Raw genomic sequence first — 121,541 nt, forward strand, 5'->3', positions numbered from 1 at the left:
TTCTATTTCTCATTCTCATATACTTACATTCTCATGTTTTCTAGATTTCTGTTAAATCTCATTGCTCTTCTCTGAACTGGTTTTTCCTAACAAGCATGACATATAAAACTAGACCTGCTATTTCAGCTGGTGCCTCTCCAGAGCAGAACAGAATGAGGTATTTTGTCATATGGGTGATGCAGTCTTTATACCTGTCTGTTTCTCTTCATTTTGCAGGATCACTGTGTAGTTAGAATGGGTCCCAAAATGACTACCAGACAACTACCTGACCTTTTCCAGCTACGTTGGCCTTTAATTCTTCTCTGTTCTGTTTGCAAAGCTTTCTAGTTCTGTCCAATTCCCTAAGATGATTTTGAATCCTATTTCCACCCTTTAACATGTTTACAACCTCACCTGTCTCAACATTAAACAACACTGTCTCTTTTTCCCTCCTGTCTGTCCTGCCTGAAACAGATCACAAAGCAGTCACAAAACCTTGTACATATGTACCCTGCATTCCAACAATCTCTGTTTACGCTCTTTTTATTCTGAACCCCTCAATAAAAAAAGAAAAACACACACAATCGTTTGTTTGATAAAAAAAAAAAGAGGCATATTTTTACTGTAAGGACTGGTAAGAAAATACAGAATAGTAAAACTTCAGACCCACTTTCCCACAGGGACATGCACCTTTGGCATGTTTGAAAAGTGTATGTGCTGTGAAATTAATCTCTACTTATATAGAGTTTTAAAACTGATTTGTAATTATATTTCGGAAAGTGCTGAGAAAATAGGAAGACCCATCCAATGCTTTAAGAGCAATTCTTTTCCTCTCTGACTTGTTCTTCATTTTTACATTAGGAGAAGCAGGTTTTGAGCCTGTGTTAGAAACAGCTCTATATTTCAGTCAATGAAAAGTAGTTATTTCATGTTGTTTAGCAAAGTATTTCCATTTCTTTCAGTTTCTAAATTTGACTATAAAGCTCTGCTTACATCAGGGTCCCACAGCTGGACAACACAGTGCTCTGGAATTGGATCCAGAGCACCAAAGCTGTTGATTCCTACTGTCCTGACTCTAAGAAGTGTTAAGGGGTGGATCTGACATACACAGAGATTAAGTTACTGCAAGCTTTGGTAAAGATGTTAAAGCAGAAAAACAGCTGTCCAGTACTTTGATTTCTCATTGAAGTAAAGAGGGGAACTAAAATCAATGCAAAACAGAAATTTAAATTACAAATTTTCTTAGTTTAGGTCCTGTCATTTATTAATATGATGGCAAATAGAAGCCCACTTTAAGGTCATCTTTCCACCTTTATAATTTAAATTGTTATCTTCATTTTAAGCAAGCAGCAAGCTGGGGTTAAGTTATGCAATAATCTCAACTCTGTTCAGCTATGCTGGAGTTACACCAGTGCTAGTTCTGCTCAGTCATACCAAGGTAAATACCACCTTTGCTCACACTGGCATAAATTCTTCACTCTGTCACAGGAAAGAGACAGAAAACTGCCCAGTTCTAAGGAGCTCCCTGGGGTTCAGCAAGGTTTCTTGGATAACTAGGACCAGGAACTGTTCTGCCTTTATGGATTTCAATTGGAATGAAATGGTTTCTGGTGATATAAAGGAGTTTGTCCCAAACAGGAATATCTGTAAATATAACAATAACTCATAGAAGATCTCTCATGCAAGAAAAAAAGGGCTCATATAGAGCAAAACAGAAAATCAAAGAGAGCAGTAGAAATGTGCATCAAAAGGATGCAATCCCTCAAAGCAAGTGAAAATCTTTGAAAAAGACCTTTCAGAGAGTTGTAGCAGGTGAAACAGCAAAGCATTTTTGGTGCCAGGAGATGCCATGAATCCTAAATCCTCACAGTGGCGTGTCTAGTTAGGATTCTGTGTAAAACTTCTGACCACAGATTTCCTTATGCCATTGCTAATTTCATTTAGACACAAATTAATATTTGCCAGCTCTGAAAATACTCTTGCTTCATGTGGTCTTGAAGTAATAAAGTTTAAAAGAGTGAAAATTTTGAAATTTGGCTCCTAGCAAAGAGTCACAGAGAAACTCTTTTAGAGTCTGAAAATTACCACTTTACATTATTTCAGTAAACGCTGTGTGCAAACAAGCCAGTTCATTATAGTGGCACAGATTTATTTCTATAACTAGAAATAACTGGTGACCTGAAAAATATCCACAATCCATACAACCCAACACTGAGCTGAGCTGCGATTGTCTTATGCGCTGAAGGAATACTTCACTTACAACACTGAAGCTGTTGATGAAATAAATCAGTCCCTCCCCTGACTGGGGAGGAGGAACATTTTCCCCTGTACTAAGAGTCCAGTGCTTCAGATGTACTGTTCTTCATCTGCTCCATTTATGAGCAATGACCACTTGCCCCCTTCCTCCTGAATGAAACCATTGCGTCTCGGCAGCCTGTCTGAAGCCAAGGAAGAGAGGGACACTTGGCTTGTCTGATCCCAAGGAGATGGTTTGGAAGAATCCCTCCTCCTATCATCCATTCCAATGTGAACACTGATTTGAGAAGGAGTGAGTGGCTTCATGCGGCCTTGGGCTTGTGCTTCGTAACTTTCTGTGTCTGGCTTCTTGTAACTAAGAAGAGAAAGAGAAAAGATATTAACAACAAGAAGTCAATGTGGAGAAGCATCTGGCACTGGAACAAATCAGAAACTTCTGATAACCTAAATGTATTGAAAGTGTTTATATATAAAAATAAATTTATAGATTAATTACATATGTATAAATTAAATTTCCTATCTAATAGCTCACAAACAATTAATTTAAAATGTGTGGTGCCAAGAGTGTAATGGTCTAAAAAATCAGTTACAGAATAATAATTTTTATTACTGCTTGAATTTTGAGCCTGCCAATTCTCTCAAGCCAAGACAAGCACTGAAGGATAAGGGAGAATGATGGGGAAATGAAGAACACTCCTCAAGATGTTTCTGGTCTGAGTTTTCAGTCATTCAAGAACACATGCCACTGATTGAGCACTCTTCTGTTGGTTTAGGGACATGGTTTGGTGGTGGATTTGCTGTTGCCAGGTTAATGGTTGGACTCAATGTTCTTAAAGGTCTTTTCCAACCAAGGTCATTCTATGACTCCATGCACTTGAGGCACAGTGTTAATTAGCTAAGAGTACTCTTCACATGGCATTAAAACATTTCAATAATAAAAGAGAAGGCCTCTCAAAGTGAGGTTCTTTAACAAAAATTATGAGTTTGCTGAATTATTAGAAGGTTCATAGAAGACAATTTCAGGTAAATGGACCCAATGATAAAAAAATCACTTTCTGATTCAATGCATACTAAGTCAAATCCCAGCAACGGCAAGTATGCGTGGTCTTCTTCACATATATATGCACCATTGTGTTCTTTGGAACCTGAAGTTCTATTCACCTCTTCTGAAGGTTCAAGAAGGATTATTGTCCTAAAGAATATATTGTAATACAGCTTCCATAAGTCTGAAGCCAAATATTTTTAGGGGGTTCTCAATATCTATCCAATGCGGTGGGTGACACTTAATGCCATCAGCACAACATCAAAAGAAATGGAGAACGTTATAGAAATTTCTCATCATTTGGATAACTAGTAAAACCTTTTAGGATGAAAATCCTGTAGCAGCAGGGCTCATTCTGCAAACAGACGTGTATGTATGCTGTTTGTATTTATATTGTGGGCTCATTGAGCATTTTCAGGATTAGAAATATGATGTAGTAACAGATTTCCTGTATTTAGGAAATTAGTTTATACTATGCTGTACTGTAATATACTGTAACATAGAGAAGACTGCAGCTACAGTAAAAATATGTGAAAGTTTGGACCTATTTCAGACACCATAAAAAGTCTTATTCTTGAAAGGTGTTTTCTTTCTATGCTGTTGAGAACAGGTCCACTGTAACTGCCAGAAAGGGCACCCAAAAATGTAGCATTAAAATGAATAGGACTTGAAAAATCTTTTTGTAGTTCAGAAATTGGTTTGCTTCCCAAAGAATAAAGAAAGATGCCTTATCTGCAGCAAGGTGCAAAAGAAAGGTGCACTGCTTCCCTGTTTCTCTCTGGCTAATTCAAATAGACAAAAATAAAAACCAAACAGCTGCAAGTATTTTTTTCAAAAATCTATTGTTAAATTGGAGAATTAGCTTTCAAACTAGTTGTTCACTTGATATTCACAGCAAAACCTCCTGACCATTACTTTATTTGGTATTGAACTAGATCTCCACCACATGGGCCCAGGTGACACCCAGTCACACTTTTAGCTGCTAGGTAAAGCATACTGCATACTGTCTTAGTCCAGCTAAGTTCATAATAGTGACATCTGTCTGTTTTGGAGCCAAGGATTAGATTGTGATCAGAACAACCCCAAGTTAATGGACTTTCACATACTTTTAGAGGTAGAAAGCCCAAAGGGGTGTCTCACTTGAGTCCCAGCCTCAGTACTACCACAGTTCCCCAGCTGATAAACACAAGACAACTTGCCATTTCAGTTGCAGTGAAGACAGCAGGACAGACACAGAAGAAGCTGCCATTGCAGCTGATCCCATCCAAGGCTGAAGCACGAGGCCAACAGGCATGAACACACCTAGCAAAAAAACCATATGGACATGAGCCAGAGCTACTCATCCCAGCATGGGCATTTCCACCCCTGCATGTCACAGAACAGATCGGCAGTTCTACAACACAACCTGCTGAGACCTCCAGATACACAACTAGATCAATATATATATTTACTCATTTATTACTGAACATGTCCCTTCCATTGCAAGGGATGACCTTTGCACCAATACCGGTACAAGGCTGCAGCCACAGGGCAAGACTATTTGTCCCTTCCAGACATTCTGCACATATGAAACACAGCAAAGGCAACAGAAAGACATGGCAGTAGTACGGGAAAATAAGGGAGAAGTTACTTATAAACAAAACAAGGACTTACCTGAAGTGAGTTTTAAGTAGGGATTAAGAGCATGAGAAAATGTCTGACAGAGGCATAAAGAATACAAGCAGTAGGAGAGAAAATGTGTGATTCAGGGCAAATATAAAAGGGAACACCCAAAAGTAGGATGTTATATCTGATTAGAGCTGGGTTTGAATATACAGGAACTAATCCCCAAGTACTGCTATATGAAGTAAGAGTATAGTTTTAATTTCATCTAGAAGTATTTATTCCTAAGAGGCAAGCAAAGAGAAAAACAACAAAAAAAAAATGTATTTATTTCACTCTCCTGCCAAATTTTAAATAATCTAGGAACCTGTCTTTGGTTCCTTGAGCAGGTAATCAATCCTATAAGAGGCACGACAGAGATCAACTGTGCTGCTGTCTTTGACAAGCTGAGCTCTTGCAGTCACATACCTGCCGCTATGGGTATTCCAAGCAGATTATAAATTAAGGCAAGAATGAGATTTATTCGTATTCTTCGAACTGTTCTCTTGGATAAGTGAATACTGGCAACTACGTCCAGCAAATCATTCTGCAAGACAGAAGAGCACTGAAAGTTTTCCACATGCAGTCTTCAGAAAACTAAACCAAAATTAGGAGTGTCAGTGATAAAAGAGGACAGGCCAAAACTGTAGTGCTCACTCGGATAAGAACAACATCTGCAGCTTCAATGGCAACATCAGTGCCCGTTCCAATTGCAATTCCAACATCGGCCCTGGCTAGTGCAGGGGAATCGTTGACTCCATCACCAACCATTGCAACCTTCTTCTTTCCATTTTGGAGCTCCTGGACCTTTGCAACTTTGTGAGAAGGAAGAACCTCCGCAAAGACTTTTTTGATCCCAACCTATGTACAAAGAAAGACATCCTGTTGGTGACATGCTTCATGTTGGAAGGAAGAGCCATTTGCTGTTCTAGGTGAAGGCAACCAAACTGATTCTGGTGAAGGCAACACTTGCTAGCTACACAGAAAACTGAAGAGTAACACGCCTTTGGCATAAGAACTGGATTGATAACAGCACCCTCCGGCTGCAGAGATGCTGGCAAACCATACTCTGCCCTTCACATCATGCCCTGCATGGCTTCTGGAGCTCCACTGCCCCAGCAATAAAGATTTGTCTTTTAAATACCTTCAGGGGTGGTGGCTAACACTTCCCTTAGTCCTGCTGACCACACTGTTGCTGATACAGGTCAGGATGCCATTTACCTTCTTGGCCACCTGGACGCAGTGCTGGCTCATGTTCAGCTGCTGTCAAGCAGCACCCCCAGGTCATTTTCTGCTGAGCAGCTTTTCAGCCAGTCTGCCCCCAGCCTGCAGTGCTGCAGGGGTTGTTATGACTCAAGCACAGGACTTGAGACTTCACCTTTTAGAACCTCACACAACTGGCCTCAGATCCTTCTGCAGAGCCTTCAAGCAGATAATGCAACACATGAACCATGTATGATCAAGCAGTTACAGCAGGGAAAACACAGAGACAACAAGTATATGCAGGTCTCAGGGAGATTATAAAAATAAAGCAGATGGCTGGCTAAATTATTCTACCCATCCACATCATAACTTATTTGGATTTGCTAGCAATGGCTCCAGTGTTGTAGTTGAAAAACAGAGGAGTATATTAAATAGTGCTGGGATAATGCCCTCTGTTTGGCTGCCTCACCAGGCAGAAGCAGCTTTTCACCACATAAGACAGAAGCTCTCTTTTAACTTTTTTAAAAAGTAGCATTTTATAACATTTTTTAAACTGCTTTCCATTTCTTTCCATTGGACAGTACATTCCAAAAATTCAGTGAAAATGTAGGTTGACACAAACTAAGCTTGTTTAAAACATTCATCTTTGTTCCTGGAATCATAAATTCAAGCTTGTTTCTGAAAGACTTTTTTCCTTGACAAAGAAAATTAGGTGGGAAAGCACTTTATCATAACTGAACACAAAAGCAAAAGTATGAAAGCCAATAGGAGGAGGATTAAAGCATCACACAGAGAAACAAAACAGACCTCAGAGCACAGAATGTGCATACCACAGTGCTGGCTGAGTCAGCTGTGTGGTGGAATACCCAAGGAAAGCAAAGTGGCACATGGTAAGATTAGAAGTAGACCAATGCAAAGGGAAAGAGGGAAAGGAAGATTGAGAGGGTGGAAGCATAGCAAGGTAGAGTGAGAATCTGACTTTTCATTTATAGTTTGCAATGGGGGAGAATCTCATATAAACACAACCTCCTTTAGACTGCTATGCTTCTTGGCAATAATTCATATTGTTATGTTATACTCTAGGACAATGACAAACCCATATTGTGGATTCCCTAACTGACCAGGACTGGATCTTCAAGGAACTTTCTTTCATCACTAACCAAACAGGTCTGTGTTTCAGCAAAAGGAAATAGGAAGCTACAGTTCAGCAACCAGTTACTGCAAGAAACTCCATTACTCTGGAAAAGTACTGACTGCATGTCTACAGTAGGATCTTAATACAGCCACTGGCCTCTACTATGCCATAGGACTTGGCCTGATTTTCAGTCCAGTTCAAGAAAAATTTGTCTTTATTTAATATATCCAGGGATACTGCAGTTCCAGGGAAACCAAAGCTGTTGCTTCAAATTCACTGGGGCAAACAGGAGTTCTAGAACCTTATTATGTAGCTTTTTGAAACACAAAGAGAAGCAGATACCTGAGTAGCAATGGCTTTTGCAGTTTTCCTGTTGTCCCCTGTTATGAGCACCACGTCTATTCCCATGCTCTGCAGTGTGTGCACAGCAAGGGCTGCCTCCTGCTTGACCGTGTCTGCTATTGCGATCATTCCACACAACACACCTGCACAAATAAGAAACATCCCCTGTCAGAAAGAGCTGTGGGAGGGAAAGTGGCAGCAAGAGAACAGAGCTCCCCCTCTATCACACTGTGGCAGCTTGTGAAATAACACATTCTGAGCAATATTGACGCTCATGCCTGCAGCCTTCTCACTTACAGTCTCTTCTCATAATTTGCCGGTTTCAGATCAAACAATAAAAACCTTTGATATTTAGGGATCAGGAAGACGAGTAGGAGAGTAGCTTTTAAACAAATCTGACTTCTGTATTTTATGGTATGGACAAATATGATAGTGGGTTAGAGAAAGTGTTGGTATTTGTACTCAGGTCAGATGTTAAAGCCACTCCTCCAAAAGGAAGTATATAGAGGCTGGTTTTATGTCCCCAAGTCTTTCAGGGCTGGATATCTACTAGAATTAATTACTTCCATTGAGAAGTCTTGCATCTGTCTTCCAATATATTGGCTCAAAAGTCCATCCATACTTCCTTCACAAGCAAATGCCTTTCAAAATTGCTCTCTGGTAGCACCAAGAATATGTGTTCAGTAAATGAATCATTGGCATAATTTCAAAATCACAGGTGTGCTGGCAATTTATCACCATTACAATGATTGGTTGGATCACAGGTATTTTCTGGGATCTCTTTCTGCGTGGTACAGAACACAACCCCACTAGCAACACTCATTTAGTCTAAGCTGTTATACTTGACCAATCTAATGAATCACCATCTTTATTCACTACATATTTTGAAACCAGTGATGTGATAGGTTGGGCCATGATCCTTAACTGATGTAAATTAAGGATTGGACATGGCATCATATTGGCACTGCACACTTGAACAATGCTCCTAGACAAAAAGGAGGTTCAGAAATTAATTCTTAAATTAAAACCTACACAACAAAACCTTTTAAGCACTTTTCTGTGGTAAAAGCTTTTTTTAAGAACACCTTGATACTTCACAGTTCACAAGCAGTTCTTCACTCAAAGATTAGTTGTTTCATGACACTAAGCCAGTGATCAGCTTCTTCAGATTGCTTTCATCTGTTCTGCAGTAGGATTGACTCATATTTGTTAAGTCACTCAAAGGAAGAGCAGTTACCATCTATAGCCACTAGTATGGCAGTCTGTCCTTTCATTTCATGGTTTGTCATTGCATCATTTACATCATTTGCAATATTCAAGCCATTGCGTTGCATCCACTCACGATTTCCGATCAGCACCGAATATTTCTGAGAAGCTGATGGACCTTTGTGCACAGACAAAAAGAAAAACGAGCATCTCAAAAGCAGTGTATACAAGCAGAGATGTTTGAGGAAGACAAGTTAGGCAGAGGCACTGCCTGAAGACAGCCTGATAGAAGTTTTCTCTTTCAAGACTCAATCTGTGCCTCTTTACAGACAAAACTGTGTCATGGACTTAATGGAAACGCTGGCTCATGTTTGCCTTTGTCAGCTGGCATTGTTTCTCTGAAAAGCACAGTATGCACATTTAGCAAATGCCATCCTGCTTTGTTCTCACAACTAATGACTTTCAAATATAAAAGCTATTTCTGACAAGAAAAAGTAATGTAGTTCTAACTAACAATGCACTTCATTATGAATTCAATCCAACTTCACAAGAACCACATAAGCAGGTGAGAAAATATTACATTAGCACCATTCACAAATGGCACAGTTCTGATGATTGAAGTTCTCATTCTATTTAATTCTTCTAATAGCTTTCTCAAAAAGGTCAAGAGCGCCACAGCCTTCTGAAGAGAGCTGATGAGCTCCTTAAGAAAGGCTTTAAATACCTTTTCTTTCTCTCCTACACTACAAAATAGCAAAGTGGAACCCAGAGACTCTGAAACAAACCTGAATTTATTGGCCTAATCAAAAACATCAGGCACTAAAATAAGTTTTCAGATATAGCATGCTCTGTTTTGCATCTGCTGAATAGGTTTGAGTTTGGGATTTTTTTCAATTATGTGCATTGAGAGGTATTTTGTTTCACTGAAAAGGAAACAAAAGGTCCAAGTTAATATGGAACTAAAGGATGGGATGTAAAAAGTTGCAGTAAGATAATATATGTTAAAGGTAACTGCTCTAAATGGGAAGATAACAGTAAATGGCAAACTTTGCTGTCTACTGGACCATTCTTCTGTCCAAAAGGAGCACTGCTGGGTATGCCTTATTGTCTATGTATTGTATGGAATTTTCAAGTACCCATCACTGTACCTAATTCTCATTTAAGTTTCTGAACTGCAGAGAGAGAGGAAGAGCTGTGGAGAGAGCTTCAATTTTTGTTAAGGCACATTTTTGTCCCTCCTGTTCTTTGCCTTCTTCTGCCCCATGTCCACCTTTCTCTTGTACATAGTGTGGCAGGTGGTTGGTGCTGTTGATTCATTCTCCCTCACATTGCAGCTGGCACAGGGGCAGCACAGGGGCAGATAATCACTTACCTTGTGATTCCAAGAGCGTGATAACTCTGTTATCTCCCAGAGGAGCACTGCTGTCTCCACTCCTGTTAGCATCCAGCTCATTGGGACCTTCCTCACCTGTGCCAAGGATGGCCTCAACTCCTCCGACCTTGCAGCTGATACCACAGCCTGGGACTGCCTGGAAGTCAGTGCAGTATCCTAGCCTCTCAGTGCCAAGCTCCTGAAGATGTAACCAGAGGCCATCATCAATCTGTGCTGCCCACGTGGGGTACAAATATTAGATAACTCTTCCCAAAAAGAGTCATTATTCCTCCCCTTGACAATGACTGACCAACTGAAAACTAGCCTGGAGTATCAGTAGCACAGAACTAAAAATAAGGATGCTCTGGGTGTCCTGTGGCTTAGACTTCTAGAAAGAGGCAGCCATACAGATCACAGCCAGGCCTCAGCCCTAGCAACAGCAAATGACAAGGAATAGCTTTTTCTTGTAGTTCAAGGATGAAAAAATGAGATTGGTGGTTCATGACTTTAGCCAAGACTAGGAATGAAAGAAAAATATTTCAACAATAAGCCACTCAGCTTACAAATTGTGCAACTTCTAATTAACCTCAAAACTGCCTGTGGTGGATCAAACCTTTTTGTATATATGTAAGAGTACAGTGAAAATCTGTATCTAATTCCTGGAGGGATCTTTCTAGATGTTAGCGAAACTGGGTTTTTCTGTTGATTTGCAGAGAAAAGCCAGTGAGTACCTTCAAGATGAGATAAAGGGATTATCAGGACCATACAAGTTACAAAAAAAAAAAAAAAAAAAAAAAAAAAAAAAAAAAAGGAGAAAATATTAATTTGTAAATAAGTTATTCTGTGTTGTCTCTAGAAGCTGGAACTATATGTACCTCTCAGTGATCTTAAAACACATGCATGACAAGGCAGCCAACAGTATAGCATTACAACACATATAAGCCATGATCCAGTAATAACTGCTGCATGGGATGACTACAGAACTGTCAGAGTACTAACAAATTTTAAATAAAAAATATAAAATACAAGAAAGGCAATTGGTTTGTAGCTTATATTATTTTTCCTTCTAAATTAATGTTTTTACTTTTAAATTTTATCACTGAAAGATCTAGCAAATTTTATATATTTTTAAAAATATTTTTCTCTAAATAAATTAATTATTTTTCTCACCAGACATAAATTGTTTATTTACATAGCCTTCCTATTTTTGCTGTGACTCGTGTTTTACTTCTCCCTGAAGACTGAGGAACATGACATATATAAATGACTTCTGAGGATATGTAAAATTTGCAAAGACTTGAGTAATTGATCAATTAGTTTGTGAAACTCCCAAATATTACAGTTTAATATTCAAGTTTTAAAGCCTTTTGCCTAATTCATTCAGATGAGCAAGTGACTAATAGAAGTGACTATAGTCAGATAATATGAAATGTCATCACATGCATTTGTTTCATGATGTTATTTTAAGTATAAATATTCCTCCTGCATATATTCCTTATTTTCTCATCAGTTCAAGATAAACTTAGCAAGATCTTTCTTCAGAATTCCACACTGTTACCAGAAAAGCACAGCTTAGATACACTGTCTGGTAATGTCCTGACCAAGATGCACAACCATGCAATCTCCCAGCTTTCCAGTCTGTTAGTGTTTAGGCAGGCCCTTTCCTCTGGGACCTGACCATTTTATACAACAATGCTGCATTTTCACAGGTGCCTTCAGGCCCTGGATGAAATAGGAAGGCTAAGTACCTCTTTGCAGTATTTAGTGACGGCCATTCCCAAAGGATGTTCACTGCTGGCTTCTGCTGTACCAACAACCGCCAGTACCTTCTTCAGGGGGAGCACAGCTGTGTCTCCCATCAAAAGCACTCTCATGACTTTAGGAACTCCATAGGTGATGGTCCCAGTTTTATCAAACATCACAGTCTTGATCTGCAAGAAAAAAACATAGTTACTGCCCCCACAAGCACAGGGATGCTTGTATGTTTATGGCACATAAATACAGTCAAGACTTTAATAAACAGTTGACTATATCCACACAAAGACAGACTAAATCTACAGAAGCAAGAATTCCTCTAGGTAACTTGAACTATCTGTACAGGAGATCTCCTAATACTTCCGTACTCATTCCTCATAAAGCTACAAGATCATCCTGTGCCCATATCAGGATCTCAGACAACAGTGTAATTGTAGGACTGAAATGCATTCACATGCAGGAGTCATGTAATGGCACCTTAATCACTTTTACCACAAGGTATGTGATGCAAATAGGGATTTTTTGAATGCAGTTCTAAACAATTAACAATAACATTGAGGAACAAGGGCTCAGGAAGTGGTTTGGTCATAGAGAAGATGTAAAAGATGCAAGAAGTTCGAGAAACAATAACCTAAGCAAAATCAATGTCATGCTATTCACCAAATTCAGCCATCACTTGTCAGCCAGGGCAATGGGTCTTGAGGAATCAGAAATAAACCAAAAAAACACAGCTCCACATATACTGAAACCCAGAGATAAAGTCAATTCTAATCCTGAAAATAAACACAGCAGAGAGAAACACAAACCCCAAAAACTTAGCAAAGTAGGCACTTATTCTGTATCCAGCTATGCCAACACACCAACCTTGCAGAATCACAGACATCACCTAATTTTCAAAGCCCTGACCATAGCCTTGCTTGGATCCAAAAGGAAAAAAACTTCCAGCATTAATTAGCAGTCTTTTTCATTTTTTTCCCAGAGCCTTGGAAAAACTTCTTGTCAAGTAATAACAAGAATTATTAGTCTGATTAAATTGCTGTTACCATCCTCCTCCCTTAAAATGTTCTGCATACGTCTAATACAGCCTATCACAGCATGGTTTTGATTAATTTTCTTTTCAGCAGCTGTGGACATATCAAACTTCTTTCTCCTTCAACCTCTTCCTCCTCTTTGCATAATTTTTGTGTCTTTGAAGGTTTTTTTCTGCCTCCCTTCTGTCCTTCTTGTCTATACACTAAAACAATTTCAAATAATTCTTTTCCTTTACATTTTAAACTACTGATCATGAACAATATGCATTTCACAACAGGTCTCAGAGGAAAGTAAAAAACTTCAGTGGATTATTGGCTCTTCTGCAGAAGAGGATTAGCATGAAGAGGATTGCCATGAAGAGGATTAGCAACCTCACAGTCATGAGATTGTAGGGTGTGCTGGCTCTCAACACTTTGCTGTGACTACTTTGAAGAAGATTCAATTTATCTTCTTAATTTTAACAAGCAGCAATCAATTAAATAAAAAAAAAATAAAAAAAAAGAAAAGAAGGAACAAATTTCCACCATCTTTCTTTGGATGCAGGATTTCCTGGGGAATTATATTTCATATAGCAATAGCTGGAAAAGCTACAAAAGTACAGAATGAACTATTAACCTGATGTGCCATTTCCAGGGGTTTTCCACCTTTGATGAGAATACCATTCTGCGCAGCCACTCCTGTTCCCACCATTACAGCTGTGGGGGTAGCCAGGCCTAAGGAGCAAGGGCATGCAATGCTCAGCACAGTGATTGAGGTTTGAAATGCAAACCTCAGTATTATTTCAGCTTTTGAAATGTTTTTGCTCTGATTCTGCAAGAAGAGGGAAGAGAAGGGTGAAAAAATAAAGATATGTAAAATTGCCAACAGCAGATAACATAGATGTACAACAATCACAGTCATTTCAGAAAACAGATTTATCTGGAAAACTTCAGTACAGGAAATCAATCCATTATTGTTACTGTAATGCTAAAGAAAGGTCAGTGTAATGAATTGTTCATGGCAGTATTTTCTGGATTTTTTGCTGCTCAAGCATAAAAAGCTTGTCTCTGCTCTGAGTCTCCCATATGTCAACATAATTTGGTGGGATTTCCTTTAAAGCTCAGCAAAGGACAATGCTATTTACAGATACACAGATCCTCCCAGTTGCTGAGCATAACAAATACACATCCTAAAGATAACAGAAGCTCAGCTTCTTTCTCAAGACAAAATCATTATTTGCCATTAGAAACAGGAATGCCCATTAAAATTTCAGACATAACAGGAATGGCTCCGCTCCTTGCAATGCACCTATAGATCATATTTAGTCCAGAAATAATGTGAAAAATTTCCATTTCTAAGAACCCCATGCAGAACTAAGGGGTAAATGCAAAAATATACATAGACCTGCAGAGAGATTTTAAATAGTGAAATTATCTGTTCTGTGTCGAAAATACCATGATTTACAGGAGAATTTACAGAATATTCTGGGTTGGGACTCACAAGGATCATCAAGTCCAACTCTTAAAGTAAATGGCCCATACAAGGATTGAACCCACAATCTTGGTGTTATTATCTAACAAACTGAGCTCCTCTCAGGGTGATTATAAAATCAAACCCTATATAGAAAAAGTATGTTAATTACATTGGAAGACATCCTAACACAAAAATCTAGTCATAATAATAAAACCACTTACAGGAAAATATTTTTTAATAACATCAAAATTTACAAAACCAATTGTGATCCATACTATCAATGTCACAGTTGAAATGATGATGATAAATGGAACAAAGTATCCACTAAATTTATCTGCCAGTTGCTGGATGGGTGCCTATAAAAAAATATATTCAGTTATTTGCATGTTCATGATCAAAACATATAAATATGAAGAGTTCATGAAAATACACAATAGTTCTGGAAAACCACAGTTTGTTGAAGTGTGTAAGTATCAAAACATAGAATCTTTTTATTATTCAATCAATATCTGTGAAGAATGTTTTCTTCTCCATTATTTTTACCTTTGACATTTGAGCTTCTTCCACCAATTTCACAATCTGTGCCAGAGTGGTATCATTACCAACATGCGTTGCATTAACAAGAAGTGAGCCATGTGCATTTATAGAACCAGCAATCACCGTGCTCCCAGGCTTTTTAATGACTGGCATAGGTTCCCCTGGAAAGAAAAGGTAAGAATAAATGAGCCAATACCCCTAACAACATAATCCATTAGCACACAGCTCATTCTATGTTAGCAAAATCAGTAGGCTAAGGAATAATGACCAGAAATCACATACTGGGTATCTCTGTCTGGTAAAGACATGGATAGGTAGTGTTGTATTTTTATAAACCTTTTATAGGATTAATTTCGAAGCAAATGCTGTTTCATTGGTTGTAACTTTTCAGTAAACCACCCCTCAAAAGGGCAAGGAGCAAATTGGTTGGAATAGGTACTTCTAGGACTTTCTCTCTTAATACTTGGCATAGCAATGGGAGTTTGAGAATTCTGTCTTTATCTCCATGACCCTAAGTTTTCAAAGACCAGAAAGTTTTTCTGTGGAAAAGTTCCTGTTCTCCTGCTACCTCTGCATGAATACTAGCTCTAGAACATCTTTATTTTCTCTAATTTTAGTGGTAGCGATAACAGCTGGTTCCCTGAAGCTAAAGATGTACCTGTTCCCAAGTAAAGTAAAAACAGAACTAGAACAAGTAATCCAATGCCAAAACAAATTTTTGTATCTTTTACTTCATTTATAAGAACTGTACAATGCATTGAATCCTTACTACATATACAAAATGAAAATTTCAAAATATGTAAAAAAGTTCTGTGACCCTTAATAAATATCAAATTTTAAGTCTTTCTTTCCCGCTCCTTGCTCATTGAGATTACCCTGTCATACAAACTCCAGCATCTTATCAGTATTTCCACATCATCCTTTAGAACTTATTTCTGAGAAGGTACCCTCTCTATAAATACATTCCAGAGGAAACTCCAGCCAGATCACTGGAATAATTACAATACTGTTACGACTCTACCCATCCCATCAGTAGGTTAGTAAGTGGCCAGACTGAGAGGAAAACCTTCAGTTTTTTAGGGTGTGCACAGATGCAGGATTTGAATTCAAGCTTACTAAACCACAGCATCCATTAAGGTGGGCAGCTATTCAGACAGCAGTGTTTGGGTTGGGTCTGTTCTCTTTTCTTGTAATAAAGAATTCCAGAAGATTTCACTTCTTTGTGTAAGATAAGGGAAGTTACCAGTAATGAGAGACTCATCTGCCATAGAATTGCCTTCAATGACCTTTCCATCCACTGGGAACTTTCCACCAGGAACAACTTTTATAATATCACCCCTTTGAACCAGTTCGACAGGTACTTGCTCCTCCCTGCAAAAGACACAAGTGGAGCAGGCGGGTTACTTATGCCATCCACTTTCAGATTAACTGGATCAAGCCTAGTCTGTGATCCAGGCAGGCTGAAGGGATTTTGATTCATAAATGCATACCTGACAATAGAGTGGCCAGGTCCAAGAGTCACCACAGTGGCTTCCGTGGCTTGAAGAGACATAAGCTTAGCAAGAGCTTCAGAGGTCTTACCCTTAAAAACAGATTAATGTTTAAGATACATTGAGATATATAAATCTTGATGTGTACTTAACACAATGAACTCTAAACAACCTTTCATATTATAGATTACACCAAAACCAGCTGACTCAAAATTCCTCTGGATAGTTTATTCCACTCCTATAATAAATACACAATATTGGTGTGAAGATGAGTTACCTTGGCTATGTGTTCCAGCCATCTGCCAAGCGCAATGAACACAAACAACATCGGAGGAGTGTCAAAGAAAGTGACAGGGCTTTTCTCTGCCTTTTCAATGATTGCTACTATCAGGATGACGCAGGAATACAGATAAGCAATCGTCGTGGCCAGCACGATGAGCACGTCCATATTGGCTGTCTTGTGCCTCAGTGACTTGTAAGCTTGTACATAAAAATACCATCCACCAAGGAACTGTTGGTGTGAGCAGGGACAGACTCATATTGAGAGCAGTAACCACAGAGTACATAACACTGCCAGAGCAGAATTAAAACCATGTAGTACATAAGAGAAGGCATTGCTGACCCAAGCAAATTTGTTACTGATGTAACTTCAGGTCTACTAGGGAACTGTTTCCATTGACATCCCTTTTTTCTCAAAACCAAAGTATACAAGGCATAGAAAAAGAAAGTATTTACCTACAGCTACCCAATTAGCTTGTAGATGATTAGGTATCTATTTTAATATTACCTTCTCCACTTAGAAAGTATCTGATGCAACTTTGATAGGAGTAAGAGCTATGCATAAAAACAGAAAGAATAATTTGCAGAAAAGTGCCACTTCATTCATGTAGGTGGTACAGACAAAAGAGCAGGCCTAATCCACTCAATCTTTTAATTTCTGTCTTTATCACATCAGATTACATAAATGGGAGATGCATAGAAAGTAAACCCCTAGGAAGCAGTATGGACGTACCTGGACAAAAGTGCACAGGATAAAGAACAGAAGATTCAAAATAGATAATCCAGGAATGAGGTTCTGTTCCAGCACCTTAGACCCATGGTCTTCACCACTGGGTATTTGCATATAAATCATTATGACTACAACTGGGATACCAAACACTAGGCTGAATAAGAAAGATTTCCTCCACCTGAAAAAGAAAAACTGTAAATCCATGGGTTTTTTACACCCCACTCAGGCCCAACTGTGCTGGTAGTGCAGGGCTGGGGTTATTAGCATTGTACTAACACACAGCTTTGGGATATTTGCAAAGATCCAGTATTTTGGAAGAGCTTCGATGTCTGCAATATGTTTAACTGTACAGACTTCTGGTAGTTAAAAACTAAAACTAATGAAAGCAATAAAAGCGCAAATGGTAAAATTAAATATGTTTTACACAAGACTAACCTAATTAACTGGGAAAAGTGCTGGGGGGAGTAGAGTTACAAGATATGATCTAGACATGTTCTTTAGTGAGAGAGAAAATAAATACTTACTGCTGTATTTCCTTTTTATGACTCAGATTATGTGCATTTGGAGCTCTTTTAGCCACAGAAGCATGAAAGCCAATTTCCTTTTTATTGAAATGGAAGGAAAGATAAGTTAGTTTTGATGAAGCTAACCATAGTACTTAAAATACATTTAAATTACACTACTTTTAGAAGAAATATCATAAAAAGACACTGTTCCATGTTTAATAAATTCCAACCCTTTATTTACTTTTAGATTCTTCCAAAACGAGAGGATATTTCAGTCAGTAGTCAAAATTTGGACTGCAAAGGACTTCCAGCACCTATACATGAACACAGCGTATAGATGCAGTAAGTGTCCAAGCTCTCAGGCATGGGGAGCTTCCACTGAGAGGTGAAATTCTACTGCACTCCGCCTAAAGGAAAATAGATGCCCTTTCACCCCCACTGGAATAATCAGGAGATATGGGACATACCACAAAGGAAGTTAAAATGCACAAGCTACTGGGAGCTAGACAACCATAAAAGGCAAAAAGTCCCTGCTGTCCTCCTGACAACTCACTGCATGCACCTCAAACAGTATGATCCCTCCTGGTGGGACAAAAAAGAAAAAGGTTTTCTCCATATCTCAGCCATCACAACAGTAGATTTTATGATCTGTGTGATTACTGGTAAACCAGGACTTTTTCATTTAATATCAGGCTGTATCACAAGCTGTTTCCATTTAAAAATATGTAAGGATAGATGCAAGTGTGTACAGAAATATGTAATGCTTGTGGCATGAGCTGTGGCAAAACTTCTTTTACAGCCTTTGTCACTGTCAAGAGAAAGAAGTATATTTTTATGAATTAGCAACACTTCACTGAAATGACTGTGATTCTACACACAGAATTCCAAGGAATGAATATATGACATTTTTGCCAGATAAAGATAAAAAAGGTTTATTTTGTAGTTTTTAGTGTGTGTTTTTAGAGTAACAGCTGGGGAGCCTGTGCATTCCTGTGGAGTACAGCAGCCTCACCACAGGAGCATAAAAACATGGCAATAACTATGGCATCTACAAAATCAGTGAAACCTCTCAAATATCACCTGCTTTTCTTCATTCTAAGTTTCACCATGTAATTGTCCATACATAAAAAATTTCCAAAGCCTACCTTGATTACTTTTATAATATCTCGTGGACCAATAATTTCAGGATCAAACTGGATGTGAGCTTTGCTAGTTGCAAGTGCAACTGAGGCAGAGAATATGCCATTTGTTCTCATGAGTTTGGATTCAATATTGTGAACACAAGAAGCACAAGTCATCCCTGTAATCTAAAAAAAAAGACAATTTTGGGTAGTAAGCAATGTCCCACATTCACCCAATATTTGTGGGTGTACTTGAGACAAGGCCTCAGCATAAAGGTTTCATAAGCTGTCTTAAATGATACAAAGCTGAGAACATAACTATCCACTTTTATTATAAAATTGTGCAGATAGCAGAAATAATCGCAGCCATGTATTTGCATGGCAGCACTCAGACATGCTATTAATTATAAAAGTATAACTAATATGGTTCTATCAACATTGCCAGAGCCAAATTCTGCACGTGTAACTTCATCTCTCCTAAATTTTCCTGTGGCTTCAATAACGCATGTTACTATTTTGTGATCTATTAACACAGCAGCAGACTGTTGTTCTCTGTCTTGCAGTAACTATCTGTCAGAGAATAAAAATTAGTATTTGAGGAATCCATACTTCAATAAGCAATTTACTAATTTTACTGATTTTACCCAAAGCTCCTAGACCTCTATGCAAAATCCTTAACATTCACAATATGTAGTTGTTGACAAATTCTCAGTTGTTCAGTCTGTACTGAAATGCCTTAATGGAAAACTTCTGTTTCATTTCTGCTTGCTAAGTCTGTACACAGAACTATCCCTTTTTATTTCAGTGCTTTTGGATAGGTTCTTCTAAGACAAGCTGATTTTGTCTTTTCAGCAATTGTAAAAAAGTAGTGTCGCCAGCCAGAACTGCTGAAGCAAAGCTATTTGCAAGAAAATGAGTCTTCCACACCTGACTTTTCAAAACCAAACATATAATTTCAAATACACATGACTTACAAGAAGCTCCACTTGCCCTTCTGTTTCTGCTTTATTTTCCATAATGGTAGCTTCAAAACCCAAATTCTGGATCAGCTGTGCTATTTCAAGAGGTTGTATGAGTTCTGGCTTGTATTTTATCTCTGCTTTACCTGCCATCAGTGCTACCAATACTGAAACAATTCCTGCAGTGGTAAAAACAAAGAATATTAGATAATGTAGCTCCTTTGATGGAAATAAAAATAAAATATTATAAGTGACTCTCAGTGAGGACTGCAACAACTTAGAGATATTATAAGCCTAATGACTTCTCTCTGCCTCCTTCTAGTGTTGTTCCCTAGTCACAATAGCAAAGTTTTCACAGAGATGCAGCCACACTGCGTTCCCCTTTAGCAATGAGAGGAATTGCAACATTTACATAGGGAAGGACGTGAATTTTGCTGTGATCTAATGAGACAAAAAGGATGTTTGGAAGGAACCTTTACATCCACTGCTGCAAGATCTACCCTACACTCCTGTAGTTTAGAACGAGCCCCACAGCACAATGCTACACCATTTTATTTTCCTGTTCTCCACCCCTCCTTATTTTTTTAATAAATAAAAAGCCCACAGAAATCTACATTTAGAATTGAAAATCGAAACATGAAGATGACAAGGCAAAAAAAAAATTGTTTTGAAGAGCTAATGCTTTTTTTATTTCTAAATCAAGGCAGTGAGACCACCACGGGGATACTGGGGAGAGAATAATCAATAAGCAAAACCTCCCAAAGGCATGCTGAAACAAATGAAATCGGACTTTGCTAAGTCTCATCTGTTAATCTTCTACATGGCCAGAGGAAAGGCAGCCCTGGCCTGCAGACTTCTAGACCAGTAAACATCACTGTGCCTAAGCTTACCCTGGCAGTGGAGCCATACGTTTGTTTGCACCTGCTTGTGCAAATATGCCCGAGCATGCCTGAGCTCTTGATGGCTCTGGGGGAGATGGATTGCTTTGTAAACCAACAAGGCCCTGAAAACTAAATGGCAACTGTTTCTCTGCTCTTGTCTTCAGACTTTTTTGAAATTTTTATCACTTTACAACCTGCTACAAGTATGTTCATCATGTTTGCCCACCAGTGCAATAGGATAGTTAAACAGTGACATAGCTACGTTAGCACTAAGAAAGAGCATGAAGTCTATTTAACTTCCAGATGTTGTATGACAGCCTCTCCTTTTATTCTCATAGAATATCTTTTCCATCCCATAATCCCTTATTACTAGACTCATTATAGGAATCTTAAATTTATTACCATCTTCTTTCTGCAAATTTCTTTCAATGGTAGACACACACGATGCACAGGTCATGCCTGTGATCTGTAAAACACACTTTTCTTCTCTGGCTCCACTGAGCTGGTTTGACCCATCAGGGTGAGGACTGTCTGGAAGAGCATTCGAGACATTGCCTTGGCGAGGAGGCTCTGGAGCTTGAGGCTGCACAGCAGCTTTGCTGGCATCAGGCTGGCACCTCTTTTCTCCAGTGGCAGTATCTTGAATAAACGCACAATACACTGAACTATTTACAGTGTGACTGGATGACACAAAAGTACAAACAAGTCACATTTATCAACCACAGAAACACTCACAGTTGTTTATAAGGTAACACAATAACCTTGGTCTCTATATGGAAATAATGTAGGTTGTTACAATGCTTATAAAGCTACATATTCACTAGTACCACTTGCGTGACCATCTAACTCTGCAGAACTAGCTTTCCACATTCAGATGGCAAATGATTCCCTCCAATATAAATAGCTAGAGCTGTCAGCTACCTTCATTTGATAAAGATATATTGGTATCTAGAGGGTCCTTATCCAGGACAGAGTGTAGTCCAGTCATACCTATTCTGTCATTGTTGCCATCTGTGTAGGACTCACATCACTTCATCTCAAACAAAGAAAACAGCAAGCTTCTCAACAGGTTTCTCTTTATGGCACAGTATTCACACTACAAGTACTGCAAAATGAGTATTGGAAGCACCCCAGAGATCTGAACACAAACAGGCCTCCTACAAACATTTTTATTTTTTGCCAGGTACTGAACAGATGCACAACAGCTCCAGCTGTGTTCACAAACTACCTCCCTGTGTAAAGGAGCAGGAGTTGCTTCCAAACGTGTTAAACACAGGGGGGTCCCTCCTTTTCCAGATGAAGTGGACGGTCTCCTACCAACAAATTTTAAGCCAAACCAATTATAATTAAACACCACATACAGGCCCCTCCTCATTTGTAGTAGAACCACAAATTCAGAGGGATTTGACCCATGAGAGAAGTGAATAGTATGTGGTTTTTAGTGATCAATCTACTTAATTTCAGGTAAACTACATCAGTATTTCAGAGCAAATATGTTTAGTTGAAGCAGGTGAAAATTTCCACATTAGAAATTTGCCAGAGAGGAGATTGTGCATCAAAATAACTTTTTAAACATTGAGCACATGTACAAAATGCATACACTGATGCAACTGCCAGTTGTAAAACATGTAAAAGCAGCTGTTCCCACTAAAATAGTACCTGCATTTTGCCACTTACCTTAAAGCAAGGTTTAGTGAAGTAAAGCAGACAAAAATACTCAAGAAATAAAGGTCAAAGGCTAAAGACACTGAAAATAGGTTTTAAATGAAAGAGACTTCATTAAGTTAGTAGATTTTAGTATTCTTGAACATAAATGTAAACATTTAGCTTTATAGATCTATGTACAGCAGCCTGTAGACATAGGAGGAAACCTACTTTGGGGATAAGGAGATGAGCTATTTGAAAGGCATTGTACCTCAGACTTTTTGGCTTCATAATGTAACTCAGCTCTTACACCCACTGCAGTTATTTAGGGCTGAAACAAGGTGCCTTACAGCTGAAAGATCTCTCCCTTGCTAAGTCATGTTGGATCAGGCCAGACATTCAGAAGGGACAATGTCAATGCGATGCTTTACGAGTTTCTCTCCAGGAATCTCAATACAGACCTTGCATGACCCACCTTGGCATGCTACCCACAGAAAAAAAAACCACTGTTACCTGTCAGCACAGAGGCATCAAATCCCATGTCTTCTATGGCAGCTCTTAACTCTTCTCCACTTGTGACAGCTGGATCATAGTGTATGGTCCCAGTACTGCCAGCAAGGGAAACTGACACGTTCTGCACTCCCTGCCTCTGTGATATGGCCCCTTCGATGGACTTCACACAAGAATTGCAGGTCATGCCATCAATCTTAATAACAGCTGTATGTGTCGTGCCTTGTGGTGGCTGTCTGACGACATTGTATGTGAAAGCACCTGAGGGAGATGCTGCTTTATTTGCTTCTGAACCACTAAGGAGGCTAACTTTAAAGTTCCCAGGTGGAAGGGATTCAATGGCTTGCTGCAGAGCTGACAGGGTGATTAAATCTGGGCTATACTGTACCACAGCACATTTATTCTCCAAAGACACTTTAATACATTTTATGCCAGGAAGATCTGATATATTTCCTTCGATGTTTCTGACACAGGACTTGCAGTGCATGCCCTCTATCTGTACAGTCGCTGTTGCTGTGCTACTCATCTCAGGGACCAGCAGATCCAGCCCATCACTCTCGAGACTTGCAGATGTCTCCTTAGGGTTTGCATTCTGCAAGCGCTGGAGATCAAGGGCACCCAGCTTCAAAGGGGCTGATTTACTTTTAATGGTGCAGTCATACCCCAGGTCACTGATGTGTCTCTTGAGGTCCTCAGGCTGAATGATGTAAGGATGGTAAGCAATAATTGCTTCTTGGTTATCAAGTGACACCTTGATTTTTGCTACACCATGCAGTTTCCTAATCTTTCCTTCAATGTTGGTGACACAGGACTGGCATGTCATGCCTTCTACCCGAAGCTTAGCTACCGCTTCTTTCAAGCTTGGCAAATTTACAGTTGCTGTTGTCAGCTTCTCTTCTGCTATGCTGGCATCAAAGCCCATATCCAGAATTTCCTGGCAAATCTGTTCAGGGCTTATTTCCAACTGCAGATACTTGATAACAGCATTGTTCTGTTCAAGGGAGACTTTAATTCTCAAAATGCCCTTCACCTTGCAAATTCGGCCTTCTATTGACTGCACACATGATTGGCAAGTCATTCCCACAATGTTGACTACCATAGTATGCTCTTGGGAAGGTGGAGAGGACATGGTTTCAGAGGTCTCCTCATAGCCCATGTTGTCGAAAGCAAATTTATGTTTCATTGTAGGCTTCAGCTCACAACCAGGAGGAGAATCAATGTTAGACAAAGCCTAAGGAGAAAGTGGAAAAGAAAAATAAATGCATGTGTCCTCAGCTCTGCAAAAGCAACAACAGTCTTCATATGCTCTCAAGCACATACTAGGAGTGCTCTCAAATTAGTCTATAGGTGAAACATTATTTTCCAACATTATTTTACACTTTGAATATATTACCAGTGAGTTATGCCCATGATGATGAATCAGGCTTCTGACAGTCTATTGAGCAGCAATTGAGAAAGTACTGACTAGAGATATAAAAGCAAAATTTACTCAGTATTCCTACCCCAACTAAGTAATTTAAGATCTGAGTTGTCTGCAGCCACAGGATACTTCCATCACACAGCCTGAGCTGCTCTTCAGAGCACACTGTCACTGGCAGTGTGTCATAGTACAGAGTACACTGACTGCCTCTCCAAAAAGGTCATAAACTGGCCCAGTTTTGCCAACCTGCTACTTCCCAGGAAGAGTTCAAACCAAACCAAAGAAAACCAAAAAGCCCAAGAAAACAGAATCATGACTGTTCCAGAAGCCTGAAATAAGTTGATGCAGGGAGGGTCAGCTGTATGATACTTGAAGAGCTATATGCACACACACAAAACCTAGGCTCTCTGCATTTAATATGAATTCCTTTTAACTTGAAATCTGTATCTAACAAAAAAGCTTGAAAGACACAGAACTGTAAGCAGATATTTTCACTATGGTTTAATTTTTTTACCTACTTCTGAGACGCCTAAGACTATACATTGCGCTACAGTAAGTCATTGATTTGATCCAACACTGATTTTCAGAGTGGCCAGTACTGAAACAGGTTAGCCAGAAGTGAACTATCTCTCAGTCAGATCATAGGCTCTGCAATACTGGAACTTTACAGCTGAATGCACTCAATTCAATTGAAAAATAAATATTTTTAAAAGTGCCAATGCTTCTCACAGAACAAGTATTGCGAGAATAGTCTGTCTCCAGTTGCTGGAGCCATGTGATGAGAAAGATTGAAAAGGGCAGGGACAAATCCTAGATTGTCAGATTTCATGGAAAAAACATGAAAATCCATGTCCATGATTTAAGGTAACTTTAAATACTAGATATCTACATAAAAGCTACTAAGATAAACCTATTATCTTGCCTGCAAAGCCTTGGGCTCTCTGACATTCAACAAAACACCTAATGCTGGGCATTACTGCTGGGAGAGCCTGGAGAAGGGCCCACTGGATCAGGCTTAGTACTGCAGATCCTGTTCCAATGACCCACAAGAAAACTTCCTTCTCAATACCACAGCATGGATGAGAAGCATTTAGGCTGCTTAGTAACACTAGACTGCATCCAGTTCATTAGATGCAGTATTCAAAATTCATTAACTTGATTTTGTTTCACGCTTAGACAGTTTGGGAATAATGAGGTCTGGGGTCACACAAACTGAAAAAACATAAGACAAGAAATTTGTTTTCAGCCTTTTCTAAACTGTATTCATTAGAACAGGAGAAGGAATGAGCAAGTTCAACTCTTCAAGATTATGGTGCAGCCCCTCAACTATCCTGACAACGAACTGTCCCTCCTGCTCCCCACCTTCTCCTTGGTCTCATGGCTGCACTCCAGTGATGCTGGGGAAGAAGAGCCAGAGGAATATTTTAGTCCTGGCATCTCCTTTTGCCTCCTTCTCCCACAGGCCTGGTAGTACCCAGGACACTGCTCTCCTTGCATTTCCCACAAATTAGTGAAATCCCCAATATATATGGAAAAGTGCCACAAGCAACTCCTTTCAAAACAAAGCATTAGCAGTTATTCAGACTTCCCTGCAAAGGTGGTTCCCTGTTTAAGCACCACAGAAAGACAACCAGGACAACCCCATTCTTGTGTCATCCGATTGCTGTGACTTCCCACAGTTTGAAATAATAACCTGGCCTTGTGTATGGGAAGCAATCTTGTCTGAAAACAGCCTCCCATCTACCACATTTCAAATGTGGTCTAAACTCAAACTCCCATTTATTGTAAATACTGCCTCAAGAAGCATTATGTGAACATTGTCTGTCATCCCCTCTTCCCTGTCCCCAGTGCCCCAAGGACACTGCTTGCAGTGGCCTGCTCTGATCAAAAACACCCAGTGGAATCTGTTACAGAAGCTCACCCTGTGATGTACTTCAGCTCACTGGACAAAGGTATTTCACCTTCTGCATCTTTGATGAAAGAGAGCATGAGCAGAGGACACGAGCATCCTCCACTCTCTGCTTTAATGCCTGTCTGGTCACCACTTGCAGATGAAAATCAGGAACCGTCAGAGGCCTTATGTCCTCCACTGTGTTCCCTCCTCTCCGATGCTCACTAACTGTCTCAGTTTTCCTGGTACCCCCCACAAGTGCCAAAACATTGAAGAATCTACCCCCAAAACCAAGAAAATGTGTGCAGGTACAAACACAGTATTTAAAAAGCCTTTAGTATTGTTTTTAACAGCTTCAAAAAAAAACTCCAAGAAACAGCATAGGCAGAAATACATATATGTGTGTATTTGCAAGAAGAGTGTTTCTACACCAGATAAGAGGAAAACAGCAGATTCACGTTAGGGCACAAAGATGAGGCGTACAGAAATATGTCCACAATTTTCCTTAGGCACACAGTGGTTCTCAGAAAAGGGTTTCCTGATACCAGCTGACAGCCACACATAAAATAGCATCTATGAGGCTGTATAGCAATTCAGAGACACTATCTGCAAGAGGATTAGAAAAGCAATCACCACCAAAAATGCTTGAGAGTCTCAGGCACTGCCCCTTCTGCTTTTTTTCCGCCCAGAGAGAAATATGAACAAAATAATGGAAATGCATCTGACTCTACATCCAGAAGGGAATGTGTGAAAGAACTGGCCATAGTTACTCTTGTCTCCACACCAAAGGAGAATGGCTCACTTTTAACGGCAGGTATACACCAAGTCTATTTGCTCTACCAGTCTCATACATATTTTCACCGTATCTATATGAAGTATATGCAAATAATTACACATGAAATGATGCCAATTCTTTCTCTCTTTTGTTCTGCATGTAAAAGTTGGAACTGAAAGTGCACAGCAGAGTGAGTCTCTACTCTGAAAACTAACAAAGTTATGGAGCTTATATTAACAATACAAAAAATTTGAAGGAATTTGAGAAATCATTGACACAGAATCAGTAATAGATGGAGAGATCTTTGAAGAAAGCACCAGAATTGGTTGGAAAACACTTGCATGTAGAGGAGAAGCTCTGAACCAGACTCAAGAAGAGTAGCAAATGTGCAGGAGCGTGGCACCTGAAGCCCACATCCCAGTATGAGGATTTCAAAGCAAGAAACAAGGCATGAAGAACAACCCTTGATGTCTCAAACAGGAGCTGTAGCACTCATGCTTGTCCTGGGGAAAAGCAGGGCTTGGGAACAGCTGGAAGAGGCAGAGGCTCATGCTCCCCTTTCAGACTGCCTCCAGCCAGCAGGAAGAAGATGATCCAACAGGAATATGCCCTGGGGCCGGACTAACTTTTTGTGAAAGCATGGAGGTAGAGGTCTCCAGCAGGGAGATGCTGCTGGATTGGAAGCACCAAGTCTCAAGACCTGGTTTGGCACAGAGCATCTAGTGTTCATGGCAGGTTCATTTGGGAAAGGCAGTCTTAGCCCATGGTCTGTATGGCTGGTGGGCAAACCCACCCTTAGAGGCCTAGCATCATGTTGACCCATGGTACCCCAAAACAGGGTCCTTCTTTTGGATAATCCCATTCAAATATGCAAAGGCTGAGAGTTCAAGCAGTGAAGGGATACATAATAAATCTGAGAAAAACAACTGAACTCAGAAAAAAAAACCAAAGACACAGAAACCATGGTACTGGGTAGGACCCTCACACATGCACACATGGTGATCCATGTCTTGAGAATGAATGCAACACCATGGCTGTGAATTCAACAACGTTTGTGCCTTCTTTGGCTTCACAGCTCAGCTACCAGCCAGCCCTGGCTGAGTCCCCATGCTGCCTCCATTGATGCATTTCATGGTCACCTTGTGGGATGGCCTGTCACCAGGAAAGCCATCCCTCTACCTGTTTCCCAGGTGCAGCCACCTCCAAAATGCCACAACAACACTCCTGGCCTCTGCAGCACGAGGCTGAAGTTGTGACAAGTGCACTCCACAGCTCCCTGAGCATTACCCACACTAAGATCCAGCACAGCACTGCTCCTCTCTGCTCCTCCAGCAAGGCTCTCCCCCTTTCTCTGGAACTGCTCTCCTGCCCTCCTGTGACTAGCCTGCAGGGATGGCAACTTTCACATCCTAAAACTCAAGCATCAGATTCCTCAGTGATGCTAGGCATCAGCTGGGGCCTGGCCCACTCAGCACCTCCCCCTCTGCCTCTCCCTGCCTGCTCATCCACAAATGCTGGAGGTCGCTGAACCTCTCATCCACTGTCCTGAAGTTTTGGGCTGCTCTTTTCCCTGTATCTCTGTGGGTTGAAATCAGTTATCGCCCTCTTACCTTTGAGTGCACAACTGCTGAAGAATTATCTTATCTGTGTTTTACCCTCCCTACTTCCTTCTTTCACAACCGTCTGATTCACGGCTTTGGATTCAGGCAGCAGAAGCACACAACTGAAAAACCACACACTAATAATTAAACGCTTCAGATGTTTCCCAGTTTATTATAGGCAGACAGTGAACAACAAAATGAGGGCAGAGAAGCCACAAAAACATCAAAGGTCACGAGTCTTCAATTTTTTGCCAGTAACAGCAGCACTCTGGCACACAGAGTACCCAGCAATTCTATCCTTATCCTCCTTAACATTTTTCAGTGCATCTCGTTAGAGTATGTTGTTTAAATGTATTAGATCATAACTGGTTTGTCTTTCTCCCCTTGTCTCCCAAAGGAAGATTAACAAATGTCAGTAGCTACTATATTCAGTAACTACTTACAACACAATTTGTTATTTTTCAAACAGTTCCTGAATCTTAAATAAGGAAAAACATGAATATCAAGATTCAATCAGATTATTACTACAAAGCAGCCTTTATGAGCCTTTTGTTTCCAAAATACTAAGTCGATTTTACTAGTGCTTCTGCCAAGGGACTCCTATGTCCCATCTGGGATCAGGCTTCTCTAACAGAAGAAACCTGAATATCAAGATTCAATTATATTACTACTACAAAGCAGCCTTTATGAGGCTTTTGTTTCCAAAAATATTAAGTTGATTTTACTAGCGCTTCTGCCAAGGGACTCCTGTTTCCCATCTGGGATCAGGCTTCTCTAACAGATGATAGGGAAAGATTTAGGCAGCTGAAGTTAGTCTTACTGAAATGACCTACACTGTAGTCAACAAACCACAGAGACTTTAACAGGCACTTTTAAATTAAAGGAAGCTATGTAAACCAAGTTTGGCTTATGGGAAAGGGGAAAGGTTTGCTGTAAATGAAATGTGTCAAATTTAGAATTAAAACAAGGCAAACCTCTTTGTGATGTTCTTCATAGCACCAGTACTTGCAACATATATGTCCCAGTGAACTGAATACAGAGAAGAGATCCTTTGGTAGAACAAAGCCATTTATGTCATGATTGTTTTCTAGCAAATATTTATAATACAAGAAGTAACTAGAGGCAGAAAAAGCCTTCAGGTATATTTGGTCTCTTACGGCTGTTATTTCATTCCAGTCTAATACTATCTGAGCCATTCTAGCCATACATACTTTCAAAGAACATGAAAACAAAGAATCACAGAACATTCTGAGTTGGAAGGGACCCACCAGGATTATCAAGTCCAATTCTTCAGTAAATGGCTCATGCAGGAATCAAACCTACCACTTTGGCATTATCAGTACCATGCTCCAACCAACTGAGCTTTGTTCTGAGAATTTATTTTCCTTAAATATTCACAATATTCACTCATCCAAACTACATTACCTCAGTGTACATACATTTAAAACAGCAAAACTCTTTTAAAATAATAAACCTCATCATGTTTCTTTCAGCATTGATCTTTCTAAGAATCTTCCCCACAGCAGTTAATCTCCAGAAATACCACAGTTATATACAACACTGAATTTTTTCAAAAAGTTGCTCAGATGTATTTATCAAGAACTTCACTAGCACTCACTTACTAGACATAAAAAACTACTTACCTACAGTAAGGACCTTTTAATGTTTCTGCAATTTCTGTCACTCCAAACTAAGCTTCTGTCAAACTACTGGAGCAATCGGAGCTCAAAAGGAGAAATACTATAATGTTTCCTTCCTAAGAATCACCACTCTGTATTATTAGAGGTGGAGCTGAAACAATGCTCATTAGCTTCTACAGCATAAGTCATCATTAACATCTCATTTCAAAGATTACTTTCAGAGGATCCCCAGAGGACTTTTTGTACTGCTTGTTATGGGGCTGGCAACCACGCTGGGGATTGAGACAATTTAGATAAAGGAGGTTTAACTTCCTTTAATATACAACCCATGTCCAACAGGCTTTGTTTTAAATTCACCAGTTCAAGAACACCACTTCCAACATGCACAAACAGACACATACCCCTGTGCTCACTGACCTGCCTTTCATCTGTATTGACTTCTGTCATTCCCGTGGAGTAACTCCGCAAAACTTTCTCTTCTTTCTGCAAGTTACTGCTTGCTTTTACCGGAGATGCCGTCTTGGACTTTTCACCAATAATCAGTAGTTCAGGCACATCACAAGCTGCCTGCTGTTTACGAATAGACACCAAGGATATGTTTCTGTCGTTTAAAGTAGCTAAGCAGGACAGTTCCCTTTTCATTTTATTGTCCAGTTTTCTCTCCATTATTTTTCTGGTCTTTAAATATTGCAATGCCAAAAAAGGTTTCACGAGAGCAGTTATTTGGTGTCCTACAAGCCACACTTCTTTCAACTACATTTACAGCAGCTTGAAGAGTTCTGCCCGTCTAATCCATGGGCTTATTAGGCATTCATCAGGAAATACCAGATGCAACCTGCGATCCTTATGTAGGCTGCTTGCTGCACTCAGCTACCTGCTCTCCCTGCCAGTTTAAATGTTTCCCACCAATTGGCATCCCTCGTGCTTTCCCAGCTGCGTCCGGCACTGCTGATCTCTGCACACGGCGTTGCTGCAGGCTCAGCCAAGGCTGCCTTTCACAAGCTGCTCAAACATGACCTGTGTGCAGCAGCCAGCGTGTAACCAGCCCACACAGACAGGCATTAGCTCCTTGTGGCCATGTGCACAATCACACCTCCTACACAAGGAAAACGCTGCTCCATTTCCTCCTTCTGTGGAATTACCAGGGGTTTCTTGGATAAAATGAAGTCCCTTCTAACACTGAAAACATGCCCATGATTACCTAATTAAATAAGGCTCCTAGACCAAAGGTCTTTCCTTAATTCAGGGCACAAGAACATTCATTCTTTGTTTCAAGAGGGAAAACAAAAGAGTGAGTACAATATTTACACATTCTAAAATGTGCCTCTTTACCATCAGCAAGCTTTACTAAAATCCAATGAACCAAACAAAATTAAATGAGCAATTAGTGCCAGAAAAGCAAGGAAAAAAATATTCTCCTTAAATTCTCAGGGCAACAGCAGGAACATCTAATTTAGACAGCCGGGCATGCAAGGGGTACCACCACTAGAAGTGCCTTGAGTCAAGCCTGAATATATTTCTCTGGGATTGCCCAGAGCAAATTCACAGCACAATGCTAATGCAGTAAGTGGGGTCTCCTGTTCCCAAATCCACAGTAGTGCAGTCCACTTCTGAAGGCACTGCAGAACAGGCTCATGCATTTATGCATTTATAAGATTTATAAAATATAACAGATGTTATTATTTATTTATTAGCAATTTCCATCCCCCTGCCTGTGCAGTGGCATCACTGCACACGAAAGCCTTAAAATAATTGTTTTAAATTTAATTAGAATATCTTGGACTTGCTGGAAAAAATAACAAATTTAGGCAGAGGTTAGAGGGTAAAGACCTCAGCATATCTCTGTTGTGCCACACAAACCTGAGAGATAAATGACAACACTCCACCTGACAAAATAATTAGTATAATATTTATAATTTCTATAATGTGCCTCTTTACAATCAGCTAGCTTTACCAAAAACCAATGACAGGACCAATTCAGATTCTTCTTACTTCTGAAGGCAGAGGTACACCCCTTACATCCCTGTTACATAGAGACTGGTCCAGAAAGCCACCATGCAGGACATTAGCATCCAAGCTTCTCTCCCTGTCATAACTTCCTCACAACTATGGATCCTCAGTTCTTGGGAAAAGAAAGTCTTCTGCCAGGGAAGCAAAACTCCAAATACTGCTGCAGCACTATTCTGCATCATTGTCTTAATACACATTGTCTTAATACAAAGAATCAGTGACAGCATTAAACTTTTTAAAGGGCTATTTTTAAAACATTTTGAGAAACAGCCCTTCTAAAGATGATTACTACAAAGTGTCTGTGTTTGCTTTGCATTTATCAAACCAATTAGAGCCACATCTGATTTCAGTTCAAACACTTTAGTGAAAAAGAAAATTGTGCTAAAGGTGATATAATTTCAGGAATTGCTGGTTTTAACTGGTTTTGAAATAAGCAATTGAAAATGACACAATTTGACTTATGTGAAAAACTTCAGTAAAATGTTTAAGTACCAAAGCTAAGTCTACATACTAAATACATATATAAATTTAAAAACTACTATTCATCCTTCTAAAACAAAGGAGGCCTCCCATCCCAAATCAAAGATATTCAGAAATTCAGCTCTGTGTTCTAATTCCAAATAATGGCATTTTCAAATTAATGATTTTCTAAGGGAACAGGAGTTCCAGTTTCTGACCACCAATAAAGCATATATTCGATCCACTCATCTCTGACAGTATCTTTGTATTAAAAATATCCCAAACCCTACTGAGCCTGGGGTTAGTTATCTGAGCATGTAACTAATATTCAGAAATATATTGTGATCAAAAATAATGTAAAAACAACTTAGGTTTTTTTTCCTTTATTTCAGGTTCACCAGCAAAGCTCAGCTTAGACTGAGAGAATAACAAGATGTTGAATAAGTATCCAATTCCCAATTCCCCTCAATTGCCATTTTTCCCCCTCACAACTTCTGAGCAGCCCTAAGATAAAAATCCATTTGTTTCTAATAGCAATGAAGAGAAATTCTTGCTCAGTGCCCCACAGTCCTTTGCTTTTAGCAGAGTCCTGAATACTGATTTGGAGATAGAGAAGAAACACACATGAAGTTGCATTTTGAGCACATTTCAGTTTATCCACATTAAAAAGAAGGATGTAACATAGGAAAAAAGCTTGCTATAGTTCTTCAGACAAAAGGGGTAAGATAAATTCTAACCACTTTAAGTACCTAGTTTAGCTGTGGTCTGGAGCAGAGCACTGGCAAAAGAAGCCTGTGCAGCTGACAGTCTTGAGCAGCACTTGGAGAAGAGGCACCAGTCACAAAGCAGAAACCACTGAGAATCTTTTAAAGCTAAGTACTTCCTATTTACATTAATACACAGGACTGAAAGCTCAGAGGTTCTGCCCCAGCTCAATCACTGCACAGCGCTCTTATGGTTCAGGAGACACTTCAGGAAGGGATCCAATATTGGCACTGAAGGCTGGCAACATCTGCCAGGGAAGTGAGGCAGATGCTTGGAATTAACCTCTGCCATTGGCTGCTGCTGCTGCACTCCAACATACTGCTACTGGTTTCTAAATTATTTTCTCCATTCTATTTCAATTAATTGCCCCTCTACAGTCTAAGCCAATTGTGTCAGCTGCAGACTGAGGGTGAGCATTTTACTTTAGGCTGAAATAGGAAAGGCAATATTGCCCTTCTCATCTGATAGCAGTACCACGCTGATTTAAGGCAGGACTTTGTAGAGCTTAGTATTTCCACCAGAAGGATTTATTCTGGCTTGGTAGTATGAAACACAGATGACAAATAGAAAACAAACCTGCTGCCTTCACAGCTTTCTGCTAGTGTTTGGCAATGGTGTTTGCATTTCAAGTCAGAAAACACAGGACATTCCAAGAAAAATAAATGCCTTTGATTTAAATGTTCAAAGCTGATTAAACATGGGTTTTCCCCTTTATTTTACCTGTATTATCAGACTACATGATAAATATACAAGAACAATATGTTCTCATATAAATTTTGTTTCCCAGGTACATTCATCCTTGGTTTTATAGGATACCCTGGCCTGTGTCTAATCCCTCTACTTCTGTAACCAAAGAAAGCATCTTACAATGTCTTGAAAGATGGGTTGAAGGGAAAATAATGGGGACTGGGAGGTTAGAGGGTCATATTTCTTTAATCTGTGTGGGTAAAAATGAAAAACAAAGTTCAGTGAGAAGGAGCACATGCATTGGCTGTAGGTTACCAGGAACAAAATGCTGCACACCTTAGGAGCACAAACACTGCAGGAGCTTGATGTATCAATCTGAGAGAGGCGTGAAACAAAGAGTGGAGCAGCACAGAGGTGTTGTGGTCATGCCCTGTTTAAGACAGTGCAGCTAACAGCAACTAAGCCAAAAGAATGTTCCAAATGGCGAGCAAAAGCTGACCTTTGCTTCACTAACTCAAAATACATATCACTTTTCATGCCCCTGCACGTGCTAACGGACTAAAACCTGTACATGCTTTACATGTATGACTGTAGTCTCTCAAACTACATTTAAACATGGTATGACATCAACTTTAAGTTTTCCCTTTTTCCCTTCCCTCAAAGAAAACAATATAGATATAGCTTAAGTGGGGCAGGAGGCTAAAGGAGACTCCACCTTTGAGAATGCCTAAGAAGTAGGATTTGAGCACTCAGCTATACTGAGTCCTTTTTTGGGAAATTTAAAAAGCAATCTTGCATTTGTAACCATAATTTAGCCCTATAGAGCCATTTAGCAATTGAATGTCTTTGTCACCAGCCATATTATTAATATTTTGTGTATTCACACATGATCCTCAGATGATGCATTTATCACCAGCAATCTAGTAACAACCTGCATTTCCATTGCTCAATAAATGATACTACCTTGTACTTGGCCATGAGAGTTACTGAATGCCAAAAGACTTCAGATCTGGCTGCACAAGCTCTTTGAGCACAGCCAGACTTATGGTGAATTGCAGTGTTCGTGCATTTGTAACCACGATGCTTCTTACTGAGCACACCTGGGCTTGCAGAGACACATTGGCTCTGCATTTCTGATGCTTTGAGCTGAATTGGCTACCACTCAGCTGTCCCCAATCTCTGTGATACCTGAGATCCAGCTGGACTGAAAGGGGATTATTTTGTGCCAAATCTCCTTCCTCTTAATGCAACAGAAAACTTAGCCTTACTCTTAAGGCAACAATCCATCGGATAGATGAGAGGAACTGGTTCAGTTATGTGCACTTCATGTCAGTGCCAAAAGGGATGTATTGGTATTAACACATCACCCTAGAAATCCGGTCTCCTTTGAATGTTAATTATGTTCCTGCTCTCCTCTTCAGACATCATTTTAAACCACCAAAATACAATCATGCAATCAACACAAAATTCAATCATACAATCATCACAAATACAATGAGGCATACAAACAATGATATGAGGCTAAACCACAAGTCATTTCATATTTGACCATATTTTGAGTTATTCCTAATTTGTCTTCAGGATAAAGTCAGCTAAAATGTTTGAATTCCTCCCCCCTTTCCCAGTCTTAGCAGAGTTAGATTGTATTTGGTTTTAACACATACAATTCAACTGCAGGAAATGGAGCATTTCATTAAAAAAAATTTTAAAAGGGAGGATGGGGAAGTAAAGTAAAAACTCATAGCACAAACAACAGTGCTGGCAACTCACATATATCAACAAATTACTTAAACATTGCTTGAGAGTGAACCTGGGAAACACCCAGCCCTTGTGTGAAACAACTATTTCTCCTCTGTCAGGGCCCTCCTTATACAAAAAGGGAATTAATTAGTAAAGATATCCACTTTTTCTTCAAACAAATCCCTGTACTTGCTCCATAATCATTTTTAAGTTGTACTAAGCAACTCAAGCCTCCCAGTTCCCCCTACAAATCAATCAGTCGCACCTGAAGATTTAGTGGAAGCTCAGTCATATTCATGGTACAGAACTACGTCCTTTATTCTCCTAACTGACATACTTCTCAGTGAACATTAAAAAAAAGGCCATACTTCATTTTTATTGAAGAAGCAAAAAAACCACCTCTTTACCTACGTTTGCACCTAGTTTTGAGCCACAAAATCAGAAAGAACTCTTCGGCCACAATCATAAGAGAACTGGCAGCAACTAGATACACAAGTGTTTCTATAGCATAAATGGTACAGATATTTCTTTTAACAGACAAAGAAGCATGATCATTATTTCTTACACTATAAGGAAAAAAGGAAACTACAGAAATCTGAAATAAAAGGAAACAAAATCCTACCTGCTATGATTAAAATTGCTTAAGAGTTGATGACCTAATTTCAAATCAAATCTGCTCAGACCTTGGCTTCAGTTTTTCAGGAAGCAGACTCAATCTTCTCCAAATATTTAAAAAAGGTTTGTTTGCTCAAAACCAGCAAAACTCAATGAAGTCCCTTGTTTGTAACAGGGCCCCAAAACTCACAGTGATCTTTTTCATTCCACAGCTTTTTGTGTGATTGCAAATTGCGTGGAACTTGGTACTCTGTCTGCTTTTAGAAGTGTTGGTTTCATCAAGATAATTTCTGTTATCTGTTTATACTGCAGAAATTTGTTTTCAAGACCTGGAAAAAAAACATGAAGCTGATCTTACTATCACACAAAAAGGCACACCTTTTGGGTCAAGGTTTAAGTGCAAAGAACAATTGCAATCAGCATTAATTCATTTGACTCAAGGTTTCCACTACTCTGCTTATGCTCCAAAGATTTTAAGAAGGCTGGCAGAACTTGTCAGGCACTGCCACAACAAACCCAGTATTTTTACTTCCGTGTTTCCAACCTAATTTTCTGATCTTCTCCATGATTTGCTCTTGTTCAATGCTGATTTTGTCTCACAAAGTTTGTGCAAAAGCTTTTTAGAATTTCATGCAGAGAAAAGGGACTTGCATTTTATCCATTTTAATTGCAATATTTAAAATACAACTTGAGAATGAGTAATATTACAAAACTATTTTAAAAGGCTAATTTGAGAAAACAGAAAGAGCTATTACTTGTAAATTAATATTTTCTGTCCACATTTAGAAATAAGAAATAATTAGGGCTATTTCTGCTTCAAATTTGTAAATTTCTCAGTATTTGTTGTAGCATTTAAAAAATATCTCCTACACTTACTTTGATTGATTATATAAAGTGATAAGTCTCTGAATTGTGATTTAAGTAAATAAGAGTATTGATTTTTTTAATTATTATTTTTTTCCCAAAGTAAGCAGCCATTCACCCTGTAGCAGCCAAACTAATACGATGAGGTACCTGGAACTACGTAAACAGCATAAAGCCCATTATATTTGTCAACTATACCAAAAAAGAAAAGAAAAAAAAACCAAAAACAAAACACAAAACCAGAAACTGGTAACTGATGTAAGTTTGTATTTCAGGTTCTATGGCCAGTCAGCTGCTCAGCCTCTGAATTCAAGAAAAAAAAAGACAAAACATTATCTTGTGTTTGCATTACGGATGCCACATTTAAAATACAAACATACTGTCTTTGTCAGGGCAAGCTAGATACATAAAAGCAAGACCAAATTCAGTTTCTCTTAACAATGATTTCTGTTTACCTCAGACTGGCAGAAAACACCTACATACACAGAGAGGAGTTTCCAGAAACTCCCAAATCTCTAAGTAAGCTTGAAAGCTGCACACCTCACCACAGCACCTCCAACACAGTGTTGTGAGCAAAGTCCTGTCTTCTTTCTCGCTGGTCCAGGCAAAATTCTCTCTGGGAAGAAGGGTTTCCCCTTTTTGTTTGGTTATTTTATTTCCTTATTCCCTGGTCTCTCTGTGGACTGGTTGAAGTTACTGGGTAGAAAAAGGCAAGACGGTGTTAGAGCCCTCTCTGTGATCTCTTGCAGAGAGCACAATCTCTCAGGTGAGCCTGTGTCACAGGGCTCAGGTACAGCCCCACCAGGTTGGCATGAGGGCCCTTCTCACCTGCCTTCCACCTCCTGCCCTTTTGGACTGTGCCATGTGCTGCCAAGATAAGGTGACTGTCCTTCCACGAGCGAGCAAACCACAGCACCGCTCACATGCCTCTGAGCTCAGCATCACCACACTCATGGTGGGACTGAAGGGACACGAGGTGCAGCAGCTGGGGCCTCCCCAAATACAGTGCTACCCTTAGGTGCACTTTTCTTCCCAATTTAGAGTGGGAAGATGTGCCAGCTCTCTGGCTGACCTACTCTGCCACAACAGGCAAGAAGCGAGGAGAGGAACCTCTGCTGAGAATATGGAGAAGGGGCTTTTCTGTTTCCAGTTGTCAGAGTTCAAAACTAACATATGTGAGCTGTGAACTTACATTTCTACAAAAGTTCCATCAATTATTTGCTATCCAGGGCTAAGAACTATACAACAGTGCCCTGTTCAGGTCAAATATCTTCCATAAACTTACAGTTAGCTCTCAGAAAGAGCCAGTTTCTAACACTGGAAAAAACATACTTCAAATGACTATGAAAGTTAAGTAGAACTTGCCTGGATAGAGACACACTGATTCACTGCAAAGCCTTACAGAAACTAAAATGAGAAATAAAAAAAAAAAGTGAAAATAAAAATATATTTGCTGTCATTGTTTTTTTATTTTATGTTTGTTTGTTTTTTTCCTGCTGGGACACCTGATAATAATTCCCTATAGAATAATGTCACTGGCAGCCTACACTAATTCAGTAAGAATTCAGGTACAAGTGTCAGAACTAAAGCAACAGTCAGGGATGAAAGTGTCAACACAGGAAACTGCTGCTAATTTTATGCAATCTCTTTCATACAAACAGTTGCTTTGAAAAACATCTAAGGGAAATGGCAATACAGAGTAAACATATTTCTGTTTGCAAGTATAAAAATACTGTAATATAAATAAATAATAAAAAATAAAATATCTGAAATATTTAACACCTAGACTGAAATACAGTTAAAATCCTGGTTTCAAATGCAGACATGTTGTCTCAGGCTGTTTCCTGCAACACACACTGGATCATCATGACTCAAACTCACTGTTAAAACATCATTCATTTATTGCATGAGGACACAGGGGAAACTGGAGTCATCTGACTCCTAAAGAAAGAGTTCCTGGGAGCCTGAGACTGTGAGAAAAGGAAAACACAAAAAGCTTTCTAACTCTGAAACTGAATTTATTCAGCTCTCAGCAATACTCTCATTTCCAGAGGTCACGTCAGTCTGTTCTCTAGGCAAAGAATGTTTCTTCCAAAGACACATTTAGCCAAAACCAATGCACTCTGCAGCTCAGCATAAAAGAAGGGAGTTGCTGAGCAACCATCTGAGATTTATTAACTGCTCTCAATTCCTGGAAAGCATAGATGTTAGCCATGGAAATTCAGGCTTGATTCATTTATCATTCCCTCCTGGTACATCTGCTTATTGAAAGAAAAGGTAATGCAGCAGGGAAATACTTTTCAGCAGCCCTGGTTTGCTCCCTGAAAGAGAATCTTTGATTGAATTTACTTCACCAACCTTTCAAGCCTTCTTCATCCTTGGAATAGAAATAAGTCAGAGGAGGTGATGAGGCACAGTATCCACAACTCTCATGCCTGGACTAGCCAAACAGTCTCCTCCAACTCCTTTCTGTCCTGCACTGCAGGCAGTTTCTGGCTCCTTTCTCTTTCCTAATCAGTGCCAAGGAGCCAGACATGAGCACAGAATGCAAATCCTGCTTTGTCCTGGCTCCATGTGAAACAACTTGGATTTTCATCTGAATAGCACTCTTCCTTGCTTCCTGAAACAGGCAGAGAGGCTTGCACAAACATAGGTGACAAAATGCATGCTGAACAAGCCAACACAGTGAACAGTTCATGTGAACCTTTTAAAGTTTGAAAAGGGAAGCAGCTCATTCAGTAAAAAAATTCATAGTGAAGTTTTACAGCTCCCTGAAGACTTTCATAGTTGATCTGAGCAGGTGTTAAGGTATGACAGTGAAAAAGGTAGTTCCTTCATGATCCCCTTCATGTTCAAATTAGGTGCAGATGGCCACAGATATTATCTGTAGAGAGGACAATGAAAAGCAAAAAAGGCTTGGGACTGATAGATATCACAGACCCTCAAAAATGGTCCCAGTTCCTCAAGAATTCCAAACTTCCACCTGAAAAAGCTGCAACTTCAGATGAGTCCAAATGTTCTTTTGCAAGCTCAGTGATGTTATCGTTAGGGGTACATCATTTGCCATCTCACTTCTGCCAGTGCTCTAAGTTGTTTGAAATCGTTTCCTTCAGCCACCCTAAAACATGACAGATGTTTAGAATCCATGGGAGTTTAAAACACTGTCACAATCTACAGGAACTGATTCGTTTTCCTTCATGGCCCTTACCCAACTGGGACAATTTGTGTGCAAATAATCTTCTGTTAATCAAAATATTTGGGTTCAACCTGTATAAATTGACTGGTGATACAAATAAATGTTCTTTATGAGCTCTCCTGCAAATATAATTTGTAGAGCCAAGCTGTTTAATTCTTCATTGCTTCTGCCAAAAAAAAACAGGGCAGCTTTTGCTCACAGATACATGGCATGAACACCTATGCCCTAGAACACATAACTCAGAATTAAGGATGACAGTGAAAAAGAAATTACTAGAATTGCTTATATTTAGCGACTTCAATATTACAAGATATCAGTAAAAACAACCCCATAGCATTTTTCCCTAGGTATAGCAATGCCACAATTTCTTACCAATTCTTGGGTTTTGCTTCACAAATATTTAGCATAGAATTGGTGCAACTTTATTTCTGCTCCTGTTACTATGCAATGAAGATTAAATGTACTGTAATGTTCAACAGCCTATCACAAGACACATACAAAAGTGAAAAAACTTACTCTGTATATGAATGATCTGAGATTTCGTCTACTAAAAACAGTCCCAGGCATTTTCACAGCTCAGACAGCAGCCCTGAAAAAGAGACTTGGTGCTACACAGTCAATATTTCTGAAAGAAAGTAACTAACTGTACAAGAAAGTATAACAGACCACATGACTGTCATATGAATATCTTTACACAATATTAATCCAGTTTTTTTCTATTATTACTTGCCAGTGGTTTTATTTTACTAAGTTACTTATACATGAACTACTTAGCAAGAATGAGAGTTACAAAAATATACTTTAAAACGGTCTCAAATGCATTTCCCACATAGGGAGAACACACAGTGAGTGTATTCTGCTACTTATTCTAAATACTCCTCACTTTAAAAGGGACATTTGCATGGCGTTTCTTTAGTGTAAAGATCTTAATAAGAAAAGCAATTAAAACATGACCAAAAAAAACATACAGAGGCAACAAAAGATTAAAAACTTGGTACATCTCTGGGAAGGTGAAAACAAAACTGACTTCATAACAAGGCTAATTTATTTTTGCTGGCATGTCAGACTTGTGGAATTTCTACAGACAAGGTTTTGAGCAGCATTCTAACTACTGGAGTGGGAATACCACAGAGAACTCATCACTGCTCCTGCTAAAGTTCTTGTCAGTACCCTAAATGCATGCATGCACTATCCTCTGCAACATATGAATGAAGGTGAGGAAGTCATGAAGTGTTGATGATTCAATTAATTAGCCAGTGTTGGACATTCACTAATTAAAGTAAGCTTTGCATTCTGCAAGTCTGTCAACACACAGGTTTCATACTGCTCACATCAGCAGCTGAAAACGTTGTGGATAATGAAAAGCTAACAGAAGAACTTTGAAAGTATTAATATATCTGTTTTTAATTACCACAAGAGGGACTAAGAAAAAAAAATAAAACAACTAACATGATTAAGAGCGTGGGACAATTTCTCTGTGAGGAAAGGCTGAGGGAACTGGGATTGTTCAAGCCTTGACAAAGCCTTCAGTGTGTGAAAGGAGGGTGAAAAGAGGAGCTAAGCTCTTTTCAGGGGGTCTAGTGACAGGACCAGAGGCAATGGGCACAAACTAAAACATGGAAAGTTCCTTCTGAACATCAGGAAATGCTTCTTCATTATGAGGGTGGCCAAGCACTGGCGCAGGTTACACAGGGAGGTTGTGCAGCGTCCATCCTTGGAGGTATTCAAAATTCATCTGGACTCAGTTCTGGACAATCTGCTCTAGGTACTCATTTTGGGCAGGGGGGTTGGAGAAGATGGCCTCCAGAGGCCACAGATTCATAGAAAGGTTTGGGCTGGAAATGCATTTAAGATCATTTAATTCCAACCCTTCTACTGTGGTCAAGGATGCTACCACTAGATCAAGTTGCTCAGGGCCCCATGCAACCTGGCCTTGAACACTTCCAGGGATGGGAAATCCAGAACTTCTCTGGGAAGCCTCTTACATCTCCACAGTAAAGAATTTCTTCCTAACATGTAATCTGAATATCTCCTCTTTTAATTTAAAATTTTCCCTTGTCTTATCACTATCTGTTCATGCAAAAAGTCACCCTCCCCACTTTTTTATAAGTCCTCTTTATGTGCTGGAAGGCTGCAATGAGGTCTCCCTGGAGCCTTCTCTTCTTCAGCTTGAACAGCCCCAACACTCCTAGCCTGTCTTCATAGGAGTGATGTTCCAGCCCTCTGACCATCTTCATGGCCCTCCACTGGACTTGCTCCAACAGGTCCCTGTCTTTTCTGTGTTGAAGACCTCAGAGCTGGATGCAGCACTCCAGGTGGGGTCTCACCAGAGTGGATCAGAGCAGCAGAATTCCCTCCCTCGCTCTGCTGGCCACACTGTTTTTGATGCTGCCCAGGATGCTGTTTGCTTTCTGCATTGCAATTGCACATTGCCAGCTCCTCTCCACTTTTTGTCCATGAGACCTCCTAATTCCTTCTCTGCAGGGCTTCTCTCAATGAGCTCTTCTATTCTGTACTCATGTCTGGGATTGCCCCAGTCCAGGTGCAGCACCTAGACATTGAGCCTTTGACCACAACTCTCTGGCTGCATCCATCCCACCAATTCCTCTCCACCTCAGACATTCTGCGATTCCATGAACCATAAATTATTAGAGCTGAGAAAACTATTTGACACTCCCACTGTCACACAGATTTCTCCCTAAATGAGCAAGTAAAACTCAAAACCCAGGTATGTAGGTATCGCCCTCATTAGTCTTCTTGCTTCCAGGAACTCTTCACCATTATGACTTGTCTCATCTTAATTAAGCTGTGACCTGTTGTCCTTCAGCTTCTTGAAGACTTTGCGTAAGATTCATACCTTCCAAGGGAGTGACCATGGACTCCTTTCCAAGTCAGTGGGGAGAAGCATAAATTTCATCATCTGAAATAGTCTGGACTTCCTGCTCCCTAGAATAACTTGCCTCTTCCTCTGAACTCAGACAATAATCTTCAAATGCTGAAGAAAGAATGGCATTTTGAGTTCAGAGGTGTAAATCCAGCCAAGAGCTAGTCTGTAAACATTCCGCAAAGCAACTGCTCTGTCAGGGAAGAGGAAAAATAATAAGGGAGAGAAATCAATACCTGTTGCATCCTTCTTATGAGAGCTGTTGATTCAGAAATGAAATGTTAAGCCATGCTTGCTGGACATCCCACAGACCTCTTCCAAATTACCTGCTTACATAGAGATGTCCTGGTAAAACCTACAGTCAGTGGTACTTAGGACAGTCAAAATATTTAAATAAAAACATCAGTAAAACAACCAATAAGTTTCTGAGTTTCCACATATAAGTTTCACCCCCAAGGCTGAGTCTTCCTGAATGGAAAAGTCAATCCAGGCAGGTAAAAACCAAATAACCAACATTTAAGCTGGACTTTTCTCACTCTCACTACAGCAGAGCCTTTGTCTCTCTCTTTCTGGTTATAGCACTGGCCACATAAATTAATGATTCATCATTTTCCAACCTGTACTCTTCTCATGCAGAAGACACAGGATGATTTTCACAAACACCCCTAACACCAGCAAGACCTCAAAATGCACAGGTGTCCAGAACATGAATTAGATCATGCTGACCTCAAAGAGGCTGAAGGATCACAGGATCTGGAAAGGTCTTGTTTAAAGAAACAAGGTTTGAAACTCCCACAAATTTTGGACAGCCTCAACTCTGCAAGAGACTGAAGAATGAATTAGCTGGAACAAATTTCCCACATAAAGAATTTTATTATTTTTAAATGGAGAATGTGGAGTGGAGGGAAAAGAAGCATGTAACAATGTGACAGGAGATGAGAAATGCTTTGGATTGTTCTGTCAAAGTCTCTCCTGATCTAGAGAGTCTGGTAGTTTCACCCAGTGCTTCCCAGGCCCTCAGAGATCAGGGTGAGTTCCTTATGTTGTTCCAAGGATGACATTTTGGGAACATGCAGTCTTGACATGGATTGAAACATCATTGGTAGTATTTTGAAAAACCAGACCCACTCAGTCTTACTGCTACACCGACCCTCTGGTCTGTGCTCAGACCAATCAAGACGAAATAGACCAAAAAGCATGTAAGACAGAGATAACCTGTGGGTAACAGTGGTAACTGTCCCCATGATTGTGTCCATGGGATCCTTTTGGGATGGTGCCAGGCGCAGCCTGTGTTGGACACCCTGCCTCGGCCTCACAACAGTGACCTGTTGCAGTCACAGTAACCTTAGTTACAGTAACACTAACCTTGCTGCACAAGTCGCTGGCAGCAACCCATCGATAATGAGGGATTCACTGACAAAGCAGGAGGTTACGGCAGGGAAGCCAGGACACTGGGCTCATCGATGCTCATCCTCTCCTGGCCAACAAGAAGTTTGCACAGGCAAACCTGGGGAGTGTGGGACACAGGAGAAACCCCATGTACCCGGGAGGCCTCCGCCTCCTCACAGCGCCCTCCATTCCATCCTGCCCAAAGAATTCGAGGACGTCACTTGGAGAAGACGCAATGCAATTCAAGGAGCAGCACGTTATGTCTGACTAAACCGTGGGAATGTGCTAAACTAAACAGCCAGGAATGTGCTGCTGTCCGCTCTCTTCCGGCATCTGGGAAAAACGCTTCAGGAGCTCCCAACAACCCACTGCACTCCCCGCCTTCCACGGGCCGCAGGCTCCGCGGGGTGGGGCGAGGGCGAGGAGGACGTGGAGAAGGAGGCGGGGAAGGAGGGGAGCAGGTGGAGGAGGTGCAGGAGGAGGCGGAGCCAGCGGCGGCGCCGCTCCCAGCCCTCCGCAGCGCGGCCGGCCGGGCCCGCCCTTTCCGCCGGGAAGGCGCCGCGGCGCTGCTGCCCAGGATGGCGGCGGGAGGGCTGTGCCTGTGTGGGCTCCTCAGGTACGGGGCGCGGGGCGGCGCGTCCCGGCGGCGGGCGGGGCGGGCGGGGCGCGCCTGGCTCGGCCCGGCCGCGCTCCCCGGCCCCGGGCGGCCCCTGCCCGGCCCCGCGCCGCGCCGCGGGCTCGGACGGGTTAATGTGCTTTTCCGCCGCTCCCGGCCCGCGATGGAAGTGCTTCCTTATGTGTCCGTCGTGACCCGCGGGCCGCAGGCGGGGGCGGCTGAGTGAGCGGTGTTTGTCGCAAGGCGGAGCGGCACAGCGGCTCCCGTGCGGCTCCCGCGCCGGGAAACCTCCCGCTGCAGGGTTAGTCAGGGAGGCGGCGCCGGGCGGACGGGGCACCTCGGACAGTGACAGCCGACAGCTCTCTGCACGGAGACTGCACTGAGCTGCTCTGCACAGCGGCATCGCTGTTCCTGCCACCTGGAATAGGCGATGCCTGGCCCCAGTAGCCCGGCGCCAGAACGGTTTACAGTAGAGCGAGCCAAACAGGAGATTGGGCTGAAAAAACCTCTTTAAAAATCTATTTGGAAGTCACTCTGCTGGTTGCGTATTGCCAGGTTGCTAAGGGCATGCAACTTTCACCGAGTGTGTAGAGCACGTGGATGTAGATAACACGTGAATAAACAGTAATAGATGATTGCAAGGTAACAACAGGTGAAATAGAGACCTTTGGATAAACAAACCAGGGTCATGATTTAATTTCTGTAATTGTCAGTCATACACAGTGGTGATTTCTGAGATTAGAAGAACGGAAGAAGTTTGTCAAACTCCCTCTAGCTCTACTTTCAAGTCCTTCTTGCTCAATGCCATACAGAGTAATTCTTTGAAGCAATTGCGTATTTTAAAATTTCTGGCTTGTTTCAGATTGCTGTGCTCATTGTTCCTCCCTGCATTATTTCTAAGTGGAATTTTGTGCATCTGCTTGGTGGTACTGCTGTGTGGAGTACGGCTCTGGATACAAAGGAAGAAACAGTTAAGCTCAGCAGGAAGAGATGGGAAGCGGCCGCTGCTGGTGGCCTTTTTTCACCCCTATTGCAATGCAGGAGGTGGAGGGGAGAGAGTTTTGTGGTGTGCCATAAGAACACTCCAGAAAAAGTAAGCATATGTGTCTATCAAGCACCATATTTTATTCTCAGCTTCTGTTGTTATTCTTTATGCATATGTTGGCATTTTACATATTTAAGTTGGTGTCATTAATCTACTAGTCCTACATTTTATTTTACATCTGAATTTCATGTGGTTGCATTCTACTTCATCCCTTTACATTTTGGTATTTCCTGCTGTGGCATCTCTCACTTTATTCCTTTCTTTCCTTGAGAAAACCTCTCCTTCCTCCTCAGGTTTCCTCTACTGCTATGGAACTTTGTATAGTCATAACTCCTCAGTAGATAACTGATTGTCTTTATATTTGCCTCTTAGTGCAGGAGGTAAAACAAATTAATACCTCAAGTGGATTTAACATGGGCACATCCATTCATTTGCCATCATTTGCATGTTGCTCATGCTGTGCACTAGACAGATATTTCCTGATGTAGAGCAAGGAGTTCTGAAGGCTGTAGAATAATACTGAGCTCCTTTTATGTTTTACTCAAATTAAAATATTCCCTAGGCTCTTAGCCATATGTTTTTCTGCAGATCAGAAAAAAACCTGTGGAAGTATAAGGAAAAATATTAATTAGTTAAAATAATTTCTGGGCCAGACATTTGTTCTCACATTATTCTTGAGTACTTTTAAGTGGATTATATTTTAGTTTCTTGCTGAAAAATATGAAGAGAAGAATATATTCTTTTTCTTTATTCTTACAGGTACAGAAATGTAACATGTGTTGTTTACACTGGTGATAGAGATGCCACTGGAGAAGAAATAGTAGAAGGCGCTTTCAGAAGATTCAATATTAAGTTAATCCATCCTGTGAAATTTGTATTTCTACGAAAACGCTTCCTTGTGGAAGCTTCTCTTTATCCTCACTTCACTTTGCTGGGACAAAGTTTAGGATCAGTGTTCCTTGGCTGGGAAGCTCTTCTAAAGTGTGCTCCTGATATTTATATTGACTCAATGGGTTATGCCTTCACAATTCCCCTCTTCAAATACCTGGGAGGTTGTCGCGTTGGATGCTACGTGCATTATCCCACTATCAGCACGGATATGCTCTCTGTGGTGAGGAACCAGGATACCAGGTTTAACAATGCTGCCTTCATTACAAGCAGTCCTCTCTTCAGCAAATTTAAACTTGTCTACTACTACTTCTTCGCTTTCATGTACGGGTTGGTTGGTTCCTGCAGTGATGTGGTTATGGTGAATTCTTCTTGGACACTGAATCACATCCTTTCCCTCTGGAGAGCTGGGGCTTGCACTAGTGTTGTGTATCCACCATGTGATGTTCAGTCTTTCCTGGATATTCCACTGGAAGTGGAAAAGAGCACCAGTGAATATTCCATTGTTTCTGTCAGCCAGTTCAGGCCTGAAAAAGATCATCCTTTGCAAATCAGAGCCTTTGCTAAATTGCTGAAAGAGAAGAGAGTGGGGCAGCAGCCATCACTGAAGCTGATCTTAATCGGTGGCTGTCGTAACCAGCGAGATGAAGAGCGTGTAAATAACTTGAAACGTCTGTGTGAAGAGCTGGGAGTTAGTGATGATGTGGTGTTCAGGATTAATATTCCCTTTGAGGAGCTGAAGAGACACCTGGCCGAGGCCACCATCGGCCTGCACACCATGTGGAATGAGCACTTTGGGATTGGTCAGTACGTTTCCTGAGTGTTCAGGTGCTTGTCCCTAGGTGTCTAAGCACAGAGGTCTGCATGCCAAGCAGGTGTCCAGCTCCTGTTCCCCTTGGAGGCATTGTAGCTGCAGTAAATCCTGCAGGACCAGTGCAGATGTGGTGCAGATGATGCACCACTAGGTGCTACTGTAGTGCAAGCCAAAGTGCTGTAACCATAGCCTGTTAATTCTGTGCATCCTCTGGTCACCTAAACACAGAGCTAGTCCTGTCTGTGCTGCCCAGGATGTCCTGCTGACCTCCAGTTGTCGCCCTGCAAGGTCATGGGTCATCCTATTGTCCTTGAGTTAGGTTTGCCAATGTTCCAGATCTTCAAGAGGCTGCAGGTGTTTCTCTTCCAGCACCTTAAATTGTGCCCTGATGGCTCCACTGACTGCAAGGGGAGCTTAGAGAGAGTTCATGTGTGGACATCCCTGTTAGAGATTTTGGCTGTGTTTCATCTGCCTCAAATGCCACTTGAAATGTCCAGTGTATGTCATGGGGCTCCAGCTGCTGTTTCAGGGGTGTGTGTCTCCCACAGATCCTGTCTGGTACAAATAAACCCTGTGTAGATGCCACCAGGTACCTTTGGCCATCTCATTCCATTAGGCATCTCTGCTGAGGCAGATATATGAAGCCCTTACATTGATGGGTGTAGCATGGAACAGAATGCCAGAGAGGAGCTGGGACCAGAGTTAAGGAATGGGGCTTAGTCCTGACCTTGAAAGGGAGTGCCAGTTTGCCCATCTGTTATAAATCTACAGCAGTCAGGTAAGTTAGTAGCCAAGCAGATGGATCCTATACTCTGCTATAATGTGACTAAACTGCAGTTAAGGTCTTCAGACTTCAGTAGAAAACAGGGAGGAGTAGTAGTTTATGGTCTGTAGGAGCTTGGTATAAAAGAATTGACCCTGAAGTGTCTCAAAAGCAATGGCAAAATATTGGAAGTCATGTCATTTTTTTCCTCCCACAAAACAGTTCAATTAAATTTTTTTAATAAATGATGTAACCACACCATGATTTTGAAATTTGAGCAGGATTTAAAGTTCATCTAACAGGCTTTTTATGTGTAAAAAACATATTCCAAAACTTTGGAGCACTATTTATAGTAGGCAATATTTGAGCTGAGGGAATTTATAACAATCAAATCAGAACTAAGGCATTTCTGAGGTCTGTTCTGGAACCATGGAGGAGAATTGAAGTTGCTGAACATTATACTTTGTTCCTATCCCACAGCTTTTGGCTGAGGAAAGCTTATTGATTCCCATTTCATTAAAATTTCTTCCATCAAAAATACAGATGTAGAGATAACAATTTTTACTAGTGCCTAGCTAAGTTGTGAGAAGCTATAAAGATTTGTTCATCTGCAAAATACTGAACTTCTGAATATTTTGTGATTTAAATGTGCAGTCAAATTTTTTTCATTATCTTTCCAAACGTTTTAAATCAGGTTTAAGACCCACAAATTAACCAGTAGTCTCTGATGCTTAATTTCAATTTTATGTACTTAAGAGAAAGTGTCATTTCAGTCCTTAGAAGTGAAACATTTAAATTTGTATTTCTTATGGGACCATATTCACTGTTTTTTTCCAGCTGAATTTGGAATAGCAGTCTGTAGTGAATTTTACTGTTGGTTTAACTTTCCAGTGTTTTACAGAGGGTCAAAGCACATGATGTGCAGACTCATATTGACATTTTTTGTCTCTCTTACAGGAGTAGTTGAATGTATGGCAGCTGGCACAGTTATCCTGGCTCACAATTCTGGTGGCCCCAAACTAGACATCGTGTTACCCCATGAAGGACGTGTTACAGGCTTCCTAGCAGAAGATGAAGACAGTTATGCTGAGACAATGGCATACATATTTTCTTTGTCTCCTGAGAAAAGACTGGAGATCAGAGAAAACGCTCGTCGCTCTGTGCACAGGTTTTCTGACCAGCATTTTGAAGACACATTCCTGTTATCTGTCGAGCCATTATTTAAATAAGTGTATATAAATAAAAAATAACATGAGTGAAATTAACTTTTTATATTTGACTGTATGGCACATGTAAATATATCTTAAGCTATGATTCTTTGGTTCCATTAAATAAAAGGTTGTTTTTCTTTCTGTCAAGCTGTCTGCTTTATGTAACAGAGACTTTTTTTTCCTGGGGAAGAAATGCTTCTGTGTTAACTACATGAGAGTATGGTGCACTTAAAAACCATCTGGATTCACAAATCATGATAGTGCTTCAGAAACAGAACTACATCGAGAAGTTCTTTCATTTATCAGGAACCTCTTTTATTTATTTGATATTTTCAGTCTTCACCTGTTTCATGACTCTTTTGAAGTCAACATTTTTGTTTTATAGCCTTTGTACCCAGAATGTTTATTTTTCCAGAATCTACAGTATGCCTGTATTTGGCACTGCTGAGGCTACACCTCAAATCAGTTTTGGGCCCCTCAGTTCAGGAAGGATGTTGAGATGCTGGAGCCATGTCCAGAGAAGGGGCTGCAGAAAAGGAGGCTCAGAGGCAACCTTACCACTTTCTACAATAGCCTGAAAGGGGGATGGAACTAGGTAGGGGTCACTCTTTTCCCATTAACAAGTGATAGGAGAAAATGATCTTACATTGCACCAAGGGAGGTTTATATTGGCTATTAGGAAAAATTTTGACATAGAAAAGGTTGTCAAGCATTGGAGCAGACTGTGCTGGGAAGGGGTGGACTCACCATCCCGGGAGGTATCTAAAAGACATGGCACATAGGGACATGGTTTAGTGGTGGACATGGCAGGGTTAACAGCTATACTCTAAGATCTTTTCCAACATAAATGATTCTTTGAAAAAAACTGCTAAAATCAGACTACAGACTGTAGTTTTTCCTTTATTTAAGATTCACTTGGATTGCAAGACATTTTATGTGAAAAAAATATGGTTGGAAGAACCTACATACCTACATGTTTTATTAGGAACTGGGCAATGTACAATTCTCATGGCGCTAATAAAGCCTTTTACTGCTGCTATATAAAACAACTGAGGAGCTGATGACACTACGTAGGGTCAGTACTGTGTAAATGGAACTGTAGATTACAAAGCTGTGCTGGCAGTACACATTGATTATGAAAAGCTAGAAGAGATTCTTAAAACAAGGAGTTGATTTATCTAGGGAAATAAAATACATTAACTAGGAGAGTCTCTTACATGATACAAAAATGGTTAAATGGAGTACACAGTCTGAAACTTGCTCAAGCAAGACTTCTCAGGTATGTCCAGGTAGTTAAGGATAATAGATGAAACAGCATTTCAGTCTGGATGAGGGTTTTTCAATGTTCAGACATCTGAAAAGTACCCTGATTTGTTTTTCCTTTAAAAAATCATAGCCTTATATTAGTTTTAATTCTTTTTCATGATGTGCATCTACACCAAATTACCCATGATTATTTTCGAAATCATCATCAGATTTTCCAAGTTTGTCAGGTAAAGTGATCTGTTCTTTGTCTGTTTGACCTTTATTTATTGAAAAGCTGTGAGACTCTTCTGCTGGAGAAGTTGACAATTTTTCCAGAGATTCCTCCAGCTCATGTCTGAGTTCATCTTCAGAATCTTCAAAATTTCTGCACAGTAAAACAAGAGAATTATATAAATTAAATAAATACAATTTTACAGCAAGCCTTTCTCCATTCAAGGACTCCTTAAACACTTTGTAAATAATATACAAGTGACACACCTAATGTGAACTGTTTCTCCTGTCTGTCAGATTGTTTACCTATATTTAAAAGGCAAGAGAAAAGAGCTGCAAGGCTATGTTAATATTTCTGCTGTAATTTTTAATGACAGCATTGTCTGTGACAAATTACAGAATTAAAAGTTAAATTAGCAGACTGTAAGGTTTTTTATATTTATGAATTTTTAAGAACACAGAAAAACTTTAGGCAATGCAACCTAAAAAACTGTCCACTTGTGTGAATTTTTCTCCGGATGTGCTTGACTTACGTGTCTTCACCATCTGATCTTGGCTCAAGTCTACCTTCATCAACATCAACAGCAGAGTATATTTCTGAATCATCTTCCTTGTTTTTTTCTGGAGACAACAGAGTAAATCCCCCTTCTGTAAAGAAAGAGAAACTTTCCTTCAGTTATATAGTAGAAAACTATAAAAGTATGTGTAAAGGAATAGTAAATAAATAAATGCTTGAAGTGTTTTGTTGTTGTTCAAATTACAATGTAAATGTCACACTTTTGTTGATGCAAAGTAAATGTAATTTTTAAAACACTGTTACCTTAGGAAAATGGGCTGCAGTGAGGTGAGTTTGAATCAATTACAGTGTCAGCTGTTTCAGCATGGACCCTATTGTAAACTCACCACTGTGATTTAAGTCACCATGTATGTATTTGTATAAATGCTTTTTACAGGGTTCTTCAACCTCAGCAGTTGCAGGGGCTAGCTCCAGGTTTGTGGTACCTACCAGCCTCCTAGCAGTAGTAGCTTTCTCTGTCTACCCAAGAAAAGGTAAGAGTTACATATGAAGGTAACAGCCAGTGAGTAGGACTTTCCCTTTTCCCTGCTTTTGAAAACGGCAACATCCTGGAAGAGGCCTCTCAGTGCTTCAGGGACAGAGCAGAAGATCTGTCCCTGCTTTTCTAGATTACCAACTGCTTCAAAATGTTGTATCTCATCACAGACCCTCTGCCAAGGATAGAAGAAATATTACACTAAAGAAAAGCATCCTACCTTCCTCAAAACAGATAAAAGAATCATCAGACAGCTCTGCTTCTGCTAAGATGCTCAGGAGTGTCTCTGGTGGTGTCTGTTTCCACTGCTTCCTGTTTTCCGGGATGTCTTCAGGCAGAATAACATGGTGAGCTGAAGAACAGCAAGGTTCTCAGGTCACTAAGGCATTACTGTAGCTTGGCACTGTCTTTTGTCAGATTCACACTTCCTGGTCTCAACACTGATTTCTTCCTTTTGTGTAATTCTGGAATCTTTTTTTTTTTTTCCTTTATGGAATACTCCTGATTTTTTATAAGTACTTGATCTGATGGCTAGGGAAAAATGGTCTGGACTACTCATCACTAAAAATGCTTAACACTTGTTATAATACTTAAGTTACTTCTTATTAAACCTGGAATAGGCAGGTGCAGCTTCCCTGAGCAGTCCTTGCTCTAAAATTTGTTGGCTTCTTGGTTTGAAAGAGCTTAAAGTTCCTGTTTCTTTTGTGCCCAGTGGTCTTTCATCTAAGGCAGAATAAACAAAAGGTGGTGTATTAATAATATTCTGCTTTGTCTTTACTATCCATGCAAGCTCTTCAGGTTATTTTTGTGTATCTTGGGTGTGTGGAGTATACTGGAATGCTGGAAGAGCATTATTTGTTTGCAGAAACCAGTCACTGGAGATACTTGTCTGCCTGGGAATGTACACATTGGTACTGTAAGAACCCTAGGGACTTTTCTCAAGTGAAGCATTACCACAGCCACTGCAGGGTGAGGTGGCACTTGTGACAGTGGTGGCACCACCACTGTGTGCAGAGGGAAAATAGAACTCCACCACACTCCAGGACAGTGCTGGCACTCACTGCCCTTGTTCCTGTGTGCCATCAGCTCAAGGCCTGAGAAAGTGGTAATGATTAATTGAATAGATTGGCATTTTGAGCCAGGCCACAGACTGATTCATAAAACACAGTGCTCTTGATAAGTATGAGCAACACAACATGTTTGCAGTGTTAGAAGGGAAAATGACAACTGTTTTCTATGGTTTAACACGTGCAATAACCTCTGCTGTTACAAAGTCCTGCAACTAAAAGCCTGCTGGATCACGTGAACACTCAGGTATGGATGAATTCAGTCTGAATTTTAGGTGCTCACTGAAAGCCAGAACTTTCTCACCAAGTTCATTTCCAGCCATAGTAGGACATGCAGGTGTGACATCAGCACCAGCTAAAAAATTCAGTAGTGTCTGAGGGGCTCCAGGTTGCCAATGTTTTCTGGGTTTTTTCGTATCATGTATGGACTCTAAGGGGAATAAAAAGAAGAGGCAAAAGTTCTTTGGATTTTTTTGTAAAGTACATGTCCGTGTGATTATAATTTTATATGATATAATGAAAGAACTCATGAGATAAACTTGCTATAGCTTGAGTTACTGACTTTACCTAACTCCTATGTAATTTTCAGGATTAATACTCAGCATTGCATTTCCCCAGTAAATACCTTTTGGGTAGTCAGACAGTTTTTCCAAAGCTCTGTCTGTACGATTTTCATAAACTTCCACCAATTTCTCCTTAAGATTCTCACCATCCACAAAAGTTAAAGTTTCATTGAGTTTATCTAATACCTGAAAAAACAATAAGTCGCTCTGGAAACAGTAAACAAATACAGTACAATAGCTAATCCCTTCACATTTTACTGTGTCTGACAGCCAATCTCATGTAGGCACAGCAAAATCGTGTAACAAAAAGTGACGCAGCAGGAATCAGAAGCCACATGGTGATTTGTGCATCAGAGGGCTGCATGGAGCTCCACAGAGATGTGAAACAACAGAATGACAAAGTAGTGCTTTATAATTTAAAATATATATACTAGCAATAATTTTTTTGTTGCTGTTAGAATTCTTTTTTTAAATTATAATATACTAATAAAAATCTTAATAGGTAGCTATTACATGCTGATAAGCCAAAAATATAATTTTACTAAATGAGAACATAATATTGTTGTTCTTGCTTTGTGATACAATACAATACTGTTTAATTTCTGAAAATAAACAGAAATCTACAAATTAAATTTAGCATTTGCAGACTGACTCAGTTTTGAGATAAGTTCTTCCTCTCAAGCCCATTTTAGAAAATTTAAATATCTGCACTCCTTCATTTTTTCCATGTGAAAGACTGACCCAAGTATCACCCAATTTTCTTCTAAGCAATTATCATCTTGTAGAAGAGCAGACATATGCAGCATGACAACAAATCTTCAATAGGAAGCTTCATTATAACAAAGGCAGAGGATGATGGTAATGGAAAAAATCTTAGATTATGGAGCTGTCATGGTTCCAGATTTCTAATGTAAATGCTGTGAATATAACTAAAATATACCTCTGCTTCTTGAGTGCTGTCTTCCTCAGGAAAACATACATCTAAATTAATTTCAAATTTTACTCCTCCCTAAAGAAAATTCACATGTTATTAATTCATTCTAATAAAGAAAAGTATTTAATTAAAAGTACACAGATTATATGGAACTACATATTTGAAAATTATTCTTCTATTGAAAATAACTTATATTTAACAACATTTTTCTTCTGCTTAAGAAGATCAAAGTTGAACACATTGGAATAAAAATAGCCTTAAATATAATCCTTTTCCTTTAGTGATCTTTTAAAATTACAGCATCCACTTTTGATTTTAAGGGCCTTTGATAAATATTTAATTCAAATTGTTGCAATAGGCAGAGTTGGTTCTTACAGCTGGTTGTCAACCAGATTAAAACTAAATACTGTACTTCTTCCATGCAATACTTAATAAAAGACTCTTATTCCACTTCACAGTGATCTTACAGTCAGAAACATTCCTGGTACCTTATGTGCATTTCTAATTCAATTCCCATCTCCTTCTATGATTTAAAAAGCTATATATGGAATCACATTTTATAATAAAATATTTTAAATTAACATTCTGACTTGACTTTACTTAGACTTTGAATAAACATGAGTTCCCATGCACTACTAATGCAGTTTGATATAAGGAGGAGGAGGTAGAGATTGATTACTAGGTGGGAATATCTAAAGGGAATATCCCTCACCTGGTCAGAAAAGCTCATTTATTTTCTTTTGATATAAACATTTAACAGACAGAAAACCAGCACTCTTAATTGACTCTCAAATAACTTCATGTCCAGACCTACCATAGTAACACAGTAATTTGAAATGTACAGATACAGTAAGAAAATTAAAAAAAAATACAACAGTAAAGATGGATACTTTTGTGTTATGCCTCTTTTCTAATACTGTTTGGTCTTGCCTATCCTGGATTCTGACTTGTTTAACATTTTCCTCCATGTCCTGGAAGAAGAGAAAGAAAACCACTTTGAATTACACTCTTTGTAAATGAATATGTGTATACCACATAAAGAAAGCAATTTCTTTAAGTAGCAAATATAATAATGAATTTCCTTTACAAAGATCTTTAAGAATATTCCATTCACTGCCAATTCTGGCTTATCAGGCAAAAAGAAAACCATAAATTCTTGCATAAAGTGCAGTCCTCTGATTTTTCAAAAGCCCATGTTAGAAAGATACAGTACTGTGTCAAGATATAAATAATATATATTTTTATATTTTGTGATCACATGCAAGATGATTCAGACTTATTTCATTCTGAAGAACTTTAGAAGTGACTAAAATCAAGATTTTAGTAGAAACCTATGCCTGTAGAAAGTATAGCCCTGTTTTGCAATGTCTTGTTTTCTGGCAACACCTAAGAATATTTAATTACTGCTTTTATTTATTATGTCTCCTGTAAGAACATGTCAGAGAAAAGCAAAGTAAATAATAGTATACAGCTTATTCTGTGATCTGTGGCAATCAGTGCCTACAGCCTCAGGAGAAACCACAATTTATAGATTTTACTTTTATGCAGTTCCTCCAAAAGATGGAGAGCCCATGAAACAAAGTGGCAGGCCCAAAATCTAATGTTACTTTTTCATTATCATGCATTTCCCATTAAATCACTGGGAATCTAAATTCTATCCTAATTTGGCTGCCTATAACCCACTTTATTTCATCAATTGGTGTGAATTAATTTCAGTAAAAGTCAGCTCCAGGATCACTGAGGAGGATACTACAAATATTGGCAGATTTGTCACAGAGAATGAATCAAAGGCAGTGTGGGACTTGCACAGAAAGATCTATTTAGATGGGGATGGTACTGATACCTGAACTGATTCTTCTTCTGTTTTGGATGTATCTTTGTTTTCAGACTGGTGCTCAGCCTTCCCTTGCCTCAGAAGATAGGTTTTATCTTGTATTTTCTGGTTCTCCTAAGGAATGTTTTTTAAAAATGCTCATTTCAACTCCTAATAAAGTATCTTAGCATAAAAAAATAAATATGTGTACCCATATGTCTGAGCCTTGTTACCTGGAGTACTCCTGCTCTGACTCTGAATTCTTTTATATCACTGTGGTATTCTTCCCGAATTTTCTGCAATTGTTTCAAATACTCCTATTAAAGAACAGTAGGGTAGAATGTTTTTAATAAACCAAATTTAGAAAGATTAAATGTATTTTTATATGTTCATATAAGACAGAAGTATCAGTTTGTTTTCTCTGCCACCCAAAAGCAAAACTATAAAAGTATATTGTTTCTCTGTTAAAATATGGGAAAATAATGGAAAAGAATCAATGACAGAAAAGAGAATCTGATGAAAAAGAATTCTTATGCCAGGAATACTACTGTTAAGGAGTAAAAGAAGAGAGTTTTAGGCAGAGAGTTTAAGGAAGAGATTAATTTACCTGTTCTTTCATTTCATTCTTTCTAGACATGTTTTTCTGATGGTTTTTGAGATACTCTTCCTTTGTTTTTTGCTGCTGTATTTGTTCATGATATGGGTCAGAAGAGGATGGTCGCAGTCCCTGTGGATGTACAAAGGAATCCCAGAGCAAATGAGTTTTCATTTAAAATCCTCTCCATCAGTGCTGACTTAATTCACTCTCCCTGTTCCACTGAAGAACGCAGTAAAGGCAAGTGTACGTTTTTGGAGGAAAAAGTCACAGTAGAATTTTACATTGTTACAGATTTGTATGAGGAAATAAAACCTCAGGATGAGCAGTGCAGAGCAGATCAGGGAATTTGCTAGAGCAAAACCTTCTACCTGACAGTGTTACAGTTTGCTATTCAAAATACACCAGTTCATCTTTGGATTTCCATTCTCCTTGTTTTCCAGATTTTATTCTGTGGTTCAACATTTACCTACCATCTGTTTTTCCACTTTAATCTTGTACTGCTGGGCTTCAAACCGCCTTTGAAGAAATTCTGCAGTCCTGAGAAAAGAAAGCGATGTACATATACTATGTTTTATTTCACAAACTCTGCTACATTGCACAAATAATTCTCCATAGGTTCTACCACATATGACAAACAGAACGTTCTTTGTACTACATGAATATATAAATGTGGATGAAATATACATAAATATGGCACAACAGTAAAATAAGGAAACATTCTTTCCAGGCATTCCCTTTCCTATTACTTCAGTTACTTAAGCCTTTTGAAAAGTGCAGCAAAGCCCTTCCACATTTTATTTAATAAATGGTATTGAAAGGATTAATTAAAACATAATTGATTTCCCTGGTCCTCAAAATGAGTGAAAATTATCATAATGGAGGCTGTATATTCAGCAACCTTTTTATTGTTTTTCTTTGCTGTTCCTATTTTGTGTAGTTTCTAAACTTTTCCTTTGCATTTTTGATATAAAATAACCATCAGTCACTTGTAAGCTCCCTGTTTCCCATTTATTTCATTTACTACCTTGGGAATCCACTTGTGCCACAGAGAGGCAAAACTGAATTGACTCTGTCCTTAAATAGGGCACCAGAAATTCAGGCCAGGAAAGATGTTCTACATCTGAAGATCTGTAACTAAAACGTTCTAAACACTGTTGTTGAGTGAAAATTAATGATTCTGTCAACTTTAAAGGAAAGCTTTGGAAGTATTCAAAATTTATTTCTCAACATTTTCAATGTTCATCTGCATCTAAAATGGCCAGTCACAGAATGGACAGGAAATCTCCTAAGGTTGTACCTCTACTTTGTAACAGAAAAGCTTTGAGGTAAATAAACTGCTAGAGAAAGGGTCTTTATATCTCGAACAGAAATAGAAGCGCTGCATGGGAAAAAAAAAAAAAAAAACCACTTTCATGGCCTGCTCTCACTCTGTTCCCTTCACTGCAGAACTGTTTCTGATCTTTGTATTATTCTCATTCTGGTGTGAAAGACAGACAGTGTTTATCTTCAGTATAATCAGAGTTTCTACAGAAAGCTTACATTTTACTTTTTACCCAGTAAAAGACTAGGCTGAGACTTGGGAGACATTTTGACAATGATATGTCAAACACCAGGTCAATTCAGATGGAATTTCTAGGCGAACAGGAACAGGAATTGTGTTGTTGTGTAACAAACTTATGTAAAAAAAAAAAAAAAATTACCAAAGACAAAGCAGAAGAAGCATTTCCCTAAATCAGCTATGCCAGCATTACTTACTCAGGAAGGCTGATAGCTCAAAATACACAAGGCAGACATAAATAGAGTGACATGTTTACCAGTCGGGTGGTGGAGTTGGAGATGCAACTCGTCCTTTTAGTTTATAATAGTCTTCAACTCTTTGGCTAACATGAGAAAGGTCATAATGTGCATTAGCTTTCCTTTGCACACTGTCAAGCTTCTCATAGTAATGACCATAATCACCATGTACTCTAATGCTTCCTGGCCTTTCTGCCATATTAAATCTGGAGGTCTGTGGCTGAAAATACAATAAAGGATGTTATTTTACATGTACTCATTTGTATCAGCACAAGTTTGAATTAACCTCCTGTACTTCTCCCCAGTCTGAGTTGCATGGTAATACGACTGTCTACGGTACAGTTAGTGTAAGTTTTTCAAATATTTTCAAATATAACCCAGAAACTTCCAGACTTCTCAAGGCTTATGTGATCTCACCATTGCCTCTTCCTTCTCCCCTGTTCCATCAGCTCCTGTCATTAAGCAGCAGCCCACATTGCTGTGATTGAGTCAGCACAAGGCTTTGTACTCTGTAGTGTCCTTCCCTAGAGTCACTTCGTTGTTCAGGAGCCTAAAACACTGAATTATTTCTAGAAGAGCCTCATTTTGACATGTGATAGCAACGGGAACCTGGGATGTAGTTTTGGACAGTACAGGCATTGATGGCTGCTTTCAGGGGAGCACTGTGCTGCTTCATTTCATATCCCTTTGATGACGTGCATGTGGGAGTTGGACTTTAATTTCTCAAAGCCCTTACTGTGATGAAACATCCCTGCATTTCTCCTTTGAGACAAGACCATCATTTCCATTTCTCCTAAGAACAATGGAGAGAAGATGATCACCTAGCTGCCACCACAGGATAGAACTGTGGTCAGACATCCACAAACTCTTCCATTGTGGGAGACTACATGGTGCAAGAGAAAAAAGTTAAATCTTGCTCACTTTCTTACATAAATGTAAATGCATCTAAGTATCACTTTCACAGATGGCAAATATATTAACTATTCCTCCCCATTTTCCTTCATAGATACACTGAAAATAGGCTCGTATACCTGTGGTACAGTCCAGATTACAGTAGAATATAAAATCATATCTGTATAAGAAGAAAGTTTCCAAGTGTCAGCAGAATTTCTGAGGAAGAAGTAACCCCAAGAAGTGTTTATCTCATTCCTCAGTGAAGTAGATTTTACAGTAAGGTTTCCAGAACTATGGCAATCCCAAGCAGTAGGGAGAACAAATTAGGCTATGCAAATAAATGCCAGGGGACTGAGAACTGTGACTAGTGAAGCAGGCACCAGGAAATCATGCTTGACCAACTCACTAACATTCTACAATTAAATGATTGGCTTGACAGACAAGGGGAGAGCAAGGGGACATTTCCTATTAGGCAACTGCCTTCACGGAGGCGTTTGACACTGTCTGCCATAAAATCCTCATAAAGAAGCTGATGAATTGAGGGCAGGATGAGCAGGCAGGTGAAATTGCTTGAAAAGTGGCCCAGAGGGTAGTGATCACAGGGTGAAGCACAGTTGAAGGCCAGTAACTAGAGTTCAACATCTTCACTAATGATTTAGATCACAGGACAGAGGGGGCAGAGTGCACTCTCAGCAGGTTTGCTGATAACCCAAACTGGGAGGAGTGGCTGATACACCAGAGGGTTGTACTGCCATCCAAAAGGACCACAAAAGGCTGGAGAAATGGGATGACAGAAACTTCATGGAGTTCAGCAATGGGAGTGCAAAGTCCTACACCCTGCACCAGTATATGCTGGGAGCCATCCAGCTGGGAAGCAGCCTGGCAGAGAAGAAGGGGGGCCTAGTGGACAGCAAGTTGACCATTAGCCAACAATGTGCCCTTGCTGAAAAGGTGAATGACATCCTGGCCTGCATTGGCAAAAGTATTTCCAGCAGGTCAAAGGAGGTGATCTTTTTGCAATAGCACTTGTGAGGCCACACATGAAGCGTTGTGTCTAATTCTGAGCTCTCCAGAGCTCAGAGAGACAGTTACAAACTTGAAAAAGTCCAGTGAAAGGCCTGGAGCATTATTCCTATGAGGAAAGGCTAAAAGAGCTCAAAGAGCTCAGAATGTTTAGCCTGAAGATGGGATCTTATCAATGGTTGTAGCTGCTTGAAGGGAGGGTGCAAAGAAAATGGAGTCAGACTTTCTTTCCACTGGTACCTAGTGACAGAACCAGAGGCAATGGGCACAAATTCAAACACAGAAGGTTCCTCTGAACATCAGAAAATATATTTTTCACTGTGAGGGAGGGTGATTCAGGGTGAGGCACAGGTTTCCCAAATAGGATTTAGAGTCTCCATCTTTGGACATATTCATCAGCCAACTAGACATAGTCCTGGACAATAGTCCTGGACAACTGGATCTAACCCTTCCTGGATCTGACCCTTCCTGAGCAGGGGTGTGGACAAGGTGATGATCAGAAGTCCTTTTCGACCTCAGTCATTCTGTGATTCTGTGAATCCTGAAGCAACATCTTCAAAGTATGTCACTATGCAAGTGTCCCTGAAACCCTACACAGTGTTTATTTGGATGTTGAAAGAATGTGGAAATGTTCCCAGTGTAGGTCACAACACTGTGGACAAAATTCTGCCTTTGATTATAGCAGTGCACAGTGAAAGGAAATCACCGTTCCAACTCAATCCATCTCTGGATTTGCATTGGCACAAATGTAACCGTGAGGAAAACCAAGTCCTGTGTTCCACATTGAGCCACTATTAGTCATAGTGTTAGTGATGTCTTGATGGGTACAGTTCTAGGAATTCCACAATCCCTATCAGCAGTTAAGCTCATGTAACTGCAGTGTGCAGATCTGGGGGCTCCCAGATCCTAAATGTGCTGTGCTTATGTTCACCAGTATTCAAGGTACTACTGCATGCTCTTAAAGATACAACACAAATGTGTGCAGTGATGCTAAGAAAGAAGCTGGGCATAGCATACAGGTGATACCCTGCCTGAGGAAAGGAGGGGGTGGAAAACAAGCGAGAGACAAAGTGGTTGTGAAAAACTAGGCTTGCAGTTGGGAGAAGGCTGTCAGTAACAAGTATCTGAGGCAATGACAGTGAGTGCTGGTGATTTTGCCCATTAATGAGCTGTCAGAAGGGTTGAAGTAAAGGATCAGTGTATTTGCTTCTATAGCAAAAAATGCAAACACAGAGCTTATTTGCCTTTGTGCAAATATAAATGCTAAGCATGCCTAAATCCTTTTGTTTCGAAGGACCATACCAAAGCAGCATAGATTCAGTATTTCCCATTTAGGCTTTCAAAACATCTCTTCTGAGGATTCAGGCACGTTTAACTGTCTAGACCAAACTAGCCTCTACTGTCTTAGCATCGGCATTAAGCTAAATACACATCTTAATGTCTTAAGCCTTTTAAAGTAATTTTTTTAAGTGCAGGCATTTGCTTTCTGAAAATTATATGTGTGTGTGTGTGTGTGTGTATAAATATATGTATGTGTGCATATATATATATATATATGAGAATGTGGATACACAGTACCTGAATAATAGATTGTTGTACTCTTGAAGGAGGCTTCCATGCATTTCTTTGAAATAATTCTTGTTTCTTGAAAGGCATCACAATTCCAGATTCTGGAGAAACTGGGTCCTGGACTCTTGTTTTCTGAAGTTTATATGCTTTTTAACAATAAGAGATTTTAAAATTGCATTCTGTGCTCTCTACATGATTAACGATCATGTGGTTGCAAACCATAGTAGGTTGCCCACACCTAAAACTGACAGGTTGGGTTAGTAAACATTCCTTACATCCTTTCACCATCATCACCACACCTCACAGCATACCACACATAGTTTTGCACAGCACACTGAATAAGAGGGAGACCTTTAAAACTGGAGTGTTGATTTCATGCTAGTTCCAAGAACAGAAAACAGGAGGTCTAATTCACAGGCTCTGGGCACTTCTGCTCAGGCATTCCCTTTCTAAAGCAGGCCCTCCATGCTCTACAAATCACTAGACAATGTTGTAGTACCTGGGAAATTTGAAAAGAAAGGCTGAAAAGTGAAAAAATTACCTTACCAGTTTTCCATGTAGGACAATACAAGTACAGACAATTCCAGTTTGGTCAGTTAGTATTTTGCAAATATCTTAGATGCAGTAATGAAAAGCAATGTCCTTTCTTGGGTTAAGTAGTTTTGAAGTGAGTTTTAAACCTTTCATGAGTATTGACTGTTAGAGTATCATGTTTGGGAGATAAAATATATTAAAACTATGATTAAATGATGAGAGATTTTAAGTGCTTAAGTTATTTAGTTGTTTAGGCTTCTGTCCAAATGGCATTGTTTGTGTGGGCAGAGAAGCCTCATAGAAAGTAATTTTCAAACAGGGGAACAGGGGGAGGAGGGGAGTCCAATGTATTTTTAAGTAACTACACAGGTTATTTTCACAGAACTGATTTAACATCCCAAAGATAAATTTGAAGACTTATTGTGATATAATGAAGAATATAGAATTAGAACAAAGTTACACTGTCAGAAACACGCCAGATATTCAATAGTTCATAGACTTACATTTAGTCTCATTCATGTTTTCTTATAAACTGCATACATAATCTGGTCTACAAATGGGCACTACATCAAAATAGAGTTCACTGTCTCACAATTTAATAAAATTTATGAGACTTTGGAAAACACTTTTTTATTGTTTCGTAAAATACTATGGAACATGTTTTGCAAGATTTACACTTTTTTCACACAGTAAGGATGTTTTTCATGTGATGGACACAAACTAGACCAAAGCCTCTCACTTTTGGAAATTCTATTTTTCAAAGAACTAAGATTAATGTTTCAGCACTTTCCTATGGCAGCTCTTCTAGATGACTGTAGCTGATGAGCTAATGTCAAAGCTATCTTTCCCTGAACAGGACAGCAGTGCATTGTCTGGGTGAAAGGTTCTGCTGCTGCAGTTCTCTCCTCTATTTACTTTTAGCTTTGGGTGAAACCCTTCATCCAAATGTGCAGGAAAGACTGCTGGAGAAAGTTACAGCCAACAGTTGTATCATAACTAACAAATGTTACTGTAGAACTAATGATACATAATATTATCATCATTACCTTGTATCTGCTTGGCTCTAGAGTGGGATGCTGAAGGCCTTTTTCTATGTTTCACAGAGTGACTGAGTTCTTCCTGTGCTACCTATCAGAAAAAACAATATCTGACAGAACTGCGTATGCTACTTTCATTCTTGCTTTCTCTCAGCAGGCTGCACAGTCACTCACCTCAGGGGGCAGATACCTGAGAACAAGTTTCTGCAAGAAGGGCTTCTTTAGAATAGAATTGATGGATGGTCGATCTCTCGGAGATATTTTAAACAACTGGGAAATTAATATCCTCAGGTCATAGGAATAGTTAGGAGACACTGGTTGAAAACGTCCTCTGCAAATCTTCAGCACCAGTTCATGCAAACTATTGCCTTGAAACTTAATTAGGGAAAACAATGAAAAGTGGACAGTAAGTATTTCTGGTTCAGAATGATGGACTAGACACCCCAACTTGAAAACAGGAACTTGCTGACACAGTCATATAATGGTTTGGGCTGGAAGGGACCTCAAAGATCATCTCATTCCAGCCTCCTTGCCATGGGCAGGGACACCTTCCACTAGACCAGGCTGCTCAGAGCCCCATCCAGCCTGGCCTTGAACACATCAGGGATGGGACATCCGCAGCTTCTCTGGGCAACCTGTGCCAGCGCCTCATCACCCTCACAGTAAAGAATTTCTTCCTAATATCTACATTTACCATCTTTCAGTTTAAAGTAATTCTCCCTTGTCCTACCATCACATACCTTTGTCAAAAGTCCTTCTTCATCTCTTTCAGGCCCCCTTTAGCCACAGGAAAACTGCTCTAAGTCTCCCTGGACCCTTCTCCAGGCTGAACAACCCCAGCTCTCTAAGCCTGTCTTTGTAGGGGAGGTGCTTCAGCCCTCTGATCATTTTTGTGGCCCTCCTCTGGGCTCATTCCATGTCCTTCCTTTTCTGGGGGCTGCAGAGCTGGATGCAGCACTCCAGACGGGGTCTCACAGAGAGGAGTAGAGGGGAGAAGCCCCAGCTGTGGAATTCTTCCACAAATCCTTCCTTGCTAGCCATGGTTTTCTGCAGAAAATTAATATAACCACACTCTGATTGTGTTTTCTGGTTACGTTCTCCTGGTTTCAGCTGCACAACTAAAAGGTCTAATGACTTGTACCTGGAAGAGTTTTTTCACCCTCTGCTGTCAGACAGTAATACAGAAGCACGTTTTTCCAGAATGAAACATGTGTTTTGCCAAAAGCTATTCAACAGAGATCTACATACATATTGTCTTCACAGGGTTCCCCCTTCAAAACCTCACTTCACCCAAAAACCTCTGCATTCTGTGCTCCCTCCAGAATGAAGATACAATCCTGATCTTTTAACAAGTGATGCAAATCACATAATTCAGCCCTCTCAGTTCACTATATCTCTTAAGAGGCCAGCACCAATATAGATTTTAGGACCTTAGGCAAAAAAAGACCAAGTTCTTTCTATTTATGTGGCTATTTTGAAGGTGGTATAATTGAATTTACCTTATCTTCACTTTAATTTCCTGTCTACATGTGCATTGAGTCACTGCCCTCACACTGAAACAGTGGGCAGCAATACAGAATAAAACACCACCTGATATTCATACAAAGTAATGTCTCATATTTTGCCACTTTGTGAAATCAGCAGTTTTCCTCAGCAGTATTCTCCTTGCTCCTAGCTCAGCACAATTGCTGTATTAGTCCTGCTTTACCTTCTCCCACATCCAAGCTCAGCAAAAAGTAAACATCTGCTGGTCCCAGGAATCTGATCCTTTTCCTGTTGTCAAGATTAGTTTCTGCTGTGTTCCCTTTTCCATATAATAGTCAAAGGCTGAGGATTACCTGAGGCTCAGATCAGGCTGAGGACAACACAACTTCCTGAAGATGCTATCTCAGTTATTTTCTGACATAAATGTGCTTTCAAACAAAATACATTTCCTTTAGGAAAATTCTTCCAGAGACTCAAACCATCTTCTGGGGAAATGTGGGGTTTAGGTTCTTTAATAAGTATAGGCTGGTATTTTCAAAAATAAATGAGTAAAATTATATACCTAAGCCTAACCTTGTTTCCATTGTTCATCTTTATTGAAAAAGTTTAGTAATTTTTAAAGAGCAAATCTATGTTCAAAGTACATGCTCATGTAAGTTATAGGAATACAACATAATACTTTTTATTTTATTATGCACAAAACAGATACAATACAAAAAGTTAAATACTAGCAATCATTCTTTAATATCAATAAATAAGATTAAAATAACTCTTGTAGCTGACTGTGAATACTATTACTACTACAGGCTTTGCAAGGTGACCACTATATTTTCTAATAATATGATAATGAGCTGATTGTACAGTACTTACAGGATGCTTTAGTGCACATAGCTCATAAAGCACACAGCCAAGAGACCAAATATCTCTGTGAACAAGAAGTAATTAAGGTTTTAGTGAAAAGTCTCTAATAGTTTCATCCATGTAATCAGTACCTGTTCTCAGCTCCCAAATTTATTACCATTATTCTGTCATAGACTGGTGCAAAATTTTTTTTTCTTAAGATGCGCTAAAAAAAACAAACCCTAGAAATTTATTTTTAGTTGTGGCACCAATGTTTCTATGGTATCTAATTAGGTTTTATCATTGCAATTGGAAAAGGCATACGATACAGGAAGGCTGCTTAATACTTCTAGCAGAGTGAAGGACAAAGCTGATCTGACAGCTGAGGAGACAATACAAGAGTAAACTTCTCTGAATAGCACCTGGGAGCTGAGATGCTACTCTGAGCTCCTGAACATTTGGTGTTGATCACATTCCACACATGGAGAAGGGGGTCTAGGCCCACACACTTCCTGACTTTGTAGTGCTTCTGATCTGGTATTTCATGGTAAGCCTCAGACCTATTTGTCTTTCCTGCAACTGGCTACTGCAAATTTCCAAAGCATCCAAACTAGCAGCTTTCATTTTAGTATGTTTTTATAAATAATAAACGAATGTATCAAAAATTCATGAACTTGGAACTGTAAAGATGCATTGGTTATTACAGCTTGGAAATGAGATACATTTGGCATTTGATGAAGAAGCAGATTAAGCAAAGGGGAAAAATACTGGTTTACATTTCCCACCACTATTAACAAGAAGTATCAAAAGAGAGTTTAAAGTATTTTTATAAAGCCAGAATTTATAATTATATTAAGCCTGTAGATTAATCACAGCAAAGTCATGATTGCTATATTTCGGACATTGTTAGTCAAAATACTACTGACATTGATGTATACTATAAGGTAGTTGTTGTGTACAATGATGCATCTAGTCATTGTACACAATAATACAAAACTTCACAAAGGGTGACTGTGAGAAAATCCCATGCTCTGCACAAATACTGATTTAAACCATATTACTAAAATGAGTTCTTTCATGCCTGCACATCCTCACATACGTAGGAAGGAAAGACAGAGACTTACGTTTTGTTGTTGTATGGTCGATTTTCACATATCTCAGGTGAAAGGTAATAGGGGGTCCCTACACAGGTATGGGCAAATTCTGTAGTACTAATGAAACACAATTAACAGAAAGGCTTACTCTCTGAAACAGCTGACAAATAACTGAACTAGAGACTTCTCTGCCACAGGTTAAAAAACGGGGGACATTTACTTCTGCTCTCCAAATACATGAATAATGGAACACACCATGAAAAACTACAGCATTCCCAGCTCTGTGTAAAATGAGCCACTATTTGAAGTGGCTTTCCACTTCAATGGAAAGCACAGCAATTCCCTGTCCTCATCTTGGCCCATGAGCCTTTAATTTTATTTTCTCTCTTCTGAAGAGGTAGTAACAGAGCTTTTGTTGACACCTGACATCCAGACAGTGTCAATTCACCACAGAAACTTAATTCACTGGTTACAGGAGAAAAAGTACTGCCAAGCTCCAATTATATTGTTGTATATACTTATTACATGTTTTTTAAATGTATGTCTTGGACATTCAAATTCTGAGGTGTACTTCCCATCTGCTGGGTCCTGTTCTCCTGTGCAATCCTTCTCCTAAGTAATCCTTAAAGCAACTATGCCCAGAATATTTCCAAAGGAAGACACTTTGGGCATCAGTAGTTTACATGCTGAGAGCTGAGTTCTGTCAAAGATAATCAAAATGCACAGCAAGAGATCAAATCTAAGCATTTTCCTGTTGTTATCATGCACCCTGGCATGTTTTGGCCATACCTGGCTGCTTCACAGGATAGGCCAACCTTGTCCCCAGAGTCATTAAAGATAAAGCCTCCCTTTTTGGGAGAACAATACAGATTAAAGGCCAGCTGTGCTATGTTCTCAGGCCCAGGTGGTCATTCTGGGTATTTTTAAAAAATTAACATAGGCTTTGTCTTGGAAGACACACAATATATGTCCAAACTCTGTTCCTTTACTCTCTCTTTAGTTTTAAATGCTCTTTACTTTTGTTTTAACGAGGTAGCAGAAGTTACTACCAACAGTTGCATGAGTAGGAACCGTGTCTCCAGAAACAGATCTGTGGTTCAATGCAGAATGGCATGTTTTAGGATGACAGGAGAAAACATAGTGCCAGACCCTTTGTATCCCAGACCCCTTCAGCAAGTACAATCCACAAAAAATTTGCATGTTCAGGCTGCATTCTGGACATTCACAAACAGTTCTGTTTGGTGCAGGTCACAGACTGATTAAAAACCAAGCTTACCTGTTCAACTGTCTTGCTATGCCAAAGTCCCCAAGCTTTGCTACCTTTCCATTATTGCTAAGAAAAATGTTCTGCAAATAAACCCAAAAATAGTATGTGACAATGAAAGCTGGCAGGCCTTCTCAAGCATATGTTTCATGGACAAAATAACCCCCTCTCCAGTACTGGCTTTACTACCTGTGCTTTTACATCTCTGTGCAAAATCTTCTTGTCATGAATATGCTTCAAGCCCAAGGAGATCTGCACAAACCAACTGAGAACCTGCAATGAAATTTACAGAGGTAGACACCTATGAATTTGTGTGACTATAATGGGGCATCTTACTGAAATATTTAAAACAAAGACAACAACAAAAACCTAAAATATATAGAACATACACAATGTGAAACAGTAAAAAAGGTATTTTTAAAGTTAATGCCATAGACTTTTCCTTTCCATTTAAAGCTATCACTAAACTAAATGAATATAGATACCTACCCTACTTCCCTTATCACCATCAAGTTTTCCCTGACTGTGCCAGGACACGCACTTGAATAAGGACTGAAGAATCATACCAAAGGAAAGTAAGAATAATAGACCTTCTTTAAGAAGTGAGGAAATGCAAATAACTAAGACTGAATTGGGAAGTGGCTTCTTAATCCTCCGTGATGGAAGTCATACCACCCAGGTGTAGTACTTGTAGTCCTACTAAATATGAAAAAAAAAAAAAAGAGAAAAAGGATGAAGGACTGAAATGTGGTGAAAGAAGTGAGCCATGAAGAAACCTGCTCAATAAGTAAGTGCATGTGTTTATCCTTTATCCTTGGCCCAGTACAGTTTGAAACGGATATTTAACTTCCAATAAACATACATCTTCTTAAATAAGGGCCTTTGGACTAAATTCAGAAGCAGAACTACAACCTGCTGATATGCTTCTCTATATAGGAAAACTCATGCACATGAAAGACTTGGATTCAAGCAATAATCTTCTATTTAGCAATGCTTGACATTAAATGGATAATTTCCTGATTAGAGCCGATGCCACAAATGAGGCTTTCTCAGAAGTACATTTGAAAATATAAAGATATTTTAACACTATTATGTTAAACTGGGAAACTCTGCTTTCATTTCTTTCATCAGCAGATAGTACCTTTAGTTTCTATAATTCATTCTTCTGTCTGTATTTCTTTCGCCTTGCTTTGGATACGTATTATTCTGTGACATTGTCAAGGGATTTGTGTGTTGGTTCTCTCCTTTCATGATCTGTGGGTTTGTCTTCTCTTTATTTTCTTTCATGTTCTCTCTGCCTTAAGTATGACTCCCTATAGGATCTTAAAATTCATTATTACTGAACCAGTAATTAACTTTCAACTGACTTCTCCACCAAGGAGTTCCTCTTTTACTACTAAAGCAAAAAGAAAAGTCACAATACTTTTTTTTATCTTCAATGTTATGCCTTAGAGTATATTTCCACTAGCAGGCTGTAGAGTATCTACCTGGCTTCTAAGCAAAATTTTATTGTTCCTGCAAAAGTAGATTTTATTTATAACTAAATAACCCCAGAGTTCAGTCCACTAATTCCTACATAAAGACAATTTCCTTCAGAAAGCTATGAGTTAGTAAAAAAATAAAGGAGTAAGTAAGCAACAGTGGGAAATTCTACTTCTGTGAATTGCAACACTTTTCATATTCACCTGTTTACAAAACAAAATATACATGAACATGGCCCAAAAGCAGTCAGATATCTGGGCTTGTTTCTCTGTGCTGGTTTAACAATTTAAATGGCATCAGAGAAGTTTTGACTAAAATGAAATGAATGAGAGATTTACCACAGACTTCAGTATAAAGGAGGATATGCCATGATGCAAATAGCACCAACAAATCAAGAATTTGTATATAATACATCCTCCCCATGATTAAAAAGCACTATTTAAAAGAAAGTCTTCATGGTTTAATGGGCATATTACTAATGTAAAGAAAAAGTACATCTATGATGCAAAGAGCAATAAGAGGAAGGGGGTGTTAAAAAAGTCATCATCATACTGCTAATGAATTAATTTCAGATCTTAAAGAGTGCTAAAAAAACCTTCCTACACTCCAAGTAAAATTACCATAGTTTTCTTTAAAAGTTCAGTTATTATTGAATTATTCAAACCATGTGTTTCATATAATATGTTCTTCCCTCTAAAGAAAATGTCTTTCACCTGGTCCTCATCAAACAGCACTCCATGCTGCATATTTATCCTCTTCATTAAATCTCCACCATCACAGTATTCCATCACAATATATAGGTTGTTATTTTCTGAAAGGAAAAGCATAATTTTGCCTTCATTCCTGTATTATTCATCAACACAGCAACAATTTATTTTTATTTTTACAGTCTTTCTTTGAAAAGGTAACAGCTAACCTCTACCTACTCCTCCATTTCAAAGACTGAGAACAAATGGATACTTCCAGTGAAACCTGATGCAAAAATTAGATGTGAAAATGTATTTAAATGGAGATTCAGCAAAATACTAAATACATGAGGAAATCCACAAGAGACCCCACTGAGAGGTGTTCTTATAGGAAACTTAGCAGAATGCTTCAAAGGTCAGGTTTTTTGCCAATAACAAAGTATGCAGTAAGGCTTAGGGAAAATGTTAAAAGTAGATAATATTCCAAAAAGCAAAAATAAACAGCAGGGCCTGCTTAATAGAAAAATTCAAATTATTCTTACCTCTCTGGGATTAGAAGACTATCTGATTTACATGTTCCCTAAAACATTTACAGTCCTGGTCACAGAGAACAATTTGAACAGAAGCTGCAACTACAGCTTTTATTACATAAGGAACTGCTTATGGCAGATGTCAGAGAAAAAATAAATACAGGGAATTAGCTTTCATGGTGAATAGAATTCCTTTTATCTCTTTCAGGCCTGAAGAATTCTTTATCTTTGAGTGACAATTCAAGATACATCTGAAGAAAAAAGGTTAGCACAGCATTATGAGATTGATATTGGATCACTGGAAAGACAGTCCTATATCAAGGTATGAAATACCAATACTGTTTTTACATTCCAGATGCTGAAAGATATTTTCATATGGACTAACAGATTGCATTTCTATTTAATGGCCTCTTTTTGTGCTTGCCTGTTTTGTCTGTGTGTATGTATATGCATACATAAGTATGTGTGTATGCATATATGATGTATATATTATAATCATATAATGTCATATGTATGTTATGTGGATAAACAAAACATGAGGAACCCAAGGTTAGATCAGATGAAATGATTGCTTTATTTCTTGCCTATTTCATTAGCCTTTTGTCCTATTTGATTGGCCTGTTCCTTGCTATAATCAAAAGCTCTCTACTATTGAAACTCCTAGAAAATCCCCAATAAACTCTGGACTCCCATAAAAAATCAAGACTAAAGTTCAACTTGGACAGTACAGACACCTCAGGATTTAGGATTCATGCCAAGTACCCACTCACACATGTGAAAAACGCAAGTGATGCCTGAATTTGATGCCTCGTGTCATTTCTTGGAGTTGAGACCTTTTCCCATGTTTAAGTAAGGCATTAGGGACAGGGCTAGGGGTGCTCAACACTAACAAGGTAGGTTTTCTGCCTTCCACTCCTTTCACCACAATTAAAACAGAAATGTTGAAAGTAAACCTTGCAAAGAAGCATAGAAGGTTACAATGTTTGCATGTTTCATCTTGGCCAGCAGAATTACTTCTTTCTCAGAGGCTTCTTTTTCTTTCACAGGCATCTACAAATAATTAAGAAAGTAAATGCTAGCAATGATATATTTAACCCTTTTCAAAAATAGTTACATCATTACCAAACTATTCTTACTAATACAAAATACCATGTACCAAGACAATGTAGAAATATTACAAAATATGATGTATCTACAACATTTAAAAAAAAATTGAAGTGTATGTTTGAAAGTGTATTGAAACATTGCTAAAGTCAAACCCAATTTCAACATTTTACAAACAGGCAAATGTATGCCTTTAAACAAGTTAAAGAATTTAAACGCTAAAGTTAAAGAATTCCCTTAAGAATTTGAAGAGTATGGATGTAGATGACTCTGTAATGCTAATAGGGATGATGTCAAAAGATCAAAGAAAAAGAATAAAAAATCCTTCATTTTACTGCTATGTTACAAAAGTTACTTGTTCTTGTAACATTTCAGGCAAACTCCTTGCCCTGTTACATTAATGGAAAACTAATATTTACTTTATTATGATGATATTTCCATCAGTACTACCTAAAAATTAATTTATCTGAGTGTCTATCCTTCAAAATGTCCTCTTGTAATGTACTGTAACCCTCATTCTTAAGAAATATTTTTGAAATGTAATCCTTAAAGATTCAAAAATCAGAAACTGAATAAAACATACTCTACACTATTAAAAAGAAAAATCTTTTGACTCCAAAGTAGCAATTTTCTGTCTCCAGCTTCTGATTCTTGAACAAGTGGGGTTCACAGTAACATTTCATTAAAAGCCATTCTTCTAGTTGTACATCAAAATCTAAGATTAGAAATGCATGGGCTTTATTGGTCACGAGCAGAGAGAGAAGCTATTCATTTTTTCATTTAGCTGTCATTACTCATGAGCTTTTCCAGGTTTGAATCTGGAAGACATAAGCCCTTTCTAGAACTCATTCTTCTATTGTAATTGTCTAATATATTAGAAATTCACTGGGGTGGCCCAGAATAGCAACAGACCTGTCAAAAGCATGTAGGCACTCATTGAAATTGACTGTTAAAACCCCTGTATTGAAATCACTGAGATGTTAAATGCCTTTATGGAACCAGATCCAGCTGTAGTGTTCTCCCAACACTCTAAGGTGCCTCTACAGTCAGTGGGAAGGAAGGCAGAAGTTTCGTGGCCCAAATGAGCTCATTCTAAATCAGAAATTGAAGTCACATGTGACCAACAGGTTCCTTAAAAGACTTAATTCTCTTGTTCTCCTTGTAAGGGGCTGACAGCAACAGAATACAAACTTAAAATCAGATGAGATTAATTGAACTGCCATAAACATAAATAAGAATTGGAAAGACTCCATTGTGAATTACTCATGAGCAAAAATATGGATATAGGAAACAAGGAAATTAAAAAGCTTAGAGAAATTTACCACAGAATTGTGGTTTGCTACTTTAGTGGCAATATTTTCATTGCAGTTTAATCAACTATTACAGAATTTGAATTAGGCAGAAAGATGCTTTGAAAAGAAAAAAAATGCAGTAAAGGGCAAAGACTTTTATCAAAATACCAAAATATGTATTTCATCTATGCTTTTAAAATAATAAATTTGCAAAGGATACAGTCTTTGGAAAGCTTAGCTCTATATAATTGAGATGGAACTACAAAGGAGAAAAAAAATAACCTATGTTCATACCTACCTAAATGCAAGTAGCACAATCTGGTAAATATAATTCAGGTTTTGTTGTTTACCTTAGTTAAATTAATCTCTTTGATAACACATGGCTCATTATCCATTTTTCCTTTTGCCAAGAATATTTTGCCAAAAGATCCTTCTCCAATTTGTTTAATGAGTTCGTATTTATCCATGATGTATTTTTCTTAGAGCAATGGCTAAAATAAAAATTCCCCAAATTAGTATTGCACATAGTACTTTAACATTTGAGTTGGTGCTACTGAAATAGGCACTACTTTTTAGGACTGTCATTTTTATTACTTTTTATAACATTACTGCTGTTGATTCTTCCTAAAAATATCATGTCCTGGAAGTATGCAAATTATTGCAGATTTTAACTTTTAATAAGCAGAAAGTTTATGAGTGTCTCATAACGAAAAGCATAGTGTACCCTAAAGTTAATGTTTGGGAAGGAAGTACAGAGTACTGCCTAGGATTATAAAAAGTAGAAGTAAAGAAGTACAGAGCACTGTGTATGATTTTATAAAATGCGTCATTATTTTGTGAATGGAACAATACTGTGTAATTGATCTTTTAATGGAAAAAAATATATTCTATATTGATTTAGTTAATACTAGCGTGATCTAAAGTTGTCCGTTGGATCACACCAGTATAGTGTGATCACATTAGTACAGCCAGATCTCACAAAATGAGAAGTGTCAGGAGACCATGGCCAAGTGAACCTGGCCATCAGCAGTAGTGTGGAAACCCCTGTGAGGAGCACTGAAGTCACTGGGTACTTGCAGTGGTTCCACTGGCAAACCTGCACACTTAAATATGAGCAAACACTGCAAAACCGTTCTCATTAGCTATCCTGAACTTCAGCAAGGGAGATTTACTCCGATACCAGACGTTCCCCGCCAGGCAAGCTCTGCAACAGGCTCTATCGCTGGTAGCCCCCGAGAGCCAGTGGCAGGGCCAGCAGGGCGACCCTGGGACGTTTGGGACTTCGGTGTCTGGGTCCGAGCCAGCTCCCGTCGGCAGCCACAGGTGAGAAGCGGCACTGGGGACAGATGCCCGGGCAGGGGACAGGGATGCGCTCCGCCCGGGCTCAGCCCCACATCCCCAGGGGACAGCCCGGCCTCCCGCCGCCCCGGAGGGCAGCGCCGGGCACAGGGGCTCCGGGGAGGGCGGCGGGGCCAGCCCGGGCAGCGGCGCCCGGGTGCCGCGGCGGACCCGGCGCGGACGGGCCGCCCGCGGGGATGCAGCGCCCCGGCCCCTGCGTCCCCATGGCGACGGGACGCGCCGGCCGCCAGCCCTCGCAGGGCCTGCCCTGCGGACCTGCTCGGCCCGGCTCGGCTCGACTCGGCCTGGCTCGGTTCGGCCGGCCCCAGCCCCGGTAGCGGCCGGGGGCGGCGGGGGGACGCCGTACCTGCGTGCGCTCAGCCGCCTCCGGAGCGCGCCCGGCCGCGGGAGGAGCCGCCCCGCCGCCGCCCCGCCGCCGCCCCGCCGGAGGAGTGGCGTTTGCAGCGCCCTTCGGGAGCGGCAGCAGCCTTATTTGCCGGACACAAACCGCCCCTCCCTCCACGGACACACACTTGTGACTTGCCTATGTGCGATAGGGGAGGTGATGTATGAACTGGCTCTACACCAGAACTACAGGTTTCCTAAAGCTTTCCTTGTATATTATTCCTAATATTATTTATTACAGGGACATAGTCTGGGACAGCTTCCCCAGGAGAACTCTGCCAAAAGCAATTGTGCACTCTCTTGCCACATTTTTCTTGTAAAGTGTCTATTTATTACCCAGTAACCAGAACAGAGCCCAGACTTGACAGCACTCTCTGAAGCAAGAGTGTATCTCTGATCAAAGTCAGAAAATTTGTCCTTATTCATGAATACATTTGCTTCCTTTCACACATGCAGTGCCATATAAAATACTCTTTTCACTGAATCAAGGCAAAAGTTCAGTTTCAAAGAATTTTCAGGAGATTAATAATTGCACAAACTAAAGTCTCAACTATTTATCATAGCTAAATGTTTCCCATAATATGCCTTTCAAGGATCATTTATACATGTATTGGGTTTGTGTGGCAGGGTTTCGGTAGCTGAGAGGAGCTACAGGGGTGGCACCTGCCAGAAGCTTCCCACATTTAACAGAGCCAATGCCAGACAGTTCCAAGACAGATCCACCCAGCTGTGTCCCGTCCATGCCCCCTCTTTCCCCTTCTCTGATCTGTTATCCCAGAGGCGCCACCACCATCACTGATGGGCTCGGCCTTGACCAGTGAAATTGAGTGAAACTAAAGGGAAATTGAGTCCAGGAAGAAGGGAGGGTGGGAGAAAAGTGTTCTTAGATTTGGGCTTATGTTTCATTACTCTGCTCTGATTTGATTGGTAATAAATAAATTTCCTCAAGTCAAATCTGTTTTGCCTGTGACAGTAATTGGTGAGTGATCCCTCTGTGTACTTATCTGTGTACCTTTCATTAAATTTTCTTTCCCCTGCCCAGCTGAGGAGGGGAGTGACAGAGAGGCTTTGGTGGCATAAGCTACCCAGCATCAACCCCCCCACCACAATGTGGCATTTCATTATGTACATTTACACCTTCTCAGAGTGCTACACCATCTCCTTGAAATATGACAAGAGGACAATTTGAACAATGCTATCATTTGACTGAACATTTCTGCAAAGCTATTACCAATTCCAAACATATTTAATACATGGACTTGTTTAGCTAGCTGCAATGTTCTTTCTAAAAAAGTTTACTGTGCATTTTCCATCCTCACTTTGTGATACAGAAAACATTCCCGCTCAGTTTTTTTTTTTTACTGAAAATATTTAATGAATAACCAGTTATTAATAACAACTTGGATACCAGCACACCTAACTTCACTCATTGCAGGTAAATTCAGGTTTTCAGTCACTCTGTTTTAATACCATTTGCAGTTCTGACACCCAGTCTGGGTCATCTTCCTCAAAGTCCCTAAAAATAAATTTCAGAAAATGTTATTTTGAGAAGCAAAATACAACTTTATAAATCTTTAATTGCTTCCCCCCCAAAAAAAAAAAATTACCCTGTAATTAGGATAAATTATGTTAAAAATATCAGCACAAGAGACTTACTTCCTGCCCCACTGTGATTAAAGAACCAATATGGGTTCTTTATGATTCTCTATGGAATTTACAAAAGTAAGTTTCATCAAAAGCAAAGACAAATTAATATATTAAGAGACTGCAAATGTGTTGGTAATTGACAGCCTGCAGCTGAACTGCAGCAATACAGGCCTATGTAGTCATCTCTAGATGCCCCAAAAATAAACAGTGACACAAACTGAGATTCTGAGAATCTGAGAACCACCCCCAAAACATACACACATCCAAAAATCACAGCATTTTTGTTCATACATTGTAAGATATCAAATGCTACTAAATTTCAATTTCATTATATAAGAGAGGGGTGAATTTAGATGCTGAGAAAAATACTGTTTGGTTTTTTTTTCAGGGGAATGTTGTTATGGAAAAATCTCTTTGAGGAACCAAAGAAAACATAAATGCAAGGACATCGCTTGTACTTACGTGTCATCTTCATCAGATCTAGGTTCAAGTCTCTCAGAATCTATGAAAACAGCTTCATTCTCACCATCCACTTCATCAGATGCTTTGCATTCATCAGAAAGTGGACCTTTTAATATGTTTTCAGAAGCTTTGAAAATATAAAAATTAAAATGTCATCAAAATATTTTAATTTTTAAAGTAAAACTATTAAGAGTATAAATATAAAATAGTCTAATTCATCCCCAGTTTGTAGCAGATTCCAGGATAAGTTGTTACGTGTTTTAGGTGGGAAGATAAACTAGTAAGGCAACTGAAATGCAAAGCAAGTATTTGTGACTGTGGCTGTGCACATCTGTAGACTCTCTTCAGCTGACCATCCTGCCCTCAAATGGGGGCACCACTGCCTTATAGAGGGGGGATTTAGCTGATGGGGTTATACTGCATTTCCTGCATCTCCCTAACACACACGCCACACAGCTCACTGGGAGGGAGCACATAGCAGGTGTCTGTGTTTTGTCACGACCTCATTCAGCTGTTGAGCTGCAAGTGAAAGTCCATCACGAAGAGCTGTAGTGGAGATGTACAATCACTCATGAATTCCAAACTTGGCTTTTTAAAGTCCACGTTTCATTTGGTAAACTTAAAAAAACCCAAAATCTAGCCTGTTGTGATATGAGCTCAGGTGTGTGATCTATATACAGAGGAGCTTTGTATGAAAAAAAAAGAAGAAAAAGCCTTTATTAACAAACCTGTTTGCAAAAATGTTTGCCCACAAAATGGGGATTTACCTGGTGTATAAATTGTGTATGTTTTAAATGCTAAGCTGATATCTGCATTGCAGAGCATGTCCATCAGGGTCTGAGGAGGTTCCTTGTTCCACTGCTTCCGTGGCCTATTTTCACTGTAGTTTGTAACACCACCACCTGGATATAAAATCATTAATGAATTTACATAATTTACAGAAAATTGCATTAGCAGCGTGGATTACATTCAAGGTCACATTCAAGAGACACATGAGAAACAGGAAGAAATCGGAAGAAAATAGTCTAGATAACTCCATCTGTCACACCACTGTCCTCTTAACAAAATAAGGAAACAGTGGAATCTCCTTGTGGCCAGGGAGCCCATAGGAACTTGTTGAGGGATGAGGAAGCAGAGTCTCAGCAAGCTTATCTGTGGCTCTGCAACTCTCAAAATGAAGCCTGACACTGTTGCCGTGCCTTTTAATAGCAAAACACTTAAACACATGCATTCCTCTGTGCACTCCCCTTGCCCTGTGCATAACTATCACATAACATTCCCACTGCAGCTTGGGAATTTTCTGACTACTAATATCTTGATTATTTATTTCCACAGCATTTATTCATATTTACCTAGAACACATCTCCAGAATCACATTAAATAATTATAACAATTGCATCAGTGAGGGGCATTTAAAAATTGAAACTTTTCTCAAGTTTAAGTGTTTTAATCAAAAGAAAGAAAAGTCTCTGCCTCACATCTGAGGTACATCAGTGATAGTTCTTGTCATTGGCCTTAACCTGTATGTTAAATCACAACAAAAGTAGAGGTGTAGAAGTTTTATGCTCCAATAGTATGCTGCACTTGAAAGACAGATGGCTGCATTCTTCACCAAATTAATTCCTCACTGCTACCTCCACAAATGATGTATTAAAAAGAGGACCGTAGGATAATTCCTTAGTGATGATTATAATTTTAGGGTTGCTAATGTTATCTGTCGGTTTCATCACTCTTTACAATCTTCCTGTCACACAAAAACACAAAGAAATTATCTTCTGCACAGTGAACTTTTTGATGGTTTGTTAATGAAACATTTTTAAATTATTTTAACATAATTTTAAACATGCTGTGTGAAATTTTGGCTTTTAAAATCTGTAAAGAATCACTGTCATTACTTGAATTAAAGGCACATTTAATTAAATCTTACTTTCAGCCTCTTCAGGTGTAAAACTGGAAGAAAGCAAGGATGCATTTTCCAGGACATCCAGCACAGTATGGGATATCCTCTTTTCCCACTGCCTCCTGTGGGCGTGTGACAGATCAGTACTTCCTGGCAGGACAGCAGAAGCTGATATTACAATTGTAACAAAAAAACCCACAATAACCAGCATCTAACTTGATTCCATGTCCAGACTGCCCTGTCCAAGCAAAGTAGTACTAAGAATCACTTAACTAGCAGTGATGTTTGATTCTATGGGTTCAAATCTCAACTAGAAGGTGTTCTCCATACATTTATTCTATTCCAAATGTTTTCAAAGTAGTTTTTTATTACTTTGACAGGAGAATTTTTACTTTTCTTTTTTAATCTCAGATAAGCAGCATGAATCAATGTACTAGCAGAAGGAACTGATGGTGGCATGGTTTTCTTGTCTTGAGTTACCTAAGACTAGTTTGAGCCACCTATTTAAATGGCTGTATCACTGACATGTAGATACCAGTATACAGAAGGAAGTGCATCAGCCTTAAAACTGTAAAACTTACCTTCTTGCCAAGATTTCCTTTGTTCCCTTGTGCCTTCACTCAAACACTCAGCATATTTCCTTTCTAAGGGGCTCTGATTGCTACTTTCATCTTTCCTTCGCTTTAAAAGAGTAACGACTGTATTAATTATTATCCTTGTTTCAAGGAAGACAAAGCAGTCATATTAACATGGCATTAGTTATTTCAGTTTTGCTATAAAATACCTGGCTCAAAGATTGGAAGGTTTGAAAACTAAACCACTAACATTGTGAAGCCAACTGCAATTGCACACTACCTGTTATTGCACTGTATTTCACACTGACTGCCCAAGACAGACAACCTCAGATTCTGAAGCTAAGCACATGGGTAGTTATTTGATGTCAGTTGTCATTTGGGGTTATTTTACATTTAAAAACACAAACAATATAAATTATTTACATTCCTAAGCAAAACAAGACACACCAAAATATTAAACTTCTCAGACTGACAGGTCTATGAAAAGAAAATAAAATAAGCCCCAGGGTAACATGCTTTTTAAAAATATACAGAATATGGCTGAGTCAGGCTATGGTAATGTACCTATAGGGGACATCTTGGCCACCTGTGACTTAATTCTTCTCTCCTGAAATCTCTTATGTGCCCTAAAACCTGGTGAGAACTATGTCCAGACTAGACTGTTTCCACAGCAGCCAGTTCTGAATGTGTCCCAAAAGCAAAGAAAATGGATAATCCTTTGCAGTATTAAAAAAATATAAATTAGAAAGACAAGAGAAGTTTTTTTTTTGTCTGGGTTTTGTTTTGAAAAGGTTATAAAATAAACAATTTTGGAACTAAACTAAACATGGGAAGAATCAAAAAGTAAGCATGGTGGGAAACACAGGAAAACTGCAATTTGAACAGTAATAGGCTGATTTATGGTTTAGCATAGGAATAATCTTCTGTAAAAACTTTTCTCTAATACAGAATCTTCTAAATTACTAAATTTTAGTAATTTAGAAGATTCTGTATTATAGAAAAGTTTTATTTATATTTGAATACTTACCCTATTTTCTGTCTTATTGTTTGAGCTTCCACCAGCCATGACATGACCTGACACATTAACAAACAAGAGTTAATGCAAGAGTTAACACCTTTAGCAAACATTTATAGTAAAGTGGTATTGCAGAGGTGTAACAGCAATGCTTCTGAACCAAGCAATGACAATTATGTGACACCTTCTTCACACTTCTGTCAATACAGTTCATTCTCAACAGTCCTGCTACTATTCCATTCCAAATGGGCACTAACTGTGTTGTAGCTAAATTTCTGCAGAAGAAAAAAGTCCAACATTCTCTCTCTAAAAATCAAATAATGAACATAACTTGCTTCACCATATTCTGGGAAAGAAAGAACTATCATATTTAAAATACATGCCACTGTTAAAAGGTTTTTTTAAGCTGATTCTAAAACTGAAAAGTTTATTTCTAGAACAAGTCTAAGTCTTAAGACTTACAATAAATATATTGGAGCTTTGCACTCCACTTATGGTGGAATATAATTTACACTCTTCAAGCATTTTTCCATTTGAGTAATATTATATTTTGAAATAATCAAAAGTAGATTTGAACATATAATGCTAATGTTTCATAACTGTATTTAAGATATTATATTTCTTAATAATTTTTTTTTCCTTACATCAACAAAATTGTTACTGACTTACTCTTTTGTCTTGCTGCATTGCCTTCAGGTTTCTTGGTTTCCTTTAATATCTGCTCAAACTCATTTGCAATCTGCAATGTGTATGAAGAGATGCAAGTATCGTTTTAAACTTCTTCAAATTATTGCATATACTATTTGTTAAAAATAGTATATGCAATATACTATATTATACAAGTGTACTGTTCCAGCTAACAATATCTAATTTTATTAGCATCAGGTCAATATATACTTTAATTTTCAAAAGGACACTTAAAAAAACTTAGGTTTTCTGATAAGTTTACAACTGTATGAATTTTAGAGTGGGACGTACACAACATTATATTTTATAGTTTTACACTAACGAACTACAAATGAAAAGGATTTAGTATCCAAAATGTAGATAGCATTGCTTAAATCTAGAGACAAAGAATACACCATACCTCAGAAGGCAAACAATTTTTCACACGTTTGGTTAGGCAACTTCTTGCAAGAATAGTATTGGCTGATGGACGATTCTGGGGATTTCTCTTAAACATCTGTTTTATTAAGTAATGAAGCTCATAGGAATAGTGAGATGGAAGTGGATCGTAGGACCCTTTGCATATCTTAAGGATGAGTTGTTTCCAGCTGTTGGCTTGAAACTGCATTAAAAATAAATTAATATTAGAGCACAGAGTTCAAGCATAAGGTTAGAAGTAGCTGACATAATTACATAATTTAACTTCTACAAGTGAAAAGCAGATAGGAATTACTCCTATAAATTTATGATTGAATTTCATTTATACACAAATCAAATTCATCAGTTCATATACTTGAGATCAGACTCAAACTGCAAGAGTGAAACAATAAGCTTGAAAATATGAAGACTTTGATTAAAAAAAAATCATCAAAAATAGCCTGTAAAGATACAAACACCCTCTTGCAAATCTAATGTCTGAGAACTTCTAGCTCCCATGCAGGAAGTTTCTTTGATGACACCCCACTGGCTTGGCTGCAGGGTGCCAAGCACCCATGGAGTGTCATGTTTTTGTATCAACTCTGATAGATTATGCAAGAACATACATGACCATCACATCAAACCAGACACATAACATTTCAACACTGCTAATAAGAATACTCCCCTCCTTGGAACCCCAGCTCTGAGCTCTACCTCAATAGCTATGACACTGCCAAAGACTTGCCAGAGATCTACTTAGGCTAACACATCCCTATGCACAGGCTCCCTTATCACCCAGTCACATCAGTGTAAGCTTCTACACTCTCGCACAGTGAGCACTTGCAGCTGTGGAGAACCTTTTGTTGATACACAGGATGTGAACAATGCTCTCAGGCATATGTGTCATTGTTGGGCCTGTCCTTTGCAGGGTCAGGAGCTGGGACTTTGGTGATACTTGTGGGTCCTTTCCAACTCAGAATATTCTGTGATTTTCTAATTTCAAGATACAGTATTAGCTCAATGAAAGGAAACAGCTGCTTATAAAAAGCTAAAACAAAATGACTCTAAGTTAGGTTCTCATTTTCCTGCAAAACAAACATATCCTAACAAGGGCTGTCATTTTACCTACATGTCTGTACAGAGAAGCCAAAGGATGTTAATACGTAAGAAACACAGCAACAACAGTGTAAAAGACAGTGTCCCAGAAATGACAGAAAGACAGAATCATTCATCAAGGTCCCCACTGTTCCAACAGGAGAATGGTGCTTGGACAGCGATTTGTTTGATTTGAAGAATAAACAAAGGTGTATCTCTGATGCAAGTGACAAAAATGCTTATTGCTCACTACATTTTTCTATGCTTGCACACAATATATTTTCATTAGCAAATATTTTGAGTGTCTTTGTCACTATGTCGTATGTCTGGATGCTGTAAAATACAATGTTTTTGCAACTGCAGGTATCTGCAATCAGCCTGGCAGCTGCCGGACTCAATACGCCCAGATCATCTCACTGATATTGATGAAAATTAACCAGTTAAAGAAAACATTGTTTTCTAACAAATTTGAAAATAGGGTCTTCTACAGAAGGGTCCAGTAGGTCCTAAGAACTGCTCAAACAGAAGCATATAGTGGAGGAGGCATAGGAAGGGTGGAGCAATACTTCCCTCTTTTGGAAGCAGCAGCAAGCACTTCAGTCAATTCTATTGTACAGCTAACTGCTAATTAAGTTTCAAGGAATTCCAACACTTTTCTCATGGCAATAAAGCTGTACTTACCGGGTGTTTTAGAGTGCACAGCTCATACAGAATACACCCCAGAGACCATATATCACTGTAGATATAGAGAGAGATGAAAAATTTTGAGCCAGAAATTACAATTTAACATCTTGCTTAAAAGCATGAGATTTAATCTGTGTACATAACTGAGCTGAATAAGCTAAGAATAAATGTATGTAACCATAAAAGACAATATAATTATGTGTTTAACCTCTCCTGTGGAAATGTTCTTGCTTATTTTATCCTACCCTAGTGTAAAAAAAGATGACTGTCATACAGTTGTAGTTGGCCTTTTATTCCTAGGATGTCTCTTAATAAATTTGCTCCAACAATATTTATCCTTCTGTACTTGAAAGCCTTTGTATTCTATGTCCCTTAACATCAAATGGCAGCCACATAATCCTGAGAGCTGGAATTTTGGCCCTGCCAAAAACAATTCTCCTACTAAGAAAAAACCCCATAATTTTCCACCAAAAGTGAGTACTGCCATTTGCACAAGAAGCAACAGAAGCCTTTCCTGCAAGAAGAGCAGGAAACAACTTGACCTGTAGAAGGTTTCTTACTTACCCTGGAAAATCAATTACAGTTCCTGCATAAGGACTAGAATAACTGGACAATGTAAATCTAAGTAATCCATTCTGTGCCATTATCCTTACATTATCAGGACTGGCATGAAGAAGTTAAAAGATCATCCACCAACCATCATCCAAACAACTATCCCCCAAAAAAATAAGACCAGCAAAAATTTGCAAACACAAACCTATGTTTGTAGATATATACACCCTTACAAGCATATACACAAGTATGTATGTATTTACCAAACAATAAGAAGTCTGCACACTGTTTTTCAGACTTCTAGGACTGAAGATACTGTGCTCTCAGTTATCTACGAAAAGAGGAATTTATGCACTATAATTCTAAAATAAATGTAATTACCTCTTTGTAAATTTTCTGCAGCTCAGTATCTTCTCTGAAAGAAATATGGATAAGCCACATAGCTAGACTGAGATAGCAATAAAAAACCCCATTCATCAGTATGGCATTATTTGTGACCACTGAAAACACAAGTACCTTTTGTTGTTGTATGGCAGACTTTCCCATATTTCTGGAGGTACATAATAAGGAGTTCCCACATAGGTGCAAGCATATGACATTGGACTATGAAACAACAAAAAAGAAATGCCAGGTGAAAAGTAATGATTTATGAACTCTGTACTGTTTGTCAATGGTAAAATAAAATTTGACACTGCTGAGATCAGTTGGGATGTCCACATACTGTGCAAGAAGGCGTGCAGATCCAAAATCTCCTAACTTGACTTTTCCACTTTGAGTGAGGAAGACATTCTGCATTTCAAGAGCAAAGATTAACATATTTAAATATTTTTCAATTAATCATTTCTGCAGTTTGGATATACAGAAAACACAGCAATAACCACTTCTGATATTTTGTCTTTGTATTTCCTAATACTTCTACCAAAACAGAAAGACTTGTGGGGCTAAGGTCCCAGCATCAGTAGTAGAGGAAGAATCAGAAATTAGACTTGTCTTGATCTCTATGCTATACTCAAAGCATGGCTCCTGAAATTCTTCTGAAATTCCCTCTTTCTGATAAGGAAGAGAATAAAAAAAATTGTGAGGGAAGATACTTGCAAACTGCATAATCTATACACTTTTCTTATAGTTCTGTGGTTCTTTAAAGTTATATGCAGCATCACAAGCAATTAGTGCTACATGTGGATATCAAGGATATAGCCATACTTAGATGATGTTTACACCCACAGTATTACATCACCCCATGCACTCAATTTAATTTACATTATATATTCTTAGGCCTAAATAAAAACCACAGAACTTCGCAGTCACGGGAAATTACGAGAAAGAGGGTTTAACTTTTGCATGCAGGAGAGTTTATTAATGGCAACAAAACTTGCTCTGTTCACCTTGGATTTTATATCCCTGTGCAGCACACGTTTATCATGGATGTGCTTCACAGCCAGGCACATCTGCACAAACCAGTGAAGGATCTGAAAAAGAGTAGCTAAGAGTTATAACAGCTCAATGATCAATATAATGAATACTTTACTAATAGATTGAAAAAATAGAAAAACAAAAGCATATTCAGAACACTTGGGCATTAAAAGTAACTCCAGCATAATAACCTCCAACCAGCATGAAAGACTAAGTTCTTTAAAAGAGATTATATTTAAACATGGCAGAAGGAATGTTTATTACCTGTGTCCAAAAAGTTCTAATAATACATAGGAATAATGAACCTGGGGAATTGCTACCTGGAGCTTTAGCTGGTGGTCATTTTATAAACAAGTTAACTAAAGTTACACAGTAAATTGACAAATAGGAAAAAAACCCAAAGCAACAAATAACAATTAAAACCAAAACTCACATGGAAATAATGTACTGTTTCTAAAAAGAAATGTGTTCCTTTCTAAGTACAAAAGAAAACTCTTAAAGGTCATAAAAAATCTAAAATTCAATTAGTTGAGGTTCCTGGTCCTTTCACTTTAACGAAGGTGATGTTCCTAACTGGAGCAGGAAGTAGCTTCTATTCATGACAATGTCCCTTTGAACCTACTCCTAAGTAATTTTATAGCTTCTCTGGCTTCCCTGGTAAAAGGAGTTAGCACATGCTGAATGGTTTAAACTAAATGGCTTAACTGCTACATAAAAAATAGGCATTTATTCTCCTGGTTAGCTTTATTTATCTTACCAGAGTGGTTTGTTCACTTTCCATTTGCAGTATGCTTTAAATTCTGCATGAATTGTTGTGTAAAATTCCTACTTAATTGCATACAAACTTGACTGTTTTCATACTGTATGAACAATTTTCAGATACAAGTAGCAACTTCTTTGTTTTCTCCTTCCAATTCTTGTCCTAATCTGCTGGAAGCTATAAAAGAAGTAATTCTCCAATTCTATCTGTAAATTATTTTGTTTCATCAAGATGTTTGCATATCTCTAATTTGGTTTATGCAGCATGCTTCAATTTACATGGAAAAGGATTTCCAGCTCCCTTGGTTCAAAGTAATGTCTTTTCTTACCGTGTCTTCAGGGAACAAATTTCTTCCTTGGTGTTTAATCTTTTGCATTAGATCTCCATCATCACAATATTCCATCACTATATACAGATGTCCATCAGCTAAATTTTTGGTAATTTAAAAATAATTAGTATTTTCAATAGCAGGATATGTATTGATTTTTTTACTATACATAATACTTTTTACTAGAAAGCTCCAACAGCATTCTATATGTTGTGTTACAATAAATATGTGTTTTGTTTATAATACATACTATAAACAAAAAATAATCTCAATCCCTGAGGAATATGCAACTTCAAACAAATGAAGGAATTTAAATTTTTTATTCTTACCTTCAAATGATTCTTTAAAGGCAACAATATTTGGATGTTTCATTTTAGCCAAAAGAACAGCTTCCTTCCTAGAATTCTCAACACCAGATGAAGACTGGAAATATAAACACAGTTACTATAAATTTCACACTAACAAATTTTCACATATAAAGTACCTCACTTTCCAAAGAAAAATATTTTTAAGAATTGTTCTTCAGTTATTTTAAGTCATTTAGAAACTTTAAAAACCCCATCCATTAATCTGTGGTTTATTATTAATTGAAGACTTCTTTGGGTTTTTTGGGCATTTGGTATTTTGTTGTGTATTTTTTTTTATTTGAGAGAATCTTTTCCTAATTCAATTAATGAAATTTTCTATTTTAAAAGTGCAAAACTATGCAACAAAGCAGCACACACTGACTTTAAAACAGCTGATAGTCTGCATGAACTCAATATAAAGACAAGTGCCCAGGTCTTGCTGAGCTTGGGCCTCAGAAAGCCAGTGCCTCCCATTTTGTGACTTTTAGCTTAGCTGAGTGCAGAGAATGTAACACGAATAGCTAATTACCAGCAGTAATACAACACTAATTTTCTCATTAGATACTGAAGATTAAATTTGCATTTTAGTGAAATCAATGGCAATTGAAGCCACGGGCATCAGTTGAAACAGGGATTTCATTCTTAGCATCTTCATACCTGCTACATTTCCCAAAATCCCAATATGCAACCATGTACTTCACTTAGTACCAACAACATCAGCTCAAGATGTAGTTATACAGGAGCCAAACCACACACCTGTCTAATACACAAAACTCTCAGAAAAACTGTCCAGTGTTTCAAAAATACACCCAGAATTAGGATTTTTTAATTTTATTTTTTTTAAGTGGTGGGTGAGGTGATGTTTGTGTCACCTTACCATTGGAAGCCTAATTTCCTTCATTACATACTTCTGGTCACTGATTCTATGATGAACTAAGAGAGCTCTGCCAAAGGATCCCTCTCCTAGTACTTTCAACACGTTGTATCCTTCCATTCTTTAAAAATCCAGTTCCAACACTTCTCTTCATTCACAGGATTATCTTCTAAACTTTGTAATGACCTTAACACATTTTAAAATTTTCTCTTAATATAACCTGCATAACAAACAAAAAAAACAAGAAAAAGTGACATAACTGGGTACATAACTGTCCAGCATTACCATGACACACTTCCCTGCACTGTTACCTTGATTTTATTGAATGTAAGGCCTCCAGAAAGTAAAACTTGAAACACTATAGTACTATTTCTGCTTTTTTTTACTTTAAAATGCTCAATCACTCCGAAAATGTCAGTTATACACTTATGACTATGCATCTTCTTTTTGTTACCTGCATTCCTGCAGGTAGTTTCATAACACTAAAGAATACTCACAGGCATAATACTATGAACAACAAGCTTAAAGCTTCCGGTGACAATTCTCACCTGAAACAGCATAAGCAAAATCAAACTGGTAAAAGTTACTGTGTAAAGACTTCAAGAACTGGAAGATATAGAATAAAATATTTTAGTTGCAGGGGACCTACAGTGGTCATCTAGTGCAGCTGCCTGACTACTCCAGGGTTGACCAGAAGTTAAACTAGAGTGACAATTGGCATCCATGACAATGTTTCTTGAACAGCTTTAGGCATTGACCACCTCCCTAAGAATTCTGTTCCAATGCTCAACAACCCCCTCAGTAAATAGATGCTTCCTACTGTCTAATGTAAACCTTCCCTCCTGCACTTTTGAAATGTTCCCAGTTGTCCTACCATTATATTTAGACTATATAACAGGATCACAGAATCAGTAAGGTTGGAAGAGACTTCTGAGATCATTACATCCAGCCCATGACCCAACAGCATGCCAACTAGCCCACGGCACTGAGTGCCACATCCAGTTAAACACCTGCAGGGATGGTGACTCCACCTCCTCCCCGGGCAGCCCATGCCAGTGTCTAACCACCTCTTCAGTGAAGAAAAGCTTCCTGCTATCGAACCTGCAAGGCCCATGGCACAGTGCGAGGCTGCGTCCTCTCTGCCCATACCGTGCTTAGTCCCAGCCCTCCTGAGAGCTCCCACAGCCGCCGAAACGCGCACACAATCCCAGTTCCTGCTAAAAACGCAGCAGCATCTCTCACGCAGCAGGGGGCTCTCCCCTTTTTCCAAAACCCTGGTGCTTTTAAGTTGGTTATGCATAATGCAAGCATCTATGCCCTGCGTGCACACACGGTGGCCTAAGGGGCTGATGAGCTCTTTGCTTCCTCCGGCTCCTTCAGCTGCACAGGAGCGGCCCAAGCCCGCCCCAGGCCCCTCAGGGCCCGCCGGGGACTCACCTGCGGGGCAGGCCCCGGCCCAGGCCGCGCGCTCTGGGGCGGGGCGGGGAAGCGCTGCTGGCGCCGAGCCCGCCCCACGGCGGGCAGCGGCACTGCCGGCCCCGAGCCCGCCCCGCGGCGGGCAGCGGCACTGCCGGCCCGGCCCCCGCGGGCCCCGGCCCAGGCCGCGCGCTCTGGGGCGGGGCGGGGAAGCGCTGCTGGCGCCGAGCCCGCCCCACGGCGGGCAGCGGCACTGCCGGCCCGGCCCCCGCGGGCCCCGGCCCAGGGGCGGGGAAGCGCTGCTGGCGCCGAGCCCGCCCCACGGCGGGCAGCGGCACTGCCGGCCCGGCCCCCGCGGGCCCCGGCCCAGGGGCGGGGAAGCGCTGCTGGCGCCGAGCCCGCCCCACGGCGGGCAGCGGCACTGCCGGCCCGGCCCCCGCGGGCCCCGGCGCGGCTGCGCCGCCGAGCGGGCCGCGCACACGGACGCGGGAAACGCGAGCTGCCAGAGCTCAGTGCCAAGAACATACATATAGCCTTAACCTTTAAATAAAGAACAAACACAGCTAAATTGATGAGTTTAATAAGTATACCATAATACAGACTGATGGGTTTAATAAGTATACCATAGTACAGACTAATACAAGCCAACATAAAAATAGTCACATACATAGTGTTATCAGACCTCATCTAGGATTACTTGATGAACAAATCTCAGTAACTAAAGAAATTAAACTCTTGTTTTGTTGAATCTTGTCAGAGTAGACGTTGCATTACTGGAACACCTATATTACTTTGTTTTCTTAAACTAAGAGATTGCATGTTTCTAAGGAATTAACAGGAATTGCAACCAGTAAACAGTAGGTATCAGCAATATAATACCATGAGCTGCTAATATGAAGCATTATACCTAGTCCTTAATTGAAAATTTAATGAAACATAGTCAACATAAAGACAACAGTGCTTAGTCTAGTACTTAAAGCAGGACAGATTTGTTACAATTTTGAAAAGGCAGAAACTTTAAAAGTTTTATTAGTGACACAGGCAGTCCACAAAAATTAAAACAGCTTTCTCAAAGCTGCATAAAACAAGTACCCTTCAACTCTCCCTAAAAAGTATAAAATCTTTAACCCCCTCTAGCAGTAGCACTCTAAAGTAGCACTTTACTCTTCTATTTCAGCACTTGTTTCTTGGAGGGCATTGCTCTGTCTGTGGATAAACACAGTGGCTTTTGGCTCCAAGTCTCCCAGCTGCTCAAGGGAAGAGACACATGGATCTTGCTCTTTAACAGCATCAGGCAGCTTGAACATTTTCTCCCGAATGCGTTGAGAATATCGCAAAGGAGTTATGATTTTCAGATCTTTAGCACTGCAGTCATTTGCCTCAGGATGCATCTTCACACTTAGGAAAAGAAAACAACAAACCAAAAACATAAACATAGGCATGCCATCATACAAGTTACCTCTGCAGCAACCAGCAGAAACAGCAAGTCATGATTCCTGTTCAACTCTTTCCCATCCCCATAGCAAAAGGAAAGAGGTCCCTTTCCATTCATTCAGCTAAAACTAGATGTACAACTCTTTTCTTGGGCAAAATATTTTAACCCAGAAAACCTCCTGAAAAGAGTTCCCAAAATAGAGATTCTTTCCCATTCTATCAGGGGACACTGTTCTTCCTGCTGCAAGGGACAGTGGACAGCTGCCAGGATTCCAACCCCATCAGATGTTAAAGCTGAGCACAACTTCCTTAAGAAAAAAACTTATAGCAAAAAAAAAAAAAAAAAAAAAAAAAATTAAGCATTAGTTGGTTTGTACTGAGGTTACTACCCAGGTTTTGGCCTCAAGATACAATTAAAATAATCATGACAGGCCAGCTACATCTTGCTCACTAATTCTGTGTTATGACATACAACCTTATCTACATTTGAAAAGGGGAGGAATGGAGACCTCTTTATCTAGCTCAGCATGGAACTACTGCTGCCCTGCTGGCAGTAGAAGGGAATCCTAAATCTGGAATTTAGGTCTCTGCCACAAAAGTCTGGTTACTCTCTAGTGAAACATTCAAAAAGCAAAACAGTTTGGGTAAATAGAGAAAATACTTAAAAATACTTCCTTCTGAAGGAAGAGGAAGCAATCCTAAAAATGTGGTTCTTGAGAGCTTTTAACTAAGTATTCACAAATGCAGTGCCTCCCCATTTTACAGGACACAAACAGACACTACAGACTTTCCATGGTTACCTTAAGTAATCTTACCTTTCCAAATATGGTGTGGTAGGAGGGTTGCATCTCATTGAATAAGATGTGTCATTCTCTTTCTCAGGAGAATTAATTGCTTGGGCTGTATTTTTTATCCCTTCCTCCTTCTGTTCTCTTTCACATTTTCCTTTCTTTTTTGCCCGTTCTTTAGCCTTGTGCTTTTTATTCTTTTTTGGCAAGATCTCTCCTCTTTGTTTTAAGTCTAAATCAATTTCTTCTTTTTTGATAACTTCACTGCTTGTCTCTGCCTTCTTATTATCATTCTCTTCTTTTTGGTCATCATCAGGGCAGAGGTCTTTGAAGGTTTCCTGAACTGGCTCTACAGTCAAATTTGGTTCCTTGCTGACTTCCACTACCTCACTGAAATGAGCTTCTGTCACCACTCCCCCTAAAAATGCAATTAGTTACAATGCAATTAGTTACAACTAATGGGAATGTTTTTAAAGAGAACTTTTATTCTCATGTAGAGGTCCAAGATTTCAAGTAAGTGTGCACTGGAGTCTGAGCCACAATAATTTAAGTTGCTGATAATTTTAGCCACCTTTATGAACCTGCAACCTGAAAGCTCAGGCTAAGTACAACATCCTGAGAAGTCATGCTCTTCCTTTTCAAACGAAGCAGCTCTCAACAAGTATTTTAGCCAGTTTCTGGGTTCAGATACTTACCAGGTTATGTTACATTGAAATGAAATATTTATGGCTACTTTATTTCCAAAATTAGAATATTTACAACCTTTAATTGACACTATGCCATAACACAACCAGGTTTCTGGTAGTGAGGGAGTTGAGTCAGAAGCACTGATTTTTAGCTCACAAGAGTATTTTTATTTACTCTTTGTTTATCAGGCTGAAAAAGTTGGATGACACAGCTTTTATAAAGTTTAATTAACAAGCCTGAATACAAGGGCATCTCCAATCATTTTAACATGCCCACTGTTGAAAAGTATTTGTTTGGCCAAGATTGTTTTCAAAGATAATTGAGTATAAGATGATAATGGAAAACTTTTCATGAATTAAAATTTAATAACAGTACAAATAGTTCAAACACCTTGTGTTGGCTGTCAAGTCAGACATAAAACTAGAACAGAGTACTCAGACTTACCACTGTCAGAGTTAAGAAGACCTTCAGTATTTTTGATTGTATCTACTAGTGTGTGTCGCAATTCCTCTCTGGGCTGAAAAAAAGTTGCACCGTTTTAGAAAAACAATTCCAAAATGAATTATCATCTCAGCTTATTTTAGTGGTATAATAGTTACAGGGAAAGTGAAGCAGGCCACATGATGTTCATATTACAAATTCTTTCTTTAATACTGTTCAGAGTTAAGTCAGAACACAAGTGAATACTGTATTTTCAGTATTTGGTGTGCGAAAGATGTATTTGATGCCCTGAAATCTTGTTGATATTAAAGTACAAAAATTAAGTCCATCAGTAGATGTAAAATTAAGTTCTATTTTGGGTTTCTAGTGGTACTATGATAATTTGATGATCCTAAACCTTTCTTCTTCAAATTAATAACTACAGTGGCTACAGAGCAAACCAAATCCATTATTTTTATGGTCAGGTAGGTCATGTGACTTTCCTCCTACTATAAAGGTATTTAATAAGATCAGAAGCAGTTACATTTTACAAGCCATACTTCCATGCCTTTCTAGTTGTTAATCTCAAATTTTAATAAAAGTTGCATACCATTGCTCCTGCCAAAACGGCCTCCTCATAGACAGCAATAAGCTTTCCAAGATGGCCTGTTTGTTCAAGACGCATACAGCAGATCCAGTATTTTGCAAGCTTTTTAACCCCAGGAAAACTGTGTATCAGATCTTCCAACATGGCACGTGCTTCATCACCACGATGTCCCTAAAGTCAACACAAAAGGAGAGATTTAAATGCATTTGACACATTGAGGTGCTGTAGTTTTGCTGATTTTGGACTAGAAAGCCAGGGATTTTTCCTTTGGCCGAATTGTTATTCACCTATTCTTCAAAATTAGATTTATTTATATGGTATTGTAAGTAGAAGGTAAGTAGAAGTAGTAATATGTAAAGGCATCTTCAAAACTACTTGAAACAGACTTTTTCAGAAGTATGGACAAGTTTTTGCAAATGCAAACTTGTTTTAGGTTAATTACTTCTATCTACTCTCATTACATTATAGTTCAATTACTATTATTACCATTCTTGCCTATACTTATTTAGTAGCTCAGTGAGTTAGTAAAAGGTTAATTTCCTCAGCTGTTGGCAAAAGCTATGATATTGCTTAATGTGGGGAACAATTAATAACCTCTATCTGACTCACATGGGTCTAACATGCCCAGAGGATTTTCCTGCTGTCAGGACTTATATAATCAGAACTCAGTAGGCAGGGGTCCAAGTACCTGTTCTGTTAACTGCAAGCATTCACTCAGAGTCTTGTTGACTTTTTCTGTATCAGCAGCAGAGAATTCTTGTTCTTCACTTTTAGACTGGGGTCCCAGAAGTGCATATATAGGAGGTCGTCTCATCACTTTTCCTCTAGATGCCCTCCATTCATCCAGGCGAGCTCTGCATTTCAGAATATTATTAGCTGAAGTGACAGATGTTTTATCACTTCTTTTTACATTGACTGACAGTAATTGGGGTAAGTCATGCCAAGATACTCTTTCCAGGTAGTCTGAGTCGTCTTCTTTTAATCCCAAAAGGAATAAAGCTGCTTATGAGATCTGCATGGAAATTTCAGAACTACGCATAGGTCTGCTTTAGGTATCTACCAGGTTAAAACACTTTAATCTCTTCCCTTCCAGCTGCAACAAGAGACTTAGTTTACAGGCCCTTGTTTTCAAAATAAGGTAAAAAATGCTTCTGAACTATTAATCTGTGTCACCTTCCCCTCACCCAATCCCACTTCAAACCAGAAAACTAGAAACTAATATCTTAAGACAAAGTGTGGAGAACAGCCCAAAACAACCCTATAACACAATTTATAAAATCAGAAACTGATGTGAAGTGTAATTCAGTTTTAATGTTTCATTACCACCCCACCCCCTGGACTATCAATTCTTAGTAAATGTGACTTACAAGGCGTAATATGGAAATATTATATAACTTTTAGACTGTGAACCATATTCTCACCCATTGTCTATGCTGTACTCAAACTGAAAAATGTCCCTGACAAGTTCTCTCCTTCAGTCTGTAAAGATGCTCCTGCCTCAGTAATTTTTTTAAACTGTGACAAGCATGTGAAATTAATTTACAGTATATCTGTCATCCTTAAGGCTGTCACAACACTTAGACTAAAAAAAACAGCTCTAGCAACATTTTTTAACTGCACGGGAAAAGCTGTAGGCCTGGAGAGTTCCTGCAATTGAATCCTGATTTCTCAGTTTAAGCCTTGATGCTGTACTTGGGCATCAAGTCCAAACACTTAGTTCTCTGTTTTTTAGCGTCTATACAGCAAAAATATCTCAAACTAGATATTCTTGGGGAAAAAGGCCTGAATAACTTCCAAGAGTAAGATACAACAGTAATTTAGTTACCTTCTCTCTTCTGCTGACTCTTTTGGCAGAATAGATTTTCTCTTGCCATCCATTTTAGCATTCTGTCCTGATTTTGTACCAGGAGCAAGAGAAGCTGATTTTGCTGAAACTTCTTGTCTTGCATCTGCGCACTTCTTCACACCCTGCATTTTGCTATCAGGATTGAAAGAAGCAGCCTTCAGGGGCTGTGATCGCCTTCCACCAACCACTTTTGAGACTGTTACTTTCTTTGGTGCCACAGCAAATGTCAGCTGTTTCTTCAGACCAGACTGTGAGTTAGTAGCAGCTTTGTCAGATGGTTTGGTATGAAACGGGAGGTCACCGTTTGATTTTACAAACTTAGGATTGTTTGCGACTTTGATGGTCTTCAGAACTGTATTACAGCTTTTCATGGACAAAGAATTTGCTGCTTGTTTTGTGGCAGAAGGAAAAAGCTTCTTGTCTGGCAAAGAACTCTTTTCCCCATCAGTTTTTGCTGCTTTCCAGAAAGAATTTATCTTGGATTGGATAACTTTGCCACGATATCTGCCAAGAGCTGGTTTCTTTGGTACACTCTTACTTGCATTTTGTTTTTCTGCTGTCAAATGCCTCTCTTTAACTGTTTTTATTTCCAAGATGGCCTTGCTAAGTGGTACATGCTGAGATTTTATATCTATGACTTTATTCTCTGGAGCTTGATTTTCAAGATTACAGTTTGTCCCTGATACGTAACTTGTCAGTGGGACTGTAGAAGAGTTTAAAGTAACATTTGTTTCCGAGTTTACAGTTGATTGGTCCCATGACACTTTATCAGCATTCTCTTTATTTTCCTGAAATCAAAAGCAAATTCATGGAAATGTTAGATGTAGGTTCATGCTGCATGTTACTTGTTTCCAAAGACGCTTCCAATGATTTACAGGGCTAAAGTGCTTAAGTGCCAGTTTAAAGGTGCCTACAGAAGTAAAGTATAAATATTATTTGTCAACTATTACTGCAGAAGTCACATCAAAAATCAAATAAAAACTGCTTAAATTCTGACTTGGAAGTAATAAATAAAACTATTAAAGCAACTTCCGGCTTTAAACTGCCCAAATTACCTACTTAGAAGAGTTATAGAGCAGAAACTTGCTTTAGGCTGTATGTAGTCAAGAGTAGTATCTGTTTGCATACCTCATCAATTAATGGCAGCACCATTCTTCCACTTAGTGTGAATAGTCTACTAACACAAGGTAGTGAGTAAAGTAGTAATTAGGGATAGAAGGACCTGCTGGCAACATCCTCTCTCCACTTCACTCCTAGGAGAAGCTACCAGAAGAGAATTTCTCTTACTATTGAGATGTAGGATGCTGCAAGTTGAGAATAGTTACATCAGTTTTACTGGCTTTACTGAAACTATTAGCTGTACGCTCTCTGCACAACCCCTTATGAAAAGCTGAATCTAGTCTTTTCTCCAAAATAGTTGCTCTACAGCAACTAATTCAGCATTGGATATTTCACTCTTTAAAAAGCTGCTGCTTGGACAAAGGCATGAAAAAACCATGTGAATGACACATGGAAGTCTGCAGGAGCAGACTTTGAGGAAGATGTCCTTGACCTGAAAGAAAACTCATTTTCTGGTCTGTCATTGAGGCTTAGTAGTTAGATTTGACAAAGTTTGACAAAGTCATAACTAGAGTTTGAGTGTGAGGACTTATTTCAGGAAACTATGTACCTTAACTCAACTTTAAACCATACAAGACATTTATACAGAAAAATATATGTCCCTTCAAGAAACTTGTATCAGTTTTGAAGTTTAAAGTTTTTTTGCTTTTCTCCTCAAATAGCTCCACATCTCAAATCTTATGAAACCCAAACTCTAAACTATTAGGTCTTATGTCTATTTTTACCTCATCTTTTGCTGAGAACAGGTCTGGAAAAGAATCTCTATTTTGCTATTTCTAAGCAGCACAACCATTTGCATCTTAATTCCAGGAAAGTGACATGAAATGATACAACACATTCCCTTAAACTCTGATTAGGTATTGGCACCTGCTTCTGATTACCTTAGTTTTGCCAGCACACCACTGAAAAAAACGTACACACTCAAAAATTCATTTTGTTAATGGTTTGGCTTTCTTTCAAGTAACAATAAACTTCTTTACTGTGACAAAAGACACTACTCAGATTTTAAATAGCTTCCCCAAAGACTCAAAATGTATCAAAAACCCCTCTAAGATTCTTGAGACATGTTATTAAAATTGAAGCATTATTTCAGGAATAATGGTATCCTCTTTAACTCTCTCTCCTGTTGAGTATAAATTGAATATCACATGATCCATTTCCTACTGTAATATGACAGCTTTCCAAGAAGCATATAATAAGCAGTGATTAAATAAAGGGCTAACAAACCACACCTCTGCACCTGCAAACGTCTCATGCTCTGGAAGTCATACAACATAAATAGATTTAAGTAAGTGGAATGTTGTAGCCATAGAAACAAAGTGCCATCAGTATTTAAGTATCAGTCAAAAACTTACCATTTCTGCCTTGGGAGATGTTGAGAGCTGTAACTTGTCTTGTAGTTTACTGGTAGTAGCTCTTCTAGTTCTGCTACTGCTTAAAAAAAAGACATCTTAAATCATGCAACAAAGGGATGTATTTTTAGAGGATGTTCACGTTTCAGTTGGTAGTCTACAGAACGTACTCGTACTGAAGCATTTCTGTTTAGCTTGCACTATTCCACCATCAAAAACAAATGTTTAAGCAACCACTGATCAGAATCCAGGCTGGAAAACATCATTTTTATACCATAAAGAGCTGTCTAATAGATGAAGCTGAAGCTCAGCTACTGCAATCATGAGAGCCCAAGGCCATCTGAGACAAGTCTGAACAAGGACACATAGTTCTTACCACAATGACATGTTCCAAAGCCTTCAGTCAGGCACTAGAGAGCTGTCATCAGACTACCTAGAAAGTTACAAAACCACCAAGAGCAGTATTGTCTCCTAGCAACTATGAAAATGTATTGACAACTCAGAAGAAGAACATCTCAGTTTAAAGTTACAAATTCAAATTCTTCCTCAGGTGCTTTGTGATGTGTTACATAAGAGACATGGCACTACTACATGTGACTGAAAATAAACATTCTAGTGAGCAAGTGGTATCTTTGCATCAGAGCACTTGCAGAAATCAGCTGAGAGGAAAATGAAGGAACATTAGTGAATATGAACATAAGAGAATATAAGCAATAGCAGAAACATTACCTGATCGACGTCTGGTTTTCTTGAATGGGCACACCAGAAAAAGTCTTCTTTCTTGATAGATACTCTTCGACTTTCTGTCGTCTTTGTTCTAGCAAATTTTAAGACAGAGACTTGTTACAATTTCAGCTAAAATATTAATGCTAAACTTTCTTAGTCAAGAAGGAAATGTAGTTAGTATAGCATTGAGACATTACAAAATATAGATACTACATATTAAGAAAGCCTTAGTTTTCACATCTCAATGGCTTACACATTCTTGCATTTCTTGAGAAAGGCAGTATTCAAGGGATGGTTGAATACAAATTCACAGCTAAACAAAACGGCTGGTTTGCTCTATTAAACTCAAAGAAACACTATTTTGTAACATGAAGAAGTCAGGCTTGCTGTTATCTTCTGTATGCCTGTCCAGTATTTCACATAGTTACTGTTGGTTCAGCAAGCACACTTTTCACTTGTGGCAGTAGCAAGTATAGCATACATGAAAAAACGCCATGCATTTGAACCCAACTGACCATCTGTAAAATCATTTGCTTCTCTTCTGCTCTCACTTGGACATCTAGGAAAATAGCTAGACTACATGGAGCGTTAATACCAGCATGAAGTGATCCTGTAGAGGTCCTAAGAACAGCTGTTACCGTCCCTCTGGGGATGGCAACTCCACCATCTCCCCGGACGGCTCATGCCCATGTCATATCCCCCTTTCTGTCAAGAAAGTCCTCCTAATGTCCAAGCTAAACGTCCCCTAGCACAGCTTGGGACTGTCCTCTTGTCCTGTCACGTCAGAGACAAGGCCGGTCCCCATCTGGCTCCACCCTCCTTTCAGGCGATTGTAGAGTAATAAGGTCTCCCCAATCCTCTTCTCCAGGCTGAGCACCCCCAGGTTCCCTCAGGCACTCCTCACAGGGCTTGTCCTCCAGACCTTTCCCCAGCTCCCTGCCCTTCTCTGGACAAAGCCACAGGAGGCAGTGCCCATTCCCTGCTTCTGAAGGACCCACCACAGCTCGTACAGAGGCGGTGCCCCTGCAGAGAGCGCGGTGTGCATCCCAGAGCCCCCCAGCACCTTCTGCTTCAAAAACGCCCACACCGCCCCTCGCACGAGCAGCGAGGCCCACCAAAGCAACTCCCTTGCTTCAACTTGCAGAAGCGGAACGCGTCAGAAAGTAAATAAGCACAAGAGTGCCGCACTTGCTGCTTTCAAGAGGATGCTCTTCACGTCACGGCGTGCTGTTTGCCATGAGGAAGGCTTCCAGCCCAGGAGCCCTACCTGGGATAGGGGATAGGATGGGTTGGGGTGGGGTCCGTACCGGCCCCAGCCCTGCCAAAGGAGAATGAAGTCTCGTCCGTCCACTCGCAAGCTCTAAGACCACAACAGCGAGCGCTGCCACCAAGACCTGCCGGGTCTCCGACCTTGCCAGAAGCACCTGCCCTCCCTCCCACTGTCCGGAGGGACCGACCGGCTCTCGCACACCCGCCGCAGCGACGCGCGAGGCGGCAACGGCGGCCGGTAACGCCCAGCGCCGCGCGGCAAGCGAGAGGGCGGCCCGCGGCGGGAGCAGCTCGGTCCCGCGGTGCCCGGTGCCCCTGTCCCCGCCGAGCGCCCCGGCCTTACCGCGGAATGCGGGCTCGGACCGGCAGCCAGCCGGGAGCTGCGGAGCCGCGCGCGCCGCCATGGCCGCCGCGCAGCGAGCGTTTGAATCGCCCGGCGCCGCCCCGATTGGCCGGCCGCGGGGCTTGAACTGGCCAATGGCGGGCGGCGCTGCCCTCCCGCCGCTCCCCAGCGGAGAACATGGCGGCCGCTGCCCGGGCCGCCGCTAGAGGGCGCGGGTCAGCCGCACACGGTCCCTGCACGCCCAGTGCCGCGGCCCGGTGCGGAGGGGAAGGGCGGCCATGGACAGGTTCTCGTGGACCACCGGGCTGCTGGAGCTGGGCGAGACGCTGGTGGTCCAGCAGCGCGGCGTGCGCCTCAGCGACGGGGAGGAGAAGGTGACGGGAGCTGGAGCCGCTCCGCGCGGGGCCTGGCGGCACAGCCGGGGCGGGGGAGGAGGGCAAAGGACGCGGCCGTGGGCCCCGGGCAAGGGGGGTGGCAGGGCTGTGGGTGCGGGCGGTGCTGGGCGAGGGACGCGACGCAGAGTGTGAAGGGCTCGGGCTGCAGGCGGAGCATCGATCGGGGGTGTGGGAGGGCGTTCTGCGCCAGGGTCTGGCAGGGTTTGTCTCTGTGGGGAGATTAGGGCGGAGTTGCAGGCTTCGAGGGGCTGTGCTGGTCCACAGCGGCTGAATGTGAAGCCAGAGTGTGCCCAGGTAGCCAAGAAGGACAATGGCATCCTGGCCTGTAGCAGCAACAGTGTGGGCAGCAGGAGCAGGGCAGGGATTGTCGCCTTGTGCTCGGCACGGGTGAGGCCGCGCCCCGAATCCTGGGTTCAGTTCCGGGCCCCTTGGCTCAGGACAGACATTGAGGTGCTGGAGCGGGTCCAGAGGAGGACTGGGGAACGCTCTGGAGCACAAGTCTTAGGAAGAGCAGCTGAAGGGGCTGGCATTGTTTAGCCTGGAGAAGAGCAGGCTCTGGGGGGTCCTTACTGCTCTCTGCAACTGCCTGAAAGGAGGTAGAGCCAGGTTGGGGCCAGTCTCTTCTTCCAGGCAACAAGTGACAGGAAAAGAGGAAGCAGCCGTAAGCTGTGCTAGGGGAAGTTTAGGTTGGCCGTTAGGACGAATTTCTTGACAGAAATTAGACATTGCAATGGATTGCCCTGGGAGGTGGTGGAGTCACCGTCTCTGGAGCTGTTTAAGGAAAGATTTTGTGTCATAGGTTGGACCCGATGATCTCAGAGGGCTTTTCCAACTTGATTGATTCTGTGAGAAAGGCCTTGGACAGTGTATGTGGCAAGGGGTGAGGGTTGGGACCTCCGCAGGGTGTGTAGGCGGTGTCACTCTGCTCAGGATGTCACTCCTGTATGGGGCTGAGCCCTGGCTTTGGTGTGGTACAGGGCATGACACACTATTCACACTTGAGCCATCCTGGGTGCTGACATACCCTCTTTCTTGTCTGAGCCATCCTGTTTATTACTTCACTTCACTGCTGGACTGACTCTTGATCTCTCCCTTTTTCTACACCATGGTAATTGCATGCCCTCACAAAAAGCTGTGAACACATGCCTCCTATTTTACAAGTAGGAAGCAATTTGCAAATGCAGATTTTCCAGGTACTGTTTGCTGTCTGATAAGTACAGAGCTTTTCAATAGCAACACAGATAGAAGCAATACTCCTGTGTAACAGGATGGAAAACTTCAGACTGTGTGCAGCACCTTTTTATTAGGTGGCTTTGCTTTTTTGCATAAGTTCTACCTTCTTTGTCAGCATATAGTGAATGTTCCAAAGCCAGTAGCCCTGTTTAAAATACATTTAAAAACTTTAGTATATCTTGCAGAGTATATGGAGGGAGGATCCCTCAGGATTTCCGGGGGGAAAGTTTATGCACTTGAAAAAGGAAGTTTGTGTTTATCCATCTAATCATTTTATACTATTTTTCTCCATTGTTTCCTAAACTTCATATATTTTGTTTTCTGGAAAAAAGGGAGTGTTCTCAAAATACTGGCTTGTTAAATCTGATTGCTTTGTTGTGGTAAGGTGTAATGTTTCCAAGACCAGTATTTATGTAACTTACTGGTTTAATGTATTGTTGATCTGTTTTATTTTTCCTGCCCAGGTGAAATTCGATAGTGGAGTTTTACTGCTGAGCACACACAGACTGATCTGGAGGGACCAGAAGAATCATGTAAGTCCCACCATTGTCTTCTGTATGTCATTCAGTTGTAAATTTCATAATAAACTACAAGTAGCATGCAGTGAAAAGCCTGCGCATGGAGAGGGGATTATTCCTGCCTTTGTGTGTGTTTTGTTTTACAAGTAGAGTCCACTTTTTGGCTTTCAGCAGAAAGAAGATTATGTAGTGTTCTTTCACCCAGTCCTTCTTTAATAAAATAATCTTGATGAGATGAGAAGGGATAGGAATGTATCCTGTAAGTTTTTATTTCCTACTCCACAGAAATAAAGGAGAAAAGAGGCTGGTGTCGTGCACAAAAAATACTGATTTTGAAACTGAAGTTGAATGTGTCAGGCAAATCATAATATAATGTTCTCTCCTGTGTTTCTTATCTAGGAAAGCCTTTTCTTTCTTGTTGGTTTCAAGTCAGAGTTGCCCCACCATATATTGTGCTCCTACCATATAGTCCCAGACCATGATTTGATAATGGGATGTGGTTGGTGGTGGTATTGCTTTGCACACATCTTGCCCTTCCAGCTCCTTGTTACTGCTGTGAACCATCCCTTCAATCAGCCAGAACTGCTGTAGACAACTGGTCACAGGTTAAGTGGCACTGCCAGAACTACAATGTGGTAACTGTAGTAAAGCTGTTGAGTGCTTTGTGTCATCAATCAGAGCCTGGGAATACAGGCTGGAAGTGGGAGAAAGAGACCACAAACACATAAAGCTCTAAGCACAGACTGTGACAATGGGCACCACTCTACAGATGCAATTGGAGGAGAAGTCTTCCTCAGACCAGGTTGGATTATGCTTGTTTTGGACACAATAATTGAGAATTTTAACCCTGGAAGTCAAAGTTTAGACAGAGCACGTTCAGATAACAACTTTTCAAAAGCAAATTTTGTTCCACTGGGCTTTTGTGTAAGAGCACCTTAAGCACCTCTCACATTCAAAGGCTGACCCCTAGCAAATATCACATCCTTGTTTCAAAGCAGGGAGCTACTAAGAGCACTCTGAAGGCAATGTCACCAAGGGTGGTCTTAATTTGGCAGAGTAGTATGATTTTTTTTCTTTAGGGATTATTTGCAGGAACTGTAGACCTATTTTTAATTCACATTTTTTTCAAAACGTTTGAAGAGCTGTTACCCATGTTGGGGTTACTGTTACACAAGTTAGGGCTTCATTTTCCAGACCACGAGCTGCTCTATATAAATTAACATGGGGTTTTTTTGCACAGCCATCATGTTATCACATGAGATAACATGCTAAACTCTGTGTTAATCACTTTATATTTCTTCATCAGCATGGTATTTTGAGAGCTGAGCATGTACTACAACAGCCACTGTGTCTCATCTTCTCACTTGAACTTTTTGCAGGCTTGCAGTAACATTGGGCATTATGGGTTCATCAAGTCTTAGGACTGAACACCATGCTCTTTTCCAACAAAAAGATAACAGTTGTCTCTTTTCCCTGATTTCTCCATCTGCTCCTAGGCCATGTGATTTCTTCTACTCTTCCAAGGTCATTGAACTTGTTAAATCAGCAGAGGAAAACCTTGGAGAGGAAGGAAAATAATTTTATTTTAACATTAATTTAACTCAGCAAATATTCTGAAAAGCTCAGGCTTGATTAACAGAACAGGCAGAAATGTGGTCTGGAGATGGGCAAAAATTACCCAGTTCTGATTGGAAGATGGAATAACTTTGTTAGTGGGGTAAATAAAGCTGATTCATTTTCAAGCTCTCAGTACTGAAACATGGGGAACATGGTGCCCTTTTGTTGTCTTGGTAAGCTATTGTCTAAGCTCAGCTGTGGTTTAACATCAGACTTAGAAACCTTAGCTAGATCACCTAGAAAAAATTTGTAGAGTCCCCTTCTTACTGTGTCAACTATGTATAATAATTAATGGGGCACATGTCATTAGGTTAACATATCTTACAGAAACAGACAGCTGGGTCCTATAGCTGCTGTTTTTACATGCTATCTGCAGTTAAACAGTGTTTAAAAAACAAATTCTGTAAAGTTTGTTACATAGCTAGATTTGTACAAATTTTTAAATTATAAAATCATTCATAATGTGAGCATGAAGCATTAGAAGACAAAATTCAAATAAACACACAGCATATTTAACACATTTCTGTTTTTTTTATCCCTTCCTGTAGCATCTCTCATCAGGAAGGAGTGATTCTAAGTCGTTGTACTTAAAATACGTTCATAACTTTCTATCTTGGAGCTAAATTAATCAGTCACTTTGACAGTGCACATAGTATACATATGTATAGTTGAACTCTTTTTGTCATTTTCAAAACCCTTTTTAGCAGAAGTGTCATATTGCCTGTCTTTTAAAGTGTCCAGAACTTTGTGGCTGTTTTGCAAACATTAACTGTTTGTAGTGGCTTTAGAAACTAGAGTCATAGAAGAGCCTAGATAGCTTGCAATAAGAATTTTTAGAAAAGAAAGTACAACCCAGTTTTTTTTTTTTTCCCTAATTAGATTTACTTATTAGTTGGTGTTCCTGCGTATATTTCCCTGCTCTCAAATTTAATGGGAATTTAACTACTCCATACAAACAAAGAGGAACAATTTTGGTAGTAGGGATTGAGAGGGCCCTGTAACAGTGTCTATTGTAAACTGGTGCTAGGAAGTGGCAGGTGGAAGAGAGAAGTTCAGAGAGGGAATGCAAACCATGTTTTCTGCATGTTGTGTGACTGTGTCAGTCACCTAGGTGTTGTGTGGTGGATGATGTTCTCAGAGGATGTTCACCAGAACAAGACCAGGTACCTTATTAGATGTTTTGAATAATTCCTGTGGCAACTTCTGTCTCAAACGCAAACTCAGAAGGAGTTTAGCCTGGGATAGATTAGTTTCCAACAGATGGATACAGCCTTGTTTCTTGCTTTTGTTTAAAGTACAGTCCAGTAAATGTGTGGTGAGATACATCAACTGCTGGATTAAGTCCTTCATCGTAGGATGGATGGAAAAATTCCTGTTGCATTCAGACAATAGTGTAGATTTTAGATATTCAGCATTTTAAAAGAATGGTGTGTTTGGATATATTTTTAGCTCCCAAAGTAACATCAATGCAAAAATGTCAAGAACCTGTGAGTTTTGTGCACCTACAGAGATAAGGAGTGCAGTAGTGTGGAAATTTTAGTGTTTAAATTATGACCTTAGATCTAAAGATTTGTTTAAATCTCATGCTCCCTTCTATGAATCTAGCTTGAGATTTTTAAAGTTGACAGATTGACACTTAATTTTGTTGAGGTTTTTTAATTAACTAGAACTTTTTTTGTTGTTGTTGTTACTTTTCTACATATATTTCACTGTAATACATGGTTTCTGTTGTTACCATCATATTTCATATCGAGTGCTACAGGCAGCACCTGTATATATCCATACTGTGTGTGAAATGGGGAAAGAGAACACTTGGGTTTAGAGAATGAATAGAGAAGTTATGGTTTAATTCACCTATGTTTGTGGTGTTTGTTGCAGGAGTGCTGCATTGCTGTACCTCTGTCTCAGATTGTATTTATTGAAGAGCAAGCAGCTGGGATAGGAAAGAGGTATGGCCATCCTCATTGTCATTTTCAGGTGGATCCTTTCACATGCATGTTATGTGAGGTACCCAATGTTATAGATTAATTCATGGTAGGTTCTGTTTGCAATCTTAAGTTTCCATGCTGACACTCAAAAGGACCACTGAGGTCAAATGTGTAAGAGAGTCATGACTGATGTGATTTGTTTGCTACCTGTCTTGTAATCACTACTGATGATTTTAGAGGTCTTCTCTGACATAAACGATTCTATGATTTTAAGTTTCTAAAGAGAGAAAAAAAATTGGCTGGAGAAATACATACACAATTAACATCTACTTGCAGCATACAGTCAGATTGGCAAGGTAATATGCTGGAGGTATTCAGAAGCAATCAGTTCGTTCACTAATGCTGGAGAAGTAAATAAAGACCAATGCAAAGATTATCAGTAAAATGAGATGGGAATGGAGAACTTGCAGTCATGTTGTGATAGCAGTCTGTTAATTTTCCTGCTCTCCCAAGGTTTGTTTTGGTAGTAGGTGTCATTTTAGACTGTTATTTTCATGCATGTTAGCTTTGAATGTTGGTTTTGGATAAGTTCACACACAGTGTCCACAAGTGACATATAGAAGTGGGATAGGTTATACATAATATTGAGACCTTTTGTTTTCCTGTGTCAAAATTAGCATATTTTGGCTTTTGACCTGCAATAACTAATGCCAAATTAAATTACAACTTGGCAATCAGTTTTTATCCTAGCTAAAAGGTTTTTTAGAAATTATTGATTAAAATTTTAAAATTTGCTATCTTCATTTCTAAAGAATTAATGGCAGGTACATTTCAAATTTAAATTTAATTTTTTTTTTTTTGCTTTAAAGGCTGTTGTAGTTTTTATACAAGATCTACTTCATCAAAATATTTTAAATATTGATGCATAAATATAAAGCATTCTTCTATGATCTTTAGCTATTATGTGATATAGTTAATAGAGATTTTGATGAAATGGCTAACTTTGATGCAGAAATGGTTTATTTAAATATTACAGAAATATCTTCTCTTTCCTTTACCTTTTCCATAGTGCTAAAATAGTGGTTCATCTTCATCCTGCTTCTTCAAACAAAGAGCCTGGTCCATTCCAAAGCAGCAAATATTCGTACATCAAGCTTTCTTTCAAAGAGCATGGGCAGATTGAGGTAAGTCTTGTACCATGGATGCCAAGCACACTCAGGTTGTTGGACATGCTTTTCTCCTCTTGCTGTGTTAGTGATAATTTCCCATGATCTTTCCATGTTTACTTTTGAGGTAGAGCTTTTTCAGTACTTCTTTTTGGGAGACAAACACTATGAGCCTCCCATGTTCTATTCCTCCATTAAATACTGCAAATAGATTTCCAAAAATGTTAAGAGGCATTACTAGGCTGGTTCTCATTTTAGGATGTTTACTATAATCTTATACTTTCTTTGCTAATCTACTAAACTGAACATAGGATTTTCCAAAATGACATCTCTGAAATCTGTTAAGTGTTTACAGAGTAAAAGATGTTCATTTCTACCTAACCCTCTATTGAACAGGAATCATACAACTTATTCCTAATTATCTAATTTTATTGCTGAACACTGTTTTTTGCCCCAGAACTTTTGTTTATTTTACACTGTAATTTTTTTTAACCTACACCAAATCTCAAAGGCTTTGAGCATTCTAAGGAAAATGTAATATAGTCTTTAAAAAAAGCTTATCATGAAAACCAAAGAAATTGCACTGTGTAAAGAAATTTCACAGTGGAAGATCCTCATTTGATGAGACTGAGAATTTTAACTTTGTACTGTGGAAAAAGCGGTACTGGTTCACTGCAGAAAATAAGATTTGCAACTCAAATTAGTTAGAAATGTCTAAAAATGCATGTATTTGATCAGACTCACTTTCATTTCTTTGTGAGCAGTTTTCAGATTATGATGACTATAGGTTTATGCATAGTATAAATGTGTTTTTCTCAATCATAATCATATTTATTTTAATGTTGTGTCTGAAAATCAAACTTGCTCCGCTTACTGGTTGCCTAGCACATCAGTTAAACCCCAGCCTTTCTTTATGACTTCAGAATGCTTTCCTATAAAGCTGAACAACAAAAAGGGTAGGATAGATTTTCTTTCTGAATAGAGGTCAGTGGGATACACTTAATGTTAACTAATGCCACCTTCTGATATTAGCAATAAACATTGATTTCTGTGGTTGTTTTTATATGGTTGAATTAGCAGATCAATAGCAATTGGATTGCTCAACTTTCCTTCCTTTAAAAACATGCCTTTGATTATACCTCAACATTTAACACATGGTTTGGGACATTTTGAATAGCTGAAGAAATATTTTACAATAAACTACTTAGTGACTACATGGCTCCTCTTCTAATGTGAATGCTTTTGAAGACTGGACATTAAGAATTTCCATATAACGAGTTCTGTACCATGGTTGTGTAAGTGTTACCATGTTTTGTCTCAATGCTTAGTGAAGTTTATTTCATCACCAAGATGCTAAAAATACAGAGAGATACTCTGCACAGTTCATTAAATATCTGTTGTCACTCTTTAATGGTTGCAGTTCTACAGACGATTATCAGAAGAAATCACACAAAGGAGATGGGAGAGCATGCCCACTGGTCAGGCCATGCAAGTTAACAAGGATTCACAGGTATGTGCAGAGCTTCTGAGCAGGATCTGTGTACTGCTACTTATTGCCACGCCCATATACCACATCCAGCATGTGCCTCCAACCAACATTATGGGCATGTGCATTAATTTAGCTTTAATTTGCCTGTTTTCTCACTGTCATAAATTAGTTTCTCCTTTGCATTTTTGACCTGATAGAACACAGGTGCCTCTCTTTCTTGAGTGTGCTTAAATAATGAGCTCTTTTTTTTTGTTTCTTTTAGTTATTCACACACATATAACTGTGCAACTACAATATTTATTTGCATATACTTTTATTCAGCATGTGAGGTCCAATAATGCTGGACAAATTTTTGTCTTAATTGTGATTCCTGGTTTATTTTTTGTGGCTGGAAGTCAGATGTATAACGTGATTTTTATATAACTCTTTGACACTAATATATGTTTTATTTAAACGTGTATTTGAAAAGGACAGTTGTTATGGAAAATGTCATATGTTAGATAACCTTTATCTGCCTACATACTTCTAAGTAATTAACTCTGAGAAACATGTAGATGTTGTTTCTATATATTAATATGCTGAATATATGAATATATAGCATTTTATGAGTGAAATAGGTTGATTTAAAGACTGCTCAATATGAAATCCTGTATGCTCCCTTTGGTAAATGTAGTACCTGTATACACAGCTGCGTTTGGAATAATGCATGAAGAATCTAATCAAAACGCCTTACCTCTACTTAAGTCATAGCAACTCATTAACACCAATGCTAAGCTTTCAGTCAGAGATGAGAGGACTGGCACTGCTGCCACTTAGGTACCAGCCTTTTTAGAGCACATTTAGCGTCTGGAAAAAGTTTCACCATTGCCCACATTCTAATACCTCTGGGGAAGGCAAATTAGACTGTACTTAGCATTGAGTTTCTATGTTTCTGTTTCTTCACGCTGGATTTCTTGAAGTAATACACTCAGGTATTTCCAAAGTTCTAGTATGGATGTTCATATGAGAGGCTAGAATTGAGATGAGCTGGAAATACTCAGTTTGGATATTAAGCCATATTAATGGCTTCAATATACTATCAATATCATTACTTGTCTAGTAGAGCAAATTCATACATGGTTCAAATTTCTTTTTTTTTTTTTTACAGTAATTTAAAAAATACAGTCAAGAAATGCATGAAGTATTGTATGAATGGTATCTCCTGTTTGGGGGAATATTTCCAGTCCTCTAATTTTCACAGGGAGGCAAATGAGAAAAGTTAGCATTTCCTATTTTGACTCTTTCCTTGTTGGTTTATTTTTTTTTGGTTTTTTTAGGCAGGAAGAATAAGGGCCGTAGGAATTGTAGGTATTGAAAGGAAATTAGAAGAAAAAAGAAAAGAGACTGACAAAAACATTTCCGAGGTAGGTACTTTCAAAGTTTAAAGGTCAACCACCTGTCTGAACTATTTACATTCATTCACAATTTCTTTCACGGACAGATGAGACTATTTACTGTTTTTGTTGAGAAGCCTTGAATTGATTAAGAGTGTACAGCATACAGTTATTTATTTTGTTTAACTTGCTTATCAATATATGTAATAGTAGTTAATTTAAACAATTAATTTCAAGAAGATTGTTCTTTGAAACAAACTATGTGTATTTATTAAACTAATTTTGGTTTCAATTAAAAATTCAATACATATTAAGCAGAATATGCTGATCCAAATGTCTGCACATAACTAGAAGCTAGATTTTCTCCTTATAGTCAGGTTTTTAGATGTTACATTTAAGCTTATAATTACAGTAAAATGATTTGCAGTCCAGGCATCAACAAGATATTACAAGTATTTTGCATAATACCTGGCCTAGATGGAGATCATTCTTTTCCATAGAACCAGCACAATAGTTGAATTCCAGATCAATACTGATGGACAGCGGAGGCATTTAATTTCTTCATATATATCTGAGAGCAATACCCTCACAAATAGTCTGATTCTGTCTTGGTAGTAGAGATTGATACAAAAGTACTCATAAACTACATGCAGCAGATTTGTTCTTGTGGCAAAGCTTTATGGGATTCAGTGTGTCACAAGAAAAAGGCATTCCCTACTCTAATACTTATGAAAATTAAAGTACCTTTGTAGGCCATGTGCTGTTTCAGATACTGGGAGTATTAAACTTTCTTGGTTTCTGTCTGTGAGGAATGTACTGAATGAGGTTTTGTGTGTAGTTCAGAAGGTATTGTGGTTACATGCGTGGGTGTATAGTTCAAAAGGCATTGTCTGCATATTTTTTCCTTTAGTAGCTTTGTCAGAGAGTGAAAGAAATCCATTTATATATGTTGTATGAGCAGAGGAAAACCATGACTTGTGATCCTGCCTTCCTCCAGCTTTAAATGTTATAAATGACTTAATTTAAAAAGTAGTGCCCTGGCTTCCAGGAAAAGGCTTCCTGCATCTGCTGTTCAGTGCTGATAAGAATCCAGTTCTTTAGCCTTTTGTTTATCTGAGGAAGTTCCTGTTAGGTGTGTGCACATTCCCATTTGTTTCCAGGCTTGCCCCGGGTGAGTCAGGCAGAGGAGGAGTTAGACACAGCATACTGTTTATTTAGCTAAATCGGGGGTTCTTTTGATGAATGTTGTTTTCATGCAGGTATAGAGATTAGAAATAAGCTGGGAAAAGCCCTGTCAGAAAACTTTTTGTAGATATCATATACAAGTAGAGTAGCAGGACTTTGATTTACACTAGAGATTGGGAAATCTATTGTAAATTATTCAATTTGGCAGATTAGGGAGTCAGAAGTATTCCAAACAGAAGCTTTTGTTTTGTTAGTGGTAAATTGTTGTTACAGAGTGATATATTTTCTTTTCTCCCTGTGGACCACTTAATTTTGGATATCTAACTCAGGTACCAAGTGTTAGGGGGGTAAACTTGTCCAGTCAGTGGAGAAACACCAGCACTACTATCAGTAGGTGAAAAGCAAACCCTGTCTATTTCTAGAGGCATCTCCTTTTGTTCTTTGCATGTTGAATCCCTGACCAGTAAGTTTCTACATAAGGCATCTAAAGGTATATGGGAATAGTGGGGTTTTCCTGCAAAAACACTGCTAAAGTGTGTCTTTCTAGCGGGGGGTTAGAGTAAGGCAGAAATGACATAGAGGCAGTGGTAGAAGCTGTAGGCAAGATGTCTCTCTGGCCATTTGACAGTGTAACTGAACCTTCTTCTGGCTGGAGGGCTTTGGTGCTGCTGTCAGGCAAACTTTAGATTAAAAGGTTCAGGAAATTTTCTCATACCAGTTGTTCAAAAAAAGGTTGTTTGAAAAGGTTGATCATCTGGGCATGTAGTCATGTATTTGACAGTAGTGAGGAGGCTGAATGAATGTGTGTTGACAAGGGTGGGAGAAAAGAGAGTTGCTTTTTAATATAGTTGCATTAATGGAGTTGCTAGTTCTCATTTTTAATACGTTTTTTTAATGCTAGTTTATCATTAGTAAAAGTTTAGAATTTCAACATACCTTCAGCTGTTACTAAAGTATGATTTATTTAAGCCTAAAAACCCTTTGTGGGTTGTTGTAGAGTTGTTGTATTTCAGACCATAGCATTTTATTGGAGTACTTAAATGAAGAGATGTTGCCTCACATTTCAGAGGTTTTGTCCCTCAGATATTCTCTTCCTTGCTCATTTGAAATGAGTGCTTCTTACTAGTTAAGTAACATTACTAATTAAGTAACACTGATGAATGTAAAGTTGTCTTGTCAGGAGGAGTACATCTGTAGCTTTATAGCTGCCTTGCAGCTGGCCAGAAACAACAGATCTCCTTGAGGGAGGGTTAATTATTGGAATAAAACATATTATCACCACCCAGAAAACTTCCCCCACCTTGCAGAGACCATAATAAACTTGGACAGTTTAATCTTTCTTGGACTCAGTATCTCATTGTCCCTATCACACAGACATCATAAATCATACCGAAATGCTATTGATATACTGGAGAAGTATGTGATTGTTTGTTCTCCTCTTCATTCTTTGTTGTTTATTTTAATTATGAGAAATGCTGTAAATTTATTTTAATTATGAGACATGCTGTAAATTTGTATCAACAAATAAGGTCAACAAATAAGGTATGGTATCTCATATTGTAACATACTCGTCTAAAAGGGTAGCAGCTCTTATGAATAACTTGGGTAGGTGGACAAAGACATCTCCCTGTGTCCATAAAATTGAATGCTGTAATTATACTGATCTGCATTGTCTGCTTTTCATTTCAGGCTTTTGAGGACCTTAGCAAACTAATGGAGAAGGTATGGATGAATAGCATGTGTCACTTGGCCAAGTAGACTTAGGCTTTTTTCTCAGTTTTAAGCACACTTTTTTCTCTTGTGCTGGAAGTTGACTTATCGGTGTATGTTTCTTGATAGGCTAAGGAAATGGTGGAATTATCCAAGTCAATAGCTAACAAGATTAAAGAAAAACAAGGTGACATCACTGAGGATGAGGTAAATTAATTTTGTTTTTAAATTCTACAAAAATGTTGCTATGAAAAACAAAAATAATGTTTAATAATGTAGTGTTAATAAAAACCCTTGCTGGTTGGTCTTGTTGTGTTTAGTCCCTTAGACTTGGTGTAGAACTTACTTGCTTAGTGTTAATTTTTCTTTTAACTCTTTTTAGAAGCAATGATTTTACTGTTTTTGTATAAATGTTTCTATTTTTTTACCTGTGCTGGTCAAAAACAAATGGTTTGTTTCTGAAGTCTTGCCTTCTCTTTGCCTAGTAATTAACTTTATTGGTAATAAACTGGAGGATTTATTCACCAAAACTGTGTTATAGTAATGAAATTTTTAAAGTCTTTTTAAAAAACAGAACCACTCATTAGCTGCTGTACATTTAAATTTATTTGTTTGTTTGCTTGTTCAGACCATTAGGTTCAAGTCCTACCTACTCAGTATGGGTATAGCTAATCCAGTTACGAGGGAAACGTATGGATCTGGTACAGAGTACCACATGCAACTGGCAAAGCAACTGGCTGGAATCCTGCAGACACCCTTAGAGGTAAAGCACCACACCTTGCACCAGCATTTTCCATGTGTTGCTGAATTTTGATGTAAGTGTGTTTTGGCTGTAGTAGTCTGCCTCTTTTTAAAGCAGATTTAGTAGCTCAGCTTCCTATTCAGTGTTAATGGCAGGAATATATATTGCCTTTTTGAATAAAAAAATTCAGTATGAATTTTTCTTTGGACTAACGCCATCAACTTCTGATTTGCAAAATGTTGATGAGATTTAAAAAATTATTCAGGTTGTCTTTCTTCTGTTTGAACAGCCCTGTATTCATCCCTTGCTGCAGAATATTTCTTTTTTTCTTTAAATAAAGTGAAATGGCACTGGCTGAAAATAAAAGTAATGAGTCTTTTTAAACTGCTTAAAATTTATATATTTTGCAAATATAGGACAGAATTATCAAATAGATTACCAGCCCATAATAAGATCTCGTGTTTTAATTTATCTTAAGCTATTGCAGATTACAGGTTTCTCACCAAAAAGTTATATTTCATATTGCAGCTTAAAAGGCTATGTTCCTCCTAAAAAGCATATATACTACAGTATTTTTGTGAAAGGTATGTACTACCTACTGTGATCAGAATGGAAAACTGTGTTTTTCTGAAAAGTAAAGATGGTAAATTGATTGATAGATTTAATATATTGAAATTCCTTGTTCCTGTGATTTATTCTCTGCTTTAAAATCAAAGTCATTCACAGTCCTTGGCTGTAGTGTCACTATTTTGCATTTTAAAATGACTAGTGAAAGGTACAACTTACCTCTTTAGTTTTTTCCCATTAGGGCCCATCATTTAGCCCCTCTGTTTCACTTGTTTAATCAGCCACTTGCAAGTAGAGATTATGAGTTTCCTGGGATAATGCTGTTTCTCTTACTAGTCTTGTGCTCATTAACACAGGAGCAAGGGGGGATCATGTCTCTGACTGAAGTGTACTGCCTGGTGAATCGTGCTCGAGGGCTAGAGGTGAGATACTGCTCTTGGTCAGTATATCCTAACAGGACTTCATTTGTAGGGAAATTAAAGGTAAAAATGTTCCCTACCAATGGCTCATTCTACTTGTCTCCAACACTCCTTATTAAAATTAGAGGGTTTTTACCTTTCTCCTTCTATTTTCCTTACAATACTTGTGTCCTTTACAAGTAGTAATAATGTATGCTGCTTTTTATGATACGATGTAAAAAGGAAAATCCATACTTATCTGGAAACAAAACTTAAAGGTCAGAGACTGCTAAAGAATGGTGAATGTTCTGGGATTTTTTTTTAAACAAAATGCAGCAATCATTTCTGTAAACAAGGCAAGAATGATTATTATAGAACACATAGTAAAGGAACAGAAAGGAGTATAGAAGCCAAGAAAATAGGCTGCACAATAGAAAGGAAAAAGAATTAACAATACGTGTAGCCTTGTGTATTTTATAGCTTCAGCTACTAAAACTTTGTTTTGATGTTATACTATATATAACATCATATATGTTATATATGATATGCAAGCTGTGAACAAATGTTCTACTGTTTTTATAGTTGCTGTCACCAGAAGATTTAGTAAATGCTTGTAAAATGCTAGAACCACTGAAATTGCCACTAAGGTAAGAGCTTTATGGATTCATTTATAAAGCATGGCACTCACAGGTCACACCATGATGATTTAATATTTTATTTGAAGCAGATTTTTTTTGTGGTTGTTGTGAGTATTTTAACAAAATTATTCTTTGCTCAAAGGATGCTGCCGTATGCACCAACATCCACTCTACATTAAAACATTAATTTTTAGCTAGGAAGATGTTATTTTTTCACTTGGAATTTTTTCAGACTGGAAAAGGGTTTAACCAAGACTAGACATATGCCCTGCTCCTTTCTGTCTCTTCAGATTTTTAATACACTCTTAAGTTTAAGTTCATCTTAGAGAGCTTGCTTGGGTTTGGGGGCGTTTTTTTCCCCCATTTGTGGTTATAGTGGTTATAGGTGTGGATGCATTAGAAACGTGACCATAAGTGATGTGCACAAGGTTTTTAGTTAATTTGACTCTCTTTTTTGATTTTAGGCTTCGGATATTTGATAGTGGTGTGATGGTGATTGAACTCCAGTCTCATAACGAAGAGGAAATGGTAGCTGCTGCTTTAGAGACAGTAAGTGTACTTCATTTCCTTCAGTGTTCAGACCATGCAAGGGAAATTTAAACACAGTAGGTAAAAAACTTGAGGTATGGATTTTCCTCTTAAGGTTTCAAAATACAAAGCATTCCACTTTGTATCTTCTAAGAGAAATATTTAAATAGCACTTCTCATCTTCAAAGTTCTGTGCAGACAATAATCTTAGTCATTACTTTCTCTTTAAGGAATAAATCACTTTTCTATCTCTTTTCAAACTTCATTAACCTTCAGCCTTCCTCCAAATCTTTTGCACTGTAGGCTGAAATTCATATCATTTATTGAGCACCTAATTTAACAGAAATGGACTTCAGATACTGTACTGCTTGAACTGTAGGCTGAAATTCATGTCATTTATTGAGCACCTAATTTAACAGAAATGGACTTCAGATACTGTACTGCTTGAAGGCAGTGGAAACAGCTCTTAAATGTTGATATGCATGGTTGTTTGGTTTGGGTTTATTTCATAGAACAGTATATTGTATGTGTGCCAAATTTGCTGCTGTGAAGAGCACTCAGTAGGAGAATAGTGTGTATAGAATTAAGCCAGTTTCATCAGGGAAGATAATAGAATGAATTGCTCAGTGTCATAAACCTTTGTGGTCTTGCTGCCTCTGGACACTTTACAGTCCTGTTATCCCATAATTTATTACATTTTTCCAGATCTTTCTGAGTGGAATGTATTTTTTTGATTTTCATACATTTGAGAAGGGGCTGATCCAGTGTATCCAAAGTTAAATGTAAAAATCAAAGAGGGGGCAGTCAAGAAAAAGTAGAGCTATCACAGAAACCTCCTCACTTTACACACAGTAGTCTGCTCAGTGTGTTTTGCATGATTGTCACCATGTAGCTTTTGCTCATCAGAAAGACTTTTAGATAAGAGAAATAAATAAGAGAAATGCTTACAGTGATTTAAAAAATTCCATTCTAAATCAACAACATTTAAATGCTTAAGTCTTTCAGTATATGACAATATTTTCAGTTTATTTTCTTAAATTTATAGAAAAATATCAAGACCATTTTAGGGCTTTTTTCTGATTATTTTTGTTTTTTAATGATATTTTTTGTCTTCAGTAAGAGTGCTTATGTCTTTGAAAAGAAAGGAAAAACCTTCCTTGATAACAAAGGAGGTCAACTGCAAAAAGTAGCAGATGGTGGATTTATTACCAAGGTGCCTTTTTTCTGTTATTTTCATAATATGAAACTTTGGCTCCATAGAAGAATGGAAGCGAGAGGCTTCAACTAAGGAAGACTAGCTTGTATGGAAAAGGGAAGATGAGGTCAGACTTGTGGCCAAAAGCACCCATACTTTAATGTTACTGCACATTATACATTAAGTTCTGAGAAGTGAAAGGAAGCCATAGGGTTTCAGGCAGGAGAGAGATGTGGTTTTGAATGGCTGGTGAAGACAGGAAATGACACAGACATCAAAGGAATCCAACATCACCACCCTTGATGAGCGTAGTGGTTTGAGGAGGAAAGATAAGTAATCACCAATTGTATAGCTGACGTCCATTACTCAGATTCGATCTTTTAGCTTCCAAAAATCTCATATTAGGACTGATTTAATCTGTGTTTCTGTAAAAGGACAACTGCTGAGAATGGTGCAGAATAGACCCCTCCCAACCCAGTTATGTGGGAAGCAGGAAATGGGAACTACATCCGGATTTACAACTCTGCTTGAATCTAAAGCAATGGAGAAATGGAAAAATTATTAATTTTTAGGGAATAAAATATGTTTATCTGGGAAATTCAATGCAATAATAAGTCTAGACTTCATATGTAGTATTTATCTAGTATTTTGAACATCCACATGTCCAATATGTGTGAGAAGCCTTCATTTTATTAAGTAGCATGGTTTAGACAAAAGGGCCAAAGTTTTGAGTCCCAAGAGTGAACCTGTCTTTTGTGTCAGCTGAACGTGATGGTGGCTTTTAGTTACTCCTCTAGTATGCCATAATGTCATGTGAACTACTAAGGTTTGGGGATTTTCCTGTAGGCAGTGGGTGTATTTTAAATGCCATAAAACTCAAATTCTTCTCTTCCACCTGAGATGACATATTTCTACACTGATGAGCTGCCCTGAACAGGTCTTCTATTTCCTTGTTTAGGCTTCAGTGTTTGCAGAATCAATTAGAATAGTTCTGCTGTGTAAATACTGATGGAGACTGTATTCTGCTGTCTGAGCTATTCTACTTTTTCAGTTCATTTAGTTCCAAGGCATCTTTAAAAAAAAATCCAAAGGAAAGGGTAACATATGATTTTTTTACAAATGTAACTCTTTTTTCTCTTGCTTTTTTATACTTAGCAATTTTCCCAGGACACAGAAGAGATGTTTTTAAGGGAAAATACTTGTAATTAGTTATACTTTTAAAAAAGCAAACAAATAATTCACTTCTCAAGAGATTTGCTACCAATTTATCACTTCACAAGGCTAGACCTGATTCAGTAGCTGAGAGAATTTTGCTGTTCTACTAATGCCACAGTTTGTTTATTTGTGAATTTGGTTTTTGATAGGTATCTGAAAAGGGTTCTCTCACAGCTGATGAGTTTGCTAAGCTGGTGGGGATGTCTGTTCTCTTAGCCAAAGAAAGGTAAGTAATAATTGTTGTGTTTAATACTTTAGTTATCATGTTGTTCTCAAGTAATACAGGACATCTTCTTTTGCTTTCCCTAGGCTGCTTCTTGCTGAAAAGATGGGCCATCTTTGCAGAGATGATTCAGTGGAAGGCTTGAGATTCTACCCAAATTTATTTCTGACCCAAAGCTAATACCACTTGTGTACAATTTGTTATGTAATAATTGAACAAGAGAGCAGAATCCTTCCAAAAACTGACTTTAAAATTCTTATTTCGTTAGTCAGCTGCAACAGACGTGAACATTGCAATGCTTTTACAGTTCTCAGGTATTTCAAGTGCTGAATTGTCTTACATGGAACTGAAAGGAAATAGAAATCATAAAGTCGGAAGCATGTCTATCGTCTCAAGACAACTCACTTGTTTTTCAAGTTTTATTTGATGTACTGTGTAGTTTCTCATTTCAAGAGAAGATTCCACACCAGTGAAAGTGGAGAGAATACCGCTGTAGAGTGCTGTGAGGGTCAGCGCCTGGAAGCCAGGTTATGCATACTCCAATTCCAATTTGCTTATGTCTGGAGCAACAAAGCAGACAGATGTATCCAGTGATTAGAAACATGACTTTGCTGTGTACTGAGGTATAAGGAACAAAGTAGTGTAGAATAACCCCTTCTCCCAGAAATGATGAACAGTTTTCTAAGGGAGGATCTTGGGGTTCTAGAATTTGAGACAGAAAGAACCTGCTGCTAGAGAGATTATTGTATGTCAGGTGATTCTACCATGTTTATTTTGTCATGTCTTACACTAGTATCTCAGATAGAAGCATTGTTAGTACAGACTTCCTCCCTTCTCTTTCCTTGCCATCTTCCTTCCTGTCCATTTATGTTGCACTTTGGGTGCCCTTTCTCTCTCCTCTCTGTAGCAGAGTGGAGCAGCCTCCTGTCACTTTACCAGACTCTGTGCTTTAATGTCCTTGTATTTTATCTTGTACTTCTAACAAAAGTTAATAATTTGTTTGTTTCATGAGCCTATTACCTGTTTTGGGGAAACAGTTCATTTGCTTGCCTCTCCTATGTGAAAATTAATATGCTTTCTATATTGAAGGGAGGAAGAAGACTATCACCCTATGTTTAATAATCACAAGGTATCATTGTTTGGTATTCCTCACCCTGTGTTCACACTGAATGCAATATAATAGCCTCAGTTTTCATAACTCCAGTGGAGTTGCTACACTACTTGAAGATCTGTCATAATAACAGTAAAATGGATTTTTTGATCCACATTACCTGAATTTTTGGCATTTTCAAGTGATTATTTTTAATAAATAAAGTTAATTCAAGGTATGGGCAAGGACAGCATATAGGTAAATGCATTGTGGTTGTGATGGTGCATCAACTTCACAAGAAGGGACAAAAAGGCTTTTAACATAAGCCTGAAGATATTTTCAGAACTATTTCAGTGTTACCATAGCATGAGTTAAGACATGAGTTAAGAGCCTGCCAATACTTCAGTGCAGTGATTCCTACAGTGATGATCATGCCTGTGGCTTGTCCTTTAGGGAATTTTGTCCTCTTACTCTTGTCACAAGTAAACTTTCAAGTAGTGCTTTCTTTAAGGCAGCTTTCCTCTGCTCCACGAGGGTGCTAAAACTGAAGTCTTTGACCTGGCTGAAGGAGCCAGTTCCACACTGTTACTACTCTGTTAGTCACCTGGTGTCATCTCTTCAGGAGCCTTACAGCTTGCTGCTTTCCTTCATCCTCCCCACAACCCAAAGGAGAGATCCATGCAAAATACACTGAGCACCACATATCTAAGGAGGGACTGAAAAGTAAGACATTTGCATGCAAAAAGCTGTTTTGTGACAACTATCTCTTTTGCCCAATAAAAGCCTGTCATGGAAGGCCAGTGGTTTACGGGCCTGAACCTCTCCCCACAAGGGGGCACGTCAGCAAAACCTGAGAGGAAATGCCAAGTGTTCAATGCCAGCTTCTGTTCCTCCAACCCCGAGTGTTTCATTATCTTACTTAAGCAATAATAATACAGCCTATTTAGAATAATGGTACCTTCTCAAGCTTTTATTTTCCAAGATTTTTCCTTGACTTTGTTTTTCCTCCAGACAAAAAGGCTATAGGGTAAATTGTATTGCTGGTTTAGAATTTAAACAGACACATGAGAAAATGGCTACTAGAAAGTAAGAAAAATTAAAACATTTTCTTAAATAGATTGTTCTGTTGAGTTTTCTTTCCTTCTAAATGTTTAAAATGCTTTATAATGCTTTACACATCAAAATCTTGTGGTTCCATGGGACAGGTTTTTGAAGCACATAATATTTTTACCTGCCTTACTTTGTAACTAAAAGGGTACAATATAGTTTTGATTTAAAGGGCAGAATTAAATGTAATTAGATGCCCTTGCTTCTGTTGCTGAGTAGCCTGTTACCCATCCCAGCCAGAACAGTAAAACTGTAGGTGTCTA

At 39.1% G+C, this 121,541-nt stretch overlaps 6 protein-coding genes across 12 annotated transcripts; 2 read left to right on the forward strand and 4 right to left on the reverse strand.

Moving 5' to 3' along the window:
- Positions 1 to 568: 568 nt before the first annotated feature.
- ATP7B (ATPase copper transporting beta) lies at positions 569 to 31,334 on the reverse strand. Its single transcript, XM_021526599.3, has 21 exons — positions 30,817 to 31,334; positions 23,076 to 24,303; positions 21,321 to 21,557; positions 20,053 to 20,216; positions 19,103 to 19,264; positions 17,976 to 18,052; positions 17,455 to 17,629; positions 16,720 to 16,953; positions 16,443 to 16,534; positions 16,196 to 16,323; positions 14,959 to 15,113; positions 14,637 to 14,771; positions 13,579 to 13,773; positions 11,925 to 12,107; positions 10,177 to 10,375; positions 8,836 to 8,982; positions 7,599 to 7,741; positions 5,576 to 5,779; positions 5,348 to 5,465; positions 4,477 to 4,579; positions 569 to 2,590 (listed from the first exon to the last, which is right to left on the reverse strand). The coding sequence occupies exons 1-21, from the start codon at positions 31,063 to 31,065 to the stop codon at positions 2,326 to 2,328; spliced, it is 4,593 nt and encodes a 1,530-aa protein (XP_021382274.2). The 5' UTR covers positions 31,066 to 31,334; the 3' UTR covers positions 569 to 2,325.
- Positions 31,335 to 45,496: 14,162 nt separating this feature from the next.
- On the forward strand, positions 45,497 to 50,492 carry ALG11 (ALG11 alpha-1,2-mannosyltransferase). 2 transcript variants are annotated; one of them, XM_077781418.1, is made up of 4 exons: positions 45,497 to 45,624; positions 46,526 to 46,717; positions 47,429 to 48,360; positions 50,092 to 50,492. In XM_077781418.1, the coding sequence occupies exons 1-4, from the start codon at positions 45,587 to 45,589 to the stop codon at positions 50,361 to 50,363; spliced, it is 1,434 nt and encodes a 477-aa protein (XP_077637544.1). In that variant the 5' UTR covers positions 45,497 to 45,586; the 3' UTR covers positions 50,364 to 50,492. The 2 variants fall into 2 exon arrangements, with proteins under 2 accessions (XP_077637544.1, XP_021382304.1); XM_021526629.3 differs by having other exon boundaries at positions 45,500 to 45,624; positions 46,487 to 46,717.
- A 1,258-nt stretch (positions 50,493 to 51,750) lies between these two features.
- On the reverse strand, positions 51,751 to 75,108 carry NEK5 (NIMA related kinase 5). The gene is made up of 22 exons (XM_031504666.2): positions 74,827 to 75,108; positions 73,034 to 73,130; positions 71,578 to 71,675; positions 69,572 to 69,655; positions 69,395 to 69,465; positions 68,149 to 68,235; positions 67,055 to 67,109; positions 64,874 to 65,074; positions 64,709 to 64,790; positions 63,138 to 63,274; positions 59,663 to 59,862; positions 58,319 to 58,385; positions 57,858 to 57,977; positions 57,484 to 57,567; positions 57,281 to 57,385; positions 56,328 to 56,408; positions 55,444 to 55,512; positions 54,566 to 54,689; positions 54,245 to 54,370; positions 53,094 to 53,225; positions 52,355 to 52,469; positions 51,751 to 51,975 (listed from the first exon to the last, which is right to left on the reverse strand). Exons 1-22 carry the CDS (start codon positions 74,941 to 74,943, stop codon positions 51,789 to 51,791), a joined length of 2,439 nt encoding a protein of 812 aa, XP_031360526.2. The 5' UTR covers positions 74,944 to 75,108; the 3' UTR covers positions 51,751 to 51,788.
- Positions 75,109 to 77,441: 2,333 nt separating this feature from the next.
- Positions 77,442 to 90,484, reverse strand: NEK3 (NIMA related kinase 3). Of its 3 annotated transcripts, XM_021526600.3 has the most exons (16): positions 90,392 to 90,474; positions 88,958 to 89,174; positions 88,063 to 88,156; positions 87,734 to 87,831; positions 86,618 to 86,701; positions 85,954 to 86,021; positions 85,749 to 85,835; positions 84,678 to 84,732; positions 82,906 to 83,106; positions 82,488 to 82,557; positions 81,831 to 81,877; positions 80,810 to 80,909; positions 80,256 to 80,378; positions 79,096 to 79,230; positions 78,329 to 78,455; positions 77,442 to 77,735 (listed from the first exon to the last, which is right to left on the reverse strand). In XM_021526600.3, the coding sequence occupies exons 2-16, from the start codon at positions 89,072 to 89,074 to the stop codon at positions 77,669 to 77,671; spliced, it is 1,473 nt and encodes a 490-aa protein (XP_021382275.2). In that variant the 5' UTR covers positions 89,075 to 89,174; positions 90,392 to 90,474; the 3' UTR covers positions 77,442 to 77,668. The 3 variants fall into 3 exon arrangements, 2 of the variants coding, with proteins under 2 accessions (XP_021382275.2, XP_077637545.1); XM_077781419.1 differs by lacking the exon at positions 90,392 to 90,474 and having other exon boundaries at positions 88,958 to 89,441; XR_013339495.1 differs by lacking the exon at positions 77,442 to 77,735 and having other exon boundaries at positions 78,343 to 78,455; positions 80,256 to 80,350; positions 90,392 to 90,484.
- A 450-nt stretch (positions 90,485 to 90,934) lies between these two features.
- Positions 90,935 to 101,059, reverse strand: CKAP2 (cytoskeleton associated protein 2). 4 transcript variants are annotated; one of them, XM_021526632.3, is made up of 9 exons: positions 100,962 to 101,059; positions 99,353 to 99,440; positions 98,627 to 98,702; positions 96,132 to 96,940; positions 94,995 to 95,160; positions 94,310 to 94,477; positions 93,724 to 93,796; positions 92,620 to 93,010; positions 90,935 to 91,768 (listed from the first exon to the last, which is right to left on the reverse strand). In XM_021526632.3, exons 1-9 carry the CDS (start codon positions 101,020 to 101,022, stop codon positions 91,531 to 91,533), a joined length of 2,070 nt encoding a protein of 689 aa, XP_021382307.2. In that variant the 5' UTR covers positions 101,023 to 101,059; the 3' UTR covers positions 90,935 to 91,530. The 4 variants fall into 4 exon arrangements, with proteins under 4 accessions (XP_021382307.2, XP_021382306.2, XP_021382309.2 ...); XM_021526631.3 differs by having other exon boundaries at positions 98,627 to 98,705; XM_021526634.3 differs by lacking the exons at positions 99,353 to 99,440; positions 100,962 to 101,059 and adding an exon at positions 99,000 to 99,085.
- A 122-nt stretch (positions 101,060 to 101,181) lies between these two features.
- Positions 101,182 to 121,287, forward strand: VPS36 (vacuolar protein sorting 36 homolog). The gene is made up of 14 exons (XM_021526602.2): positions 101,182 to 101,335; positions 103,054 to 103,122; positions 106,603 to 106,673; positions 107,722 to 107,836; positions 109,239 to 109,328; positions 110,624 to 110,710; positions 113,555 to 113,587; positions 113,705 to 113,782; positions 114,204 to 114,338; positions 115,241 to 115,306; positions 115,865 to 115,929; positions 116,385 to 116,469; positions 119,008 to 119,084; positions 119,168 to 121,287. The coding sequence occupies exons 1-14, from the start codon at positions 101,240 to 101,242 to the stop codon at positions 119,259 to 119,261; spliced, it is 1,161 nt and encodes a 386-aa protein (XP_021382277.1). The 5' UTR covers positions 101,182 to 101,239; the 3' UTR covers positions 119,262 to 121,287.
- The last annotated feature ends 254 nt before the right edge of the window (positions 121,288 to 121,541 follow it).

Source organism: Lonchura striata, chromosome 2 (assembly GCF_046129695.1).
Source record: "Lonchura striata isolate bLonStr1 chromosome 2, bLonStr1.mat, whole genome shotgun sequence".
In the NCBI taxonomy this organism is placed as follows: domain Eukaryota; kingdom Metazoa; phylum Chordata; class Aves; order Passeriformes; family Estrildidae; genus Lonchura; species Lonchura striata.

Bases quoted from the DNA above. Each gene is read 5' to 3' on its own strand.
- ATP7B (XM_021526599.3), bottom strand. From the start codon at position 31,065: ATGGAGAGAAAACTGGACAATAAAATGAAAAGGGAACTGTCCTGCTTA. The intron at 14,772-14,958 runs GTAAAAATAATG...ATTTTTTTATAG, and splicing joins AAGAAGCTCAAATGTCAAAG to GCACCCATCCAGCAACTGGC. The intron at 8,983-10,176 runs GTAAGTGATTAT...CTGTGCACAAAG, and splicing joins CACGCTCTTGGAATCACAAG to GTCCATCAGCTTCTCAGAAA.
- ALG11 (XM_021526629.3), top strand. From the start codon at position 45,587: ATGGCGGCGGGAGGGCTGTGCCTGTGTGGGCTCCTCAG. The intron at 45,625-46,486 runs GTACGGGGCGCG...GGCTTGTTTCAG, and splicing joins TGCCTGTGTGGGCTCCTCAG to ATTGCTGTGCTCATTGTTCC. The intron at 46,718-47,428 runs GTAAGCATATGT...TTATTCTTACAG, and splicing joins ATAAGAACACTCCAGAAAAA to GTACAGAAATGTAACATGTG.
- NEK5 (XM_031504666.2), bottom strand. From the start codon at position 74,943: ATGGATAAATACGAACTCATTAAACAAATTGGAGAAGGATCTTTTGGC. The intron at 57,978-58,318 runs GTAGGTAAATGT...GTACATCCACAG, and splicing joins TTAAAGTGGAAAAACAGATG to GGACTGCGACCATCCTCTTC. The intron at 53,226-54,244 runs GTGAGAAAGTTC...GCTGTTCTTCAG, and splicing joins TATGGCTGGAAATGAACTTG to CTCACCATGTTATTCTGCCT.
- NEK3 (XM_021526600.3), bottom strand. From the start codon at position 89,074: ATGGAAGGATACAACGTGTTGAAAGTACTAGGAGAGGGATCCTTTGGC. The intron at 87,832-88,062 runs GTAAGAATAAAA...CCAAAAATTTAG, and splicing joins CTTTAAAGAATCATTTGAAG to CTGATGGACATCTGTATATA. The intron at 82,558-82,905 runs GTATGGTGTATT...TACACATTGCAG, and splicing joins AAAATTGTTTGCCTTCTGAG to ATTGCAAATGAGTTTGAGCA.
- CKAP2 (XM_021526631.3), bottom strand. From the start codon at position 101,022: ATGGCGGCGCGCGCGGCTCCGCAGCTCCCGGCTGGCTGCCGGTCCGAG. The intron at 99,441-100,961 runs GTAAGGCCGGGG...AAAATTTGCTAG, and splicing joins GTCCGAGCCCGCATTCCGCG to AACAAAGACGACAGAAAGTC. The intron at 91,769-92,619 runs GTAAGATTACTT...TCTTTTCCTAAG, and splicing joins ACCACACCATATTTGGAAAG to TGTGAAGATGCATCCTGAGG.
- VPS36 (XM_021526602.2), top strand. From the start codon at position 101,240: ATGGACAGGTTCTCGTGGACCACCGGGCTGCTGGAGCTGGGCGAGACG. The intron at 106,674-107,721 runs GTATGGCCATCC...CCTTTTCCATAG, and splicing joins GCAGCTGGGATAGGAAAGAG to TGCTAAAATAGTGGTTCATC. The intron at 110,711-113,554 runs GTAGGTACTTTC...TTTTCATTTCAG, and splicing joins CTGACAAAAACATTTCCGAG to GCTTTTGAGGACCTTAGCAA.